Here is a 144,179-nt window from a genome sequence, read left to right on the forward strand (position 1 = left end):
AAATTGTCATCCCACCATAGAATCTATATTTTGTTGCCTCAAAACTTGAAAGGCACATAGGGCTTCTCATATACATATTGAATGTGTAAAACTTCCATGGAGAGTGGGATTGTGTGAGCTAGCTCTATCCCTGTGATTAATCTACTCTGTACACAATGGCAACCAGGGTGTGGGAACGCCCCTCCTTTGGTCACCTAGTAACTTTTCACTGGTCAACAAGAAGCTGAATAAACTATTATGTTGCGAGAAAGTGCTTGGCTAGCTGACTTGGATCATCTCCTAGATTTTATGAGAAGTTCCATTGTCAAGTTTGAATTCGCTAAACCTTCAAGGCTTTGCTGGCAGAAAAGAAGCGTTCCACTCTTGGAGCATAAATGGATTCAGAAGACATGGGCTCAGGTAAACTAGGCCAAATATTGAAGCAGATTTGGAGACAAAATCTGATGCTAAAACAGGCCCTCCTGGGAGATAGCCATTGTGAAGGGGCTGGCGGGGCCACTTGGATAGCCACAGTGGTCTTTCTGGGGCAAGAGCTCAGTGGGGCCCTTCACCAACTCTTGGAGCACACTGCAGGGACCCTGCGCTCTACCTGCCAGCAGCTGTATGTATTGCTTGACAAGGAGAATCAGTGTATCTGGAAACAAGGCAAGTATTTCTTTTTATTCTTTCTCTAAGAAATGTTGATTGAGTAGTCACTTTAAGAGGCACGAAGGAGCATGCGAAGAAGGCTAAGATAGAGTCTTGTCCATAAGGGACTATTTGGGGAAATAAGGTAAGACAAATGCACAATAGTGCAAGAGATATCAAAACTAGCTCCATTCGAGAAATAGAAAGAAAGTACATTAAGAGTTCAGAAGCAAGAATGATTCCATTTTCAGAATGGGAAATTGGGAATTTTGCTAGATCAAATGTTGTATTTTAAGCTGAAGCTTAAGCGGGGTGCCTGGGTGGCTCAGTCGGTTGAGCGACTGACTTCGGCTCAGGTCATGATATCACAGTTTGTGAGTTCGAGCCCCGTGTCGGGCTCTGTGCTGGCAGCTCAGAGCCTGAAGCCTGCTTCAGATTCCGTGTCTCCTTCTCTCTCTGTCCCTCCCCCACTCATGCTCTGTCTCTCTCTGTCTCAGAAATAAATAAACATTAAAAAAATCTTTCTTAAAAAATAAATAAGCTGAATCTTAAGGAATGAATTGGATTCATGCAGCTGGAAATTAGGAATCTTGAAAAAGCATTCCAGGCAAGGGTATTAGCAGGATCCACAATTAAGAGTAGGAAAATTGGCGTACCTGGGTAGCTCAGTTGGTTAAGCAACCAACTTCGGCTCAGGTCATGATCTCATGGTCTGAAGGTTGAGCCCCATGTCGGGCTCTGTGCTGACAGCTCAGAGTGTGGAGCCTATTTTGGATTCTGTGTCTCCCTCTCTCTCTGTCCCTCCCCCACTCATGCGCTCTCTCTCTCTCTCTCTCTCTCAAAAATAAACAGTAAGAAAAAAATTTTTAAGCAGAAAAATATTCCTGTTTTGAGACAGAACAAGCAGTTTTTCTATATTGGAATATGATGAAGTTCTATTTGTAGAATTATTTGAGCTCGAATCCATTAATTATAAAAACAGTAGAAAGACTGGGGTGGGCTGGGCTATAGAATTGGACACTCCCTTACACACACACTGAGAGGGGAGCAGGTTCTTGGGAATAGTCCCAATTATGGGTGCTGAGAAGTATGACAGGAAGAATATTGTATCTGATGAATATGATCTCAGACAACAGTTACTCTAGATAAGAAGATGGGTGGTATCATGAAATCGAACTCTAAATAATATAGTGTCAAGGTAAGTGGGCAGGTCTCATCAATCAGGCATCCAGGGCAGATAATGTTAAGAAATTATCTAGAAGGCAGATGGTAGGCATTGGGGAAATCTGCCCAGAGGCAGCATGATCCAGACAATGGCAGCTGGAGCTCATACCTAGGACTCTAGTCTCTGGAGCGAGTTGAATACGGTCTTAGGCAACATATGAAGACAAAAGCTTATTCATGGAAAATGATAAGGTCACAGCTACCAGAATAGGAGATCAAAATAAAGGTGGTCTTGGGTACAAGACAAAAACACCAGTTGTGAGAATTGGAGCCCAAAGATAAACCTAGACTTGTAAAAGGATGATTTAATGATGATTCTTAAAATACCGACCTATGTATGGGGCCCTAAATGACACATTCCTTAGTTCAGAATTGAATTCTAAAGATTGGAGAATTGCTAAGCCTGCAAGAAGTGATCAAATGACCTGAGCTATGAGCTATGACCTCAGAGGAGGGGTGAACAAAGAAGAGAATGGTAGGAAATGGGGATGGAGTAAAATATTATTTCAAATAAGATCACGAGGATCTTCACTAGCGTGAAGAGGTTTGACTTGGTTTAGTAGTCCTTGAGTAGCTAATGCAGGTTCTAATCAGAGAATCAGAAGCTGTACAATTAAAGCTGTTCTTTGGAAGGCTGATTAGAAAACTGTAAATGATCACAAGCTCAGCAGGAAGAATAGTATAAACTTAATTTAATTCTCATAGCAGCCAGAAAAGTACCTAAAAAAGTATAGTTTCTACACCAGTAAAAATAATGTAGCTATGGTATGCCTGCTACTCAAGTCTCCTCTGAAGTGTTTTGCTGAATTTCAGGGAAATAATTTAAGTGGATCACTGACAAACAATATAGTACCTTAAAAGGAGAAGGAACAAGTCTCAAAGTCATACTAAATCATCAAGGAATGATTGAGGGAAATGTTGAGTTCAGTTGAATAGTTTTGTGGCTGTGTAGGGGAGATCATGGTATCCGCCTGCAAATATTCAAAGTATTTTCATGCGCAGAAGGTATTAGACTTACTCTTTGCCACTACAGTAAAAAAAAATTTGTCCCCAATTCCTAGACATGTTAAAAGAATGACAGTTGTACAAATGACTTCTCCTTCAGGAGGGAGATCGGTTTAAATGACTGGTAAGGGTCTTGGTAGGCTTGTAAGGTTATCTTGCCATACCTCAGTGGAGAAATATAATTTGTTTCAGCTTTGTATTTTATTCTTTTTATGTATCTGTGTGTGTGTGTGTGTGTGTGTGTGTGTGTAGAAATGACTACTTTCATCGACTGCCTCATGAAAATAAATGAATATTTGGGGAGCACTGCTACACTTCTAAAGAAAGAAGAAAAGGAGATGTGTAATTTATGCGGCATGCATGATGAATGTACCCCACTGCAGACAATGTCCACCATTCACGATATCAAAGAAGCAGACATTGCTGCAAGAGGGGAACAGAATGTCATAGAAACAGCTACTGTTTCTTCCACAAATGGAGAGCAAAGTCATTATACGAACCAGGTCCAGTTAAAAAAAAATAAAGCACATATGAATTCAGACTTAGTGGAAAAAGAAGACAATACATCATTGAATGAAGATATAACAGAGCAAGAGGAAACAGAGAACAAAATGTTCCCAGATAATGTAGAAAATGAAGATGATAAACAAACAGAACACATGACTGTTGAGAACGTAAATGGCAACAGGGAAGAGACGCATGACATAATCCAGGCAACAGAAAGAGAAATACAAGAGACCTCAGAGAACCAAAGAGAAGAGATTACCACATCCTCAATAACATGTGATATCTCCAGCAGATATCTGAATAGTCTCCTTTCCAACGATTCAGAGAGTCTAAAGCAAAAGAATAACATAATGGAAAAGGAGTAAGTAAATGTAATGTGAGTGGTGCTTATACAATGCCTACTGATATGTGATTATACGTAGTATTTATACATGACTAGAATTTTACATTTCCCTTTCAGATCATCCCCCCAAAATATTACAAATCAATAATTCAGCTTAAATTACTCTTAGCAAAATTTATATGGCAGCTATTACTAATTTTTTTTTATAGTTTTAGGAAACAAACACTCAATGTTTCTCTAGAGGGAGAGGAATTGACTATATATGGAAGCAGTTTAAATGAACAATTGTCCAGAACCTGAATGGTATTCTAAATCACTACTCTTTCAATTATAATAAAAAGAAACTAGGAGATTACAGAGAGTTCATATACCAGAAACGCATTTTCTAGCCTCAGATTTGTTTTAGTTATATCCTCAAATAAATCCTCACATTTATTTTATTTATGAATTATCATAAATTCTTAACCTGTATCTGTACTCTCCAGGGGGCATGGATAAGCTTTAAGCAGTTTTTAAAACTAAGTGTGTATTTTCATACCTATTTTATCTCTTTGAAGATGGTTCAAAACTTTTACCAGATTCCCAAAGAGCCCATGACATGTGAAAGAATAAAAGTGGAAATTGACTGATATACTTCAGGAATTATCTCCCCTATACAAGGGAATAATAATCCCTATTTGTCCAAATAAAATAAAATATTCACAAGCCTTAGTTTTCTAGCAAATATCACATCCTTGGAAGGCAGTGGAGAAGAATGAAAACAATCCTTGCTTTGGGAATCAGAAAGACTTAACATTTTATATCCTGTTTTATTACGTAATAGTTCTGTGACCCTGGACAGCTTGCTTCATCTCTTAGCCCTATTTTCTGCTTTGTAGAAATTATATATACTTGCTGGGATTATTTGGTAAGGTCAAATGGGAAAATCACGTAAAGGGCTTAGCACCGCGTCGCTTTGTAGCTGCTCACGCTGGCCTTCATGTTAGTACATAATCAATCTCACTCTCAACAACCCTCACTTTCTCTACCTCCCGCACACTTCCAAACTCCACACACTTCCAAACTTCATTTAACCCCTCTCTGCCATGACGTGTGGTGTTGTTTTCAGGTGTACGATACCGTTTCCAGGACAACACCACAACTGAGTCAACGACCTCAAGCAACTCATTTTGCTACTTTGACCTTACCTATCTCATCAGTAAAATGAACAGGTTGAGTTAGGTTAGCAGTGAGGTCCCTACATGGCTGAGAATCTAATGAATTTTGTAGATGTCATAGGAGTGCATTCAATGCATGAAAGACCCCCATAGTTTCAAAGAACTACTGCCCCTGCAAAACAACTATTAAGTTAGTTAATATGTAGTTACCCACTTTACTGGAGAAAAATATTAACACTTCATATTCTTATATTCAGAAATGACTCAAAGCATCAACTAATGAGTCACTGCTGAACCACTCCCTCTAACACCTCCCTAGGTGTTCCCTGGTTAGTGATTTCCTCTTCATAGCATCCAAACCAATTGTGCTTGGCTTGCATATTTATAAAGATGATGACTCCTTTAAATCCCTCAGGCTAGAACGCCATCAGATCACTTAAAATATGTATGTCATGAACAAAATCTTGCTGGGAATCTGTTGTGATTCCTTGCTGGATAGTTTTCTGTAAGAAACCTATCTCTTCTACTGTTGTCCTAGTATGTATAGACTCAAAGGGAAACAAGACTAAAATAAACCAATCTGATTATTTTAGCTGCTGGACTAGATCTATTTGATTAAGCCTAGAGGAAATGGAAGCACTTATAGGTCTCTTCACTCATTTCATCTGTCTTTTAGAAGAGTGTATGCAGATCATTTCCAGGGCACAGAAGAGAATCATTTTTGAAGTTATACAAGGCTGAGTCACTGTATTCTCTATTAAACAATTCCAAAATTGTCTCTCATTTTCTGAAGTACCATTATTACTGTCATCAGAGAATATAAAAACAGACCAATGTACTGGGTAATTTTCTTTCTAAATTTACAGGTTCGGAAGTATCAATATAAATGACCCTCCCTACAATTTCAACATGTTTTGTTTTGTTTTGTTTTGTTTTTGATATCTATGTTAAAGGGCACTATTAAATCCAATCTACTAATAATTGAAAAATGGTTAAAACCTTATTATTCTAGAGCTGGGTATGAATGCTGCATTTTATACTGATCGTCTTATATATTTTTGCATTGCCAACATTTCAGTCATTTCACTGATGAGAAATGTGAAGTAACCAGAAGAGGAGAAACTACAGCTGGTAATTTTAATGTAGAGATCTAACATTTACCGAGCACATATTTTATGCTAACCCCTTATTATGAGAAGTTTAAATATTTTATCTCATTCCATGTTCACACCATTGTGAATTAGGCATTAGTTTCAGTTTGTAATGGACAAAGAAGCCAGTGCTTTGGAGTGATTTGAGAATATTATGTTAGAACATGTGGGCATTTGTACTAAAGACAGATGGATTCTTGTATTGGTTCTGTAGCTTGCCATTGGTGTGATTTTCAACACATGAAATTTTCTAAGCCTCAGTTTCCTTACCTGTGAAAGGTGATGACAGTAGTACCTGCCTGACACCCTAGTGTAAGGATTAAATGAAACAACGTGGGGACCCCTGGCTGGCTCAGCAGGTAAAACATGCAACTCTTGATCTCGGGGTTGTGAGTTCAAGCCCCATGTTGAGTGTAAATATTATTGAAAAATAATAAAATCTTGACATAAAAAAAGAAACAATGTGTAGCCTAAAATCTGGTCCATAGAGAGAGCTGACATATTAGCTATTTTAATAATTATTATTGGTATTTGGGGCACCTGAGTGTCTCAGTTGGTTAAGCATCAGACTCTTGGTTTTGGCTCAGCCCGCATCTCAGTTTCTGGGTTCAAGCACCGTAGCCATCTCTGTGCTGTCAATGCAGAACCCACTTGGGATTCTTTCTCTGTCTCTCCCTCTGGCCCTCAAAATAAATAAACGTTTAAAAAAATAATTATTGATATTTAAGGTCAAGCAAATAGTAAGGGACTGACCGATCTCAAATCTGAATTTAAATGTTTAAGACTCTAAAATCTTTGGCACAAGTGATAGTTATAATAAGCAAGAGTATAACAAATGGTCAGAATAAGTGTTTGTATTGATTCTTTGAGGATTGTAAATATTCTGCTTCTAATTACCTTGATTAATCATAAATTCACAGTATTTTTGTACCTTTCTCAGTGTTTCGCAAAAACATAATAAACATCATCATTTGATGTAATGTCTTTGGATAATTCCAATACCAGATACGTATTATATATATATATTTGTCTCCTTCCCTTAAATTTAGTAAATGATTCAGGTATAAGTTCTTGGTTTATCAAAAAGCATTAGCACTCTTCAGATTCATTTTGTAAAGTGAACAAAACTGAGAAATCAACCACCTAAATAATAGTGGTAATGTCAATAGTAACAATAGCTAATATATATAATATACAATATCAACTATGTCAGGCATAGCTTTCTAGTTACTTAACATACGCTAGTTTATTTAATTCTCACAGCCTTCTTATGAGACAGTCTGTGAGAATAAACTGAGTTGAACTGTCTTACAGTTGAATAAACTGAGGCACAGAGAGGTGGAGTATCTTGCCAAAGGTTACAGAGTTACTAAGTGGAAGAATTGGGATCCACACCAAAACAATGTAGCTCTCGAGCTTGTGCTCTTATGCATTTAGCTATACAGTACACAAACTAAATAATTGCAAAAATTATGTCTTTTTTTTTTCCCTGCAGGTATTTTGATATACTGAGTGATACCAGCCCCCAAGTGTCTTGTTATATTACAGCACCATCAAATGTTCTCCAGCATCTAGAATGCCGGATTATTAATAGCATGAGTTCTTTAGTAGTGAGTGATAATGAAGAGTTGGTCAGTAATGTCATCACTGTTGAGTGCTCAGATATGGAAAAGGAAATTCCATTTCCAATATGCATTGCAATTCCATTTACTGCACGTTACAGGGGAAATTACAGAGACATCATGGTGAAAGTGTCTGACGTAAACCTTGGATCAAGTTACCTAACTCCAAATTCACTGGAAGGAATGAGAAGAAGTTACAAGGTTGGTAAACCATTGGCTATATCTACATTTGCTGTTTGACTCCTCTACTAAATATTAGTCAGGCTACCAGATTGTGTATAGATATAGATAGATTGTGTAATAAGTGGAAAGGCTGATTAGGTTAACACCAGTGAATTCACAATTTTTATTTATTTTTTGCTATCTATAAAGATCAAAGAGCAGAAGTTATTGACCAAACTTAGGAATGAAGAACTTGTGTCTAGGACCCAGCAAATGTATTTGCACCTGGAAAACAATACCAAAATCATGGCTTACTCAGCTTCATGCCCTAGACTAGCATTAGACTAACATTTCTAATGTGATGGACCTCTGTCTAAATTTAAGAAGATTGGTATCCCCAGATAATACTAGTTTTATTTTTATCATTCATGAGTTGGGAAAATATGTTTAAAAAAATGAACAATTGTGTGTGTGTGCGTGCGCGTGCCTGGCGATAGTTATTAAGTCTATAAATTGTGTTTTGTTTATACACAGAAGACAGCATATGTGGTAGTTAGGATGTGGGTTGTGGAGGAAGACTGGCTGGGTTTGCAGAAGGGGTCCTATACTTTCTTGCTGTGTTAGCGTGGGTAAATTATGTAACCTTGCCAAGACTCTATTTCTTTATCTGAAAATGAACACAATAATAGTGTCTACCTGATAGGGTCATAGGGATCAAATGAGTAAATGCACTTAAGATAAAAGTGGCCTATAAACATGTGTTAGGAGTTAATAAATTAGACTTTATTGTAATAACTCTGAACTTCTCTACTGTCACAAATTCTTGTTTTGAAGACAGAATATAACAATTGTTAAATTAGCGTAAAGTTGACGGGAACTAAGGTTAAAGATTTTTCTGTGGGCCACCGAATTTACCATTAAACAAAATATTTTTCTTCTTAGCTTTAAGTAAGTCATCATTATTTGAAGACGAGGGCAAGGAATCAACGTTTAAAAATTCCACAAAACAAGAAATTCTTTATAGTACATCTCTTCTTTTTCTGATTTGGGACTTTTCTGAGTTACAAACAAGGTTATACAGTAGAATATGAAAGCTAAGCTTGTTCTAATTATTTATTCCAATTCATGTCCCTGATACATTTTATATTTAGTCTAGGAAGACTGCATGTATAATAGTCTGATCAGCATTGCCCTTGATTGTGGCTTTTTCATCTTGACCAGTCTACGTGACTGACATTATAAAAGCAAAAACTGTTGATAGTACATGTGACTTTCACAAAATGGGCAGGCAAGATGTTTAGTAAATGGATAATCAAAGCAAAAAGGAAAACAAAATAAGAGGTCCGTCCTCTACTAAAAATACAAAAGCATAGGCTTTTTATAATTTTCCAAGGGTAGTTATCCCCATTCTTAGCTCAAAAATTTTAAACTCTGGAGTCCTTCCAAAATTTTATGTGGTTCATCCAACATTTAAGAATGCTAATTCTAGAGTCAGATAAACAAACCATCATCAGACTTCTGTTCGTGGCAACTCCCATGCTTAAAAACACTTCTGGTTCCCAGCATCTGCCAAATGTGCAGAAAATGCACAGCCACCACCACCAGCTCTGGGAAGACTTTTCTTTCTTACTTCTCACCATTTTCCCTTCAGCCGATGAAGACCATTCATCTTGCCCTGAAGTTTCCCGATGACGGTTTCGTGACGTGATATTGTGAAATGTCTTCCTCAGTTTTTAAACGATAGATTATTTTCTGTTGTGAGTGTCCCTGAAATGTTTGCTTATGTGTGTGTGTCTGCATATTATCCACTCATGCTGGGGTGGAGCCGGACTGGGGGGACACATGAATAGACCAAATTACCAATAGACCAATAGAGCCTTCCTCCTCATTTTAAGCCTTGGTGGTTACACAAATAGATCATTTTGCTTTCCTTCATGTGCTCAGTTCCCTTTTGTATGATAAAAAAAGCTTCAATATGTGACCGCATATATGCATTACAAATGTAAATGTCAGTATATAAAAAATAAACACAAATGTCTCTTTCCAGTTTTTTTTTGTTGTTGTTGTTGTTCCCACTGCATGAAGGGGAAGAATAGAAAAATGACTTTGCTAAGAGATTGTGAGCTGTCAGAAGGAAGAATTTGCTGACGGTACAGGTGCTTTAGTGTTTGCATAAACTACCCAAATAATGAAATTTGGAATTTCCTAAAACGGTGTTGAATTTTCTGGATAAAGGCCAATAACTATTAATTTTTTTAAGTCTATTTCTTTATTTTGAGAGAGAGAGAGAGAGAGAGAGAAAGAGAGTGCAGGGGAGGGTCAGAGAGAGAGAGAGAGAGAGAGAGAGAGAAAGAGAGTGCAGGGGAGGGTCAGAGAGAGAGAGAGAGAGAGAGAGAGAGAATACCAAGCAGGCTCTGGGCTGCCAGTGCAGAGCCCAGTGGGGGCTCAAACCCACGAACCATGAAATAACGTGAGCTGAAACCAAGAGTTGGATGCTTAACCAAATGAGCCAACCAGGTGCCCCTAAAGGCCAATATTTAAAGTTTATTCTGGTAAAGGAACATAGGATTCCAAAAATAGTTAATATTTATGAAAACACTAAATGGGACTGTTCATTCATTATACATCTGGGGGGGATTTAATTTAAATTTAAAAATATATTTATTTCTCTCTTTTCTATCACATAGTCCAAATTTGAGAAACTAATATCGACTTCCACCTCATCTCATGAAATGACCAACCCTTTGGTGTTAATGAAATCTTTCTCAATTGTGAGAGATTACAGGGACAGCAGATAGACTTTTTTTCTTTTTTCTTTCTTTTTTTTTTTTTTTTTTCGCAGCAGAGTATGTACAGCAGATACTCCCTGAACAGTGCCGCATTAATGTCCTTTCATGTCCTCAATCCATACAGGGGACCTGTGCTGAAGTCAAAGTGTACAAGTTGGGTATCTTTTCTGTTGTGTCTTGTTTAAAGAAAGAGTCCTTCACAGTAACAAAGAAAGGCCATACTCTTAAGCCAAGCATGGATTCCCGAGTGTCCTTAAATTACCCTCCAGGAGTTTTTGGCTCATCAGTACTGGTACAATTAAAGGTAAATGCTAAAAGCTGGTAAGTTTCTTCTCATAGATTTTGTGGGTCATCAAACATAGTCCCAAAAGGATAAAGAAGATACCACTATTTAATATAACAGTAAATGAATTCTTCTCTTATACTTTTCTTTTTTATCCTTTTTGTCTTTTATTTAAATTTTATTTATTAATTTATTTCAATAATAGAATTTAGTGATTCATCACTTAAATATAACACCCAGGGCTCATCCTAACAAATGCCCTCCTTAATGCCCATTACCCATTTATCCCATTGTCCTACTCAATACCCCTCCAGCAACCTTCAATTTGTTCTCTATATTTAAGAGTCTCTTATGGTTTTCCTCCCTCTCTTTTTATCTTACTTTTTCTTCCCTTCCCCTATGCTCATCTGTTTTGTTTATTAAACAAACATATGATATTTATATTTCTCTGACTGACTTATGTTGCTTAGCATAATACACTCTAGTTCCATTCATGCTGTTGCAAATGGCAATATTTCATTCTTTTTGTTTGCCAAGTAATATTCACATATATATACATATATACACATATACATATGTGTATATATATATATATATATATATGAATGTGCCCCTTCAAATCAGCATTTTTGTATCCTTTGGATAAATACCTACTAGTTTAAGTGCTGGGTTATAGGGTAGTTCTATTTTTAATTTTTTGGGGAAACTCTATACTGTTTTCCAGAGTGGCTGCACCAGTTTACATTCCCACCATCAGTGCAAAAGTTCTCCCCTTTCTCCACATCCTAGTCAACATCTGTTGTTGCCTGAGTTGTTAATTTTAGCCATTCTGACAGGTGTGAGGTGGCATCGCATTGTGGTTTTGGTTTGTATTTCCCTGATATTGAGTGATGTTGAGCATCTTTTCATGTGTTTATTAGTCATCTGTATGTCTTCTTTCAAAAATTGTCTGTTCATGTTTTTGCCCATTTCTTCACTGGATTATTTATTTTTTTGGGGTGTTGAGTTTGATAAGTTCTCTATAGATTTTGGATAGTAACCCTTTATCTGATATGTCATTTGCAAATATCTTCTCCCATTCTTTCAGTTGCCTTTTAGTTTTGTAGATTGTTTCCTTTGCTGTGCAGAAGCTTTTTATTTTGATGAGGTCCCAATAGTTTATTTTTGCTTCTAGTTTCCCTTGCCTCTGGAGACATGTCTACTAAGAAGTTGCTGTGGCTGAGGTTGTTGCCTGTTTTCTCCTGCAGGATTTTGATGGCTTCCTGTGTTACATTTAGCTCTTTCATCCATTTTGAGTTTATTTTTGTGTATGGTGTAAGAAAGTGGTCCAGGTTTTTTTTTTTTTTTAATGTTTGTTTGTTTGTTTATTGAGAGAGAAAGAGCGTGAAAGGGATAGGGCAGAGAGAGAGGGAGATACAGAATCTCATGCAGGCTTCATGTTCAGCACAGAGACCAATGTAGGGCTTCAACTCACGAACTGTGAGATCATGACCTGAGCCAAAAGGAAGAGCTGGATGCTTAACCGACTGAGCCACCCAGGTGCTCTTCTTATATTTTTAATGACCGAACATACAGTGTTATCAGTGATAAAGTGAGGATTTGGAGCATAATGAATCTCATTCCAAAGTACATCCCTGCTTTATTTGAAAGCTTTCTTAGCTGTGTGTGTGTGTGTGTGTGTGTGTGTGTGTGTGTGTCTTGATATTTATTAACAAAAACATATGTTGAGTATCTATGATAGTATTGATGCCAGAATTTGGGACATTCATATGATTCAAAATTTGCATCTGAGAGGATGGCAAAAAAAGAGGCTAACCAATTTAAATATTTATGATTATGAATATTTGGTTATATTTAATTACAAAACATCCCTTTTCGGGAATGAGGATTTAATATATACAAACACCATTTGCAAAGTATACACAAGATATGATAGAGCATCAGTGCACATTTTAGAAGACACACTTTCTCAATATTTTCTGTCCTTCCAGTCTAGACTCTCCCCTCATGTTCTCCTGTTTCTCTCAGTTATTGTAAGTGGTTAACGAAGAAGAAAAATTAGGGGAAAAACCCATATTATGAACTATGTATTCATAAGTATTTTCCATAAACTTTGAAATTTTAGAATTATGCTAGCTATTTTTATTAGCCACTCTTGTGTGAGAGGAAACAAATATAGTCTTCTTTTTCTAGTTTCTAGTTTCTTGTTGATCTAACAACAGTTCTAATTAGAAATTACGTAAAATGTCTATTTTGTTTTCTAGGTCATTTTGTTGCCTACAATGAGTATTTCTCAGTTATTTATAACATTGGACAAGGAATCTAAATTCAGAAAGACTTTGTAAAAGGCGGGCCAAATGCTGTGTTTTTTAATAAATTAATTCAGTGTTGCTTCCAGTCAACAACACATAGAGAAATATATAAAACTGGATTCTGTCAAATTTTCAGAAAATTGGCTTAGAAATGTGCTGATACTTTGCATCTTTTGCTATCAAAATATAGGAATATATGCATTTTTTTCCTTATTTAGGTCCAACCAGTTGACCCATCTTTGGTGGCATATTTAAAAACACAGCAAGATACTTCCTACCCGGTGATATCAACAAGCCCGCTGATCCACATGAAGCACCCTTTGGTACATCCTTTCCAGAAGCCAGTCACTGTATTCCTACCTTGTTCTCCACACCCTGATAAAAAAAATCTTCCATCTGAGATAGATCATAAAAGAATGGCTAGTGCCACCACAAAAAGGATCATACCACTGTACCTCAACCGGTGAGCTAAATCCTTGTATCTCTGAGTTGATGATAAACAAAGAAATGTAAATAATTTAAAAATGTAATTTGATGTCATATATTTAAAAATCATTATTGAAATATCATGCAACATTTTACTAAAGATATAAAATATTGTAGACCCATGAAAGGTAATGATTTTAGACCCACAAAAGGCCCAAATGTATGCTATGTGGTAGGGTAGACACAGAAGAGGTAAAATTAATCTTTGGTTTCAAAGAAATTATGACATGGTTAATTATAAAGAAGTGGTACAGTGATTTTAACTTCTATATTTAATAGTGTGCTCTTAATGTAGGAAAAAGATTAACCTGAACTTTTCTAAAACAAAATTAAATTTGAATTTGTATTCGCCATATCGGTGGAACACAGGTGGATAATCCCTTAATTTTTGTGATTACGCAAAATCCCCACCAATGAGACAAATATACATATTGAGTTACTTGTCAGAAATGACATTGGAAATGAAATGCTAACCTATTTCAGAAATGACATTGGAGATGAAATGCTAACAACAAATAGGTTACACGGAATAATCCCGATCTTAATTCCTGTTCTTTCATTTAATGCTTCTTTTTTCTTTTCTAATGAAAAATGTAGAAGGGAATGTTTCTGTTCTTCACTTCTGAAGGAAATATTTTTTTTCTTTGAAAAACGAAGAGGGAGAAACAACTTCAGAGACTTAATTGAAATACTATCTACTATTAATTGAGAATCTACTGTGTACCAGGTTTCCTGTGTATATGGTCTTATCCATTTTCCCCCACCCCACTTTATCTCCATTTTATTGGTGAGAAGACTGAGACTCAGTGATATTAATAACGTGTATAAGTCACTATACCTACCAAGTGACACAATCTTGGACACCCTTGCATGTCTCTAGATTTATTTATGACTCTATGTAGCCATCCTTTATTAAGTTTGAAACTGCAAGGCTGGAAATTGAGATGTGGATTATTTGTCCTTTCCCACAATGTTTGCAATTTAGGGCAATAGTAGAATATTAGGTTGAGGCTGGGAGAGGAAATTAAACTTTCCCTTGTGTTAGATTAAGTGAGAGAACATAAAAATATAGACATGATACAGTTATATATACTTTTGCTACTTGGGATGGAGATCTATTTATCTATCTATCTGTCTGTCTGTCTGTCTATCTATCTATCCAACCATCCATCCATCCATCCATTCATTTATATCTATATAGATATAGATATATAATCTTCCAAATGGCAGTTTAGTTAATCCATGTTCCTGTGTACCAATGTAAAGTAAGTTTTAAAACCAGAAATATCCTGAAGCTTCAAATTTAAAGTGTACCAGTCTAATAGATTAAAGACATGCTATTTTAAATATCCCCTGAGATACATATATATTTTTTATTTGTTTTTATTAATTTTTTAAACATTTATTCATTTTTGAGAGACAGAGAGAGACAGAGCATGAGTGGGGGAGGGGGCAGAAAGAGAGGGAGACACAGAATCCAAAGCAGGCTCCAGACTGTAAGCTGTCGGCACAGAGTCCAATGTGGGGCTCGAACTCATTTACCATGAGGTTATGAAGTGAGCTGAAGTTGGATGCTTAACCGAATGAGCCACCCAGGTGCCCCCATATATAGTTTTAAAGATAAGAACTTAATCCTAAGAACGAATTCTTACCAGTAACCTGTTGCTGAAACCTAGTATTTCTACTATATATAGAGGGTGGATGGCAAAGGATTAATAAAAATAATTTGTGACTGATACGTATTTTCCATCATAAAACAAAGCAGCCCCATTTGAAATAAATATGATAGAAAAATAATTAGCTTGTCCCTGATGGTCTAATCCCCTAGTCTGAGAAATAGAAATTTATCCCTGTAACACACAGATACCATTTTTGGATCTGATTAGATCAGTGTTCCTTTGCCCCTCTTTTGCTATATTTGCACATGCCTCAGAAATGACAGAGCAGAATGCAAAGAGAAATTGGAAGCAGCATACTGCATTGTCAAAAATGAAATTCCCACAGGTATAGAGATAAGAGCAGAGGCGAGAGGAGCCCCAGTAGAAATCATGCTGAGGGTGGCACATTTTCATACACTTAATTGATTCGAAACATTTGAAATCCAGTTTTTTTCAGGTAGAAGATTACACAGTGGTACTCCAGATAAATTATACTCAGGGAAAACGATTAGACACTGAAAATTGATTTATAAATTATACACATGGATCTGCTTTCCAGATCTGAGAAAGAGATTCAAGTGGCTACCAAAGCGAGTGGACAAATATTCATTCAAGATTAAGGGAAAAAATACAAAATCCTACCTGATTTCCTAAGGAAAAAATTGTAATATTAATCAAAAAGATTTGAAAAGTGGAATAAAAACACCAAAGAACATACTATAGAAATAAAGAAAGAGAGCATCATTCTGACATTTCACAGTAACTTGAATAATGAGAATCACAGTTACCTGCAGAGTATTTTAGAAATCTGTTTTGTAAGTGTAGTATGATCCAGTAAGCAAAATTTCTGAGAAACAGAAAGCCATCAGGATAGACTAGAAAAAGACAAGAGGACAACAGGATAAGATACAAAGATAACAAGCAGAGATGAAAAGGGACCAGTGTTTGATAAGGAGTCATTTGAAGTGATGTCACCTAATAATTACAGGTATCATCAAAGGAGCAACCAAAACAACCATAAAAGGAGCAATAATCAAAGGCATAGTTGAATTTGATTTTCTGACGTTGATTAAAGCCTTGACTTAGAAAGTGCTGATTGATTACTAGACACAATTTATGAAAAAAAAAAAAACCAAACCCATACTTAGGCATAACATGGAAGATTTGAAATGCACATTTAAATAAAACATAATTCTTTAACAATCTGTTTAGCAGAAGCAGACTAAGTAAAAAGGAATAAAATCAGTCTTGCCTCAATCTCATTCATAAAAGTACAAAGCAAAAAGTAAAAAGGAAAAGTTTATATGGCAAAAGGATAACAGAAGGAAAACAAGAAAACAGCATGGTGAGATTAAAGAGAAAAGATGATATAAATAAAATCATCAGTTATATTAAACAAATATAAATGGAGTAAACATAATTTATACTGTTGTTCATCTTACACAAACCTTTAATATTTTTTAAAACTTCTATGCTGTATTTGAGATGATTTCCTCATATATTTTACCTTTTTTATATTTTGCTATTATTTATTTATTTATTAAAGTAAATTAGGTTTTCTTTTTTATTTTTTTCAGAGAGAGAGAGAGCAAGTGGGAGAGAGGAGTAGAGAGAGAAAGGGGGGGGAGAGAGGGGCAATGGGAGAGAGAGAGAGATAGAGAGAGAGAGAATTTTAAGAGAGAAAGAGAGATCCTGGGATCATGACCTGAGCCAAACTCAAGAGTCAGACACTCAACTTGAAACTCCCAGAGTCTAAGGGACCCCCAAAAACGAACCACCAGAGTCCAGAGTCAAAGCTAAGCAGCAAGGGTCATTTATTGCAGGTTCGAACCTGGACCTCCGCGCACTCGTTGCCGGTGACGACGAGAGGTCCTGAGAGAAGTTTTTACACCCCTTTTATAGACAGGTACAAACAAGTCATGGGGAAATCAGGAATACACGGATGTGCCAAGCAACAATGATTGATCAGAAATACACGGATGTGCCAAGTAACAATGGTTGATCAAGAATATACGGTTGTGTCAGGCAACTATGATTGATCAGAAATACACGGATGTGCCAAGTAACAATGGTTGATCAGAAATACATGGTTGTGCCAGGCAACTATGATTGATCAGGAATACATGGGCGCGCCAAGCAATTGTACAGAAGAAGCGGAAGAAGCTGGTTAAGCTTGGTTAAGTTTCAGTTTCCCGTAACTTAAGCTTTTAAGTTTTAATTTTCTCAGGCCTCTCAAACTGACTGAGCCAACCAGGCACCCTTACATTTTTACTGTTTTTTTTTTTTTAAATCAGTAGTTTCAACTGTTCGTTTCAATCATTGTAACTCTCATTTCTAAAAAAAGAAAAAAAAGATATCGATATATTTTAAAAATCTTTTGTTCTAAGATGCTCTGTTTTTTCACTATGCCTTCTATTTCTTTCGTTACCCCCTTAATCATTGTAAACATACTCATTTTACAGTTTTATTGAGATTATTCTATCACCTACCTATTAGCATGATGTTTAAGATTATCTATTAGCCTGGTGTAATCTAGTACCTTGTCTATATGCTAATTCCGTCCTTAGAAATTCATTTCCAAGTATTGATTATGATTTTTAGATCAACTTTTCTTTTCCCCCTCCCTCCTGCCAGAGCAGCTTTGTGTGTTTTTTGCTTTCTTGAGCCAATATTCAAAGAGATCTGGGTTGTTTTTATTGTTTCTCATTTTATGGCCAGTGCTGCCCTTTTGGGATTCCAGTTTTATGACTGAGTTAGTTCCAGCTAATAGCTAGAGGCTGTATCTGATGTACCCGATAATATATTAAGCTCCAGCCCCCACTCACCTGGTGTGTATGCACAGTTAGTGTGGCAGGGTGTGTGTGTGGAGGAGACTGATGAGGGTGGGAGCTTCCATAGAACCAGTTGGTCATGTTCTGTGGGGAGAGAAGAGAATTCCAACTTTTTGAAGTGTGTTTGTTTGTTTGTTTCCAGATCTAAGGGATTTTTTTTTCCAGCTTTTGAGTTCCTCTACTTTCCTGTGTGTGTGTGTGTGTGTGTGTGTGAGAGAGAGAGAGAGAGAGAGAGACAGAGACAGAGAGAGAGACAGAGATTTTGTCCAGCATTCCTGTGTAGTGGGAAGATGGCCATTTGTCATCAATTCAGTTGGCCAAAGTACTAATTTCTTTTTTTTTCTCCATCTCTTTGCTCTAGTGTATGGTCTTTCTGCTAGAAAATTCTTTTTCCGTCATGTTTAGGTGAAGAACTCTGGTTTATTCTGTAAGTAGTAGCTTAACTGTGTCCGTATCTGTCAAGACATTCTAAGATCTCTAGGAGGGATTGATTTTCCTCTCTTGGCATCAGCCACATTCTTTGCGCACATCCTATGTCCTACTGTAGTATCATTCTCCTTTCCATTTATCATCACTCAGCATAAGTATAACATTGTAGGTGTTAAAAAAAAAGTTGTGTGAGTTAAATAAATTAATGAATAAATTTATGGAAATGTAAATAGTATTAGTAATCCTATGCTTTGTAACAACACTGGATTAGTATTTTATACTATGCTGTTGCTATTAGTGCTAGATATGGTGGATGCATTTCTCTATCCAGTGGAGCATTAAACAATAAAATGAGAACCTGTGTCAACTATTTACTTAACATTCTTTCATGTGCTTGCTTTGGCAGCACATATACTAACATTCTCACATCAAAGGGTGAAAATTTTCTGTGGAAATAGGAACACAGTGAAGCACTCCATGCTTCATAAAATAAAAAAATGGTAAAAACTAGGCGAGGCCAAAACATGGTCTAAATATGAAGAATTAGCGGTCTTTATTACATTACATTCCTCTATGTCTGAATGGTTTCTGGGGAAAAGATGAGAGTCATTTAATTATGAACCAGAAAAGATTTCTTTACAGTAGTGAAAGGTGAAATTAATTTGTTACATAAAAACTTATTCCATATTATATAAGAAATACTTTAGAGAGTCAGATGGGTAAATATTTTTGCTCATGAAAAATACTCTTTCTACATATTGTCATTGGTTTTAAGATTATTATGTTCAAATGTAATATGTGAGTCTTATATGACAATATCTGTAAAATATATGCATCATATGGCATGATAATAAAATGAACACGTTGGTAAAACTACCGCATAACTTAAGAAATCAAAAAGAAACCATCACAGAAGAACAGAATTGGAAGACTGACACTATGTGACTTCAAGACTTACTACAGAATCACAGCATCAACAGTGTAGTATTGGTGAAAGAATGGGCAAATAGACCAGTGGAACAGAATAGAGAGCCCAGAAATAGATCTACATAAATATAGTCAACGGATTTTTGACAAAGAAGAAAAGGCAATGCAATGCAATAAAGACAGTCTTTTCAACAAATAGTGCTGGAACAAGTAGAGGTCCACATTAAAAAAAAATGCAGACAACACTTATGCCTTTCACAAATTAACCCAAATTGGATTATAGGCATAAATGTAAAATGAAAAGCTACAAAACTCCTAGAAGGTGTTTTCACCTAATTGCACCTAATAGGTGAAAATCTAGATGACCTCGTGTATGGCAATGACTTTTAGATACAACACTAAAGGCACAATCCGCGTTAGAAATAATTGATATGCTGGACTTCATAAAATTAAAAGCTTCTGCTCTGGGAAAGAGAATATTAAGAGAATAAGAAGATGAGCCCCAGAGTAGGAGAAAATATTTACAAAAGGTACATCTGATAAAGAGATGTTATCCAAAATACACAAAGAACTCTTAAAACTTAACAATAAGAAACAAAAAAACTTGATTAAAAAATGGGCCAAAGACCTTAACAGACACCTTAGCAAAGAAGGTGTATGATTGGCAAATAAGAATCTGAAAAGATGCTCCACAGCATATGTCATCACTGAGATGCAAATTAAAACAAAAATCATACAAATACACATCTATTAGGATGGCCAAAATCCAGAGCACTTACAACCTTAAATGCTGGTGAGGATGTGAAGAAGCAGGAATTCTTATTCATTGTGGGAATGCAAAATGGTACAGCTATTTTGGGAAACTTGTGGTTTCTTACAAAACTAAACATACTCTTATCATACTATCCAGCAATAGCACTTCTTGATATTTATTGAAAGGAGTTGAAAACATGTCCACACAAACACCTGCATATGGATGTCATATAAGATCTATTCTCAACTGTCAAAACTTGGAAGCAATCAAGATGTCAAGAATGGATAAATAACATCCGTACAATAGAAAATTACTCAGTGCCAAAAAGAAATGAGCTATCAAACCAAAAATACATGGAGGAATCTTAAATGCATATTGCCAAGTGAAAGAAAACAATCTGAAAAGGCTACCTACTGTATGATATATACTGTATAACATTCTGGAAAAGGCAAAACTATGAAGACAGTAAAAACGTCAGTGGTTGCCAGACATTGGAGTGAAGGAGGGACAAATAGGCAGAATATAGAGGGTTTTTATAGTGGTGAAAATACTTTGTATGATGCTATTATGATGGCTACATGTCATTCTACATTCGTTCAAACCTACATAATGTACAACACAAAGTTAACTCTAATATAAACTATGGTCTTTGGGTGATCATGATGTATCAATGTAGGTCCACCAATTGTAACAAAGGTACCACTTTGATGGGGGATATTGATAATGGAGGAGGCTATGCATATGTGGAAACAGGAGGTAAATGGGAAACCTGTGCATCTTCCTCTCAATTTTGCTGCGAACCTACAACTGCTATAGAAAGAAAGAAGAAAGAAAGAAAGAAGAAAGAGAAAGAAAGAAAGAAAGAGAGAAAGAAAGAGAGAGAGAAAGAAAGAGAGAAAGAGAGAAAGAAAGAAAGAAAAAGGAAAGAGAAAGAAAGAAAGAAAGAAAGAAAGAAAGAAAGAAAGAAAGAAAGAAAGAAAGAAACTATCCTTGAAAAGTTTCCAGTAATGCCTATTTCTACTTGTAGAACCTTGGGATATAACTTCTTTTCTTTAAAGTTTATTTATTTTGAAAGAGAGAGGGAGCACAAGCAGGGGAGGGGCAGAGAGAGACAAGAAAGAGAGAGAATCATAAGCTGACAGTGCAGAGCCCCACACAGGACTTAAACTCACGAGCCTTGAGATCATGACCTGAGCCGAAATCAAGAGTCCAACGCTTAACTGACTGAGCCACCTGGGTGCCCCCTTGACAGATAGATCTTTTTTATCTTGGAAAAAATCTTCTGAGTGTCTTTCAGTGGTGTGGCATTAAGGCATTTATCTCAGAACAACATACCAGGGCACTGTTAGACCTGAGAAAGGCAGCTTGGAGTGGACACCTGTTGCTTTGTCTACCCAGCCACTTTAATTTTTGGAAATTGTGCCACAAATTCTGGAAAGTGTTCTTTCCATCCATGTGGATCCAATGGGAGTTTCCATGTTTTTTAATGTCCTTGTTAATTATAATCGAGCACTTGACCCAAAATGGGCCAATTATAATTGCCCCAATGCCTGGAATTTTGGGTACGGAAAAAGTTTCACCTCAAGAAAAAAGCAAAATCAGTAATTCTTGAATAAACAAATTTATTTAATGAAGATTATATTTTATGGAACTCTTAGTACATCAGAATTCTCTGTGAACTGTGATCAAATGCTAGCCATTGCTAGACAATAGGAGATGTGAAAGTTTGCTAATAGCATATATAAAAGGAAGAGTTTATTTGCAGAGTTGTCAAGAACAGCTGGGATAGATAAGGATGCTTGCAAATCATTTAATTTCAAGAGGAGGTATAATCTATTATCATACTAAAGTCTAAATGTGAGATTATGGATGCGTTAACTATACGGTAATAATCATTTTGTAACATATCCATGTAATAAACCGTTACATTTTACACCTTAAACTTACACAATGTTATATGTCATGAAATCTAAATTTGATCTTTATATCATTGAGGACTCTTTTGATTTTGAGTGTCAGAAAAGCAAGCCCAAAGTTTTAAGGAAAAAGGAATTATTTGGTTCATGTAAACAAAAAGTCTGGGGATATATTTATCTTTATATTCTTCTTCAACCAGAAAGAACCTAGTCTCTCTCTTCTCTTTCTGCCCTCCTCTGTGCCAATTCCATTCTTTGACATGCTTGTCCCTCATGCTGGCAAGACAGTTCCATCTTGCTATTCCAAGTTCAGTAGAAGGTGAAGCTCCCCATGGATATGCATAAAGGCCCTGAGAGTTATTCTCACCCTAAATCAGTTACAAACCCATCACTGAACAGATCACTAGGACTGGGAGGAAGATGCACTCTACAGGGTAGGCTAGGCTAACAAAAACTTGAATTCACCCAGGGCTGATGACAACAATCCATATCTCACACATGCTGTGTTGTCCTCAAAGGCAGGCTGTCTCTTGGTTATCCTCACTCCAGTACCCAGGCTGAAAGGCAACCACTTTCTGGCTGCTGTCATGGGTAGCAGAAGAAAAAGCTTTGAGTAGATGCACATGAGCAATTAAATGCTTGGTCTCCAAGTGACATTCACTGTTTATTAACTAGAACTAGTCATATGGCCCCCACTCAACCACTGGGGAAAGGAAGTGCGATCCTATCACGTGCTCAGAAATCAGAAAAAATGGGATTTTTTTTAAAGCAAACTTTGTTAATGAATGCCAAATGCACTATATGCCTCAGGCTTTAGACCCGCCTGGACCTGAGAGTAGGGTTCAGTTCCGCTACTGCTGAGAACCTGTAGGTCCCCAGAAATGTTCAGACCATTGGGAGAAAAAAGTTAGGAGTTGTCATCAGAAAAAAAAAAAAAAAAAAAATCAATCATGCATTTAATTAAGTAATTTTCTAGTAAATGACCAGAGTTTTGGATTCAGTGTCAGTGTATTTTCCTGTGTTAATAAATTATTAACTTCCGGCGTGCCTGGGTGGCTCAGTTGGTTGGTTAGGCTTCCTATTGTTGCTTTCTCATGGTTCCTGAGATCAGCTCTCCCCTCCCCCCATCGGGCTCTGTGCTGATAGAGCAGAGCCTGCTTGGGATTCTGTCTCTCTCCTTCTCTCTGACCCTAACCCACTTGTGCTGTCTCTGTCTCTCTCAAAATAAAATAAGTAAATTTTTAAAAACTCCATAAAAAATAATTAACTTCCAAGTGTTACAAAATTTACTCTATTTGTGGTTTTAAACCAAAAGCCAAAAACTAAATGTTATTTCTTCCCCTATTCTCCATATTTTAAACTGGCTGATTCCCTGAAGGAATCAATAGAATCTAAAAATTTCAGAGTAGACATTTTAAATCAAGTTTAGTTCCTAATTTATGGCTTATTGGACAGCTCAACCTGTAAAAACTAAGGTGGTTTTAGAGCCATAACTAATCGTATTCACAAATAAGGATGTGGGATTCACACTTGGGTCTTCATTCTTAGTAACTAGCTAACATGGTTTTTACCCCTTGTGACTTGTACTATCATTAGACTTCCCCCCCCCGCCCCCCCCTACAATGTTCAGTATCAAGGACTTTTCTTCCTTTCTGAGGAACAGGTATCCATTTAAATGAATTCAAGAAAAGAGTTTATTGTAAGGCTATTCCATCTCTAGGACTACATGGATTCTTTCATTTTGATTTCTCTCCTTTTCTCTCTTAGCATCTCCTCTATTTTTTTCCTTTATTAATACTCTCTGTGCTAATTATTTTTATAGCCCAGGGTGCCGTAGCTAAATGACAGCAGTGACAAGTTATAATCTCTGGTCCTCTTAGTCAAGTTCCGAAGAAAAAAGATAAAATTTGCTGAGTGTTGAAACTTGGTCTACTGTGAGTAAATTTAGCTCTGGTTGGTGGAAGGTATCACATGGTACATTCAAATGCAGGTTGAAAAGGAAGGGGGACTGTGTAAGAAAGCTAATTCGCTATGTCTGCTGTAGGAATTAGGATAAAAATATTAATTCAATTGATGTAGGTACTATTTAACTCTATGATGTAGATACTATTGTTACTCTCATACTATAAATAAGGAAACTGAAACAGAGAGATCAAATAACTTGCCCATTGGTCATATAGTTAATAAGATTCAGATCCACCCAGGATTTGAAAGTAGAAAGTCTTGCTCCAGAATCTGTGGTCTTACCTGTTAGGTGCCCCCACTACTCTTGGCTCCCCTGAAGCATCTGGGTTTTCATCAGTGACTTTATTAATGTTTTGGGGGTGTTCCCTTAACTCTCTTGCCAGTAATAAAATGCTTCTCATTTTCCAAAGTTCACGTCAAATATTAACATTTTCACTTTGCAAGCTTCCCTGAGCACCTTCCTTCTGTTTTCTAAACCACCTTGCGCATTCCCTTATCACACCGATCACCTTGCCCCATATTTGGGTAATACTATAATACTGTACTCCTCAGTAGAGCAAGGGCTATATGTTTCTTATCTTTGTGTTCCCGGTGCATAGAGGAATTACTGGCACATAGAATACATTTAATGTACTGTTATTGGATTATTTGCTTACTGAAAGAATTAATGCATTAAATAAGATTCATGCTACACAAATTTTACCAGTTTCTCCTCTCCTACCATTGTACAGGACAAAAAGCACTTCCATAAGGAAACCTGGGAACAATGCCTGTGAATCTTTGAGATTACTGGGATTCAGAAGTGGAGACAGTGGTTGGTTTGGGCTTGAGAATGTTGTAGTGAGAACCATGCAGAGTGGCTTGATATCATTTGAATTGCGCGAACATTTAGAGAGGTAATACAATACCTGTAAACAATACAAGTTGACGGTATTATATCCTGATGAATTATAAGTGATGCTTACTGAAATGAAATTATAGGATTAGGTTTTTATGCCTCATATAGGAATATAAATAGTTCTTCAGGGTGTGCTGAAAACACAAACCAGAATTGATATGAATATGCTATCTATAATTTCATTCATGATAGTTTAATAAGTGCTTTTGGAAATCACTCATAACTTAGATTTATTTTTAGAGATTTCCTTTAACTCCAAAATAGTTTGAAAACAGCACATTTATGAAATTCCATGAAGACAGTAATTAACTGTTCATACTATGCTAATCTCATAAGCATGTATATGTAAACTGAATTTGTTATTTCCGTGCCCTTATTTTGCCTTCCTCATTTCCATGTTTTCTAGACAGCTAATTATGAGAAGAGTTTTAGACAGTTTTAAGGCTCATGAGGAGCAGACACTCATAAAGAGAAGGCAATCATATGTCTAAAGATAGCTTTTATTTCAAAATGGAAGATCTTACGTCTACAGTTGTCTCGGGTCAGAAGCAGAGTTTAATATGAGAATTTATTGATTTATTGAGGGAGAACTCTTAGGTGAACCCTGTAAGGGAATGAAAGAAATGAGTAAGGCAAGGGAATAAGCTGAGAAAACCTATGGTTTCAGCAGAGGTTTTACCTCAGCCTGGTACCTCCGGGAAGCTCAGGAGTCTGAGTACCAAGGAGGCTGGTATACACCCCTGCACCAGTCAATCCTTGTCTGTGGGTGCAGGGATTCTCTGGCTGAGGGCGATCATGTAAGGCAATTTTGTGGAGAAGAGTTGGGGGATGTGTGTGAGGGGGTAAGGATCCAGCCCAGAGAGGGATGTCTATATTAGTCTGCCAGGCTGCCATAATAAAGTCCCACAAACTAGGTGGCTTAAACAACAGAAATGTATTGTCTCATAGCTCTGGAGGCTAAAAGTCCAAGATCAAGATGTCAGCAAGATTCGTTCCTTCTGAGGACTGTGAGGGAAGGATCTGTTCCAGGCTTCTCTTCTTGGCTTGAAAGTGTCCATTTCTACGTTCACGTGACATTCTCCATGTATGCACATTTCTGTACCCAAAGTTCCCCTTTTTATGACACCAGTCATATTGGATTAGTGTATATCTAATGCCCTCACATTAACTGGATTACACCTGTCAAGACCCCATGTTGAAATAAGGTCACATTCTGAGGTACTGGGGATTAGGCCTCCAACATTTAAATTTGGGTAGAGGGGCGCCTGGGTGGCGCAGTCGGTTGAGCGTCCGACTTCAGCCAGGTCACGATCTCGCGGTCCGTGAGTTCGAGCCCCGCGTCGGGCTCTGGGCTGATGGCTCAGAGCCTGGAGCCGGTTTCCGATTCTGTGTCTCCCTCTCTCTCTGCCCCTCCCCCGTTCATGCTCTGTCTCTCTCTGTCTCAGAAATAAATAAAACGTTAAAAAAAAAAATTAAAAAAAAAATAAAAAAAAAAATTTGGGTAGAGTGGACAAGACTCATCTCACAACAGGTCTATTCATAACGATTCTGACACCACAGTGACAGAGAAAATATTTTAATCTCTACTTAATTATGATATCTATTCTTTATCCTGTTGGTAGTAAATGAATTATCTTGATTATCTTTCTCTTCTAGTTGGAAATTATAACCCTTGGTGATGCTAGTTAAAATACAATTTAAAATATGCTGCCATATTTAGAGCTGATCTGACTCTGGGGGATTTCTTTGTGAACATCTGTTTAGAACTTGGTTTGGTTTGAATCGTTTCCTGACTGCTAGGAGGTTCATTAAAGTCATTCAGGAATCTAACTATTGGTTATTAGAACGCTTGATTTTATTTTATTTTTTTAATTTTTAATTCTTCTAATGTTTACTTATTTTTGAGAAAGAGAGAGAGTGAGACAGAGCGCAAGCAGGGGAGGGGCAGAGAGAGATAGAGACAGATTCTGAAGCGGGCTCCAGGCTCTGAGCTGTCAGCACAGAGCCTGATGCAGGACTCGAACCCACAAACTGCGAGATCATGACCTGAGCCGAAGTCAGACACTTAACCGATTGAGTTACCCAGGGGCCCCATGATGTTTTTTGTTTTTTAACGAAAGCTTGGATGATAATGTGTGTTATTTGTTATCAGTGATATTTCTGAGACTGTATGTTTCCCTCACGTCATGCCTCTTTGCTCCCGTGCAGGTTTATTGTGCTACACCTTTCTTCTGTTGTGGAAAATAGCCTTTTGGTTTCTTTCGTGAAAGCTCTAGAAGAAGCTATGCTCAGCACCACTGCCTGTGTTGTGCTCTGTCACCAGAAAGACAATCCACATAAAGTAGTCATTCTAGTGGTTCCTTCTAAAGATTTAAACCAGGTGCTTCGGAACTTGCGCTTGGAATCGTTCAGTGGCCCTCCAGAGTCTTCACGCTGCTTCCAAGTCAAAGAAGGAGAACAAATTCTTTTAAGATTTACTGGAAATATATTTGCTTCAAGTAAGTACAAAGACACCTTTTTGTATGCTCTATGGGCTAGCAGCCACAAGCTTCTGAAGGCCTTCGTTAAACTTGTATCACCAAGGAAAACTTCAGAGAACTGAGGGGAGGCTTATGAAAAGTAGGGAAAGAAAAAGACTTATTTGCTTTTTGCTTCAATCTCTTTCTTCCCTTATTAGGGATGCATCTTCCCTTACAGGCTGACTCTAGAAGGTGACACTCTTCTAGAAACAGTCTTCTCCGTGAATACTCTTGAATCCGAGCAAGGATCATCTCTTTCATACACCCTTGCAATTGCCTCCTAAATGCTCCTCTGTCTCCACTAAGAGCCATGTGAAGTCTATTTCTACTCAGGAACAATAGTGATCCTTTAAAAATATAAATCATGCCTTATTGCCCTCCCCCCACATTAAGCACTTGACAATTATCTCTTATTCTACTTAACATAACATCCAAACTCTTTCTTATGTCCTACAAAGAATCTAATCTGGGATCAGCGGACTGATCACGACTCCCAAGAGATGTGTATCTAGAACTATATTCCAGTGTGATTGTCTTATTTATACTTCCACACATTTTATTTTATGTATTTAAAAGTCCACTCTGAGAAACAATTAATAGGTTTCACCAAACTCCAAAAGGGTTCATGGCACAACAGTGGCTAAGAACCTCTGAGGTAGATGACATACCTTGCTTACCTCTCATCCTCATATTTTTCTAGGGCTTTTTTTTTTTTTGCTTCCGTTATAAATCATACCACAATGTGAAATTATTTTATTTATTTGTTTACTTACTCTTTGCTCATACACTTATGTTCTTCCCCGGAATGTAAATTCAGGAAGGTACTGGCTACGTCTTTCCTGCTGTGGATCCCTGAGCTTAGAAGAATGCCTGGCCCAGGAAAAGCTTTCAATAGGAATGTAGTGAATGAGTGAACCTATGGAAATACTAAGACCAACAAACAGGGTGAATGAATACGGGAGGTTGCAGGATAAGGTAGGAGAAATGAGGGAAGAGATCAGAAAAGGAGATAAAAGAAAGAGAAGAGGAAGAAAAAAAGGAGAACACAGAGAGAAAACAGCTGTGTGAGAGAAGAAAGAAAAAGATTTTTGGAGAAGTTGCCATCCCTCCCCCATTTTTTTTTTTTTTAATTCAACTGCTTCTCTGTAACTTATTTCCTTGGGATGGAATAGAATCTAACAGGTAATGTATGTAAAGGTGAAGTGTAGGGGAGAATTCAGGCTTGGGGTTTATGGGGATTTCTGGCCCAGGAATCTTGCAGTAGAGTTGACTTGAAGTAATATTCTCTGTTCACTTATAAATCGACACAGATCTCATTGATTTTTAATGGTGCCTATTTTCTCTCTGATTCTGGAAATTAATCCAAGCTCTGTTGGCTCTTTGTTGTCACAAAAATGATGCAGCTTGAAGCTGAGGCTGCCCTTTTCTGTATCTAAGAAACGAGACCCAAAGTGTCCCAACGTGAACTGTCTCTTCCACTTGCGCATGCGGAGTCCCAGCCGTCTGAGTCAGCTGGCAGGACTTAGTGAGTGAGTAACGAGGGTATCAGAAAAAGGGAAAGAGAAGGGTGAAGAGATGAAGGAAGGAAAGTACTGGGCTTCCGAAGCAGAAACCACAGTGTCCACCCTGGAACAATCTCTCTAGGAGACAGTAAAAAACTGGAAGTGTCCCACCCAAACTAAAGATGCCAATGATTTTCCTGTAATATTTAGGACAGCAGCTGTGTTTACGTAGTGCCATAAACAGGAGTGAGTTGCTATGCTTCTCACAGGCAGTGGTACCGAGGGTAAGAGTTCTTGAGGTTAGCCAGCCTGTGTGCAAATTCCTCCATGTAAGGAATGGGGAAGAACTCATCTTCACTCAAGGGAAATGAATCAGGCACGATGCCAGGTTTGTTTCTGCTTTGCCTTTCCTAGAGACCTATGCTCGGATCTGTGGCCTCACTGGATTTTTCTCCATCTAAGGGGAGCAAGATTCTCAGGAAAAAATTGACACCTCATCCTTTCATTAGAGCCTGGTGTGAATCTCAAAAAGGCATACAATCAGATAATGCCTGCCTGGAGGGTTCTCCACCCCACCCATCTACCCCGCCCCCCACCTCCAGTTACCTCCTACTGTACTTTCATATCTCACCTTGATGATCATGTTTAGAAAAGTGTTCCCCATCTTTTCTGATTATGTCAGTTCTTATCTTACTCTTTTGTGGACATGGCCATAGATACAGTCTTTATTCATTTAATTGTTTGATGGATGTCAGTTTCTCTGACAACTGTGCCGTGAGAACAGGTCTTGTCCTGTTAGTGGGCACCATTCAATTCCCAGCACCTAGTGTGGTACCTGACAGCTAGAAGTATTTGTTGGAAGAATGAAGACAAAAAATTGGGAAAGATTAAAATTATTTAAAATTTTAAAAGTATTAAAAATATTTAAAATTTTAATTAATGGATCCAGACATCTGCCCTTTGAGAAATGTTAAAAATTTTATATGTATTTATATAGAATATATATAATTCTTTTGAGTGAGGTCATGCACCATTTACTTTAATTCTACGAAAAACTAAGATAGGTGATCCCCTTGCTTTTTACATCAGCCTTTGGCATTCTTCTGAACATAAGCTAGAGTATGCCTTCATTCTCCAGGTTAGAGCTGTTGATTCAGACTTAAACTTTCCACTACACGTCACCTAAACCCAGAATCCAGAGAATGCTGGGAAATAAACAGAAAATTTTATATAATGACACTCTAGCATGACCTGTAACATCTACTAATGCCCTAAAGAGGTTTGTGTGTGTCAAAGTGGCCCTGAATGCCCTTTAGCCCAGAGAAGTGGCTTTCCCAGAAATGTGTAGGATGTTGGGATAACCACCCTTTTATTCATTCAATGAAAATTCCTTACCCTTGTGTGCATTATATGCTACTAGGGAGAGACAGAGAAGCAAATAAGGAAATAAAATGTGCAGTGTGGTGGGAGGAAAAGTGCCTTATAGAAGAATAAAGGAAGGAAAAGATATCAAGAGTCTCACAGAGAGTGGCAGAATTGCAATTTTCAATAGAATCATGAAGGAAGCCATCTTTGAGAAAGTGACGTTTGGACAGAGACTTGAAGAAGGTGAGAAAGGAAGCCATAATCCTATAGCAGGGGAGCAGGGGAGTCTGTCCCAGGCAGAGGGAGTACAAGTGCTACTTAGCAGCGGCAGACGTGTACCTGACATGTGTGAGGAACAGCAAGAAGGCTGAAATGGGTGGTAGACAGGGTGTAAGAGCACAGTTGTAGGAGAGGAGATGAGTACTGATCATTCCTTGAAGGCAACGAGTTTGCCTTTTATTCTAACTGAAATGGGCAGCCATCTTGTTAACAGAAGAGTCACATGATCTGAGTTAGATCATAGAATAGATTTTCAAACAGTTATAATCTCAGAGGCAAAGGAAGGATTGGGGAGACGAGTTAATGAGCCATTAAGCAAGGAATGATGGTGGCTTAGGGGTAGAGGTGGTAGAGACGTGTTAGAATACAGAAATGCCCTGAACCAATGGTTCTTTTAGATTCATTTGGTTCCCCATTTTGCTACCTTTCACTTATCACTTACTCATCTGATGTTTCTAAGCAAAAGCATATATCTCTACATTTTTACTTTCTATGTCATCTTTGAAAAATATTCCAATTCCCCTCATTGAGAAGAAAAGATATCTCTATGAGTTATGCCTAGTAGCTCATAAAATATAAATAAGTTTTGTATTTCTTCATATGACAAATATTTATTGAACAGCTACTGTTCCAAGTTCTTCTAGGAACTGTATACATAATATGCTGAGGAGAAAGAGGTTCTCAAAAGGTCAGCTAATGGTTGATTTCATAATTTTGGAATGCAGTAAATGGATTTTGTTTTTACTTCTCCTCTAAATATGCCAATGTGGGAGGAAAAAAATAGAATAGTGCAATTTCGGGGTGCCTGGGTGGCTCAGTCAGTTAAGTGTCCAACCCTTGATCTCTGCTCACGTCATGATCTCATGTTTTGTGAATTTGAGCCCCGTGTTGGGCTTCTCCACTGACAGTATGGATGCTGCTTGGGTTTCTGTCTATTTCTCTCTGCCCCTCACCTGCTATGCGCTCTCTGTCTCTGTCTCTGTCTCTCTCTCTCAAAATAAATAAACTTAAAAAAAAAAAGAATAGTGCAATTTCTTTGTGCTGCTTGTCCCCCCCTGCCCCCCGCCCGCTGTGACAGGGGTATTCAAAATATAGTGCTATGTCTTGGCAACAATGAAATTCCAACTTAAAAAAATGTAAGGTTTCTATTTATAACACTAAAATCATGCTATTTATTACTGTAAATCCTCAACTTTCATCTTCATTTCATATTTACATTACAGATCTTTAGTTTAAAAAATTAACTGGCAGTGAGAGGCAGATAAACTTAAGATCTAAATTGAATCAATGTAGCTCTGCTTCACCTTCAGTCTTTATATCCTGCATATAAATATTCTTCATGAATAATTGTGTACACGGCAGGGACTATCTTTCAAAGGACAGAAGGAGAGATTTATTAAGTTGTATTCTATTGAGACCAAAGTAACAACTCCAGTAGCACGGAGAAGTTTGCCAGGTGTTACTCTAGTGATCTAAAAATTCTAATTTATCTAATTTACTAGATGACATTTTGGTGACTTCAAAAATTTATCTTTTTTTTTTTTTTTTTTTTTTTTTTTTTTTTTTTTTTTTTTTTTTACCAGCAGGAAACATTCAAGAAGGCAAGCCATGGCTTGTCATTCCTTTCCTAGGACGTCCTAGGGATCATTCTGTTCAAGTAGCCAGGTTGTCTCTTAAATACAAACTTTTGCAGAGACATACTCTAGCACCTTTCCTAACCTGGAGTTATTCAAATTCTAGATTTAACTGTGTGCTTTAGAGATTCACCAAAATGACCTCTAGCAGTCCAACATGGAGAAAAATATTGGTGTCATCTACATCCCTTATTGAACTCTGATTTCATTGGGAAGGCTTTCTCAAAGTGGGAAAGCTTTTCACGAGAAAGAGCTCTGGGTCGTCAATGTTCAGGCTTCTAGGTGTAGGAGGAAGCTGCAACTTAGATATAAAAGCTTCACATCGATATATTTGAAAAAAATGTGTTTTTTGTTTTTTTGTTTTTACCATACAAATTCAAAAACAGTTGAAGGGTCCTGCTTCTTTCTTATCATTTGCTATTATTACTATCATTTGCTGAGCACTTACTATGTGCTACGCCTTGTGCCCATCATTTTATCCATGTTATTTCCTTTCGTTCTCAGAACAATCCCAGAAGGTAAGTTTTATTTCTCTTGGTTTAAAGATAAGAAAGTTAAGCCTCCAATAAGTTCAGAGATGGGAAAGAACCAGATAAATATTACAGTGTAGATAAGTAGCTGGGGCTGGCCCCAGCTGGATCTGGATCTCAACATTTGAAACACTCTTATCTTGACTGCTACAATGTAGCTTACATTTAAATTTTGCTAAGGGTAATGCGACATGTCTTAGGGAAAATGGCATCGCTATTGGAATGGCAAGGTAAAACTGTCATGGTAAAACCCGATGAGTGAAAGGTTATCTTCACTAGAGCTCTTGTATTTTCAGTGAGCAGTTGAGAAGATATACCCTTATTTTGGGGAATTAATCAGGTTTCAATAAAAATTTCGGTAACATGAATCTAGTAGCTATTTCATTTTGAAGTTTAGCTAGAACACCTCTATTTTTCTTTCCATTTATTTATTTTTATTTTAAAAAAAAATTTTTTTAATGTTTATTTATTTTTGAGACAGAGAGAGATAGAGCATGAACAGGGGAGGGTCAGAGAGAGAGGGAGACACAGAATCTGAAACAGGCTCCGGGCTCTGAGCTGTCAGCACAGAGCCTGACACGGGGCTCGAACTCACGGACCGTGAGATCATGACCTGAGCTGAAGTTGGACGCTCAACCGGCTGAGCCACCCAGGTGCCCCTCCATTTATTTATTTTTAGAGAGAGGGAGTGAGCGCAAGTGGTGGAGGGGCAGAGAGAGAGAGAGAGGAAGAGAGAGAACCCCAAGCAGGATCCTCACTGTCAGTGTGGACCCAACGCAGGGCTCGATCTCATGAACTTAAACCGTGAAATTATGACCTGAGCTGAAATCAAGACTTGGACTCTTAAGCCACTGAACCACTCAGGTGCCCCTAGAACATCTCTATTTCTGTGATCCTGGACATGTTTTGTATCTGCACTGTCCATAAGGTGCATATGTTGCTATGAAATATTTGAAATGTGGCTAGAGTGACTGAGGAGTAAATTTCCAATTTATTTAATTTTAATTAATTTCACCATTAATTTTAAAAGCCACATGCTGCTAGTGGCTACCACATATCTAGAATGCCTATAGTGAGGTCATGATAGGGTACAGTATGCTATGAATAGTTAGAGGAGAGACAAAAGACAATTATTGAAAGATAAATGTAATTTTCTAACCATAGAAAGAACGGAATATTGTCAATACTTTTTTGTTAGAGTAAAATGGAATGGAAAGAGAAAATTAAAGATTATTAGGTCTAGAAGCAGCCAGACAACACCTGGTCCAATTACAGATAAGAAATCTTTGGGGTACCTGGGTGGCTCAGTCAGTTAAACATCCGACTCTTGATTTTGGCTCAGGTCATATCTCATAGGTTCTTGAGTTTCAGCCCCGTGTCGAGCTCTGCTGACAGCACAGAGCCTGCTTGGGATTCTCTGTCTCCCTCTCTCTCTCTGCCCCTTCCCCACTCAGGCTCTCTCTCAAAAATAAATAAACACATAAAAAAAAAAGAAGTATTTTTAGTAATCTACAGTTTGAGTCTATTGCTGCTAATATTTTGGCAAGAGTCAGTGATACCAAAAAAGCTTAAATTGTATTAAAAATGGAATAATAGTTAGGATTTTAAAAATTTAAATAAGGCAAAGTAGTATATCTTAGTAGTAACAAATGCATTTCACTTCTTTTTAGGCAATGGAAAGGATTATGGAAAAGATTACAAGCTTATTTTTCATTTACAAAGAAAACCCAGGCTGGAACTCCAAATCAAAGAGGTGGATGAATTTGGAAACTATAGCTGCCCTCATTATAAGGGCACCATTGTAGTTTATAAAGTACCTAAAGAAAAGATAGTCCACAACTTGGATCAATCTCCTATACTGGATGAAAACCTTTGTCAGTTGCCAATTTGCAAATTGCCATTGAAGTTGCCAAAGGTAAGTTATTTTACTTCTCTAATTACCATATTTTGTTAACTCTTCGTGATTCTCCACCACAATCTATACTTCAGGCACATGGATATGCAAGGTGAAAAGGAAAGGCAGGAATAAAGTTGATAAGGAAGGAGTGGGCATATAATTTTAGAGTGGTGGAATACAGATCAGGATTTTCACTTCCTTTCATATCAACTTTCTTTAAAAAAATTGTTTTTAACGTTTATTTATTTTTTGAGAGACAGAGAGAGACAGAGTACCAGCAGGGGAGGGGCAGAGAGAGAGGGAGACCCAGAATTCGAAGCAGGATCCAGGCTCTGAGCTGTCAGTACAGAGCCTGATGTGGGACTGGACCCATGAACTGTGAGATCATGACCTGAGCCAAAGTCAGATGCTTAACTGACTGAGCCCCCCCCCCCCCCCCCCCCCCGCCCAGCGCTCCAGGATCTACCCAGGTGAACCTCAACTTTCTAATAGCAACAATTCAAGTTGATCCGGTCTTGACAACATGTTCTTAATGATTATAGAAATAATGTCATTCATTTTCTGTAAATGCATAAGAATAACTGGGAAAGAACTTATGAAAACACAGACTACATTTAACAACACAACACTTTTAGGAAATGTCATGTGGGGAATGGGAAAACAACATCAAAATATTTTCATCCAGGCTTATAAAATCCTGTACACTTGTTTTAAGAGTGAATTACTCTTACCTAAAATTCTTATTCTTTTCAGGAAAGTAGGATTGAATTGTTTCTCCTAATAGGTCAAACAAATAATCTTATTGCTGTATATACTATTTTCTTCTATGATCCAGGACTTAGTCCTTCCAAACTATATTCTTAATGAGAAATATAATTGAAAAATTCATTTTATCACTTCAAAGAGTAAACGTATTCTTTAAAGATGCTAAAATTATGTTTTCGTGTTTTTACTTTTTACATTATGAATAGTAGAAATGTTTGTCATGCCATTAGATATGGTACTGATTTTAAGTTAATCAGTAATTAATGAATTTGACAGATATTAATTGAACTTCTGAAATAGGGAATGTATTCTGCTAGGCATTATGAAAAATACTGAGATATAGAGGATAATACATGCCCTAAAACTGTGTTGTCCTAAACGATAGCCACTAACCATATGTGTCATGTGTGGGGCACTTGAAATATGGCTAGTCCAAATTGAGAAGTACTGTAAGTATAAAGTACAGACCAGATTTCAAAGACTCAGTACAAAAAATATAAAATCACTCATTAATCATTTGTTTATGTTGATTTTATAGAAATTATAATATTTGGTTATGGAGTGAAACAAAATATATAATAAAATATAGATATAAATAATATAATAAAACATATTATTACTCCATAAAGTTAATTTCACCCACTTAAAAAACATTTTTTTATGTGGCTAACTAGAACATTTCAAATTACTTGTCTGTGTCAAACCATATTTTTATGGCACAGTATTGCTCTAAATGATTTACAATCCAGCAAAGTATGTAAAATCTGTACAGTTGACCCTTGAACAACTTCGAGGTTAAGGGCACCAACCCCTGCATAATCAAAAATCTGAGTATAACTTTGACTCTCCCAAAACTTAACTATTATTCGCCAATAGTTGATTGGAAGCCTTACTGATGACATAAACAGTTGATTGACCCATATTGTATATTACATGTTTAATATACTGTATTCTTACAATAAATGAGAAAAGAATATTATTAAGAAAATCATAACGGATATATCCAAATACTATATTTTAGTAGGTGGGAAATCATAGCTCCCTCTTATATACAAATCAGCAGAAGTAAGTGCAGTTTAATATTTTTACCCTATTATCAACTTTTAAAATAAAACTGAGACAGAAGGGAGCCTGTTTAAGATTATCCAGATTGGAATGAATTTTGTGACTTGAATATACTAGAAAATGGGAGTTCGACCCTCTAATGAGAGTTGTAAAGCGTAGTTGTGGGCCGTGTCCCAGACTATTCAAATAATTTACTTTTCTGTTTAGAGTCATATCAGTGATTGAGACCAAAGTCTGGGAGGGGGGTGGGGCACGACGTGGGAGTGTGGGATTAAATAGCCAAGGTGCTATTTCAAGCCTGACAACTTCATTCTGTTGTATATTTCCAGTTGTGTTAATCCTAAAGCTGCTGTAAGAATCTGTTTTCCATTTCATAGTAATTTTCACTCTTTCTAGATGTTATTTTCTCAGCATTTTTCAGAAATCTGCTCCTTGATAGAAAATTATCTTTCTGTAGATATAACTCGATTTTAACTTAATTTCACTTAAATTCATGTTTGGAAGAAAAGTAAAATTGCTGTAAAGGACAAGTCAACTAGTATTTGTGGTTTAGACCTTTGTAGCTTTATTTTATTATATCTTATTTTTTTCCCTTTGGCAAAAAAAAAAAAGATAATCATAAGGAAAATGCATTTGCAGTAATGTGATGTATTTATAAATAAAAATCAGTGTATAAGTTGACCCAAGCATTTCAAACCTGTGTTCTTCAAGGGTCAGCTGTATATAAAATCACCTTGTAAGATAGTAAATGATTAGACTAATGGGAAAAACAACATACTAATAGTTGTTCAGAGGGAGAAAATAGCTTTTCTGGAAGCTGGTACTAATAGGAAATTCATGGTGGTTATGACATGTTATCTGAGCTTTGTAAGTTGGTAGAAATTTAGCCGATGGAAACGAAGAAAAAATATGTTATGATGATGGAATGGAATGAGTTGGACTTCGGGTGGTAGGCGTAGCTTAGCATGAATTCATAATTCATGTAATAACCATTATAATAATCCATAATGTCCCAAAAGTCTTTCAAGTGCTTTACATGCCCTATATTACTAAATTCACAAATGAGGCTTTACCACTGTTCTCATTTTATAGGAAACTGAGGCACAGAAATTTTAGTCAACTTGCCCCTGGTCCCGTAGCTAAGGAAGTGTCTGAGCTAGGATTCAAACCCACATCTGCTTCCCACATGTGCAACCACTGTCTGCTCTTGTCTCTTGAGCAGATAAAACTAGGATTTAGATAACTTCCAGGATATAAGATGGATTTTAGGAGTTCCATGTTCACCCCTGAAGTTGTACAATAATTTTATGTGTATTATGCCTGAGTGTAAAGGTGATATTAAAATTATTTAAAAACTGATATGGCATGAATTCTGGTCAGTCACATTGAAAGTAGCCATGTCCCCTTTGTAGCAACGTGGATGGAACTGGAGAGTGTGATGCTAAGTGAAACAAGCCATACAGAGAAAGACAGATACCATATGGTTTCACTCTTATGTGGATCCTGAGAAACTTAACAGAAACCCATGGGGGAGGGGAAGGAAAAAAAAAAAAAAAGAGGTTAGAGTGGGAGAGAGCCAAAGCATAAGAGACTGTTAAAAACAGAACAAACTGAGGGTTGATGGGGGGTGGGAGGGAGGGGAGGGTGGGTGATGGGTATTGAGGAGGGCACCTTTTGGGATGAGCACTGGGTGTTGTATGGAAACCAATATGTCAATAAATTTCATAAAAAAAAAAAAAAAAGAAAGTAGCCATGTCAACAGAGGTGCTGGGTTATAGAAACATTAACTCTTTACTTGCTGGTTTGGGGGAGATTCTGGGGTTCCTGGGAGGCATTTGCAGGGTAGCAGAGTCTACTAGACCATTTATACTTAAAATTATATTTAAGAACAGTGTATCTATATAGGTGTGTACCCACCATCAGTTTTTCCTCTGTGCATTTTCACTTCCATCTTAGGGCCTTTGTACTTGTTTACTATGCTTAGGGCTCTCTTCCCTCAGTAGTAGCTGGTTCTTTATCATTCAGGTTCAGCTCATAAATCACCTCCTATAATTATCCCCCCCCCATCTCCTTATCTAAAGCCACTCTTTAACCCATTAGCCCTTTAAAATTTACTTCATAACACTTACTATTAATTGAAAGTAATAGAGTCATGTATTTGTTTGTGAACTTTCCATTTGCCTTTGCTCCTTGAGAAAGCAAGCTCCGCGAGTGAAAGACCTTGTCTCCTTGTTCTGGCTATACCGTCAGTGACTAGAACAGTGCCTGGCACATCATAGGAACTTTAAATATTTGTGACTGGATCAAAGAGGAAAGGTCTGTACCATTTGTTAGGTTCTAAAAATTAGAATTAAAATTAGATTTTAAGAACTACGGACTTAATACTCCAATTCTCTTGTCCAGTGGTTCACAGCCTCATTTATAAACACTTAGCTGGTGGGCCAAGGAGTTGATTTGGATCAACACGAAGATTTGGGAGCAGAGGAAGAGACGAAGGGGACACTGGGGGCCTTCTCCAGGTAGCTCCACTTAACACATTACCTCCTAAGGTCACTATGTTGTTCAGCTGCTATAGGGAGATTGGTGGAAGACAAATAAGGAGGCTTAGAATTTTCTGGCAGGAGGTGGTGAAGGCCTCACTGTGATAGTGGCAAACAATGGAAAGAAAGCCCCTTATGTAAGAGAGGACAGACTTGAAGTCCAAAATGTGATACAAATTCAGCTCTCGGTTTTTGGTATTTTCTCTGATTTCATGAATCAACTGGCCAAATTAGCCAAGCCATACAATTTAGGGTTTTATATGGATTTTGCTCAGTAAAAGTCTGTGTGAGTGATTGTCCAGGTCTTTTGCACAAGTTCTTCCTCTGCCTTGATTCTGCTTGCCTGAACAAATCCTAGTGGTCATCCTTTACAGCTCTGTTGAGGTGTGACTTCTCCCAGGAAGCCTTCCTTGATTTCCCCTTTCATATCGACTTTGATGTGCTTGGTTTCCACAACACCTGTACTTCCCCTATTGCTGCAGTTACCGTATTGTATTATCATCACTTGTTTCTCAGTAGATATATATTTCTCGGTCTTTTTGTTTGTTTTTGCCCTCCTAAAGAGTCTCTCTAGACATCTTTTCCTCTAATCAACCCTCCCCACTAAATTTTAATATCACAGATACAGAGTATGCATATTTGTATTTTATAAACTAAAAGTGTAAAACATTTTCATCTTGCCCAAGAGCTAATTTTCTTTCAATTTGCATTGCCAGTGTCAGGCATACAGTACATGCTTGATAAATATTTGTGAATAATTAGAGGGATGAGACGATTTCTTCAAATCTTAAGACTGCCCAGTTTTGACACTGTGGATCTTGAAACTATATGGACATTTAAAAAAGATGTTTATTTATTTATTTTGAGAGAGGGAAAGAGAGCAGGGGAGGGGCAGAGGGAGAGGCAGAGAGAGAGAATCCCAAGTAGGCTCCACGCTCAGTGTGAGCCTGTTGCTGGGCTTGATTGCACAACCTCAAGATCACGACCTGAGTTTAAATCAAGAGTCTGGCCCTCAACAGACTGAGCCACCCAGGCATCCCTGGCTTGCTTAAACATAGTACATTTTACTCCGCTGATCTTCATATATGAATCTACTGCTCATAGCCTTTGGTCCTTCCTTTTTCTTCCAGATGGGTTTGCATAGGGCTATTCAGATTCACCCTTTTGGTCCTTTTACATGCTTAAATCTTTACTAGAAGTTTCTTGGGTTCAGAAAAAAATCTGTGGCTATACAAGCTTTTCTCTCTTTTCAAAGTAATATACCCAAATGGGAATTGAAACCAGACCTTTAGTCTGTGAGGACAGATTTCTTCCAAAAAGTTCATAATTAAAAAAAAAAAAATTGACCTCAGCTTCACAGTAGTAGAATATCCTCTTTTTCAGGAAATGAAAATATCCCTATTACATGGAGCTTGGCATTAATGAACACTACATTATGCACACATTTGTACATGTAGCATAAATTACATGAAGGCATTTGTCAAAATTAAAAGTGCTTTTCACACAGAAGATAAGCAGTAACTATTTAGATGTATGTATATAAACATACACATTCACATACACATAATTATAATCTGTGATCTTAATGTACTGCCTGATTCCCAAAGATGTGAAAACATAGGACCCATTACTTCATGCTTGTGAAGGACTCTGTCTCATCCTTTAGCCTCCAAATTCCATTCATGCATATATTAATTCATTCAACAAACACTTTTGTATCCCATGGACCAGACATACAACAGTGTTCCTTTAGGTACGGTCTCTTCCTCTTACCTCTCCACAGATTATTGTCAATTCAGAGGGCAGAATGAGCCTCTAAACCATCAGTCAGATCATTTTCTGACTTTGCTCCAAACCTTGCAAAGGCTCCTGGTTTCACTCAGAGTAAAAGACTGTGTCTGAACTTGACTCCCATTGATGCTAAGACCTTCTCTCCCCCACTCTTCACTTGTTCAACTCTCGCCACAACACCCTCTTGATGTTCTTGGAACTTGCCACACATGCTTCTGCCTCAGGTCCTTATGTTCGTGGTTCCCTGGCCTGGAATGTCCTTCCATCCATCAGATACCTACGTGGCCAACACCCTCACCTCCTTCAGTTCTTCGATCAAATTTCACCTTCTCTCTGAGGCTTTCTCTGATTCTATTTCTTATTGCAATGTACTCCTACCCACACAAACCAACAATCCTGGTCCTCTTTAACTTGCTCTGTAGTTTTGCTTTCCTCTAAAGCATCGATACCTCCTAACATTTATTTCCTTGTTGATTATGTTTATCATAGGAACACTATTACTTCACCACTAGAATGTGAGCTTCTTGAGGGCAAGGACCTTTATCTGTTGTCCATTGCCGCACCACAGGGCCCTAGAATAGTGCCTGGCATAGGTTAGGTGCTCAGATACATTGGTTGAATTAACTTTCAAATAGAGCTTGTATTTTCAATACCCAAAGTGCGAAGAGCAAAGTGAGAAGTGCCGAGAAGGAAAATGAATTAGCATCAGAGGGTTGGCAGAATTTGTAATGTATGCTTACAGATGTGATAGCCAGCACAGGCTTCACTGTGGACCCCTTCTGGGCCGAAGAGTAACAGTGACAGGAAGCTCATCTGCCTGCGTGGCCAAGAGAGCACCATGGTGAGGGAAACAACATGTTCCCAGACTGCCATGGGCATGAGATTTTAACCAAGGACTCTGTGGCAAATGCTCATAGGAGGAGCAGAGAGGGGTGATTAGGTTTGAGAGATAAAGAGGATCTTCATGATAATTCCATTTCAATCTAATCTTCCGAAAATGGTCACATAATCAATACATGTGAAAATGTATGAAGGAAAAGAGTAAGGATTGGTCTCTACGTCTTTCCTAAGTTGTGCTTCAAACTTTCTTCTTTTACAAAATATTCAAGGAAACTCAGTTCACACTACGTCTATGTGTGCTTTGGCAGAAACAGGGCAATTTCAAAAAACTGTCAAAGATTCTTTTTTAGGTGGAAGGAAGTGGTGTGTGCGTATGTACTTCTGAAATCACGTCACAAAGGTAACTGTGCCATTTGGTTATTTGTGCTAGGTTGAGTTGTGACTGCCTTTCATTCTTGTTTGTCTGCTGGGAGGCTTTGCTTTGAAGGAGAGGTGGGGCTCTGGGTCTGGTGGCTGTTTTCTGTGGGAGGCTGTCAGGGCCGTAGTTTTCTAGTCATATCTACCCTACATATTTACGTAAGCCATCTGTTGACCCAAGTTTTGCCTAGTCTGAACTTCCTCTTTTAAAAAAAAAAAAAAAAACTGAACTCATGACATGTGATTTCTAGTAAATAATGATACTGCTTCAACACTTGCTTTCTCACCACATGAAGTAACTTGCGTTGTCAAAGAGAGGAAGCAGACAGAGGCAGGTGCACCATTTACCTCATTAGAAGTGATATACTTCACCTTCTCACCACTTCGGATTGCCATCTCCCTGTCCTTTCAGGAATGACATGTTTTTCAGTGATTTTTTTCTAGGCATATGAGACACTAAGAGACGATCTCAACTACAAAACTGTGAAGACCCCAAGCTATTGAACATCTTTACACTCACAGTCTCTTCATTTCTACTTAGGCTTTTAGTTGTAATAATTTACAAAGTTGGATTAAGGCTCAAGAATGGAATGGGACTTAATAGTCCATTGCCAGCTATGAATAAAGCAGATTTTTTTTTAAAGTTTGTTTATTTTGAGAGAGAGAGAGCAGTATGAGTGGGGAAAAGAAGAGAGAGAGGGAGAGAGAGAATTCCAAGCAGGCTCTGCACTGTCAGCACAGAGCCCGATGTGGGACTCAAATTCATGAACCATGAAATCGTAACATGAGCAGAAATCAAGAGTCAGACACTTAACTGACTGAGCCACCCAGGAGCCCTGAAGAAAGCAGATTTTAAAAGGTGTCTGCTTTTAAAATAAAACTGTGCAAGAGGAATCAGAGTTTGTTGGCTTTTGCATGTGAGTGTTTGGGGGGGTGTAGTGGAGCGGAGACATTGTAAACCTAATGGTGATTTTGGAATTTTCTGTAACTTAGTTTCATGCTTTCTATATTATAGTTAATTATAATAACATTTACGTTGCTTTATGCACCACCCCTGTCAATTATGGAAAGAAGTCATTAAAATCTTGGTAAGGAGAGATATCACGTCAATTTTCTTTCTTAACCTGTGAAACGTTTACAAAGCCCTCTCTTCCCAGTGTTGTAATTCTGGCTCTCCTTGGCTCTTTGCTGACATGCCCTCTGTGACTGCAGTCTTACCTTCCTCTGAGCCATCAGAATGGCCTTCAAAGACAGTCTTGACTATGTCACTGAAAAATCTAGTTTATATTGTACATGAGATGTTTGAGGGTGAAAATGATCAAAACTGGTTTAGTTAGAAACAGGATCCTTTTCTGGAAGCAGCTTTGCCCACCAACTTAATCAGAAGAGCACCTTTCCCTTCTCTTGCCCTTCTCCTTCGTATTCATCTACCCCTTCCCTTTCCTTTGTCCTCTTCCCTCTCCTCCTCTTCTCCCTTACTCTTCTCTATCTTCCCCTTTCTCTTTACCTGTCCATCTTGACCCTTCCTCCTCATTCTTCCTCCTTCATGGTCTGTTCATACAAGGGAAGGTTTTCTGTGCTCAGCAGGCAGTATAATTAAACCAGGAATTGTGCCCTACAATTCTTGTGCCCAAGAATTGTTTTATAAAGCAAACTCATATATTCTTGTCTCTCTGGGAAAATTTAACAAAAAAAGTAATTGATGTGTTTGCACTTACTCTCCTAAAATAATGTTTACTAAGTAAAAGATGATGTTCATTAATTCAAACAATTTCTAGCTCATGAACTCCAACCATAATGTTTTTGTGTAGAAATGTCAGTCAACATGTCAAATACTAATTAAACACCAACTATATATGAGATACTATGTAGGGCCTAAAAGATAATAGTAATATTGGTCAAAGTCCTAGCGTTAGGAAATTACAGTCCAGTTCAGGAAATAAAACACAAACACTTTAAACATTATAAAACAATGCAAGAGATAGATAATAATAGAATACAACAATCTAGTAATATCACAGGACAGAAACTGGTGATTAACTGCAAATGAATGGTGGAGATGTTAAGTGCCAGGACATTTCAGAGAAGGGAGTGATTTCTGTGGCCGAGGTAACCTGGGACACTTCACAGAGCAAGACAGATGTAGAGAATGTTTAGGTCCTGGAAAGGACAGAGAAAAAAGCAGCAAGTTCCACACAAGAAGGATAGCTTGAGCTGAAACTTTGAAGTGGCAAAGCAGATGATGTGTTTTATGAAAGGACAATGTGTAGATCTGTGTGGTTTGAGTAGAAGATTTGGAAAAATCACATTGGAAATAAATTGGAGAAAGATTATGGAGGGCTTTGAATGCCTTGATAAGTCAATCAAATGTCTCCGTGAAATTTTTACACAATTTGTCAAAATTTGTCAAAAGAATGTGATTGGTTTCATGATACAAAGGACACATGTGAAGTAGAGATTCAAACCAGAAATCCTTAGTGTATAAGCAAACAAAAATATCCCTTGGCCACTGAGGATGGAGAAGTAGGTATCTTATTAACTGATAACTAAGCTAATCTTTTATCCTATAAATAATTGGAAAATGTTAACCAGGAGGGTGACATGATCAAATTTCATTAGCGTATCATTGTGACAGGGTATAAGAATAACTATGAAAGAGATGAGTTTAGCAACAGTAAAATAAAGGGCTAACGAAATAGTCCATGGGAGAGATGGCCTGATATTAAGACCATGGTGGTAAGGGTGGCAGGCAGAGAACAGAGTCAGAGAGCAATTTAGGATTTGGGACCAACTGGACTTGGTGGTAGAGTGAATTTGTGTGGGGATTGGGAGGTAGCAGGACATTAGGAGCCAGAGAAAGTTGTGGGGGGGGTGCTTCCTAGGGTGCCTCCTAGGACACCAGTTTGAGCGATGGTCCTGTGATACAACATAGAGTTTCACTGACTTTAGTTTGGAATTGCGTTCAAACTTGCATTTCATTTCCGTTCCCCCTAATATTGCCCTAAACAATAGATGGTTGTTACTTCCTTTTTGAAGGCTTACCACCAGCTCCCTTTACTGCCCTACATCACACCCTGGCAGGGTGGTTTTCTCAAAGACAAGTGTGGTTTTATCAGTCTTATACATAGCATATAAAGCCCTTCACAAATCACCACAACTTACCCTTCAACCCCTTCATATTACATTTACTCAAGTGACATTTTTTGCTCCAATGCCACTTAAAGTCTCATTTCTTTTACACATTATGGTCTTAACTACCTCAGAGGCTCTTCCCACACAGCTGCCCTTGGGACAGCACTGACTCCACACTTAGCTCTATGATCATCTCTTTAGAAGAGCACAATTAGGTAGTGGGCCTCCTTGGGGCTGGAGGCATAACTCGCTTAATTTTGTAAACCCATCTGGTATGCATTCAATAATGTTTTGTCGAACTATTTAACGAATAAGTGAACGCATTTATTAAATAAATGAATGCTGGGGAAATTGATAAGACAAATGAAGGAGCCTTAACAGCTGACAAAAGCTTTACCTGTTTCCTTTCCCAGCTAACAGTTAACATTTAGCAAAAGCCTGTCATGCCCTCAAAGGAATGACTAATATGGGGATTTTACAGCTGTGGTCAGACCTGGAAGATGTTTGTGGCTATCCAAGCCTTTCCCGGTAACATTCGTATCACTCTTTCCGGTAGAAAGTCTACTCCTATCTATAAGCAAAAAAAAAAAAAAAAAAAAAAAAAAAAAGAAAAAAAAAGAAAAAGAAAGAAAGAAAGAACAGAAAAGAAAAGAAAAAGCAAAACAAAAAATCATCAGGAAGTTAGAAAACAAATTCGAAATTAGATATTAGAATCTAATTCTAGAATCTTGAAATCAGAACACACTAGAGAAAAATAATGCTCAGAGTTGAACAGGCACTTTGACAGGTCTTGACGATTGACCAAAACTCTCTGGGATTGTAATTTAAAAGTGGAATAATAGAGAGAGGAGGTAGAACTTCATAAAAGTGTTAACAGTGCTATGTATCTTTGACTTGTTCGGCTGCTTTTAAAATGAATAGTGTCTCCCACGTAGCTGCATTTATAGATCAAAGACGTCTGCTTTTGCCAGAATTGCTTGGAATAGTGGGCAAAGTTTTAAGCATATTAAGAGTAGTTACCATTTCCCAGTGTTTGCTATGTTCCAGGCATATTTGAAGTGCTCTGTATATTTTGTGTCACTGAAACCTCACTGTAGTTAGGGTACAGGTACCGCTTTGCCTATTGGTAGATACAAAAAATGAACATGGGAACATTAATTTCTAAATTATATTTATCCATTCCAGACTGATTTTGACAACTTTTCTTTACTGACTCAATGTATATGCTACATATATCTTCTGAATTATCCAGAACCTTTCTCAGCCTATCTGTAGGCATCTCTGAAAGCCTCTTCCTTCTATCTGTCCAAGCTCCTTAAATCAGTTGGGGTTTCCTGAATTGGTCTTTCTGGTGATCAGGGTCCTGAAGCTGTCTCCTTTTGTGACTGACTCCTTCAAAGGCTGAGAGATATTTAATCTCTTCCTCTTGACAAAGCCACAATCAAATTAAAGCCTTAAAAAGAGCCATTTTCCAAGGAGCAATTGAAAAAAAAATAATGAAAATAAAACATAAGCTTGGCTGCAAGCAAAATATGCACGGCTTTAAGACTAAGAAAGACCTGAGCTTCAACAAAGGTACGGATTCGGGTTTCTTCTGGGATTGGTAGTGGTCTGATTTCATTTTGAAGAAACTTAATTTCTAGATTTATCTCTAAGTTAGACCACTCTTGGTCAGCTCTTCTTGTTCTGATTTCGGTTTTTTCTCTCTCTTTCTCTCTTTCACTTTAATCTTACTTCTCTGTGGGTTTATGCTGGTCTTCAGATTTCTCTACATAAAGGCACTTCCTTTTATTGTGTGGGCCAAGCACTCTGCCTAAGCTTTCAGGAAGTTCTACACTGACTGTGCTGTTACAACAATATCACGATGAAAACAGCAAGAGGATATGTATTGGCTGATATTGGTGTCTTTTAATTTATTTATTTTAAAAGCCTGTGTAGAGAATATTTTGAGGGTATCTGAGTTATAAGTCATCATGAAAAAGCAAGGGGTGGGGATTTTCAAAAGCACACAAAAATAGAGAAAATAATAATGAATTTACATCGACCCATCATCTTCTGCCATTCTTGTTTCCTCTAATAACCCTGGGTTTTTTTGTTTTTTGTGGTTTTTTTTGTTTGTTTGTTTGGATATTTTAAAGCAAATCACAGATACTATGTCACTTTACTTGTAAATAACTCTCTCTGTTTCCTAAGAGGTAAGGACTTAAAAAAAGACCATAATACCATTGCTACCCCCAACAATATTAGCAATTCTTACTTGATTTTCTCTTTTTATAATTTTCTCTTTTGATAGTTAATTTGTTCAAAAACAAGGTTCAAGAAATGTCCACACATTGCATTTGTCTTTGTCTCTGCCACAATTGGTTGAATTTTCAGCGTAGCTCGTGTGCTTGATTTCAAGCTACCCTCCCAGCATACTTTGCGGGTAGGAACCATCGTCTCTGTCTCAGAGAGTGTAGTAAGCGAATTTCAATGACTTGCCTCAACTTGCACGACCTCACAGGGCCAGAGGCTGTGTCAGGACCCACTTCAAAGTCATTCCTGTTTCTTGTAGTCCCATGTCCCTTTTTCCCTGAGCAAGCCAGATCCTTGCTTACATTACATCTGCCACTTTTATTACGATGTCATGCTGCCTCTCATACCCTCTGCCCCTTCAGGGTGTTTGGCAATTCCAGACTTTTCAAAGAGCCAGACTGGCTGTACCTTTTGTTGAAACTAAGTTTTGGAATAGAGCAGCCATTGACTACGATGGTGGTTTCCTTTGCTATTTGGAATTTTTCAGAAGCAGATTTTCTCTGTCAACTTGGTGTGAAATGCGCAGTCACTTCTGAACAGCTCAAAAAGGTCTTCTGTTTAACTCACGTGGTGACATCAGTTCACAGAACCTCCTTTCCAGAGCAGAGATCATCACTGTCCTTTTAATATGATGAAGGCTCCAGCTTTCTCTGGCTTAGGTCATGAGTTCACATTCCTTGCTTTTTGTTGATGATTTATAACTCAGATACCCTCCAAATATCCTCTATAGTTTTAAAAGAACAAAAATATGTTACATATATGTTTATAGCAAAAGATGGTTCCTAGCAAATAAAAGGGAGTGTTCAGTTATACTGCTTTTTTCTAAATTTTGGAATTGCAAGAACTTTTCTTTTTGAAGGACGATAACATACCAGCTTTAAATAAAATGGATTCACATGGTGAGGGAGTTATTCTCTTTCTAATCCTTTCCCTGATCTTCTGAGTAGATCTCAGGTTAGTGTTAGCATATTCTCACATCTCTCTAACACAAAATCTCCCCTGTTAACAAGCAGAGAATAATTCTTAGGCTCAGAAATCTTGGCTGGCAACAGAATTCAACAATATTGTTTAATTGTATTTATTTTTAAGATTTTCATGTGGTTATTTAAGTGAAATGTTTTTTCCACTTATGATTCAAATATGGGTTCCTTTTAAAACTGTATTTTGTAGGTTGGGTGCTTCGGTGGCTCAGTTAGTTAAGTGTCCAACTTCAGCTCAGGTCATGATCTCGCAGTTTGTGGGTTCAAGCCCCACAGTGGGCTCTGTGATGACAGCTCAGAGCCTGGTGCCTGCTTTGGATTCTGTGTCTCCCTCTCTCTCTGCCCCTTCTCTGCTTATACTTGCTCTCTCTTTCTCAAAAATAAGTAAATAAACATTTTTAAAAAACTGTATTTTGTAGGTTAAGAGCAGTACTTCTAAAGAAAAAAATTAAGTAATGACAGCTATTATCTTGAGCACTTATTATATTCAATGTCCTGTTTTAAGTTACCTGATAGAACCCAGTGTTTTCAGGGTGCCTGCCTGGCTCAGTCAGTAGAGTGTATGATTCTTCATCTGGGGGTTGTGAGTTTCAGCCCCATGATGACTGTAGAGATTACTTAAAATAAAGAAAAAAAAAGAATTCAATGTTTCTGTCAATGACACTACGAAGCAGGTCCTATTATCATGTGGTAAGTGAGGAAAGCGAGGCACGAAGGAATACTTTCAGATCACAAGTTTAATAAGTAGTAGGGTTAGGAGCTGAGCAGAGCTCTTTCCCTTCACCTGATACTGGCTCCCAGTCCGGAGCAGTAAAGTGGATATATGTAAATGGTGAGTGTAACACAAGAAGTACTAGAATCGTTCAGAGAACATCTTGCCTTACAACCTTCACGTTCCATACATGTTTTAACTTACAGGTTAAAAATAAATGACCTGTATTCTTACAAATGTTATTTTACGTATGATATCCATCTCTTAGTGTGTACATTTTTGGCCAAACTATTTTACCTCTCTACACCTCAGTTTTCTCATTGTAAAGTACCTCATTGTAGTTGTACCTAACCACTACCTCACAAGGTTATGGATATAGTAGAATATACCAAGGTCATATGATATACTTTAAATGGCTGCGGTAATTACCGGTACATGATAAATAGCACAAAATAGTAGCTGATATCATTATCTGGAGGCAATATTATTTACTTTTTGGGTTAGGGCTTTAGACAGACCCAGGGTTTAAGACCATGTTACCTCAGAGAAGTGACATCTGTGAAATGGGGATGACAGTTATTCAAACTCTTGTCATGCGTTTGGAATGAAATGATAATAGTTACCTGTTTAGCCCAATTCCTCTTACATTGCTTTGGATCTCTAGCATTCCTTTTCGGTTCTTTCTCAGAAATTCCATCTCTCTGCTTATATTCCCCATCCGTTCTTACATGCTGTTCACTTTTTCCATTAGAGCCCTTAGCACATTACTCCAAGTTTTCTAAACTTTTTGGCTTGATCATTCTAACATCCTTGACGTATCTGGGTCTGGCTCTGACACTTTTGTTTCCTCAATTTGTGGTTTTGCCTCATTTTTACTTGATAAGTGATCCTGATGTACTGGGTAAAAGGAACTACTTTAAATAGGCCTTGAGTAATGTGATAGTAAGTGTGGGGTAGGGGAGCTGTTCAATAGTCTTATGATGAGGTCTCAGTGTTCAATGAGCCTGTACCTCTGTCTATGAACTTCACATGTGCCTCTTAGCCCACTTCCTAACGTCCCCAGCCTGTGGAACAGGATGGCTACAGGGCGTTGGAGTTGAGTAGTTCCCTTCCCCCGTGGAAAGTGTTAGAGGGACCAGGGAGGCAAACCATAAGAGACTCCAAAATACAGAGAACAAACTGAGGGGTGCTGGAGGGGTGTTGGGTGGAGGGATGGGCTAGATGCGTGATGGGCATTAAGGAGGGTACTTGTTGGGATGGGCGCTGGGTGTTATATGTAATGATGAATCACTAAATTCTACTCCTGAAATGAAACTAAAGAAATTAAAATTAAAAATTAAAACAATAAACAGTTAAAAAAAAAGTTAGAGGGACCTAGATTTGGGTATTTCCCTTCTCTAGGGTCAGTTAGGCTCTAATAAAACCCCAGCAGATCAGGCTCTGGTTATACAGTTTCTACTAAGGATAGACATTGTTAAGAAGAACAGAACTCTCTGGTATGTTTCAAAGCGGTTCGTTTCCCCCTATCCCTGCTGGAAGTAAGGGGGATTTTTCTTAGCTTTCACTATGAGAACCTGGCTGAGGTCCTGGAGGTAAAATTCACAAAAGTGTGTCAGTCTCCCTTGACTGGGTCCCTGTGAAGTTTTTAACTCTTAAATTTGTTCACATGAAGCCTCCAGCAATTTGTCAAGTATAGTTCAGGCTTCCTTACCTGGCACTGATCTAGCGGCAGTTTCTACTGATGGGTTTTTCTCTGGTAAGTTGTAACATTCTGTACTCAGCTGTCAGTCTCCTCAGGTATGGGGACAGAGGTTCGTCCTGTGACCTCACTTGTCTGATGGATCTAAAAAGAGTTGTTGACTTTTTAGTTTGTTCAGCGTTTTTTATGTGTTAGGACAGAGTGGCAACTTCCAGCTTCCTACATGACTGATTGGAAACTGGAAGTTTAGCCCAGTTCTTTACACGAGTACATCCTTGCTCAACCCTGGTATTAGCTCCGATTTGATTTGTAATAACGTTGGACCCATAACTGCGGCACAAAGTTTTTTGCTAATGTTAATCTTTTGTACCAGATTACTTCTTTGATCAATATTCTAAGTTATTTACAAAGCAAAGCCATTAAGAACTTTATAGAAGTTGTACATTATAAAGGTTGAGAATATACAGTTTACTATTATGATGCAATAAAGGAACTCAAGTTAAGCAAATGGCAGTAATTACTTAGTTGCAGAGACCTCTATGCAAGATAAATACAGAGTAAGAGTAGGCAGTGAAAACCAGTACTTAGTTATATTATCTTAAAGGCTTCTGATAAAATCTGTGCTAAAGATACACACAAACATTCTAATTATATATACTTCCTTGATCTATTAGTATTCACATACTTTCACTTGAATATCTTCTAACTACAAAATAAATGACCAATTTACCAGAAACGTCTGCAATATGTGTATGGGGGTGGGAAGGGTGTGGAGGTTAAGGCTGGATGGAGGAGTTGTTGCCACAACATGTCATGATAATTAACCAGTGAAAGTCTCTTTACGCAAAGAGACTTATGAAAGTCTCTTTACTCTGTCTTAGAGTAAATAAAAAATAATATCAGCATGGCATTTTTGTTTGTTTGTCATATTTCACTGACTCACATTGATCTGCGGTGCTCGGTGGCATCCACGTGAAATGGAGCTTCAAATGTCAGAAAGTTTTCACACTACTTTACATAAGAACTCGTTCTACCATAGGGACCCTCCCCCCATCCCCCAAACTAGCAGACAGGTAGAAATTAAAGAGAAAATCTCTACCTCTTATTATTTCTTTTTTTTTTCTACCTCTTATTATTTCTATATCTTTCCAATAGCAATGGTATTATTGTGGGTGCCCTTACCATTGGCACCACAATTTAAATAGGATACAATTTAAAATAGGATATTGCTATAGGATTCAAAGATACCGTCATATTATGTCACAGTTTCCACCTAGCACTTCAAAATATGTGTGAAATAGTGGGAAGGATCCATAGTTGTTCTGACTACCCCCCTTTTTAAAATTTCACATTAGGTTTTGTGGATTATTGTGGTGATCCCTGTAGGAATATTCCCCCCAGTGTCCTTACTGAATGAACTTCCTAATTTGATGCAAGTTTGTCCTAGGCCGGGAAGCGGGTGCACAGTGGTGACTTAAGTTATCAAATAAATCAGTCCTAAAGCCAATCCAACATAGCAGTTGTTTGCTCTGCATTGTCTGTCACTCTGCTTTTCATGCACACGTTTCTAGAGTGAGGTTAACTTAGTGAACACGACCATCATCCTAAGCATCCTGAAAGCACAATATAATGAGGGTGAATCCTGGCCAAGATTGAAACATTATGCTTCTTTCTAAGTCCTGTCAAAGACTAGATGGTCAGCAGGGGCTGAGCCCAGATTGGCTGTGAGACCACAGGGAAAGGGATGGTCTCCAGTGTTTTTATGTCATGGTAACACTCAGATCAAGGCTTGCTATACAAAAAGCTATAACACTCAGATCAAGTGTTACAAGTATAGATCAAGTATATACAAAAAAAGCTATACTTACAGGATTAGTTTTAGTTAGAAATGGATTTTGGGGCAATCATCTCTGTATTGGAATTTTGGAGGTATACAAAGCCTCTCTGCATCCAAAATGGGTCTCTAGTTCTGCCAAGAGAGGTCTGACAAAAACAAGTAACTTTTGTGTCCCACTATGTTCAAGGAACCCAGCCAAGCTATTCCATTTTATTTCAACTAAAGTTTATTATTTGATTTCACTTAAAATTCATTATAAACCTAAGAAATAGATAAGATAATGACAATAAATTTAAAGTTTAGGAAACTAAGGCATGGATTAACTCTCAGGAGCCAACAATTACAGAGGTTGTCCAGTCTTACCTGAGAGCTCGTGTGCTGGAGCAGCCTTGTATTAGGGAAAAAAAGCACCAGCTTTAGAGTTAATCACAGCTGGGTTCAGCCCTCCACTCACTCTCTCTGAGGTCTCAGCCGTGAGACCTCAACCACTCTGGAGTCTTTGCTATCCTCACAGATCACAGAGGAAACCAGTAAGAGCTCCTTCATTTTCCTCACAGTGCTTTTGGAAAAGATAGATCAGATAATCAAGAAGAAAAGAATTTGTAAATAACTTTGAAGCAGACTCAATTCTGAGAGTTTCAGCCTTGCCTGATAAATGGGTACTGAGGGCTTACCAGCCCAGAAGATTGTTTATGTGAGTGTTGAGGTAATTTCTGGGTAAGAAATTGACCTTGTTCATTGGGTCTGAAGTAACGAAGTAAATGAGATATGACTTGATAGAATTCTATTTGCAGGGGTCAGGGTAAATTTGCTTAAAAACACACATACATCTTCATATAAGGTTGGCCCTTGAACAATATGGGAATTAGGGGTGCTGCCCCCTGCACAGTTGAGAATCCACGTGAAACTTTTTTTTTAAATGTTTGTGTATTTATTTTGAGTGAGAGATAGAGAGAGAGAGAGAGAGAGAGAGAGGGCCCATGCAAGCAGGGGAGGGGCAGAGAGAGAGGGAGAGAGAGAGAGAGAGCCAAGCAGGTTCTATGCTATCAGCACAGAGCCCAACATGGAGCTTGATCCCACAGAACTTTGAGATCATGACTTGAGCCAAAATCAAGAATCAGATGCTTAACCAACTGTGCCACCTAGGTGCCCCAAACTTAACTACTAATAGCCCACTGTTGATCAGAAGCCTTACTGATAATATAAACAGTAGATTAACACATATTTTGTATGCAATATATATTACATACTGTATTCTTACAATAAAGAGAGCTAGGTAAAGGCAAATGTTATTAAGAAAATACATTTTCTGAAGAGAAAATACATTTACTATGCTGTGCTATATTTATCGAAAAAGTCTATGTACAAATGGACCCATGCAATTCAAACCTGCATTGTTCAAGGGTCAACTGTATATTAATTATACAAATATATTTTATTAAATACATATAAATATATGTTAGATACTCTATGTTAAATACATAGCATGTTGATATATATTTAAGCATCAGATGTTATCAGAATAGAGTGCTGTAGCTATTAGTGAAATCTCTTTCTCAGTTCAGCCCCTTGGATTCAAGATTGTGTCCTAAAGAGAAAGGTTTTAATTTAAAAACAGAAGACCTATTTCACTGACCTCTGTGACACATCAGGGCACAATCAACATCACTCTACTGTCATGTAACACGATGGGTAGGGAACCACTTTCTTCATCCTGTCACATTTTACCACACAACGTATGTACCAGGAGGGGTCAGGGTGGCCACTAGTGGAGAATTGCTTTGCTTAGGAGAAAACTAGGGAAAACCATGAGCTGCATATGGAGCAAGTTGGGATCCGGCAGAACAATGGCAGGATAGCAGTAGAAAAAACCCGTGGTCACCACTGATGTCCAACAATGTGTCCATATGATACCTCTGGAGCACAAGTGCAATATGGGTAGAAGCCATCATGGCACACTATATGGTAGGCCCAGGAAGGGAAACAGTTATGCCTATAAGAGGAACATGGATGGGCTACATTGCCTGACATTGTGGGGTTACTAGGACAACACTGTAGCTACCAAGAGAGTAAAGCCTATGGGACTGCCAGAAATACTTAGAGTGGCCTGTGTCAGAAGCTAGAGTTTCTGGATGAGGAGATGGGCACCAGAGCTAAGTCATCTGTGTGACACCTGCAAGGTAATTTATGAATTAGAAATTATTATTGCTGTCTTCTTATAGTGTTCTGTAGGTAAGAAACAATCAGAATTTCACTTTGGTCCTGATACGATATGAGAAATCTTCATCACTTTTTGGATAAAGGTAGTTCTTTCATTCTTCTGGGAATCCATTAGGATATATTTGGGGGACAAGTTGATAAGTGATGTAGGTCCTACTTGATAGTGTTTTTCTAAGTGCAGCCACCATACTTTAGTGTCAGAAACACCCAGTTCACTTGTTACAAATAAGGCCTTATCTGAGACAAACTGAATCAAGCTGTATACTTACTTCTTTTTGCCTTTTTCTTCAGAGTAATTTTCATGAACACTAAGGTTTGAGAACTATTGCTTTATTTTCTCAGTGAGAAGATAAATCTCCTAGCTGAGAGAGTGGAAATTAGGGGAGAAGTAGAGGTCTTGCAAAGACTGGTCAAAGTTTGAAGTATCCTCTGTAGGGAACACTGGATAAATCTTCAGGGATACATAAAAACGTGGCGGAGCAGCCCTGGTCCCAGCTGAAACTGCAGACCTTACATTTAGGATGATAATAATCCTCATGGATTGTCCGCAAGGCATCTTCATGGTTATCATGTATTTATTGAGGGCATAGTGTGGCAACCATTTGGTAAATATGAGAATTGATATAAAAGAGGATACAGAAAAGTATATAATAGTTTCTATGAGCAGGGTGTCCATGAAGAGGTGTTAAAAATGATTGAAGAAGACAATTGAGGTGATATAAACCTTATTTAATACTTCATGAAGTAGACAGTCTCAGAGAACTACAAAATGGGGTGGAAGGCAAGAAGCTTTTATAGGATGAATAAAAAACAAGGGGAAACAAATGGAAAATATCTGATTGGCTGGAGCCCTGGGGTCAATCTTGTTTAAGGTAAGAGGCCCAGAGTTGGCTTGATCTTTGGGGATTGGCTAGCTGGATATAGTGCATTTCTGGTCAAGCAGAACATTTATAGGGACACAAAAATTATCTCAGTTTTGGTTTTCTGACATAGTAGTTTCTGACCATGGGAAGAAGCACCTCCATCAAGGGTCTAAAAATTTATTTAAACAGAGGCACAAGTCATGTCTTGAAAGAGGCCCCAACATGCAGAGCTCGGATTGACAGCGAAGACTCCATTTTGTTGACGCTTCTCTACTCACATTGATACTATAGTTCTTGAGTAGCAAGAAAAATGCAACCGTTGGTCATCATCAAACTGTCAGAACCAGAGAGAGTGGATGTGCTGGAGTCTAAGGAAGATGTCAAGCAATTTCTGCTTCCAGTCATCAGCAAGATGCAAGAGCGTATTACATCTTGCACTAGAGTGCAGTGGAGAGCTTATGTGCAGAGTTAGTTGTTGAAAATGGGCAGTCTACTCATCCGAATAAAAACCCAACTGAAGGCCTCAGAGGAAAGCACTCTGAATCATCTTTAGAATCCAAATGATGGAGTTGAGGATTGAGTGACTAAACGATGCAAAGGCCAAAAATAAGGCCTAGGAGATTCTAAAGATGGCAGTGAGGTATTGATCAACCTAGTCTGTGTTGAGGTGCTTTGCTCTTTCTCGTGTGACTGAATAGCTTCCTGGAATTTTGGGTCTGTGTGTAACACATGATACTTAGAATTGGATTTCTCCAGCTCTGGAGGTGCTGAAGGAGCTACATTATTTCTAGAAGCCAACTCCATGAAACGACTGCTAAAAAAGCTGAACAAGGGACCAGACTTCAGCTGGGGGGTGTGAATGGGGCTGATATGGCTAGGATGGATGGCTCAGATGAAGGAACAGAAGATAGTATTATCGATATATTGAGACTTAAAATTCTGTGTGAGGCCAAAGAAGGAGAGACGTGTTTTGTCCAAAATTTTAGTTTCATGTGACTCACTAACCGAGGTAACTGTTTGGTCAGTTTGTTTGGATAGCCTGACTCAGCTTTCTTTGAGATAGAGACTGGAATAGAACATAAGGTCTTGGTATTCTCTACAAGTTGATGGAATACCCTGGTGCATTTTTGGGGATTCTGGGCATCAAATGAAAGAAGTATTTATAAAGGCCCTTGAAGGGTTCGGGGAAAAAATGAGGACTGTCTACATTGGACCCTACAATGGAGAGGGAATAGGTATCTTCAAGGTTCCATAAGTAGTCCAGCCATAAGTTAATTTATGGAGCAGATGACAGCTTTTTGGGGTCGAAACCCTACCATGAGGGGAAAAAACTGTTGCCCTGTTAATAAAACTATTCATTTGCTTGTAAAAGAAAAAGGATACAGTAAAGTATTGAAAGCCTCATTGGGGGAGGGAAAACAGGCATTTATGAATGGCATTAACAACACCACAGGATAATATTAAGTTAAAAGATAAATTGAGTAATAGTGTATAAATTCTCCAATAAGAAACCAGGCACTAGAGTAGCTGATAAAATAGGTGGCATTTGGTGCCTTAAAAATATGGTAGGATTTGTAGGAGATCATTCAAGTCAAGAGAAGATATCATCACATAAACAGTTTATACTACCCCATGCATGCAACACCATTTACAGCACTATGAAGAATTAATATAGGAACAAGATACCTGATTGGTTCCCAAAGACATTACAATCTAACAAATAGAGCCCAGACTGATCATGGCAAGTTCTTGGAGTGGTGAAAAGCACAATGAAGGGAAACTTTTGAAGGTGCTATGGGAAATAATGTGGGGTAAAATAATAAACAAACAAATAAATAAATGGTATGCTTAGTTTCAAGAGTTAGTACCAGGGTTGTATTTAGGCAACATGGAAAGAATAGTCAGCAACTGAGTCTTAACAACAGTGGCCTATTAAACTAGACCTAACACCCATTTCAGGTGTGAATACTTTTCTTTGGTTCCAAAAAATTTTTAACCACTTTTAATTTCATGAGGCCTGTGTTTCACCTAGCAGTATAAATAAGACACATCTGTATATATTTGAGTTACTAATAACTTTACATTGATGGCTTTGAGAGGTTCATAGGGAAGGGAAAACTGCTACCCACACCCGACTACACCCTTTTACAAGGTAGATGTGTACTAGGGAGAGCTTGGGAGACAGGTTTAGGTTTTGCCAACCATCTTCCTGAGCAGTGACAAGTTGAAGATGGCATTTAAGAAATTGCATTCAGCAAAATAAAATACACAATATTAATATATATAGCAACCCTTCCTTTAGCAAATAGTAAAACCTGAGAAATGCAACAGAATGACACCTGTGGATTGGAACAAGGAAGAGAGAAAAGTAGGAAAAAATTAGAGTCACTGCCACCAAGGAAGGCATCCAGGGATCCACACGTAGATACTGGGGATCTGTGGGAGGGAACACTACGTGGGACAAGCAGAGACTCCCCTTTCAGCCGGGACCTGACCTTGAGCACCAGTGAGATTTGAAAGATGGCGAGCAAGGCAAAAATAGTGCAGAGACAAAAATCATGCAAACAAAAGAAAAAAAAAAAGGAAGGGAAACGGAGGGAAAGAGAAGGGAACACTAAAAATCCCTGATGAAGGGGCCAAGTGGGAGACCCAGCACAGTGCCTTCAAGTGTCCAAGAGCCCGAGATTTCCATGCTGCTACAATCCACTCTAAGGTTGAGCCCCAAAAGAAGGACTTGGCTTGAATTTTCACGTATGGGAAAATACATATATTTAAACACTAGAATCACTCTCAGTGCATCAAGATGCTATGAAACATTTCTGAAGAAAGAAGGACAGGGGTAGGAGGTCATTATGTATACAAAGAAAAAACAGTATCTCTTTTCCCAGACTCAATGCAGGCCATATGCCCTTTGATGGGAAAGATAGAATCTGTTTCACTATTTAAGTTGCTATTTCTCAATTTTTTTGAGAGGTTTAAGCATATAGTTGATGTTTCACAAGTTATGTCTGCTTATTTTGCAATTCTGTAGTATTAATATACTTGAACTTTTGCTGTTCTTATGTTATTTCCTAATTTCCTCCCATTAAAACTTACATTTTTTTAATGTTTATTTATTTTTTTTGGGGGGGGGTGCAAGCAGGGAGGTCAGAGAGAGACAGAGACACCAAACATGAAACAGGCTCCAGGCCCCGAGCTGTCAGCACAGAGTCCGACATGGGGCTCCAACACACGAACCGTGAGATCATGACCTGAGCCAAAGTTGGACGCCTAACTGACTGAACCACTCAGGCACCCCTCCCATTAAAACGTCTTAAAGGAGGGGCGCCTGGGCGGCTTGGTCGGTTGAGCGTCCGACTTCGGCTCAGGTCATGATCTCGCGGTCCGTGAGTTCGAGCCCCACGTCGGGCTCTGTGCTGACCACTCAGAGGCTGCAGCCTGTTTCGGATTCTGTTCTCCCTCTCTCTCTGCCCCTCCCCTGTTCATGCTCTGTCTCTCTCTGTCAAAAATAAATAAACGTTGAAAAAAAATAAAAAAAAAAAACCTTCTTAAAGGAAAATTCATATACATGTTTATATGATGTATATGACAAGAATACTCACAAAATGTGACATTCACATTTAATCCACTTGTACTGAAATCTTCCTGTGAACCAGTGTGCTATGTGTTAGCATAACACACTTAGATTACCCTTGTATCATTGCTGTGAAGTAAGCGTTTAAAAAAAGTTTTTATTTTAAAGATATATGAGGATTGCCTTTGACCAGGCACTTGGCAATTCAGTAGTTTAGAGAGGAAAATATTCAAATGTAAGAAAAATTTCAACTCTTACATTAAATGGTAGAGGCCATTTGCCTTGAGCGCGTTCTTATAGGAGTGAGGCATTTATAGCTAATGACATTTTCACAATAAAAATTGGTGGCATTAAATATTGTATGAATACATCGTCATTAAAAGTTAACTTTGATTACAGGTCTTAATTTTCTGAAATTCTTTAACCTACTAGTGTGTATGCTTTTATACGTGTGTTATTTTGACCATTTGGACGGTATCAATGAGAAATACTAGCTTATCAACAACTTCATTGTTCATACCAGTACCTTAGGTAGGATCACTGAAATATTCTTTTTTTTAAATTTTTTTTTTTACATTTATTTATTTTTGAGAAACAGACAGAGAGCATGAGCAGGGGAGGGGCGGAGAGAGAGGGAGACACAGAATCTGAGGCAGGCTCCAGGCTCCAAGCTGTCAGCACAGAGCCTGACATGGGGCTCGAACTCATGGATAGTGAGATCATGACCTGAGCTGAAGTCGGACACTTAACCAACTAAGCCACCCAGGCGCCCCTGAAATATTCTTTACAGTGAACGCATGCAAAACTTGTTTCCATTGTAAATCACTACGGTAGCAGTTTCTGTCACGAATGCTTGTGCATGTATGTAAATCTATGTCAGGTTTTACAGACCGCCTTCTAAAAACCTACATGAAACTTGGAAAACTATTTGTAGAAGGTATTTTTTCCTTCAGTATTATCTGTATGTTCCAAATAATTAAAAAGTAGTTAAACTTGCTCCTTGGAAAAAAGGTTTTTATTGCAAAAATTATGGATCCATAGGAAGTTGGAGAGTACAGTACAGAGAAGTCTGGTTTTCCTCGGTGGTTACATTTTACATAACTATAGCACAATGTCAAAACCCAGAAGTTCACATTGATCCAGTGTGTGTGTACAATTCTAGACACTGTTCTAGGCACATTTTATCACATGTGTAGGTTGTGTAACCACTGCATTCAAGACACGGAACTATTTTCTCACCACAAAGATCTCCTTTGTGCAACCCCCCTTATGGTTGTCTTCCACCATCTGTAACTCCTGGCAATTGCTAATCTATCCTACATTTCTGTAATTCTGTAATTTCAAAAATTTCATACAGATGGAATCATAGAATATGTGATCTTTTAAGACTGGAGTTTTTCACTCAGCATAATTCCCTGTGGTCCATGCAGGCTGTTGCCTGTATCAATGCTCTGTCCCTTTTATTATGGAATAGCATCCCGTAGTGTGGATGGGCCTTAGTCCGTTTGACCGTTCACTACTGCAGAAACTTTTAGGTGTTTCCAGCTTGGGACTGACACAAATAAAGCTGCTCTGAACATTTGTAGACAGGTATTTGAGACTTTTTTTTTTTAATAAATCACCTTTCAGAGCTGAGATAGGAGAGGCAAATAAATTGTCCAGAGCACTGAGAAATTTTCCAAACCCAGGCGTTGTTACTTTATTTCCTGTGCTATTTCCATGATCCCCTGTTAACGGAGAACAAACCGTTCTGCAGACAGTGGAGAAAAGTAATGATTATATATTTGAATATTCTTGAAAAAATATTGGTTTTAGAATAATATCTGCTCAAAAACATGATTATTTTTAGCATCGTGTATGCACATTGATTCACTCATTCATTTACAAAAATTACTGTTTGAGTACTCAGACCCTGTGCTGAGTGCTGGGGCAAGGTGCCTTCCCCATGAGGGCTTTTACAAAATACTGCATTTGTTGCACAGAGGTAGCTTGCTTTATGTTTGCTGCTTTTAAGAGTTTCGAATTTTATTTCATTGTATCATATTATATTATATTATATTATAATTTTATTTTTTAACAGCTTCAAATTTGAAACTGGAAAATATTTATTCAGAGTTAATGTGACTGCTATAATAATATTTAAATATGTAGTTTTAAATTTGCTGAAAGATCTGGGTTAATATATTTTGCTTTATCATTGGAAAGCAATTCTGAGCATGCATGCCTAAATACAGAATCTATTTTTGCAAAGTGTGCAGTTCAGTACTCCTTTCAAATAGAGGTGAGGGTCAGATGGATTTTTACTTGTAGCTTGTTCACAAATTAATGATTTCTTCTGCTTATTCTGTGTTCCTTTCCTCCAATAGCATAAAAAATTAATCAGCCGTCCACAGAGTACCAAAAGAATTTCTACAGATCCTGTAGGTAAGAAATATTTGCTTTGTCCTCATTACAGTGGTGCTATTTTTCCTCTTATATTTTATATGTATATGAATCATTGTATACAAAAGGATAAAGGAGTGACTTTGCACAAACAATCATAAACAACAAATAAATGAGTTTTCCTTTGGAAGTCATGTGCACATAAACCATGTGCACAAAACATTCTCAAATGTGAATGTAATTAAAATGGTTAAAATCTACAAGAAATATGAACCTGCTAAGTATTATTTTGACAAAGATACCTAGTAATTGCTTAGTTTGGTAAATAACTACAGTTTGTTCTGAAATGTTTTCTATTAAATTGTGAGTTAAGATGTGGTCACTTCAATTCTACATTTGAGGCCAGTAGATTTTAATTTTTTTTAATATTTATTTATTTTTGAGAGACATAGACAGAGCACAAGTTGGGGAGGGGTATAGAGAGGAGACACAATCCGAAGCAGCCTCCAGGCCCCGAGCTGTCAGCACAGAGCCCGACATGGGGCTCGAACTCACCAACCGTGAGATCGTGACCTGAGCCGAAGTTGGACACTTAACCAACTGAGCCACCCAGGAGCCCCAAGGCCAGTAGATTTTAAAGAGAGGTATATTGGTATGAAACCACAAAAAGGAAAGAAACATCTAGGAGTTGATCATGGTTATGCATCATTCAGTTACATAACAGTGATAAAGGCTTCAGGGTAGAATTTAACATTTTTATTCTGCTTTAGGCTTTGAAACAATTCATTTTATAAAGTTAATGGTCACTAAGGCAATACTTTATTGGCCTTCAAAACTTGAGTATCTTTCAACTACTGTGTGTCAGGCCCATGGCTGATGGCATAGCATTCCATTCAGGGGTCACCTTTGTGAATTTGTACAGAAAATGTGCAGGCTTTGCTGAATTACTTTAAAAGTGAGGATGGGCATACACCTTAGTGTTATGCACCATCTCAGAGGCAATAAAAACCATTTTCAAAGAAAGAGCAGATGATGTGGCAAAAACAAAAGTAAACGTACCAAAGCCAAAACCAAGAAAACCCAACAACAAATCTAAAAAAGCAACAGTGGTAGATGAAAGCCTGGCAAGTGTAGTAGTGTTGTTAATGTTTGAAGAGTTTGATGCCCACAGAAAAGCGTTCCCCCTACTATTGTCAACAACCGCCAGAGACCACAAGGCTATTATCTTTCCTATGTGTACTAGGAAGTCCTAGGTTGTGACAGTGCGCCATCTCTCAAAACCAAGCTGCTGCGGGAAGGATGGTGGTAGATGAGGTTATAGCAGGCTAAAACTAGAAGTTTTAAATGCCAAGTTAAGAAGTTCAAGCAATAGGAGGAAGCTACGTGACACGTATTAACAAGAAATGGGTAAAATCAGATTAGACTTTGCAACCGTCTAGGAGTTGATGGAGGACTAAGGTGGTTCAGCACTGGTAGCAGGGATTTAGACTCCTGGTGCCTGCAATAGTCCAGAAAAAGAGAGGTGGGACATGACTGAGATTGTCAGTAAGGCTGCTCAGGAGGGGAAATATCTGAGCTATATTTAGAGTTAGGACATGGGTGTGGGGGTTAAGAAATAGGCATTGAGAAATTTGAATAATGTTACATGTTTCAGCTTACTCAGCTGAGTGGTCATATTCACTAACAAGTGCACAGAGTGAAGAAGGATCAGGTGCAGACAGAAAAAGCCCAAAGCTGATTGTGACTTTAGAAATACGGAGCTTGGGTTGGCTGTGATATATACTGGTAAAGATAATTAGGAGATGAATTGTCCCAGGGTTTAGGGAAACAAAGCCAAGGATGAAGATATACCAGGGCTGGGATATTTCACATTAGAGGAAATGGTTATGAAAGTGAATGTTGATGTATTCATTCAGGGGAGAGGACAGAAAAAGAAAAGGCCAGATAGAGGAAGTAGTAATTCAGCAGAATCAGGAGGAAGAGAGTCAACGAAAGGGAAAGAGAGGTGCGGAGAACGAGGGCAGGCCACGGAACCCGGGGGAAGGAGTGAAATGCTTTCTGGAAATCAGAGAAGGTGCAGACTGAAAATCATTTGCTGTGATATGTAATTAGGAGAGCACTAGGAAGACCAGAAAGAAAGGATTCCGCAGAGTTTTAGCAGACGGTGAGAGGAAGGCCTACCCATGTAGCCTGAGTATATTGCATGAGGGAAGCAGAATGTTGGTTCGAAAGTGACAATGGAGAGCGAGGATGCGTTGGCTCTGTTTCCTGAGTAGTTTTCACACCAAAATGGCATGATTCATAGTGTGTTAAGTGCAGTGTATGTGAGTAGGTATCTACTCACAAAGGAATCGTTGAGTGAAAGGTACACATGCAGAATGCTTACTGACATCAGACCAGACAAGAGTTGGGATAGTGGTACGGGCTTGGGCTGGGGCACAGAGGCAGGAAGATAGGAGGACTTAGGGGTTTCACTGGGAGTGATAACTGGGAGTAACACAATGGAAAAAAAAAAAGATAACAACCAAACAATAGAAAAATGGAATCATGAGTTTAGGTGGTAGACCTAAGCATCTTCCAGGATGTATTCAGAGGAGATGTTTGTGGTTCCAAATAGTTCAAAGGTCAGGGGAAATGTTGGCATAAAGGACCTTCCACAGAACTGCTTTTTGGGTTGAATCTTGGGGAGTTTGTGTGTGTGTATAGTTGGGTGGTGATGAGAGGACTGTGTAGCGGGTATAATTTTTTTTTAAGTTTGTTTGCTTATTTATTTAGAGTGTGAGTAGAGGAGGGGCAGAGAAAGAGAGGGGGAGAGAGCATCCCAAACAGGCTTTGTCAGAGCAGCGCCCAATACCAGGCTCGATCTCCCAAACTGTGAGATCATGACCTGAGCCCAAATCAAGAGTCAGACACTTAACTGTCTGAACCTCCCAAGCGCTCCTCTGCTGGTATATGTATCAGATCGGTACTAATTAAGAAAAATAGTTTTGAACCTAGAAGTATCCTTTACCATGGTGCTACTTACTCAAAGTATGGTTGGGGACCCCAGTGCCAGCATCACCTGGGAACTGCTAAAAATGCCAAATTTTACCCCTACCCTAGTTTTACTTCATAAGAGTCTCTGGGGCAGTGCCTAAAATCCATCTCAACAAGCCCTCCTGGATCTCAGGGGAGTTAAAACCTGAGGGGCATTTCTAGTCCCCCTGCAATAGGTGATTCCCTCGGGGAGAAGACCCCCGAAATGGCAGGGATCCAAAGGCTTTCAACAGTGGGCCGGGGAGTTTCCAAATCTTTCCACTGTTCAGAGGCCAAAGCAGAGAGCCCTTAGACTTCCCGTGCACAGGTGTGGACGGTTAGATAAGCGCATGGCCCGAGAAAGTGTCCTAACCCTGCGTGTCCCTGTGTGCCTGACAGAAGCCCTATGGGATAACTTGCTGTACTGGCTGGCAGAGGAACTCTCCGAAGAAAATGCTACCCGCCTCTCCTCCTCCCTCCCTCTTCGCCACAGCACCGTCCAGCTCATCAAACTGAAGACCCCTGGTGACCTCACAGAACAGATCCATGAACTCCTTTGCTTCTGGAAAAAATCACTCCCAAATTCCACCGATAAACTTCGCCTGCTGGCTCGTCATCTCCGCAAGATCGGCAGGAACGATCTTTCCGAAGAGCTCAGATTCAAGTGGGATAATAGGTGTTCCCTGAGCCACAGCACTGGTTTGATACAACCTAGTAAAGCCGGGTCACTCTTTCTTTTGCCCTAGAGAGGGGTCATGGTAGGTTTTAAGGCTTTTTCTGCCAACATTTTACTGGCGGTTTCCAAGTAAAGTTGTTTGAAGGGCGTCTTTTTGATAGATGTGCTATTTGAGACAGGTGGAAAAGCATGAAGCAGATCATAAAAGGCGTTCTTGGGTTTGAGGGCTCCTCTGTGGTTCAGAGATATACATTCTGCAAGAATTATTGTCTTGAGTTCAGCCAAATTTAATAGCATTTGTGATAGCGTTTGCTCTGTTTACATGTTAACAGTTGAGGTCGTTTTCGAAGTGGAAAGGAAAGATAGGCTATACAGAACCCCCCTTTTTATCGTTATCTACATAAAAGTAAACTAGTTGTGCCAGACTCCAAGCAACAAATTCACATTATGCACATGCTGTAGAGCCTGCAGCTAACAATACAAAATAAACTGGGTTGCAGCGACCTGATGCTGATGATAGCAAATCAGTAAGAAAACAGAGAAGCTTGGAATAAATTAAAAATAGAATCACATCCACCATCGGCTGCCACCAACTTTTCTTTTCTCAAAAAGGTATCTTGAAATAGGGAAAATCTCGTGTTTTATTAGTAGTGAAATGAGGCAGTGCAGAGAACATGAAGTATCACTGGAAGAATTCAGGGCCTTTTTACCTTTGGAAAACAACCTACTCTTAAATCAGTTTTCACGGAAATCTTTTTTTTTTTTTATTTTTTTTAATGTTTATTTTTTTTTTGTGAGAGAGAGACAGAGAGAGCACGAGCGGGGGAAGGAGCAGAGAGAGAGGGAGACACAGACTCGGAAACAAGCTCCAGGCTCTGAACTGCCGGCACAGAGCCCGTCGCGGGGCTCGAACTCACAAACTGTGAGATCATGACCTGAGCCGAAGCTGGACGCTCAACTGACTGAGCCACCCGGGCGCCCCAGTTTTCACGGAAATCTTATTAAGTAAGCCCTTAAGTAAGACTCATCGTTTAAAAAAAGCTGTAAAAAACCACAAAACTAGAAGAAAAAAAAATAACAATTACCAAAGCCCCTCCATCATTGATGAGCCCTGTTGATGTTTAGTGCATAAGCTTTGAGACTTTGGGAAACCTGAGGCTTTAGCTTTAGCTAAAACAACGTGATATGAATGGGGTATGACATGAGTATTACCATTTCATTCATACAAAAGCATCACGGCCTGGGGTTGTCAGCATCAGTAGTGATTAGCTTTGATTATTAAATACCAGAAGAATTAATGAAATCACACGAGAAGTTAAACACTTATAGGGCTCTGAATTTCAAAGACCAGATTTCCTTCTACAAATTAACCAAGGAGTTAGATTCCCATTTGGTTACACATTGAAAAAGAGGATTCCAATTTTCAAATACATTCCTGTTAAGAAACACTTAGTCAATGTTGTACTATTTTTACATGTTTCTGGAAAGGTACAATATTTTCCAGGTGTCCTTGGAATGAAGAAAACAGATTGGAATATCCAGTTTTTCGAACTACAAAGTAACAGAAAAGTGAAGTTTATTCGCCTGTAATGCTTTATGCTTAGTCCTTTACAAGCACTGACTTGTTTAGTCCTCCCAACTGCTCTGTGAGGTAGGTACGCTCCCCGCAATTTACAAGAAAGGAAAGGAGATTCAGAAGATTGAGTTCCTTGCCTCATGTCGTAAGTGAGTGACATAGCCAGGATTCTTGTTCCAACACTAGAGAATACTATTCTGAACACTTTGGAGTATTTTCTCCCAGTTTTTCTTTTGTTCCTGGAAGGAAATATTTCTATTTCTCCGTGTATAGATATCTATAAACACACTCACCTATGTGCTCACAGGCACCCACACACTATCTATAAATCCCCACACATGCTGCACACTCACCCATCTCCTTACTTACACACATCTTCTCACCCCACCATGTCCTCGTACCCTGCCCCCCAGGCACCCCCACGCATACGCACACCCTCCCACGCACATCTCGCAAATCCCCACACAGTCTTACCTCCGCGTGTACATCCTCACATGCATGCATACACCATCACGCACACACTTTCTTCTCACGCATGAATCCATTCACATGCTTCATGTACCCACCCTCACAGGCACCCATCCCTTCACCCCCACACACTCTCTGACCTTTCCAGAATTAAAAAAAATATATAGCATACATTATTGCAATAGTCAAACAATATAAACGTATATATAGAAAAAATGGGTCACGTCTTGGGTGTGGCCTCTCACGTAGGTTATCAAAGGAATCCGTCTGGGTGTAGCACGTGCCTCGTGTGCTCTCTCTCTCTCTCTCTCTCGCAAAATAAACACATAAACTTTAAAAATTTAAATAAAAAAGAGATTACTTACTGAAAACATTTTTAAGGCTCTTGATACACATTGCCAAATTGCCATCTTATAATCACTAGGTCATGAAGATTCTTAGGAAAATGGTACTTTTAAGAATACATAAAAATGAATTAACTTGAGGTACATAACATGAAACTCTACATCCTGGGTAAGCCTGGACTGTCTTCAATTGCTCTATTGAAAAAAAAAAAAAAGACATTGGCTTAAATCTTTACAGTAATTCCTTTACTAATTAAGAGAGTATATTCCATTGACATCGCTCTTTTTTAAATTTTTTTTTTTTCAACGCGCCCGACATCGCTCTTTTAAAAAGCATCAGAGGGGCGCCTGGGTGGCGCAGTCGGTTAAGCGTCCGACTTCAGCCAGGTCACGATCTCGCGGTCCGGGAGTTCGAGCCCCGCGTCGGGCTCTGGGCTGATGGCTCAGAGCCTGGAGCCTGTTTCCGATTCTGTGTCTCCCTCTCTCTCTGCCCCTCCCCCGTTCATGCTCTCTCTCTCTCTGTCCCAAAAATAAATAAACGTTGAAAAAAAAAATTTAAAAAGCATCAGAAAGAGAAATAATACAGCAGACATCTGGACAGATTCCAAAATGTCAGTTTCTAGTATCAAACTATAGCCAAATTCCAATGAAAATAATATTAAATTCAATAGGTATACATTGAACACGAACTCTGGGTCTAGCAGTCTGTTAAATGGTACAAGCACAAAAGAGAGTAGGAGCCAGTTCTCTAGGGTTATGTTTTCTGCATACAAAAAGAGTAAATGAATGAGATCAACATCTAGTTTATCGCCTAGAATGAACCAGGCTTTTTATGCTTAGCCCTTTATAAGCACTGAATTATTGAATCCTCTCACTGCTCTGTGGGGTAGGTACATTGCCCCCAATTTATGAGAGGAAACTGGAGTTTGGAAAGAGTGAGTACCTTGCTTAATGTCACAAGTGAGTGACATAGCCAGGATTCAAATGTAGAATGTTGGCTTGGCTCCCACCATACCATGTTGCTACCAACCTACGGAGAAGAAAGGAAGGGAATGGATGTATCTATTTCTCCATTATCTTATTTCTTATTTTGCAAAACAAAATTTCTAATTCATATCTAATACAAATAGACATGAGTTTTAAGAACAGGGATGGGGAAAAGAGCAGGAGGTGGGAGGGAAGTGTGATGTTGACTTCATTGATATTTGTCCCAGCTCAATTAGTTAAATGTTCTCTTATTCTTGTTTAAGAGACTGACAGTTTAGGATAATACTGCAAATTGATCAAACACAAATTGGTGATGCATAAATATTGAGTTATAATTAGAGCTACTGTGCCACAATTTAGCTACCCAGGAACATCAAGAACCCTTCAGAGTAGTGGCTGCAAAACAGGACCATTTATTTAGCAATTAATAATAAATAATTATTAATGTCAATAATAATTATTAATTATTATTAACATTCTTACCCCTCTGTGGTATGAAATTATTTTCATAATTTTATAAAATTATAAAATTTTATAATTCAGACCAATCTTACCTTATCTTGAATAACATCAATTTCATTAAGGAAAGCCCATTATATCCATCAATTTGCTAACTATTAAGCACTAAATATTTCAAATAAAAAATTCTAACATTTATTATTCTATTTAACAAAATGTACAATGTTAACCATAGTTATCTTAATCAAATGCTTATTCATTCATGATTATAGCAATTGATTATTTCTAAAAAAATGTAGCTTAAATGAACACATAGGCAATATCACATTGTATATTCTAAAGTATTTTATTTAAATTTATTTATTTTTATGTTTATTTTTTGAGAGAGGGAGAGTGAGAATGGTGTAGAGGGGCAGAGGGAGAGAAAGAGAGAATCCTAAGAAGGTCCCACGCTCAGTGCAGAGCCTGTCACAGGGCTCAATCCCATGACCCTGGCATCACGACCCGAACTGAAATCAAGAGTTGGATGCTCAACCAACTCAGCCACCCAGGTGCCCCTATTTTGAAGGTAAAATAGAAACATCATGACAACTAAGTTAAGTAGACTTTGAGGGTATCATAATCCAATTTTTGAAATATCTAAATTTTGTGGAGAAAGTTCTATATTCCTAACCCAGTATTTGTTAAGGAGGTGTTATTGACATTTTGAATGGAATATATATATTTTTTAAGTGACTTGAACTGGCTCATGTCCATTTGGCATCCCTGACCTCTGTCCACCAAATGCACAGAGCACTCCCTCACCTTAGTAAATGTGAGAAGTAAAATTCCTTCCACAAAGTTTGAGTCATGGGGCGGGTATTGAGAGGGTACAGAAATGCCATTACTGAACTCAAGAATAGAGTGCTATAGACCTTAAGGGAGCATGTTGAGAACCACTGTTTCAGTCAAATTTTGGCTTGAAGCAGAGAATCAAAGAAAGGGGGCAGAATAAGCCAAGGGCAATTTAGAGCATTATAAGCAAAAAAAAAAAAAAAAAAAAAAAAAGGCCCAACTTGAAATCCTCCAACTGGTACCAGTGTTTACGAGAATTGTCAACTGTCGTCTGGTAGCTTGCCCAGAAATATTCTCAGAGAGGAATCTCCTCTGAGTTGTACCCCAGGGTTATGCTATAAAATGAGAGTTTTGCTAAGGTACAAATTCAGGCTCCCTAAAGTTAGAATAGTGGTAGTTCACAAGAAAAGGGAAATACTGGGGTGAGGTCAAAGTCGTGGCTAAGTGATGTGCAGGTGTAGGGTTTCCCCTTTCACCGAGGCAAACATAACTTGTGTGATTTAATATCATGAGAATGTCCCTGTGTAATGTCTAGGCATTTGGACGGACGTCATATCATTGAATCCTCAACCTGCCTCTTCTCCTAGGTTTTCTCTACTGGTATGTCCAACTTCCTTCACTCTGCATTTATGACCTAACATACCAAATAATTTACATCTCAATGAAGGTTATTATTTATTTTTGGTAACCCTGCACCTTAGTGCATGCTCTGTAAGGGGCAGAGAGCTTGTCTCTTGTTCGTTGATGGAATCCTATTACTTAGAACTCTGTCTGGCACTCAGTGAACGTTCCTCTGTTTTGTTACCCTTACTACCAGATGAGAAGCTGCAACTCAGAGCTAGAGTGATACCCAGTCAGTGGATTAGAGGCCAGATAATTCTGTTTTCAAAGTCTTGTTCCATCTACTACCACTTTCTGGTCCTGGTTCCACCCCCCAGCCCCACCCCCATAATCGTCCATCTTCTATAATCTCAGGTAACATTTTTTTCCCAGTTCCCTAAATACCCAAGACTGGGTTAATTGTTCATGGATATTCTAAAGTCTAGTTACAGCTCTTCCATACTCTGTTGCAATTGCTTATATGTGTTTTTCTCCAACCAGCATGTAAGTATCTCAAGGGCAAGTACTGAGTATTGTTCATTGTTAAGTTTCCCGATGCTGCCAAGGTCCCAACACAAAGTAGGCACTCAATAAGTCTTGCTGAATTAATGCATGGGTGACATCTACATGCTGACATGCTATGACCCTCTTTTCCTGTTCCATTTTCCTTCTGGAAGCAACCCCGTGGGGCAGATGCCATTTCTAAAAAACTAAAAATTAGCTTGGAACGTAAACACTGCCCTGCCATTTATGAGGCTAGAATAATAGAGAGGAAGCCGGCCACAAAATTAACAGGATTCAATATTTCTCCCAAGGACATACTGCATCTGTAAAGTGTCTCTTCCCTATCTTTGAGTGACAGCTGCTTTTTTACACACTGAAAAAACTTTGTTCTTCAAAATCACGGTCTATCACAAACTTTGCCGTTTGGAATCCTATCAGTGAGAAAGAGATATTCCTCTTTTGCCTGGAGGATCTAACACACTTTGACACAGAAAAGCAGTCCTCACTGACAGTCAGGGTGCAGAGCTTCAGAGGAAGGGTGTCTGGATACAGCACTGCACATCTATCTTGGCATTATTGTCTTCAAGGGAGCAGGACTTGGGGTCCACTTTGCAGTGCAGGCCCATGTTGGTTCCTTTACACACGCTCTGCTTTGCCTCAAGCCCATTCAGATACTCAACCCGGCCCTACTTCTGTGTCTTAAAATAACTCAATTTGCGTTTGTTCTGTGGGACACGACTGTTCCTTTGGCATGCCATCCCCCTCACTGCAATGAGTCCGTAAACCTGACTGTGTGGAACTTCAGGTGCGTCTCTGGTAGTTTGAGGCAGATTGAAGTCTGACATCCATCCTTCTGTGCTGTGGCCCAGTAGTTCTCAAATTGGCTGCACATTAGAGTCAGTGGCCGGGGGAGGGGGGTGTCTGGACCCATCCTGAGAAATTCTGATTGAAGTGGTCTGGGGTGGGTCCTGGGCATGAGAATTTCAAAGCTCTCCAGTGGATTCTGCAGCCGGGGCAAAGAATCATTTTCTCTAGCAACTGGCCCCAGAAAAACTTGGAAGGGATGTTAAAATCCAGTTTCACAGAACCGCAAGTCAGCCCCGTAAATCAGTGTCTTTGGCTGCAGAACGGAGGAATCTGTATTCTTAGTGGACATGGAAGTTTAAGGACAACGCCTACTATTTATTTCCTGTCCAAAGCACTATCCATTTCTATTTTTATTTTTCAGGATTAGCACAGAATCAAGAGTAACATGGGGGGGAGAGGGAAAGGGAAAGGAACAGAGAAGGCTCTGTTCTGTGTTGAATATACAAGACTTTTTCTCTCCGTTTATGGTTGCATTTTGAGACAATTTATCTGTTCACAAGACTAAGCAGGGTGGGGTTGGGAGCTGAGGCAAGGAATTGGGATAGTTAGGAGGGAGGAGCACTTGACCCAGGCTTCATAAGAACAGAGGACCATAAATATGGGAGCTTTATTTATTTTAAGTTTATTTATTTATTTTTACAGTGAGAGAAAGAAAAGAGAGAGAGAGAGGCAAAGAGAGAGGGAGAGAGAGAGAAACCCAAGCAGGCTCTGCAGTACGGAATCTGACACAGGGTTCAAACCCGGCTCAAACCCACGAACCATGAGACCATGGCCTGAGCTAAAACCACAAGTTGGACACTTAACCAACTGAGCCACCCAGACGCCCCCAAATATAGAAGTTTTAAAAGTCTCAATGAAAAGAGCTGTGCCGCAATCACAAAGATGGACTGACTTCTCTGGAAGCTGATTCTCATACACCTTTAAATTTGATCCTATTAACAGACTGCACACCAATCATACACTGTGAATTAATAGTTCTTTTTAATCTCTTCTCTCATTTTAAAGAGTGAAACTATATTCCATTGTATTTTTGTTTGTGTGTGCTAAAGAATTTAAAATGCACTGTATTATATTATATCATATCATATATTATATATTTTTAGATTTCTTTTTTGGTAATTTTTTACAGACACTGAGGACCTCAGAAATTCAACGTGCCCCAGGCTATGCTCCACCTGAATGGCCCTGTGCTTCCTGCAAAGTCAAACTGTTCTTTAGAAATTGTTAGTGCAAATGCCTAGAGATGGCCACAAGAGGGCCTCTGTGTTTCAGATAAAATTAAGGAATCATTTAAAACTTTATGGAGAAAAATCCTTTATGTTGCCAAACTAGTGTTTTGCATGATTTAAAAAACTAAAGTTATTTTAGGGTAGAGGGTGTAATTTGATCTATGGTCAATATATTGTTAAAGTAATAATACATCATTTTGTGGCTAGCTTCTCTAATATTCAGAAACATCTGATTCTTTTTTTTTTAAGTTTATTTATTTTGAGAGAGAGAGAGAGAGAGAGAGAGAGAGAGAGAGAAAGTAGGCGAGGGGCAGAGAGAGAGGGAGAGGAAGAATCCCAAGCAGGCTCCGCATCATCAGCATAGAGACCTACGTGTGGCTCAAACTCACTGACCATGAGATCAAGACCTGAGCTGAAGTCTGACGCTTAACTGACTGAGCCACCCAGGCACCCCCATCTGATTCCCTTTTGATGTGAAGAAAGGAAGTATATAGGAATTTCTGCATTTATCCAGGTCTTTATGTTATATCATACCTTCTGTTTCTTCAATCAATGCAATAGAAATAACAATGCAATCTATTATTGATCATTGGAACTGATGTGTGTAATATTGTTGAAATTATCAGGAAATAGAAATTGAGAGTATAAACTATTGATAGTACCATGGAACAAATGTACTTTTGACTCACTTTACTTTCCAATATATGTTATTGACGAATGTGATTTCTGAAGAATTGCCTTCTCATTTTTGAAAGGTTTTGAATGGAGTGTTGCTTTGGTTTGTCAGTAAACAAAAGTGGTTAGCATGCTTTAAAAATAAATCTCTAAATTGATTATTATTTAAAAATAATCAAGTGATATTTTTCAGAATATTTGTGTTAGCTGTGATTTTATTAAAAAAATATATTTCCTGAGGTAAATTCTAAAATAAGCTCAATATTACTACTTCCACAAAGCATCACAAACACACATGCACCAATGATACTGTGATGGCAACAGAACAGCCCCTGAATATATAGCAAAAGTGAACAGCACAACTGAAAATAGTCAAATACACAAAAATGACACTGAAATGTGATGAGTATATTAAACGTTTGCTTCTCCTCATTGTGGAAGGACTACATATTCCTATCCCATTGACGTTACCCTTGATGGTGTGATTTAGAGTCCCCAAGGAAATCTGAGTGCCATGTTTGAGCAGAAGCTTAAGAGCCATTGAGTTGTTGTACCATGTTTCTCCTTTCTCTACCTTGAGATCAGCATTGTCCCAGTGAAATCTCTTCCATCAGCCTGGATCCTGATTCATGGATGAGACCCACAGCCTACTTGCAACACATTGCATGAAAACTAGAGATGAAAAATATATATTTTTGCTGTAACTTCCCATCATCTGATTGATATAATTAATTTCCCAAGCATAAAGAAGAAAACAATATGATTGGCTGTTAATGCTATGAGACTTTAATAAAAGTCGTTGAACCATAGGGTCTATAAACAAAGCAAAAGAAGAAAAAGTGATTAGAAGGTCAGCAAAAATTCAAAACTTGGCATCCCTATTGATCTTAACAGCAGACTGCCACGGCAAATGGGGGAAATTAGAAGTCATTACAGAAATGGTAAGCCCAGATATTATGTCACTGTAGAAAGATTAAGAATAGATACTGATTTATTGAGTGCCAACTATGTGCCAAGAGCTTTTTATGTATAATTTCATTTCATTTTTGTAAGTGTTCTTCAATTAGATGCCATTATTTTCCTTTCCTAGAGGGCGAAACAGGTTTTGAAAAGTTAAGTTCATTTATTTCCACATTTCCTTGTTTATTTGTGCATTTATTCACATAGTCATAATTCAATCAACAAGCATTTATTAAACACCTATTACGTACCAGATCATGAAGTTAGGTTTTTCAAACCCTTTCCTATCTGACTTCAAAGTCTATGTTCTTACTGTTCCCTACAACTCTGTGGTAGGCAGAATTCTAAGATGACCCTCAAGATTTCCCACTCTCCTGGGGCGTCTGAGTGGCTCGGTTGGGTGTCCAACTTCGGCTCAGGTCATGATCTCACAGTTCGTGGGTTTAAGCCCCGCGTCGGGCTCTGTGCTGACAGCTCAGAGCCTGGGGCCTGCTTCAGACTCTGTGTCTCCCTCTCTTTCTGGCCCTCCCCGACTCACACTCTATCTTTGTCTCTCAAAAATAAATAAAAATGTAAAAAAAAGAAAATTAAAAAAAAAGATTTCCCACTCTCCTGTCATAAACACTCTATGAATGTGATGAATATAGTGGATTTAATTCTCAGGAATAGGCTATGCTATAAGACACAGTTGGCTTTAAAATAAGATTATTCAAGTGGGTTTGACCTAATCTCCTGAGCTGGTTTTGGAGGGAAGTTAGAAAGAATTAAAGCATGAAAGAGATTTGAGATGCAAACTGTTCTCAATCCCTGAAATAGAGGGGACCACATGGCAACGACCCAAGTGTAGTCTCTGGAGAAGAAAGCAGTCTGTGAAGACAGCCAGCAAGACATTGGGGACATCAGTCCTATAATCACAAGAAAGTGAATTCTACCAGCAGCTAGTTAGTTGACAGAATATTCCTAATCATAGCTCCAGATGAGAATACAGTCAGCCAACACTTTGAATTCAGCCTTCTGAAACCAAGTTTGCACCAAGGACTAACTAAAATGTGATAACTCCTGACCCATGGAAACTATAAGCATATAAATCAGTGCTTTACAGGTCACTAAGTATGTGATAATTTGTTACACAGCAATAGACAACTAATGCACTCATCTTTAGGTTGACAAGTTTGAGTCATTAATAAAAATACAATTTATGTTCAGATTTATCTAGTTTAGAAGGTAGGCAGGTATGATGGTAGAGTTTAGAAATACCCTTAGACAATAGAAAGCAAGGCAAAAAAAGAAAAAAAGAAAAAAAGTGATAAGAAATTATTATAATACAGGATCACTAAGCTCCCTTCTAAATCCAGAGATTATGATTATATTTTCTATGATTTCATGACTACTCAAGTCCTTTCTTTTCAAAGTTATGTGATGGGTTTGACTAATTTTGCCAGAGATTCTAATTGAGTTATTTGTTGACTCTAGGGGAAGGTTTGTGGCAGTTGTGTGGTCCATTCAAAATATAATGACTATGAACTTGAGATATTTTTCAGGGTCATGATTCATTTAATTTAGACTTTTCCATTTAAAAAAATTGTTATGACTGCAGTTGGATGAAACTTCTTCATTCTTTCTTTTATATGAGATTCAAAAATCTATTCAAAAGCCTTTCTCATGAGAATAATATGAACAAATATAAGGGCACTTTCATTGTTATAGTCTTTTATTTCAATGCACATATTTCCTACACTAACCTTGCCTCTCCCCACTGTGCTTTTCCTCTGTTCTTATTTATGTAGCAAAGGTTAAATATTCTTTGACCATTTGAGATATTTTTGACAAGTCCCCTTAATTCTCGTGCAGGATCCTTTTTAATTTAACCTTAGTATTCTTCTGTGGCAAAGTCTTCATGAATAATTTTAATTTTCCCTACTCATAATATGTATCTGTAAGAAAATATCATTTAAATAAAATCTATGGAAATCAATGACCTTTAAAACAATTCTTTCCCTATTTGAAGACCTATGTTAAATGTTACTTGGTATTACTAGAGGGGTTTGAACAATATGCTATCTTAAAGGGTTTAAATAACATGATCTTACAAGTTTACCAAGTTTGGGGCACCTGGGTGGCTCAGTCGGTTGAGCATCCAACTTCGGCTCAGGTCATGATCTCGTGGTTCATGCGTTTGAGCTCTGCATCCGTCTCTGTGCTGACAGCTCAGAGCCTGGAGCCTGTTTCAGATGCTGTGTCTCTGCCCCTCCCCCACTTGTGCTCTGTCTCTCTCCGTCTTAAGAATAAATAAACATTTAAAAATTAAAAAAAAAGTTTACCAAGTTGACAAATAAGATACAAAAGCTGCAAATGGGTCATCTGACCTACAATTTTATGAAATAAAATCTTGCCATGAGAAACTATTCTGTTTCCTAAGTAATAGATCTTCTAGTGTCTTCCCTGAAGAGCACTTCATTATTCATTAGTATTTACTGCCCTCCCTCCAGGTTCACTTTCCTTTCTTCCATTTTAACTTGTCCCATTGAGTTATGTGTCTCAGTTCAAGAAAACAATCTCCTTCTTGCTTCTTCTTCTTCTATGTTTGAGAATGTAATTATCTTTGGATTCAGTAACATTGTTTCAATTAATGTCCCATGATGTCTTTCTAGAAGAGAATTGTTCATGTCTTGTCTGTTTGGGGGTTTTCTCTCTTTAGCATATGAAGAATTTCAATTGCCAGTCCTAAGTCAGTGAATAGAATACCGTAAGCAGCTCTAAAGTTATTCACCGAATGTATAAAATCTTGTTGCTGGAGGAGGTCATTGAGAGGATGTGACAGCAAGTAGATCTATGATCTGGACCCAACATCTGGAGGTTCCTCACCCCTTCCCTGGTTTTTAGAACCATGTTCTGTTTACCTTCTCCCTGCTTGAAGCTGCCCAAGGATGCAGCCTTGAGATAGAAATGTGTGGTTGAGCCATCTGGATGGTATGCATGACTGCACCCAGTTAAGGCCTCTGTGTAAACTTTTCAGACTTGGTGGGCATGTGCAGAGATCTACTCCCATTGCACCTCCCAAGACAAGCCTCCTATGTAAGTTCCCTTGCTTTTTAAACCTGCCACCTACCAATATGGAGTGGTCTGCCTCTTTCTGCAGTCTCTCCTTGCCCTATGTCCACAGGGTGGAATTCTGGTTTCAGATTTTACCTGGCAAGCTCCAGAGATTGCAAACTGACATTTGCTAATTACTCTGGATTAGAGTATATAAAAGTTGCCTAGTACAGGCTGTGAAGCTACTAACTTCTGACATATGAGAGCATCCATATTAGACAACAGATTAGATGTCCTGAGTCCCTATTCAGGCTCTGAGATGAATTCACCGTTGACTTTTGGCAAGTCCCTTAATATCTGTGTCATATTTTTTTTCACTTTAAAGATGAAAAGATTGGATATATTAGGGATAACATATATATTACTTGAGGGTTGTTATTTTTCTCCCATCCCTGTGTACATCCATAACAGATAGTTGATAGTAACATGGTTCATTCATTCATTTGTTCAAAATTCAACCAAAATCCTCATGTTCAAACTCAGCAGTTTTCAAAGTACTTATTAACCCAGCGAAATTACCATTTAGCATGAGACAATATACCACTCCTGGAATGGATGCTCTCAGTCCTCTTCTATTTTTCTCGTGTTCCATGAGTCTTGCATGCATCTTTCTGTGCAAGGAATTTTACTTGACCTTAACAAAGGTTCCATTTTTCTCCAGGTCTTGACTATGTACCTTGCTTGCCTCCACTTTCCTTGATATACTTTGCTCCTGGGGAAAACGAACTGCTAGGACATTAGTGTGCATCAGTATCTGTTGAAACACAGATTACTGGACCTCACCCCCAGTTCTGATTCAGTAGGTCTGAGGTAGGACCCAAGAATTTTGCATTTCTAACAAGGTTCCAGGTGACTGTGATGCTTCTGGTCTTAGCATCATGTTTTGAGAAACATTGTTCTCTAGAAGAACATTCCTTAACCTAGCGTTCATAGACGCAATGGCTATAGATAGAATTCAGAGAGTTTATTAAAGATGGGTTAAAAAGGGCATCTTAGTGGCTCAGTCGGTTAAGTCTCAGACTCTTGGTTTCAGCTCAAGTCATGATCTTGTGGTTCATGAATGGAACCCTAGCCCTGGCTCTGTGCTGACAGAGTGGGGCCTGCTTGGGATTCTCTCTCTCTCCCTCTCTCTGCCCCTACCCTACTAGCACACGTTCTCTCTCTCTCAAAATAAATAAACTTAAAAAAATAAATCAAAAAGTTATAAAATATGGATTAAAGAAAAGCAGTCACATTTTTACTAAGCCACTCTGAATGAAGCCAGCAAACCACAAAAACAGTAGTAGCACCAGACTTTGTCCCAGTAGAAATCAGAGATATTTTCATACCACCTTACCATTGTTTCAGATCTCTTGAAATATGGTTTGTGCACATGATGACTTTGATGTGATATTGTTATTTTCCTCTCCTTAGATTTTGTTACTTTATGGGCTACTAAAGGACTATTATATCCCAACGTAAAATATATTGATGCCTATATTTCAATATATTTTCTCCTTTGTAATTTTATGTATTTTATTTTAAATGTGGAAAACATCACCTTGAATGGAATTTATAGACTTTATCTGCCTGAAGTGTCCTTGGCAGAAGACATGAACTCCCTTCCTAAAGGATGGATATAATAAAGACTTTAAGAAGATCAAATTATAGTCCACCTACCAGAACCTTCTGGTGGTGCAAACACCATTTAAGGATCTGGTAGCAACAGAACTGGAGGTGCTGGGTGAAGTCTGTCTCTAATCATCTTTGCACCTGAGCAGAAAAATAGCAAGCTACATCACTGAGCAAATGACACGACACATTAAATTTTACCTTTTCCATGCCATTCTTGCTATTGTAGATGGCTCTACAGTGAAATGCCACTGATACTTCTTTCTGTTTAATTATCACTTAGAATAATGGTTCTCAAAATGTGGTTGGGGGGGTGGGGTCCCTGAAACTCTCTCAGGGGATCTGAGACGAAGAAGTAAAAATTCATTACAATGTAACTAATATTTTATTTGTCCTTTCTCTAATTAGTATGCAGTGGAGTTTTCCAGAGGGTACATGATGTGTGATGATTGAATGCAAAAGTACATAGGAGACTCCAGCTATGTTTTTTCAAATCATACCAGATATTTAAAAGATTTGCTATAATTTAAACAATGCCAGCTTTCTATATTTGGGGAGGGGGGGATAGTTATTTTTAATGAAAATGTTATTTAGGTTAACATAGAATGGATTTATAATTGCCTTTTTTGAGATGAATTAATCAGTAAATGTATCAAAAATTTGTTTTAATTTATAATATGGTCAATACAGCTAGATAAAACCAACATTGAAAAAAGCACTTTGAGGTCATTCATTCTTAAGAGTAGAAGGGGTCGGAGCACCTGGGTGACCCACTCGGTTAAGCATCTGGCTCTTGATTTCAGCTCAGGTCATGATCTCACGGTTGTGAGTTTGAGCCCTGCATCAGGTTCTGAAGAGCCTGCTTGGGATTCTGTGTCTCTCCCTCTCTCTCTCTTCCTCTCCTGCTTGTGCTCACTTGCTCTCTCAAAATAAATAAATAAACTTAAAAAAAATTTTTTTTAAAAGACTGGAAAGAGGTCTTGAACCAAAACATTTTTCCTTAGACAATTTGTAGCCCAAAGAATATAATTATTAAAATATCAAAGAGCCTTTTAGTGACTGTGTTGCCAGGTCCTTTGGAATGTACTAAGACCATCTACACTGACAAGAACTAATATGAAAAACAAAGAAAAAGATCAAACAGTGAACATTAATGATTGAAAGAAGTTTTAGAAAACCTGTAGGAGATATGAGGGTTAAATGGAAGCAGGGTTGGAACATACAGGGTGAGTTGGTGGCCACACCTGGGGTGTGAGCCAGCATGCCAGGATGCTTTCCTGCCCTGCGAGTCTCTTTTACCTGCTTGCTATTATTATTGGAGATGAAATAAGACAGAGTACAAACATTCCAGACATGAAATACATTGAAAAAATTTCTCACTAACGTATGAATAATTGTCATTAAGTCATTATCTTTGGGCAGTGGAAAGCCACACACCTGAGGAGCCAGCAGGGAATTATGGAAGGGCAAGTCCTCGTGGTGATGGACCATACAAGAGTGTGAGCAGATGGGACCTCGTTCAGATGCTGCCCAAGCAAAAGGGCCCTGGCTACAGTCTTCCCAGGGAGCAACGCATCTTAAGGATCCTTCCTCTTGAGGAAGTTCTGATAGAATTGAGTAGAAGATGATGTAATTCCCATTAGGGGAAAGCCAGCCAGTGGGAAATAGCAGAGTCCAACACAACCTGTATCTGCTTCAAAATGTTTTCTGCAAACACTGGCAAATCTAAAATCATGACGAAGAGTTAAAATAATGTCTGTCCTTTTATAATATAGGAGGAAATCTTCTGTAGGAAGTTGAAATACGTAAAACTCTTTATCCTCATTCAAAGTTCCTCCTGGAAGCAGAGGTATTTGAACTGTGTTACAATAATCTTTTATTTGGGAAAAGGAGCACATTACCTAAAAAGTACATTAAAATGGATTAATTAATACGATTGGTTCATTAGACTCCCATAAATCATTATTGAATGAATTATCCTATTAATCCAATGACTAAACTTATTAGCCAGGTACAAACACTATAGCAGCTTCATCCTCAGAGAAGCAACTAGATAACTATTTCCTGTTATTAATAACTTGTGGTATAGCTGTGGACAACTGGTTACCAAAACCCAGAGAGTTCTCTCTTTTTGTTCATTCATATTTCCCAAGTGCTGAAAGCAGTACATAACTGATAACTGTTCAATATTTAATGAATGAATAATTGATTAAGTCAGTTTAGATTGCAAATAACACAAAATTTAACTCAAGCGAGATTAGACAGTAGAGTGAATTTATTAGTTCTCATACTGATAAGTGCATAGATTGGGAGAGATTTAGAGCATCCTCTCCTATAAAGGAGAGCTTTAGAGTTCTTATACTGATTCTCGGTGATTCTCTCAAACCTACTTTTATTAATGAGTTATCTTTGTCCACAGGCTGTCTTTACCCATGGTTGTAGCATACTGGCTTCTTTCACATGTATCTGAAGGGAAGGAATCTCACTCCAAAGCAATGATAAAAAAAACCTTCATCTCACAGTATTTGAACCATCCTGAACATATTCTCATGACCAGGAGAGTGCCAGGTTCTGCAGCACTTCGTGACAAGGAACAAAGCAATCAACACATCACCCACTCTAATGCTGACCATCACCTCTTCTCCCTTAGAGTTCTGGTAACATCCAGCCCAGCCTTGGGTAAGAGATTCACCTTTCTCCTCCACTTAAGCATTATGAAAGGAATTTCCCTCCACACTGTTATAGTTATGTTACCAGAAGAAAAGAATAGGTTAAACACAGTCCTTTCCAGTTGGTTAAATTCTGGCTGCCAAACCCAGCCAATCATCAGAATCATTGTTGAGTTTTCTAAAAATCCAGATTCCTAGGCCCAGAGCTGGCAATTATGATTTAGGTGGTTCCTCAGTTAATTCTGACAATCAGGTAGGTTTTAGAATCATTGCTTAAAAAACACAGCAAAAAAAAAACAAACAAACAAAAAAAAAAAAACAAAAAAAACCCCCCAAAAAAACGTATGGTAAAATATTTGAAACCACAGAGCATGTTTGTATCGGGTCAGATAGTCATCCTTACAATACTGGGTACATGCTTCTCTTTGCTTTTCCTAAAATTGTTAGCATGTCAAAAGCAAAAGCTGTTTCACTTCTGTTTGTGTGTGCCTCACGTATCATCATGCTTGACATTTTGTGAATAGTGTGCACCCAACAAATTTGATTGAGTTTGACATAACACCACAAAGGGGGTTAAGACCAGCACATCTGGAAGATTCATCTGCTTTCAGCAACAAAGTGATCTTGCTTCACATTTTACCTAGAACCCACTCTGTAGATTAATCAGGATCACTGCTCTTTCAGATAATTAAGGAATGCTCACTATGACAAGACAGCGATATGGTCAGTTAAAAACCTGTATTTTACCTGCATAAATGAAAATATTTTCTCACATATATTATATGGCATTCACATAAATTCTATGTTAGCATTTATCAAATAAAGTTAGAGAATAAGAAGAGACTCAATGTAGATTTAAAATGTGATATTACTTCTATAGATAACCAGTGAAACAGCAAGCTAAGGAAAAAATATGCTAGCACATACTTTCTACTATGATAAATTATATTAAATCTTGTGTTTTCCTATTTTAGGAGAGCTTCAACAAATCATTTTTACTTATGCTTGAAATCAAGACTTAAATTGAAATCTTGAAGATTAATATTAACACTTAACAAAGTGTAGTATTTATTTGAATACTCCCTTTAGTATGAAAAATGGTAATAAAGGGAACACATAAATACGTATATTTCATGAAAGTATTCAGATTCTGGATAATTTGATCTTTCATGTGAAATATAAACTCACCTTCCTCTTGGAAATCTGAGGTACAATTCTATGGATAATGTCCAGGGAAAACTTACTTTTTACTAAATTTTTCATTTGTGGAATTACTGTTGCCTACATTTTGCCAAAAATATAGTCAATTGTTGAAATTAATGGACTCCTCAGCCAGTAAAGCACAGGCACTTTTTATGGTCTGCTTAATATCTTTACTTCTTAAAGTAACACTTAAGATTCAGTGCAATTTGTCAAGTACCTAACTTGCTTCCAGGAGTAGTTTGCTTATAGGAAAGATTTGTCTTTCTGAGGTCTAACTTTAACTCCCTATTCAGTAAACAATGTACGTTCAATTATAAGCAAATAAAAATACATGTTTTGCTACCAAAAATATGAAATACAACAGAAGTTGGAACTGGAAAGAATCTTAGAGATCAATGTAATATGATATCTTTATTTTGCATATGAGATTACTACAGTTCCAAGTATTTAAATAACTTTTCACAACCTGTACAACCTAATTATTGACCAGGCAGGGGGTAGAACCCAGGTTTCTTGATATCCAGTTCATTTATCTGACAGTATAGTAGCCTTTTTCAAAGTCTGATTCTTATAATGCTGGTGGCAAAGTAGATGATTCCAGGTGGATATGGATAAACATTAAAAAATTACTATGCATTCACTTTCAAATGACTAGGGACTTCTGGATTCTGCTTAGGATATAAAAATCTGGGAAAGGCATTGCTTATAACCCCAAAATCAGAAAATGCACAATAATCTACAAAATAATAAATATTCTTACATCCATAAGAGAGATGAGTTTACAGGTATATCAACTAGTCTGAAGTTAAAGGAACAACAGGTAGCTTCAAAGAGATATATGTCATATGCACTGACCCAAGTGAAATATCATGGGTGGAAGATGGGACTTCCATGCAAGTTTTCAGGAAGAATTCAGCCACAAATAAAATAAATTTTAATGAAAAGTTTCTAAAGATGGAGTGTGGGCAAGTGTGAGAGTATAGAACCCCTAGAAACAAAGATGCAAGGGGAATTGGCACCGGCTCAGATGTTCTTCTCCACAGCTCTCCACTGGGCACTCACAAGAAAGATGAAAAGATTAAGGGCAATTGGGAAAAGAGAAAAATCATTCCTCACGGTCCAGTATGGAAAAGTGGAGGAGTGACAACCATAAGAAAGGCAGAAACTCCACCTAGATGCTATTCCCTGTGTGTGTGTGTGGGGGGGGGGGAATCCCTATGTTATTGAGGGAGGGCAGTAAATCCTATCACACAGGCCAAGGCTCTTCACGGCTTAGAAAGCAGAAAAGAAAAACACTCTCTATATCTTGGCAGGGGCAGGAAATCTCATAGGCCGAGACCATAAGAAATCTCTTCCCCCCCCGAGGGAGGGAAAGGATCATTGAGAAAGACCTGAGATGCAGTGATACATAGTCTGTCTCAGACTGAGGCTGAATCAAGTGAAGAGTGGACTCTGCTTCCCTTGCCCATTAGACTAGCAAGCACTTAGTAACATGCTATTGCAATATTCTGTTGGAGGAAGGACAAAAGTTTGGAGAGAGAGCCTCTCTGAAATATAGGTGCATAGGGAAGACCTAAAGTTGAAGGTGGAACAGGAGAATTGTGTGAACCCCTCCAGCAAGCTAACCCACACTATAAGCACAAGGTGACAGGAGAGGAAATTGAAGCCAGCAATGTACTGAAAGTGTACCACTGCAATAATAAAATCCTTTTCCTGGTTCTACTCACTAAAAGACTAGCAGAAGAAGAGGTGTGCCCTTCTTATTATAGTATTATTCCAGGAATAAATACTATCTACTTCAGTTTCTACTGTCCTATAACAATGTTAAATTTTCAACCAAAATTACAAGACACACAAAGATGTAAACAACAAATAACACATTGTTAATGGACAAGGCAATAAATAAAATCATATTCACATATAACCCTGAACTTGGAACTATCAGACAGCAATTTTAAATAATATATCAAAAAATAATGTTAAATAATATATCAAAGGCTCTAGTGGAAAGGTCAGGCAATATAGATGAATAAATGGAGAATTTCAGCAGAGAGATGAAAAGTAGAGGAAAAAGTCAAATGGAAATGCTAGAAATAAAATTACAGTAGCAGGGACAAGAATGCCTTCCATGGGCTCATCGATAGAGCTGACACAGCTGAGAAAAAAAAATCCATAAACTTGAGAATACGTCAACAGAAATTGCCCAAATTGAAACACCAAAAATAGAGTGAAAAATGGATTAGAAAAACATAAACAGCTAGCTAAATGTGTTATCTTAATTCTACTAGTTAGATAAGGTTGCAGTGAAAAGTAAGTAAGTTAATATTAACAGAGACGTCATATTGAAATTATATAATCTTAATATGATTATATTAAGTGATGAGAATGGGCACTTTGCCTCGGTGGTTTTCCTCACAAAAGCCTATAACCTCACAAAAGCCTATAATAATCCTATTTCCTCACAAAAGCCTATAATCATAAGAAAAACATCAGACAAATTGACACTCTACAAAATACCTGGATCATACTTTGCCAAAATGTCAATGTCCTCAAAAATAAGGAATTCTGAGAAATTGTAGTAGCCAAGAGGAAAAGCCTGGGGGGATATATGATTAAACATAAGGTGGGGTTGTGGATGGGGCACTGCAGCATAAAAACAATGTTAAATAAAAACTAATAATTTTAAAATAAACTATGGTCTTTAGTTAATAATATATGAGTAACAGTTCATGAATTGTATCATACTAATGGAAGATGTCAATAAGAGGGACATTGAGTATGAGGTATATGGGAACTCTGTACTATCTTCACAATTTTCTTCTAAATCTAAAACTATTCTAAAATGAAATACCTTAAACAATTTTGTTTTAAACCTCAAATAATATGTAATATATGCATAAATGATAAAAACATTGTGAAGGGAGTATGAGAATAACTCAGGTTTGGGAAACACTTCATTAAAACAATTAAGTGTTCATACCATGCCATGCTATTTGCCAATTTATATGAGAAAAAAATTGAATTTTTCTGAGTCTATATTAGTACAGAGTTCCTTAGTGGTGCTTTATGGTCCTGTAGCTCAATAGCAGAACTTTCTCTATGATTCGAAGCTTCATTAGGGCAGAGCCTATGCCTGTCTTCAATTCCCTTGGGATTTTGTATGACAATGTTCAAAATGGAAACGAAACATTTATTCACAAAATTGATTCATATGAAGATAAATGCTTCTTTGTGCTTTTCTTTAATTTTACACTACTGATTTCTCTCAAGTGTTAAGAAACTCATATTACAGCTTATTTTTTTAGAGTGACTTTAAGATTTTGAACATTAACAATCACAAAATTGTCATTGTCTTATTTCAAGACTAAGGCAGGTCAATCTCTTGATCTCTGTCAGCTCTTACTAAATCTGATTAGAGCTGGGAGAACAAACAGGTATCGTTTTGCAGACCAATCCCAGTCCTTTTGTGATGGCTGCCCAGGAATCTGTTCTGAGGAGTCTGAGGCCATGTGAACTGTGATGGGCTTAAGGGTGAAGGAGAAAGAATGATAATGCCATGATGGCTCATGTGTCACAGACCTGGCAAATTCATTTTGAAGACTGACACTAACAAATGTTACCACTCTCAAAAGGAGCCTCTGAAAGCTTGAAAAACTTAATAATATTAAAATATATAGATTTCTATGGGCAAATTCAGACACTTTGGCAGGTGGCAGATGGTAGGGCTACCCGTTTTGGTGGTTTTTCATATATTTTCACCAAAATCTTTTATGATACATATATAAAACTCAATTAGATAAAAATTATGAGTGAAAACATATTACCATTATCATTACTGATGGAAAAAGACAAAAAATGTAGATGAACAAAGAGAAAAAATTTCTATTATATAGTACAGTACATTTTTTATTGGAAAAGAGAGACCAAATGTGAATCATTCAAATTAAAACAAACAAACAAACAAACAAACAAAAACATTTTCTGGTTAGCCTGGCAGTGATCCCAGGCCTGATTTCTGGGAAAGCTCTGAATCACCTGTGACTTAGCATGCATGACAATTTAAGTATGGTTCATCTTAACCGAGGCCAACAGCAGTCAATTACTTCCCTATCTCACTTCACCTACCACCCTGCTTATTCCTGACTGAGAAGGATTTTGCTGTGATCACCAACCAGGTGCAACTCTCCAAAAGACTTTTAGAATTTCCATTTATAGGAAGTATTTGCAGAAGGTGAATGAGTGAGCAAACTCTCCATTGTGTCACTTATCAGCTAGATTGTGAGTTCTTTGAGAATTGGAGAGATGTTTTATTTATCTCTACATCTCTGGGACCTAAGGCAAATAAATGAGATTTATTCTCACACTGTCTCCATACGGAGGGCTCCTTAGCTCTGGTCTTTGCAGGTTCCCTCTCATCTGTCCATCTGTCCATCTCCCTATCCATCACACTAATCAATCATTTATTGAGCATCTATTATTTTCAGGCACAAAGAGATGAATACATCAGTTTTTGTCTTCAAGAAGATCACATTCTAGTATGGGAGAATTATAATACCTCTACTTTAGCTTTTTGCAGATAGGGGAGTGCAATTCGTGTCTGCCCAGGGATCAGGGAAAGATGTCTAGATGTCAATGCTTTTATAAGAAACATCACTTCTGGGCAGGATCTGCCTAGAAATTGGGAGTCAAAGTACAGAGAACTTATGGCTAACTATGAAGGGTGTTCCAACTGAATGATGATTCCTATCCAGTAGGAAGCACCTAGATCAATGTTGAGGCCAAGTAGATAGGAATAGGAGCGTGCCTTGCCCTGAGCTCTAGCAGAAGCATGACATGGATGGACGAAGTCCTTGCTTTGGAGAAGGACACCCACTCTATCATTTTTTTCTTTCTTAGAAGACATAGCTGCTCCATTCATTAATCTAACAACTGAACACCAGAGACATGCTTGAAAACATATCCATCTCTCCCTGGAATCTGCAAACATACTTTCCTCGGCTGCTGAAGTCAATGAGTGTACCTGTGATGACACTGGCCCCATGAGCAATAGTAACAGATGCAGAGTCAATCTTGCCATGGGAAGTTTGCGAGCGTCAATGGGAAGTACTCCATTCATCAGTTTGCAGCCTGGGACTTCTGTAGCACTCTGGCCACCAGGCAAATGGGAATGTATTTACTTGGATATATTAGGATGGTAGGGCCCACAAATATATTAAAATTTTTGCATATTTTTTTCTATTAGACAAAATATCGGAAGAAAATAGAGGTAGTATCCATGACTTTTGAACAGCTGTGCATTTTTTCAATGGAGATAATTTTATTCATTCGTCAATGACTGATTATTTTTTCATTAAATTAGTCATCAAATGCCAAGCAGCTCAGAGTCAGATGCAGTGCTAGATGTTGTGACTTCAACATTTTGAAAAAGTTCCTTTTCTCAAGATGCTTTCATCATTAATCGTTTCATTCAGCATATATTATTTGAATGTCTACTACAAGTAACCAATGCTAGGTTCTGAGGATAGGACAGTAAACAAAGCCAGAGGTGACTTGACCTCTCCCCCATTATTTTGGAGTTTTCTTTTAATATTTCACCAAGAATAGTAATAAAATCTATCAAGTTCTCTGCCTGTGGCTTGCAGGTGGGGAAGGAGACTAGATGCTGCCAGCAAGGTAACTCACTCTTTTTTTTTTTTTTTTAATTTTTTTCCAACGTTTTTATTTATTTTTGGGACAGAGAGAGACAGAGCATGAACGGGGGAGGGGCAGAGAGAGAGGGAGACACAGAATCGGAAACAGGCTCCAGGCTGTGAGCCATCAGCCCAGAGCCCGACGCGGGGCTCGAACTCCCGGACCGCGAGATCGTGACCTGGCTGAAGTCGGACGCTTAACCGACTGCGCCACCCAGGCGCCCCGGTAACTCACTCTTTTAGAACTAAAGAATCAGGGAGAGAAAGACAGTCTCTTCAGTAAATGGTGCTGGGAAAAATTGGAGAGCTACATGTTAAAGAATGAAATTCGATCATTTTTTTAAATATATCATACACAAAATAAACTCAAAATAAATTAAGGACCTAAATGTGAGACCTTAAACCATTAAAATCCCAGATTGAGAGAACAGGCAGTAATTACTCTGACATTGGCTGTAGCAAAATTTTTCTAGATATGTCTCCTAAGGCAAGGAAAACAAAAGTAGAAATAAACTACTGGGACTAAATCAAAGTAAAAAAAGCTTTTGCAAAACAAGGGAAACCATCAATAACAACAACAAAAGACAACCTACTGAATGGGAGAAGATTTTTGCAAATGGGATCAATATCCAAAGCAAGCAAACAAACAAACAAACAAACAAATAAAAAAAAACCACCAAAAACCAAAAACTAAAAAAACTTCTTACAACTTAACACCAAAAGAATCCCAAACAATTTTATTAAAAAATGTGCAGGGATACCTGGGTGGTTCAGTCGGTTGGTTAAGCATCTGACTCTTGATATCGGTTCAGGTCATGATCTTGTGGTTCCTGAGATCAAGCCCCATGTTGGGTTCCGTGCTGACAGCACTGAGCCTGTTTGGAATTCTCTCTCATTCTTTCTCTCTGCCCATCCCATCCTCACACACTCTCTCTCTTTCTTAAAATAAATAAATATTTTTAAAAATGGGCAGGGGACTTAAACAGACCTTTCTCCAAAGAAGACATAGAGATGGCCAATAGACATAGGAAAAGATATTCAATCCCACTCATCATCAGGGAAATGTAAATCAAAACCACAAATATCACCTCACACCTGTCAGAATGTTCAAAATCAAAAAGACAAGAAATAACAAGTGTTGGCAAGAATGTTGAGAAAAAGAAACCCTCATACACTGTTGGTTATAATGTATATGGGTAGAGCCACTGTGGAAAAGAGTATGGTGTTTCCTCAAAAAATTAAAAATATCAATACTGTGTGATCTAGTTATTTCATTACTCAGTATTTACCCAAATAAAATCATTAATTTGAAAAGATATATGCATCTCTATGTTTACTGCAGCATTATTTACAATAGCTGAGATATGGAAGCAACCCAAGTGTCCATCAATAGACAAATGGATAAAGATATGGAACACACACACACACACACACACACACACACACACACACACACAGGAATATTATTCAGCCATTAAAAAGGATGAGATGTTGCCATTTGAGACAACATGGATGGACCTAGCGGGTATTACACTAAGTGAAATAATTCAGACTGAGAAAAACAAATAGCATATGATTTCACTTATATGTGCAACCTAAAAAAAATGAATAAAAAAATAAAAAGCAGGATCAGACCTACAAATACAGAGAAAAAACTGATGGTTACCGGAGGGGTGGGGAAGGATGGAAAAAATGGGTGGAAAAAAGGGATCCTGGGAGGTACAGGATCCTAGGTTATGGAATGAAATGTCATGAGGTATAAAAGGCAAAGCATTGGGGCACCTGGGTGGCTCAGTCAGTTAAGCAGTTAAGCGTTCAACTCTTGACTTTAGCTCAGGTCATGATCTCCCTGAGTTCGAGCCCTGCATCAGGTTTTGCAATGACAGTATGGAGCCTGCTTGATGTTCTCTGTCTCCCCTTCTTTCTCTGCCCTTCCCCTGTTCTCATGCACTCTCTCTCTCAAACTAAATAAACTTTAAAAGAATGGCACAGCATGAGGAATACAGTCAATGGTACTGTAATAATGTTGTATGGTGACAGATGGTAGCTATGCTTGTGGTGAGCAGAGCATAACCTATAAATTTGTCCATTCACCATATTGTACACTTGAAACATAAGGTAACACTGTGTGTCAACTATACTCAAATAACAACAATAAAAACAACAAAGAATCAGGGAGAGAAGGAAGGAAGGACCTCTTTACTACATGGGAGAAGAATCACAATCTTTGCCTTGGAAATTAAGGTTGTTGGGTAAACTGATTAATCTGATATATATTTACCATTATCAGTTATGTTATGCTGAGACATATATTAGGTTCAATGCAGAATGAGTTCTGGAAAGTATAATTATAGATATAAAACTGATGGAAAAACTCAGAGACACAGTAATAAATACTTTAAACCTTCTTTATTTAAATATTTTTAATATAAAATTTATCGTCAAATTGGTTTCCATACAACACCCAGTGCTCATCCCAACAGGTGCCCTCCTCAATACCCATCACCCACCCTCCCCTCCCTCCCACCCCTCATCAATCCTCAGTTTGTTCTCAGTTTTTAAGAGTCTTGTATGTTTTGGCTCCCTCCCTCTCTAATCTTTTTTTTTTTTTCCTTCCCCTTCCCCGTGGTCTTCTGTTAAGTTTCTCAGGATCTACATAGGAGTGAAAACATATGATATCTGTCTTTCTCTGTATGACTTATTTCACTTACCATAACACTCTCCAGTTCCATCCACGTTGCTATAAAAGGCCATATTTCATTCTTTCTCATTGCCATGTAGTATTCCACTGTGTATATAAACCACAATTTCTTTATCCATTCATCAGTTGATGGACATTTAGGCTCTTCCCATAATTTGGCTATTGTTGAAAGTGCTACTATAAACATTGAGATACAAGTGCCCCTATGAATCAGCACTCCTGTATCCCTTGGGTAAATCCCTAGCAGAGCATTTGACAAAATTCAGCATCCTTTCTTAATAAAAACCCTCAAGAAAGTCAGGATAGAAGGAACATACTTAAAAATCATAATAGCCATTTATGAAAAGCCCACAGCTAATATCATCCTCAATGGGAAAAAGCTGAGAGCTTTCCCCCTGAGATCAGGAACACGACAGGGATGTCCACTCTCACCGCTGTTGTTTAACATAGTGTTGGATGTGCTAGCATCAGCAATCAGACAACAAAAGGAAAACAAAGGCATCAAAATTGGCAAAGATGAGGTCAAGCTTTCATTTTTTGCAGATGACATGATATTATACATGGAAAACCTGACAGACTCCACCAAAATTCTGCTAGAACTGATACATGAATTCAGCAAAGTTGCAGGATATAAAATCAATGTACAGAAATCAGTTGCATTCTTATACACTAATAATGAAGCAACAGAAAGACAAATAAAGAAACTGATCCCATTCACAATTGCACCAAGAAGCATAAAATACTTAGGAATAAACCTAACCAAAGATGTAAAAGATCTGTATGCTGAAAACTATAGAAAGCTTATGAAGGAAATTGAAGAAGATATAAAGAAATGGAAAAATATTCCATGCTCATGGATTGGAAGAATAAATATTGTTAAAATGTCAATACTACCCAAAGCAATCTACACATTCAATGCAATCCCAATCAAAATTGCACCAGCATTCTTCTTGAAGTTAGAACAAGCAAGCAATCCTAAAATTTGTATGGAACTACAAAAGACCCTGAATAGCTAAAGTAATTTTGAAGAAGAAGACCAAAGCGGGAGGCATCACAATCCCAGACTTTAGCCTCTACTACAAAGCTGTAATCATCAAGACAGCATGGTATTGGCACAAAAACAGACACACAGACCAATGGAATAGAATAGAAACCCCAGAATTAGACCCACAAAAGTATGGCCAACTAATCTTTGACAAAGCAGGAAAGAATATCCAATGGAAAAAAGTCTCTTTAATAAATATTGTTTTTAAGATACTTGTTTTTTACACTGAAATGACATTAAACAAGACAAAGGGACTAAAAGGAAATAGAACAGTGATACAGCTACGTTTTTTACATGGAAACCTCCCGCCAGCAGACTGGATTGTTCTGTGACATTTGGCATTCCTAAAAATCTGAGCAGGAAGTTAGAATTAGGGTTTCTTTATCTTACACTGTTCATAGAAGATAGAAATTTAAAAATAATAATAACATATTTTAGTAGAGGCCATATCAAGAAAGTGACATGAGAAAAATAAAAACTATGGCTGGTTTTTATAACTATTTCTGATTTTTTTTTCCAGAAGAAAAGTTGGAAAGTATGGTTGAGACAATTGAAATGAAAATCTATTAAACTGGGTTGAAAGGGGAAAATTCTTAATAAAAGGAGAGGTCATCCAATTGTTCTCCTCACTGTCCTGCAAACATGTCACATACAGCATCGGTCTGTTGCACATGCTAATCATCTCTACCTAAAATAAACTCTTCCCTTCCGACCTATTTTTCAAATCTTCCCTCCTTTATGGCTTTTCCAACCACAGTGATCTCCTCTGAACTCATACTTGTTTCTATCACCTGTTTCTCCATTTAATCCTATGCCACTTTGTGACTTTTTGGGCCACTTATTTGTTATCACTATTAGTGTCCAGACTGGACTCGAGATAGAGTCACTTATGCTAAGCCCTACATCACAGACCAGAGAAAATTAGTTAAATTTCTATGTTCTGCTCTCCCCAAAAAAGGAAGGCCTAGGCTTGCCTGCTCAGCACAGGTTACCTGACCTGCTCCAAGACCTCCATGTGAGTGCCATATGAGGAAAGTGATCTTCCTTTAACCAATCAGCAAGTGACCACTATAACTTCCTGGTTCCTTCTCACATTGCACTATAACATTCTCTCACTTTATACAAACCCTCGGAAGCTCTTTTTAATTTTCTACATGCTTCTCAATTCATGAATCACTGAATGAAGTTTACCAGATCTTTCAAATTTTATGATTGTTGGATTTTTCCTTTAACATGACTTAGATCTCCCAAGAGTACATTTTTCATACGTTTCCCACGTCAATCATAAACTTTAAGGCATCAGGGATGCCTCTCCCACGTATTTATTTATTTATTTTTTATGTTTATTTATTTTTGGGAGAGAGAGACAGAGCACAAGTAGTGGATGGGGAGAGAGAGAGTGAGACACAGAATCCGAAGCAGGCTCCAGGCTCTGAGCTATCAGCACAGAGCCCGATGCGGGGCTCAAACTCACGGACTGCAAGATCATGACCTGAGCTAAAGTCAGATGCTCAACTGACTGAATCACCCAGGCGCCCCCCCCCCCCTTTTTTAATGTTTATTTATTTTTGACAGACAGAGAGAGAGAGAGAGAGAGAGACAGAGCATGAGTGTGGGAGGGGCAGAGAGAGAGGGAGCTCTTCCACATATTTCTATATCTGTCACATGGAATGAACAGAGAATAAATGACGCTCCATGACCTTGGGTAACTGAGAAACCACTCTCCACATTTAGGTCAAATAGATTTAGGATCCAGCTGGAATATAAGCACATTTGCATATTCCATCTGAGCCTCATACCTCCCTTGTCCTATTCTGGCTTTTTTAATGAATAATTTCTGCATCTTCATAATATGTACTTGTTAAACAATTAAATAAATGAATTTTACCCCATCTGGAAGTCTTGTGATGGCTCCAAAGACACAAAATATTTTGGATATTTGAGGAAAATCCTTAAGGAACCTTTATTTGGTCAGAAGTCTTGCAAGAAACAGAGGGTGATTTCCCTGACCTCTTGTCAAACATGCAAAATGTTGTAATTTAGCTTTTGCTCAAGATAATGTTTTGTCAAAATTTTGTAGAACCTGGAAGAGTATTCTTCCCTGCCTCCTTCAGCCTCTCCCTCCTATTTCACCATGTCTAAACTGAGAGGAATAAACTCTAGTATATTGAACTAGTTCTTTCTTCCAAGGAAGAAACTAGCTAAACTACCATTTTACTCTAATTTTACTGTCTACTTTAAGGTCCTTTTTTCTTCTTGAGTCTTGATAGTGTAGTTACTAGAAAATTTTAATAACGGTGTATCCAAGAACTTGTCTAGCATAAAGTGGAAGGAACTCAACACTGCCAAATTGATTGCATCTTTCTTTGAAATTTCAGAAGGTCCATGAACCTCTTGATAAATTTTAGAATAATTATTATGAACATAAATTACATGTTCTTTGGGAAGAAAACAAGTGCTTTGAGTCTCTAATTTTTTGATCACTATATATATGGGGCTTTACTATTTTAGTATACTGCAATAAGGAATATTTATTCTCTTAATCTCAATGATGAAATGAAAAAAATTATACAAATATAACAATAGTTAACATATATCAAGTACTGTACTTAAATTTTCTAATTACATACTTTAAATGTATTATCTTTGTTGTTATAAATTCTCACAAATATGCAATGAAATACTATCTTTTTATTGTAATTATGCAGCTAGGGATCGAGATATGTAGAAGTAACTTGTTCAGTTACATAGTTGGTATACTGCAGGATCAAGATTCAAATCCAGGCATTTGACTCTAGAACTCATGCTCTGATAATAAAGTTCTGATAGCAAAAACTAGTTCTTTTTGGTTTACAAGCTCATTGTTAGATTACCAGGAATTTTGTGAGCCAATTGGTAACTTGAATCTGGCTATGATGGGTGTTTTAGACAGAATAATGGTCTCCCAAAGTTGTCCATATCCTAATCCCTGAAATTTGTAAATGCATTACTTTACATGGCAGAGTGGAATTTGTAGATGTCATTAAAGTTAAGGACACTGGGGAGATTATCCTAGTTTATCCAGGCAAATTATCTAATTGTGTGAATCTTTAAAAGTGAAGAATCTTTTCCACCTGTAGTCAAAGAAAGAGAAGTAAAAACAAAAGTAGGGCCAATGAGATGCAGTATGGGAAAGAAATTGCTATGGCAGCAATGTAAAAGTAAGAGTTTAGTGGCAGTATTCACGCTACAGAAATCAGTAAATGGAATAAATTGGCTTTCATGTTTTGCTCTTGGAGAGACTGTGTTAAACACTTATTAGCACATCACTGTTCATAACCATTATATTCTGCTGTATCCTGTTAAATACATGAATAGAAACAGAGAAGTAACTTAACCAAAAGACAGGAGATTCAATTATCTTCATAAAACTTTCCATTGTAATTAATAAATAAGCATGTTTTTAATCTTTGCAGTAACCAGGAAGTTTAATTTATTGCTTTATTGCTGTATAATGTATTTACTAGGTTAAATGTATTTACGTAGAACCCTTGCTTATTACAGCTCATTTCTTCAGAGTCCCCTGTTTTTCTTCAGCACGACCTTAGCGTCTACCACTGTGTCCTCAAGAAGTAGGATAGTATCCAAGGATATGCAGGCCATTTGAAGAAAATAGAGAGTCAGTCAGTGATTATTCATCCATCCATCCATTTATTAATTTATGCATTCAAAAAATAATAGTTACTTCTTCAATTTAATAAATACATACTGATGAGCTACTATGAGCTCAGCTCTAGAGAGTTGGTTATTAGTGGACAAAACAATCAAAAAGCAACAACAAAAAAACCCTAAAACTACCAGGCTCTCATAGAGTTTAAGTGCTAATAGAGCAATACAGAAAAATTATTCCAGGCACAAAACATTAATTTGAAGGGTAGAGACTTTCACATAACCAAATGTCGCCATTTTGGGAAAGCCCATGGGCAAATAAAATCCGTAGTGTGTCCACCTTTGTAGCCTCTTGACCTCTTATTGCCCTTCTTCCTTCTTATGTTCCTCTTATCATTCTAATGCTTCTTCCCCTTTATGTAAAGTGGGTCTCTTTTAAAAAGAGATTATTCAAGGTCCAGGCAAATAAAGATAGGGTTTAAATAAACAGCCATTATTGAAGCCACTACTTAAAGAGGCATGATTAAAGCTACGGGCATAACCAAGGATGGTGGGGGAATTCAGAGCTAACAATGACAAGTTCCTGAATCCTAAAGGAAGAGGCTTTGGATAAGGATCTATGCTCATGGAGAGACGCAGCTCCTGCCAAAGACCCAGAACCCAAAGAGGGAGGCAGTAAGGAAAAAGACCATGATAATCTACCTCCTCCTGTCACCTGTTCTCATGCTGGTGCCTCCCATTGGCCAGACTAAGAAGCCAGCCAGCAAGGGAGCCTGACTGATACAGACTGCTGTGATCAATACCTGGGACTGCAGAGTTCAGGGACTGGATCTGAGGCAAATGGAGAGTTACCAGCATAAAAATAATTCAAATTATGTTGCAAATGTATCCATTATATTATTTACATATTAATAGAGGGAAGATATAATCTTCTAGTAGTAAAATGAAAGGTAATGTTAAACACATTGGGCTGATGAGGGCTACAGATCACTGTTGATCTCTTACAAGTTGTCAACCCTCCCACATTCCTGTGTTACTAGAACTCACTGCCTGCATTCAGTCATTCACTAACTTTTTTTGTTTAAAAATTTTTTAATGTTTATTTATTTTTAAGATACAGAGAGACAGAGTGCGAGCAGGGAAGGGGCGGGGGGGGGGGCAGATACAGAATCTGGAGCAGCCTCCAGGCTCTAAGCTGTCAGCACAGAGCCTGATGTGGGGCTCAAATCCACCAGCCATGAAATCATGACCTGAGCCAAAATCAGACAGTTGACCAACTGAGCCCCCCAGGTACCCAGGTCATTCACTAACTTTTAAGCCAGCTTCATTTGCCAGTTAGATAGGTTAATATTTCAGAAGAAATGCCATAGTGTTCAGAAAATAATGAGATAAGAAGTGCCATTAGGATGTCCCAATCAAACTCTCTTTCCTTATCTATTAATATTTATTTGTGTAAAATGAAACTGTGGTATAAAGACTGGATCTAGGTGGGGGTGCCTAGGTGGCTTAGTCAGTTAAGCGTTCAACTCTTGATTTCAGCTCAGGTCATGATCTCACAGTTCTTGAGATTGAGCCTCTTTGGGCTCTGCCAGTACAGACCTTCTTGGGATTTCTCTCTCTCTCTCTCTCTCTCTCTCTCTCTCTCTCTCTGTTCCCTTCCTGCTTGTGCTCTCTCCCTCTTAAAAAAAAAAAAAGAAACTTAAAAAAAATAAAGAATGTGTCTATGGGACACTTTGGGTGAAAGGAAGCCTTCCAGTCCTGTGAGAATTGTCCTTACATGGGTAGCCTTGGGGAAGTTATCCACTGATGTATTTGGAAAAAAAAAAAATGAACATTTGTATCATGTACACTCTTAACCAGCAGATGTCATGCAAAGTCCTGTGCATGTGTTTTTCTGCTTATTGTTGTCAGTAGAATAACAATAGTGTATGAAACTCAAAGAAAAATTCCCAAAGGCTTATAACACTAAGAAGCATCTCCATTTTTTTAAGAAATAACAAGTTTAATAAAAATAGTTAATATTTTAATATACTCAAGGGAAAGAGAAGGGATCAGATATATAATACCTTTGGGAGAAGAGAAGCAATCAGGAAGAGAAGTAAACAGATATTCCTAGATTTGTATCTTAAGGTTAAAATATAGTTGTTCTAATTATTCTCCATTGGTATGCTAGCCTTTATAGTTTAGTAAGTATGCTATGTATGGAGGACAGGATAAATTTAGGATGGCTTTCATTGGCATCGATTTTGTTTCTTTGATTAATGGTCTGGGTATTTAAAAAAATAAATCATATAGATTTATGACATGTGGTTTATACAGAAGAAATGCTATTATTCCCCAACAAAACTTCAGAAAGAGAAGCTTTTCCACAGACACATGGAAAAGGACAGTCACTTCCTGGTCTAAGGTTGCTCATATCTTACTGGATTTTTTTTTCTTCATTTAATACTACATTCATATGGGACTTTTTTTCATATTGAATCCTACATTGTTCGTTCTGAATAAATTCCCACCCCACCTCCCTGCAGATTATGTTTAATCCATTTTTCCCCTTTGCTGTCAGCTACATTATTTCTAAGCTTTACATCATTCCCATAGTTTAGCAGTTTACTATTACCTTTCTCTTCAAGATCCTTAGCAACTTGATAGACATCATTGGGTTAAGAACTAGGTTTTGTGTTACCTTATTGGCCATCTCCTAAATATTTGGGGAAAAAATGCATCACTATGATCTAATATATGTGATTATGTTTTCATTCAAGCTAATGTGAAACACAGAGTTTATATTCAGTGGGTCAATAAACCAATAATGGAAGACCAAATGCTCCATGCTAAGCAAGCAGTGACTGTTGATGGCAAATTTTTAGGATAGTATTCTTATTAGGTCTTCGTACATATATTATATATTTAATATATAATATATTAATAATTAATATTTAATATTGTTAGCACTAATATCTAATAAATATTTAATATTAATTAATATTTACTTATTATTAATTAATAATTAATATATTATATATATTGCATTTAGTCAGAATGTCAGAGTTACAGACCATTTATTAGTCAGGATTTTCCAGAGAGACAGAACTAATAGGATGTATATACAGAAAGATGTACTACGAGAATCAGATCATACATGTATGGAGACTGACATGTTCCAATATCTGCATTTAGCTAGCTGGAGCTGAAAGAGAGCTCATGGTGTAGTTCTAGTCCAAGTATAAAGAACCAACAACTAGGAGAGCTAATGGTATAGATTTAGTCCCAAACCCTTCAGGCTTGAGACTCAGGAAGAGCTGTTGTTTCAGTTATGGTTTAAAGGCAGGAAAAAGCCAATGTCCCCGCTCAAAGGCACTCAGGAAGGAGGACTTTCCTCTTATTTGAGGAGAGGTCAGGCTTTCTGTTATATCTGGGCCTGAATAGACCAACTGATTGGACGTGGCACGTCCACATTGTTGAGGCCCGTCTGCTTCACTCAGGCTACCAATTTCAATATTAAACTCATCCCAAAACATCCTCACAGAAACATGCAGAAATATCTGGGAACCCCATAGCCCGGTGAGACTGACACATAAAATAAACATCACAGACCATAAGACCCGTTTCTCTTGCTCAGTTTCCTCATTACAAAACGAAATGTTTGTTCCCGATCGGTGTTTTCCAAATCTAGCTGAACTTCAATTGGATGCCTTAAAAACATAGATTTTTGGTGTTTATTTGAGGTCCACTGAATCAGACATTCCACAGAGTCCAGAAATAAGTGATTCTGATTCTATATGCTGCATATGATGTTTGGGACTCTGCAAGCTATATTTTTTTCCATTGTCAGCTGGTTTCTTACCATTTCTTCCAGTAGAGTTCACTAGGAAGAGACTGAAATGTGGCAGGAGGAAAGGGGGATTTCTTTTTTTCCTAGTTGCTTTCTGTTCCTGTCAGCATCACTCTAGAAATGGCCTTTTCACCCTGGAAGAAATAGTTGATTCCAGTCCTTAACTTTTATTGGCACTTTTAGAATCAGTCTCATTCTGATTCCTGAGAGTTCCCATCTCAGAGAACCAGGTCTCAGTTCTCCAGGTACTTCATTGGATCGATCCTCTGAGGCATCAATGCAGATAGGCAACAGTTCTTCCTCTGAGATATGAGACCAAGCCTTATAGGACTCCTCTGAACTCCCAAGGTCCCCAAGCCAACTGATCTGTGTCCCCTCTTCAGATGTCTGAGCCTTGACTCCATGTCCACTCCCCTGAGCTATTAGATTCTGAGAACTCTGCACTCTTGCATTTGTTTCTTCTAGTTGTAGAGGTATTAGCTGCCTCCTGCCTTTATATCTAGTGTTAACCTTACTGTTGCCTTTGGCTGTTCCTGTCCTTCAACACCTGCTTCACCAATTCTACATTGAATATTCTCTGTTAAAAGGCTTAATGTCTTTCATCAAGACATTTCATTTAATATTCTTAATGTTTTCTGACTGATAACTGTCTGTATCAAGCTAGTGAACTATCCATGTGAATGTCTATGTGAAGAACTGTCCACTCAGTGCAAAGAGTGGGCACAAAGCCCTTAAAGTATAAACATTGCCTGGAATATTTGAAAAACTGCAAGGGGCTCATAATGGTTGGAGAAAAGTAAATGAGGAACAAGTATTTAGAGATTTCCAAAAAGGTCAGATCACGCATGGCATTCTAACTTACAGGAAAACAAAGAACTTCGGCTTTTTAGTGCTAAGGGAAGCCACTGAAGCCACTAAAGTCACGAGAGGATTGATATGACATGAATTTTGTTTAAAAAGTACCACTGTGGCTGCTGTATTTGGAATATATTTAGGAGGACACAAACAAAACTAGAGATATCTGTTAGGAGCTAGTTGTAAGCAGGCAAGAAAGAGATGATGGTGATTTTTTTAGGGTAGTAGCAGTGTAGGTAATAACTAGTGAAACCGTGAATATATTTTGCCAATAAATTGGATGAAGAAAGAGAAAAGGTATCAAAAATGACCTTGAGTTTTTGGCTCACACAACTGAAATAATGAGGCTGTTTCTTTTGAGGGGGATGGACAGTAGGAGCAATGTTTGTAACATATTAAGTTTCAGATGCCTATTAGACATCACAGTTGTGAAGTAGACGGTTATATATGAGGGTCTAAAGTTCAGGGTTAGAGGTCCAAGATGGAGATATAAATGTGAGAGACCTCAGAATACAGATGATACTTAAAAACCATGAGAATGGATCAAATAATGAAACAAGTGTTGAATAGAAAAGGTAGAATATATAGAACAGAATAGAGAATATATTCTCTATATAGAATACAGAAACGGTACAGGAGATGCCAACATTTAGAGAATGAGAAGGAACCATCAAAAGTGGCTGAAGATCCAGAAAAGTGGGAGGGATACCAGGAGAGTGTGGTATCCTGGGAGTCAATGATGAAGAGGTTTCTAGAAGGAGATGGCATAAACAATGGCAAAGGATGCTAATAGGTCAACTGAGACAAAGCCTGAGAACAGACAAAGTAGCTTCAGTGATGTCATTGACGACCATGACAAAGAGCAGAGTGGTGCAGTTGAAAATCTACTCAGATTGAGATTGAGAGAAGGTGAGTGAAGGGGACTAAGAGGTATAAACTATCAGTTATAAAATAAGTCACAGGAATGGAAAGTACAGCGTAAAGAATATAGTCAATAATATTACAATAATGTTGTATGGTGACTATACTTAACATAGTGAGCACTGAGTAATGTATAGAATTGTTGTGTCATTATTTTCTTAAGCTTATTTATTTTGAGAGAGAAAGAATAGGGGAGGGGCAGAGAGAGAGGAAGAGAGAGAGAATCCAAGCAGGCTCTATACTGACAGAGCACAGAGCCCGATGGGGCAAAATCTCCGGAACCATGAGATCATGACCTGAACTGAAATCAAAGGTCAAATGCTTAACTTACTGAGCCACCCAGGCACTCCTAGAATTGTTGGATCATTATGTTATACACCTGAAACCAATATAACATTGTGTGTCAGTGATGCATGATTCAGTTAAAAAAGAGAGAATGGAAGTAGCTAAACTGCAGAGAGTACAGACAACTTTCAAGTCATTTTCTTTTTAATTTTAATTCTAGTATAGTTAACATGTTAACATACAGTGTTACATTAGTTTCTTGCATACAATATACTGATCCAGCAATTCATTACTCAGTGCTTATCATGAAAAGGGCAATCTTAATTCCCATCACCAATTTCATCCCCACCCACCTTCCCTCTGGTAACCATCAGTTTGTTCTCTATAATTAAGAGTGTTTTTTGGTTTGTCTCTTCTTTCTTTGTTTTGTTTCTTAAATTCTACATATAAGTGAAACCATATGGTATTTTTCTTTCTCTGACTTATTTCACTTAGCATTATATCCTCTAGATCCATCAATGATATTACAAATGGCAAGATTTCATTCTTTTTTATGGCTGAGTAATATTCCATTGTGTGTGTGTGTGTGTGTGTGTGTGTGTGTGTGTGTGTGTACACACACATATATATGTATATATACCACATCTTCTTTATCATTGATCTGTCAATGGACCCTTGGGCTGCTTCCATAATTTGGCTATTGTAAATAATGCTGCTATAAACATAGGGGTGCATGTATCTTCTCAAATTAGTGTTTTCATATTCTTTGGCTAAATATCCAGTAGTGGAATTATTAGATCATATGGTATTTATATTTTTAACTTTATGAGGAACCTCCCTAATATTTTCCACAGTGGCTGCACCAGTTTGCATTCCCACCAACAATGACAGATTGTTCCTTTTCCTCCACATCATCACCAACATGTATTTCTTGTATTTTTTTTTATTTTAGCCATTTGACTGTTGTGAGGTGATATATCTCATTATAGTTTGCATTTGTGTTTCCCTAATGATAAGTGATGTTGAACATCTTTTCATGTGTCTGTTGGCCATCTCTGTCTTTGGAGAAATGTCTGTTCATGTCTTCTGCCCATAATTTAGTGGGATTTTGTTTTTCTTGGTGTTGAGTTACATAAGTTTTTTAAAATATATTTTGGATACTAACCCTTTAGCAGATATATTATTTGCAAATATATTCTCCCATTCAGTCATTTTCCTTCTTTATAATGTAAAGTAAATGAGGGAAATAAGATGATAACTGAAGTAGGAAGAAGGGTTGATAGTTTTTTTGTTTGTTTTTTAAAGATGGAAGGGGAAAATCAATGTATCTGTGTGTTGCTTGGAAAAATCCACTAGAGAGGAAAACTTGACATCTTAATCGAAGGCAAAGGTGGAGAGATTTGCTTTAGAAGTATATAAAATTCATCTACAGTATTTTTACATCATAAAGCCTATTATTTCATTTCCCCACTTAAAACCTATGAATGATTTCTCTTTATTTTAGAACACAATCCACAATCCTTACCCTTATATTCCAGGTTCCAGAATCTGACTTGGATTCTGTCTTTCTTGGCTGCATCATCTCCTACCACCCTTCCTGCCACACCGAACTCCAACCAGACTGGCTTCCTTTCTGTATCCTGAAATCGAGCTTTTCTTGTGCTTCAGGAACTTGCACTGCTATTCCTTCTGCCTGGTTAACTATTTTCTTGGCTTTTTATTGACTTTCTCTTTTACATATTTTACATTTCAGCTAAAGTCTTTTTTTTTCCTTCCAGAAAATCCTTTCCTGATAGGGGCACCTGGTGGCTTAGACGGTTAAGCATCTGACTTTGGCTCAGGCCATGATCTCATGGTTCCTGAGTTTGAGCCCTGCATTGGGCTCTCTGCTGTCAAAGTGGAGCCTACTTTGGATCCTCTGAACCCCTCTGTCTGCCCCTCCCCTTCTCAAAAATGAACAAAAGTTTAAAAAAAAGGAAAATCCTTTCCTGATAACCTTAATATGTACTCAGAAATTACTCTCTATCATTATGCACTTTCACTGACCTTATCATGATTTGTAAATATCTTGTATATATCTGTTTACTTGTTCATTATGTTTCTCCCCAACAAATCTAAGTTATAGCTGTATGTGCAACACTTACTAAAGTGTCAGGCTCACACAGGTGATCAATGAATAATGTTTGTGACATAAATAAATCTTAATTAAAATAATAAAACCTTAGTGTCCAAAGTTCTCTAGGCCTCTAGTGTATTTGTTACTTTAAATATACATACAACAATATGTGAACTCCCATACTGAATATAGGAGTCTAATTCTAGAAAGTCTAATTCTCTTCCCAAGTTTTTTTGAGATCACTCCTTATGTGTCCTCAAAAGCCACCCTGTCTTGCTTGTCACTGCTTTTTCTCCCTTACAGAATACCTCCAGCTGTCTCTCACTACTTTCTTATTCCTGAGCATGCTTCACCCCAAAACATGGACGAAGGTGCCTAAACACAGCTGGAGCAATGCTCTCATGTTTAAGAATTTATTAGCTCTTGGGGATAATCACATTGCTGGTAATAATAACAACCTCATAGTCAGCACTTGCTAGGACGAGACACGTGTGTGTGTGTGTGTGTAGTCACTTAATTATCCCACCAATCCTATGACATAGCCGTTATTATCCCCATTTTCTAGATAAAACACTGAAGCATTGAGAAGATATATGAACTCCCCAAAGACATATAACTAATAAGTGATTAATTCAGGCTTTAGTAACAGGCAGTTTGACCAGGGAGTTTGTCTTAAATGGAAGGAAACTGTAATGTAGAAAAGAAAAGGTTAAACATCGGCTCTCTGATAATGTTCTTTCTCTAATGTATTGGCTGTTCTCTTTGATTCAAGTTCTTCTATGAGTCACATCTTTCTCAGGTGCTGGCTTATTTCCATATTACTTGGAACAACTTGGGGCTTGACTCTCTCTTTGGGGTGAATTCATTTTTCTCTCAGCTTTTAATTTCACCCTCACTACTTGTCCTTACCAGAGAGAATCCATGTATCTTAAAAGCAGAAAAATCTCTGCAAAGACTAACTCAATTCAAACTAAGCAGAGCCTTTTGCGTGATTACATACACAGCAACAGCTCTATCAGAATCATATGCATTTTCAGTTTGCCACTCCCTATAAGGGCAAAGGGAGGATGTTGACATTCACCCCAGACTGTAGAAATGGCTGTAGCCTTTAGAATGGCACACTCTGTCCCCACTTTATATGCAAGATATTGCAAGGGTAACATGAAACAACGATGGCATTTGCTATTCCTAGGAGCTAACAGGAAAAAAAAAGAAGGCAGCATGACACATGACTGCAAGTGTTATAAAATAGCTTCTGAGAGCTGGGAAATAACAGCATTTTGTTCAGCAAAGAGATGCTACAGTGCCCGAGGTCAGAAGTAAAAATCTAAAGTGACCACCACAAGCCTTTAAGAGAGCATTCATGTGAAGGGTTTTTGGTGGGGAGTGCTCTTGAGGAATAAGAATGTTAAAAGAAAGACTGACTCCACTCAGAATGTAGAGACCCCGTTATATTGAAAATCCAACAGCAAATCTATCTCCTCTAAACTCCTTTAAACACCTAGGTGGGTTGAAGATTTAAAAAAATGTGATATCTGTCCTTAGGAATATTGTCCACCTCATCACCTCACATTCACAACAAATACAAAACAGCAATACAAGCAGATGCCATTAATTAATTAATTATCTTAAAGGCTGACTAAGTGCCTGATGCTGAGGATTTACTAATGAACAAAGCAGATAAAAATTCCTGCCTGCACTGAGCTTATGTTTATGGAGGACTTACTCCGTGCTGGACATTGTGTGCTGGGTTTTTACAAACGTTTATTATTCTTCTTAATAACAACTTTTGAGATAGTTTCTCTTTTGGCAAGTTTTATACAATTCTAGAATGAAAAAAGTAAGGATTAGCAGGACTGATCAGGGTCCAGTAACCAGGAAGTAAAGGAGCTAAGCTGCAGTCACAGCCTATCTGAAGTCTATGATGATCAACATAGTCATAGCATTTACACACTGTTGATGTTGTCTCCGACGATACCAGTTTGTGTTCTGGGACTTCCTCGGCCCTCCACTGCTAACTGCAGGCTACTAATTTGCCTTCGTGTCCTCTGATCTATCCATAGACATTTCCACTACATAATAGTATTTTGTCCACAGGTATATCTGCTGATTTCACTCATTCACGTGGTCATAGCAGTTCCAGTAGTGTTTCTTATTTTCTTTCTTACCTTTTTGATGAGAACATTCATGAAACGGCAGTATTGTGAGATCTCAACGTGTATGGTCCTCACTAAACATAACATTATCTAGGTCCATTCAGTTGTCTAAAAGAGGATGTATTCTGGTACTTAAAAGGCCAAAGATGTCTGTTTATGTGTTCTGCCCATTTTAAAATTGGATTATTTGTTTTTTGAGTGTTGATATTTTCATATATTTATATACCGCATATTTTGTGTATATACTTTGCATATATTTTGGATGTATATTTAATCAGATATGCCATTTTCAAATATCTTCTCCCATTCCATAGTTTGCCTTTTAGTTTTGTTGATTGTTTCCTTCACTTTACAGAAGCTTTTTATTTATTTTTATTTTTTTTTTATTTATTAACTTTATTTATTTATTTAAGTTTAAATCCAAGTTAATTAACATATACTGTAGTAATGGTTTCAGGAATAGAATTTAGTGATTCATCACTTACATATAAAACCCAGTGCTCATTCCAACAAGAAGCTTTTTATTTTGATGTAGGCCTAATAATTTATTTTTTATTTTCTTCCTTGCCCCAGGAGATGTACCTAGAAAGAAGTTGGCTATAGCCAATGTCAGGAAAATTACTACCTGTGTTCTTTTCTAGGATTTTTATTGCCTCACATTTCGGCCTTTAGTCCATTTTGAGCTTATTTTTGTGTATGGTGTAAGAAAATGGTCTAGTTTCATTCTTCTGCATGTTGCTGTCTGGTTTTCCCAACACCATTTGTTGAAGGGACTCTCTTTTTTTCACAGGATATTCTTTCCTGCTTTGTCAAAAACTAATTGACCATATAATTATGGGTTTATTTCTGGATTTTCTATTCTATCTCATTGATCTATGTGTCTATTTTTTTGCCAGGACCATATTGTTTTGATTACTATAGCTTTGTAATATGACTTGAAGTCCAGAATATGATGCTTTGCATTTCTTTTTCAAGTTTTCTTTGGCAATTTGGGGTCTTTTGTAGTTCCACACAAATTTTAGGATTGTTTGTTCTACTTCTGTGAAAAATGCTATTGGTGTTTTGATAGAGATTGCATTAAATGTGTAGATTGCTTCAGGTAATATAGACATTTTAACTATATTTGTCCTTCCAATCCATGAGCATGGAACATCTGATTTCTTTGTGCCATCTTTGTCCAAAGAAGATATCTGGATGGCCAACAGACACATGAAAAGATGCTCATCATCACTTATCATCAGGAAAATGCAAATCAAAACTACAATGATATATTACCTCGCACCTGTCAGAATGGCTAAAATCAACAACACAAGAAACAAGAGGTACTGACAAAGATGTGGAGAAAGGGGAAATCTCTTACACTGTTGGTGGGAATGAAAATTGGTGCAGCCACTCTGGAAACCAGTAGGGAGATTCCTCAAAAAATTGAAAATAGAACTACCTTATGATCCAACAATCAATCACACTACTGAGTGTTTACCCAGAGAATACAAGAACACTAATTAAAAGGGATACATGCACCTTTATGTTTATAGCAGCATTATTTTCAATGTCCAAGATATGGAAATAGCTCAAGTATCCATTGATAGATGAATGGATAAGAAGTTTTATATATTTATATATATAATGGAATATTATTAAGCCATAAAAAGAATGAAATCTTGCTATTTGAAACAACATGGATGGAGCTAGAGAGTACAATACTAAGCAAAATAAGTCAGAGTAAGACAAATACCATATGATTCCACTCATATATGGAATTTAAGAAACAAAACAAATAAGCAAAAGGAAAAAAATAAGAGACAAAGAGACAAAAAAAAAGACTCTTAATTATAAAGAACAAACTGATGGTTACCACAGGGAAAGGGGGTGGGGGGAAGGGTTAAATAGATGACGAAGATTAAGGACTGCACTTGTCATAATGAGCACAGGGTAATGTATGGAATTGTTGAATTACTATATGGTACACCTGAAACTAATATAACACTGTATGTTAACTAACTAGAATCCAAAACCTTTTAAAAAAGCCAAAGATGTGTTCTAATATCCTGAACATACATAAACTAAGATTTTAAGCACAGACACACTTCATAGCTTTATCTAATTTTTTACAAGGACAGAGTATACATATGACATTTACTGTAGTGAACTTCATTAGGCTAGGAGCTCTATTTCCTTATATTCTTTCAAATTAGAGTTCATCAAAGTGACATATGTGCACTTGGAATGCAGAAATAAAGCAGCATCTATTATTCTCTGAAGGTCTGTTCCCAATCATGTATGGTGACAGGCATTCACTTAGGTGCTTGCTCTTTATCCAATGAGGTCTCCAGACTCCTGGCCAGGGCCAACAGTGACCTTGGCTCTCCCCAGGAACTTGGCTGTGGACTCATTGATTCAATAGCTATTTAGAAGCAATGGCTTCTCATAGGCTTCTCCACAAGCTCACCTTTTATGGTTCTAATCTATCACTGGTAGTATGTAGTTTCTCTGATTTACTGGTTGGTGACTCAACCTCTGATCCAACCCCTTTTGTGGATCTATATTTTCCAACAATTGTCTAAGGTCTACTTCCTATAATAACTCTTATTCCAAAACATTCAAATTGACACATTTTCCACTGGTTTAACTTGGGTTGATTCATCAACAAGAAATGAATGCTGGAGCACCTGGGTGGCCATGATCTCAGGGTTTGTGAGATCCAGCCCCACTTTGGGTTCCGTGCTGACAGCATAGAACCCACTTGGGATTCAATCTCTCCTCTCTCTCTCTGCCCCTCCCCTGCTCACGCCGCTCTCTCTCTCTCAAAATAAATAAACTTAAAAAAAAAGAACGCTGATTATGAATATAGTGGGAAAAAGACGGCAATTATTTATTCCCACAGAATTTTCAGTAAAAGTGTTTATAATCTCTTTTTAAGAATTATTGTCCCTATCTTGAAGAGATATCTGTACCGCCCCCATTCACTACAGCCTTGTTCACAATAGCCAAGACATGAAAGCAACCTGAATGGATAAAGAAAATGTAGTGTGTATGTGTATTTTGTATGTGTGTTCATTTGTGTATAATGGAATATGATTCAGCATTAAAAAAGAAGGAAATCCTGCCATTTGTGACAAAACAGATGGGTCTTGAGGGCATCATGCTAAGTGAAATGAGGCAGACAGCAAAGGACAAATATTACATGATCTTACTTATATAGGTTTCCCCTGCCATCTGAATGTAGAGTATTCTTATGATACATTCATAAACTAAAGCAGCATAAAGTGAAGAAGTGATTATCATTAATTCATATGGAAAAATTTTGAGCATTCCCAGACCTAAATACTAATCTCTCTTAGGCTTTCCTGATACCTTCAGATAAATCCTGCAAATAGATGCACAAAATAAACTGAGATAAAGCACAGATGCTCACAGACACAGTTCAAAGCTATGGTGGCTTGATGCTGAGATGTTGAGTGAGGTTCCCAGGAAGGAGCTTGGTGGATCCCTCTCACTGCTCAGCCAAGCCCCCAATGTGGCTCCATGCAAAACAAATACTGAACCCAGGTTTTGCTTTTCACTTTTTTTAGTAAAAACAAAAATCCTCTTCATATTTCTTGCAGTTAGTGAAAACAGGTACTAATGTAGGTCTTTTGTAAATCTGAAGTGACATAACATGAACTTACAAAAAGCAGGGGATAAAAGCTGAACTTAGAAATGGAGAGTTGAATGGTGGTTGCCAAGGATTGGCAGTGGAGGAAATGGAGAGAATGTCGGTGAGAGGATATGAACTTTCACTTATAAGATAAATAAGGTTTGGGGATGTAACGTACAACATAGTGATTATATTATATACTTGAAAGTTGCTAAGAGAGAGTAGATCTTTTTTTCTTTTTAATGTTTATTTATTTTGAGAGAAAGCACAAGTGGGGGGAGGGACAAAGAGAGAAGGAGGGAGAAAACCCCAAGCAGACTCCACACCATCAGCGTGCAGCCTGATGCAGGGCTTGATCTTATGAACCATGAGATCACGACCTGAGTTGAAATCAACAGTTGGAGATGCTTAACCGACTGAGCCATCCAAGTGCCCCAAGAGTAGATCTTAATGTCTCCACACATAGAGGAGAAGCTAAAAATGAAAGAAAAAAAGAAGTGCTGTCCTATTGGGAAAATTAATATGCCACACACGACTCAGTATTTCATTGCCTCAGATGTTTTTCCAAATGGTCTACTTGACTTCTGTTCATTTTAAGAAGTGATAACTTGAAATTGACAAGGAAAGGAATGACAGAGCAAGTCTGCCCCAAATCCCTAGACACGTTTGATTTTGCTTATAATACAAAAGATAAAAAGATTACTGATAAATCTTGACTCTGCTCCTTTAAGTCATTACTGCAGAACATAAAAAAAATTGTTCAACTGAAATGAACCACAAGTTGTTTATGTGACTGTCTGAGAATAATACATCAAAGAATATTATGATTCCTCATAAACTGACAGGGAAAACAATTTATTAGGTATAGTTTTGAAAGGATTAAAAAACTGTTGGAGATTGTGCTTGAAATATACATTCTGCATCACCGAACTGAACAATTTATGTCAATAATTTATGATCACACTATTTTTTATTTAATGTGCATTTTAGCTTTTATAACCATGTTGGGAATTATTGCGAACTGAATTTCATGTAAAATATACCTGTATTTCACATTACTTTGTTTTATGCATTTTAAGGATGTTACCAGATGTGAGACTGATCCATTTCTTTCATTTATTTTTTAAATAAACATTTTATTTTTGAACAGTTTTGGATTTATATAAAAGTTGAGAATACAGAGATTTCTTATATAACCCATACTCAGTTTTTCCCTATTATCAACATCTTATATGATAGACTTGTTATAATTCATATTGATATATTATTAACTAAAGTGCATAAGTTATTCAAACTTCCTTACTTTCAACCTGATGCCCTTTTTTTGTTCTTGGATTCCATTCAGAACACCACATTATATTTAGTCATCATGTCTGCTCAGGCTCCTCTTGGCTTTGACAGTCCCTCAAACTTTCCCTGATTTTGATGACTTTGATAATTTTGGAAAATACTGGTTAGGTTTTTGGTTTTGTTTTGTTTTTTAATTTTTTTCTTTAATGTTTATTTGCTTTTGAGAGAGAGAGAGAGAGACAGAATGTGAGCAGGGGAGGGCAGAGAGAGGGACACAGAATCTGAAGAAGGTTCCAGGCTCTGAGCTGTCAGCACAGAGCCCAATGCAAGGCTCGAATTCAGGAGCTGTGAGATCATAATCTGAGATGAAGTTGGTCGCCAACAGACTTAGCCATCCAGGCGCCCGTAGGTATTTTGTAGAATGTCCCTAATTGGGACTTGTCTGACATTTTTCTTAGGAGTAGAGTGGGGTTATAGGATTTTGTGAGGATGACTAAGTGCACTTTTCATCACATCATTTTAAGGGTAAATATGATCAGTGTGACTTAAAACTGTTGATGGTAACCCTCATCACCTGGCTGAGACAGTGTTTGTCAGGGTTCTCCACTGTAAAGTTACGTTTTTTCTCTTTCCATACTCTTACGCTTTGAATGGAAGTCACTGTATTAGGTTGCTAGGGCTGTTATAACAAACTACCACCAACTGGTTGGCTTAAATATCAGAAATATAATGTTTCAAAGTTCTGGAGGCAAGAAAGTCCAAGATTAAGGAGTCAGCAAGGTGTCCTCCTTTGAGGGTGATGAAGGAAAATTTGCTCTATGGTTATTGTCCACATGTCTTCCTTCATGTTCACTTTGTTTTCTCACTGTGTTTGTATCTTGTCCAATTTTCCTGATTTTGAAAGGACACTAGTCATGTTAGATTAGAAGCCCACCCTACTCCAGTAGAATCTCATCTTAATTACATTTACAATGACTCTACTCCCAAATAAAGTCAAATTCTGAGGTATTGGGAGCTAGCACCTTACCATACGAAGTTTTGGGGACACAATTCAACCCATAACACTTAAAGTGTGGAACTATAGTCTTATTTATTTATATTAGTATGGAACTCATGGATACCTACTTTGTACTTAGGGTTATAATCGAATACAACTGTGTTTTGTTGCTCAGCTTTTGCCATTTGAAGCTTTTTCATTTGACTCCTATGTCCCTTTAACATACTCCCATCAAAGGTTTTGCTTTTTATTAAAAAAAATTAGCATTTCCTTGGGTGCCTGGGTGGCTAGGTCGGTTAAGCATCTGACTCTTGATTTCAGCTCAGATTATGATCTCACAGTTCCCAGGTTCAAGCCCTGCATTGGACTCCACACTGGCAGCATGGAGCCTGCTTGGGATTTTCTGTCTCTCTCTCTCTGCCCCTCCCCCACTCATGCTCTCTCCCTCTCTCTCTCTTTCTCTCTCTCAAAATAAAAAAAATAAACATTAAAAAAACTTTAAAGAAATTAGCATTTCCTTACACTCTCTGACACCACAAAATGCTCCAGTCTCATCTTGTATAATTCCTGCCCCAGTGTGATTATCAACCCTTTCTCCAAGAACTCCAGGAGCCCTGGATCCTTTCCTTGAGAATGCTTTTAGCAACCAGGATAGGTCACCAGTTGTGCTCAGTGCTATTGAGTTGCTTCTAGCTGAGGGAGAAAGGACACAACGTGTGTATATACTATCCTATGTATATACACATATCTATACATATTTCCATATGTAACCATTTGAATTTATGTTCAGCTAAATAGGTTCATTCTACTGTGTCCAACTCTAATACAGTACTACATGGATCATTCTAGCCCTTTCTCCTTGCTTATCTGTTACCTTCTACTACAACAGCAAGAAACCTGGCACCTACCACCCACCATCCATTCACTTAATTGTCAATCCTAGTGTCCATTTATAGTAGGTTTTCATTTGCTTTTAATCCACAGAATTATTGTAGTATAAATATTTATAAACCAATCATAAATATTTAAATATGCAAAAAATCCCACACAGCAATAGCTTACATTTCCTAGGAATAACTGCAGAACTAATTGATGAAATGTAATTTCTTCTCTGGATCATTGTTAATGAGGACAGTTCCATTATTTAAGTGCAACTGGTTTTCTATTTAATGTAATACATTAAGATATGCATTAGGCCAAGTAGAATAAATGATACAAACATCAACTTCATGTTTTATCAGAGTAGTAAGGAATAAAGTTTATGTAATCTCCTTGTCTGTGGATATGTTATTTGTATCCATAAGTTTTATACTCATATCCTCATATACACATATAATAAAAACTTCAATAATATTTCACAAGTAGTAAAATGATTCAGTTTCTAAAATAGAAATATAAAGGTAAAAGCTGAAAGGTATTTTCAGTATATTAAATATCCTTGACTATAAGAGGGGAAGGAAGCTCCTGATGCCAGAAGTTTGTGTGGGGAGAATTCCAAATATCTCAAATATATCAAAATGTAAAATTTTCTCTTTGTTTACCATATACAACACTGAATTTTGCCTGCCCTTTACATACTATAATACAGTATAGTATTTATCAGTAGTGTTTTTCTTTCCTTTCCTTTCTTGGTGTTATACGTCTAGTTTTAGTTGCAGACCACTGCTTGCCTCAAGGACAAACAAAAATTTGAGCAAGTTTGTGCAAGGGTACAAAAAAATAAATTAAAAACAGATGGAGTTAATATACAAAATGCGTGGCATATTTCTCCGCACTGGTTACCTACAAATTTGGATCTGAATTTTCCATCAGTCACTGTGTATCAGACATCTCTTCTGCATTGCTTCAGAGTCTCTCAGCCTCACTTATTTCTTGTTCCAGCTGCCACTGTAGTGACCAGCTTTGCAAGGACCTGGACTGACTTCACACAGATGCAACATGACAGCCCTGCGCCCTGGACCGAAGCCACACACCCCCCCTGTCTCCTATCCTGTGGGCTGCTCTGTTGACATTGCTTTGGGACATTAACTCTGAAATCTCATCACTGTCATCAATAAAAAAGCATGGCAATCTGTTCCTTTTCAAAATTTAATCCCTGATGCCTTTTTTTCCCCTTCTACTGCTCTTTTCTTAACAAACTTATGCATCTGTATGTTTACTGTGATAATAGACACAGCATCAGAAATCAAATGAGAGCCTGTAACACAAGAGCCTCTAGGTCTCTTATGGAGAGAATATGGTAGTTCATTAAAACATTACTAGAACTGGGAATAGCATTTTTTTTTTACCTTCTTTATTTGTCTTAATGTTGAATATGAAGCTGTGAAGAGCTGCATGTATGTCAGGAGAAAAGGCTAGTTACTTTTGGCTGGTCAAGAAACAAGGGATTTAAATTTTAGTTTAGGCTCCCTGAGATCTCTCAGAAAAAAAACAAAAAACAAAAAACAAACAAACATATGCACACTGCATTTCTATGCAAACCCAAGCCCAGTGTTACCTGGGCCGGTGTCCTTGAGCGAACTGCTTTTACAAAGGTATTCACTTTCTTTCTATCCCATCACTTGGAACTCATTTACTTAGCCTCCTTTGTCACTAACTGACTGCTTTTAAAATAAAACTTATGTCCTGCTAGTTCTTCTGACAATACCCTGAGACAGCAGGGGGCATTCTTAATGCAAACTGGAGAACAAAATAAAAAAAAAAAAAAAAAGAGAGAGAGAGAAGAACATTGACTTCTTCCCAAACCAAAGTAAAATTCAGGCTGTGAAACAATGATGCTTTCCCTCCAGTGGGGACTTTATAACCTTTTATTCATGGGAAATTCAATTAAAATGTGCATCTCTCCTGTTTCCTGAAAAATTTAATTTGCATCTTAACTTGCTACTGCTGTGCCCATGATTTTCAAATCAAATATTAAAAATGAACTTGTCAACTCCAGCAGCTTTATGCTGTGAGCTAAACACTTCATAAATTCTCTTTCATTTTGTAGTCTATTAAGATACACTTATAAGTGAATGTGTAGTGTCTTAAATTGTTAATAAGTAAATTTTACAATCAGTTTTAAATTAGATTCTCTTTCCTTACTCACTAATTCACCTCATTTCCTGTGTGTATTTTTGTCTTCCTGCCCAATTCATGATCTCAGAATCCAACACAAGCCATTATGTTGTTTGAAGCATCTGCGAAGTCCTGTAATCTAATATCTCATAAACTTGCTTTTCTCTTCCATGTTTCTGAGCTATTTTACATCTAAGATAATCAAGAAGACAAAAATAATCAACATTTGTTAGACAAGTCTGCTTTTGCATGAAGAAATTATGACCTTATTATTCCTTTATAAATATTCAAGATTGTAATTCAAGATGATTTTTCTTTTTCTAATGTATAAAATGTGTATCTCTAATGTATATACCAATTGTAACATTTTTTACATCCTCTGTATAATTCAGAATTATCTTTACTTGCAAGTGGGAGGGGTGGCTAGATCCTGGGTCTCCTTCAGATTCTATATCTTTTGTTATCTCTTCTGTTCTGGTGGTTTGTAAACTGGCTACCAGAAAGCCTGCATTCATATCTTTCAAACTTACTAACCACAGTGGAGGGATAATCTTTCCAAATACTCCTTAAAGAAAAGTCCACAAAAGGCATATTTGTTTGACTTGGATCACATGATATTTAGAACAAACTACTCTGGTCCAGGCTCCACAGAGCCAGAACTAGGTCACAGGAATGTCCCTATGGCTCCACAGAATCACGTGTAATAGTTTTTCCCAGAAAAAAGGGCAGGAGCTGGGGATGGGGACGGGGGGGGTTGTCACCAGAAAAAAGAGGGAGAAGAAATACTGAAAAAATAAAAACAATGGCAGCTATCAAACTGCTTATTATTCTGTTTTAGTCTTTTCTCACACTTGACTTTAGATTGTGTTCTCCTAGATTATAGAATTTACCATGTTGCATTGCAATTATTTTTATATTTCTTGCCCCAATCAAACCCAGGACATCCTAAACATAAGATGCCAATATTATTACTTTACAAAGTATATATTTTCATTATTTCGTTTTTGGAGTCTAATCCAATGTTTGGTACTTCGTAGCTCTTCAATAGATGGTTACTAATTACAGTAAACAATTACATGTACTACTATTCTATTTTCCCTGTCTCTGTTTTGGCATTCTTTTATCTTCTTAGTGAGCCCTCATAAGTCCTTTTTTGTTGTATTTTCTTTAATTTTTTCTTTTCATTTCATCTAGTTCTCAAATCATTTTCCTAGGAAGCCAGGTGAAAATATATACATAAGTTTAATAATATATTTTATTTATAATAAACGCTTTCATGTTTGAGAGGGGGTGATTTCTCAGGGCAATAAAAAGAAGTAAAAATATAGCAAATTTAATTGTTTTGTTCATGAAGCACTCTCAAATATACCTAACGTCTCTGATCTCTCATTTTCTGAAGTTCATGAGAATACCTTGGTTTCCTGTTGGCTTTCCCCCCTAATCTCCAGTACTCTGAGATTACAAATTGTCATTCTTACTTAAAATGGAAGTAATTTTGATTTTGTAGTGTTATGATGCATCTTTTGTTCTGGAATTTTAGCATATTTTCTAATTTATTGGCAGTTTATGAGTCACATGTATTGTTATTTACTTATTACAGGCCCTAAGCTAGTCTCACTCTAATTAAACCCAGTGATGTTTACTATGTTTTAGCAAGCGACATTTCAAGTCTTATCCCAAAGTTTTATGGCTCTAGCCTGGTCCTGGGGCTGTTGTAAGTTTGAGGTTACTCTGGATCAGGCATCAGGTTAGCAGATACATTCCAGAACACCACAAAGAAAGGAAAATTAGTATAGCTTCTTACGCAGTCACTTTCCTATACCAGTTCATCTTTGTGATTAAACAGTTTTTCATTCCTATATCATGCCATCTTCAAGTGAGTTTTTGTTTGTTTCTTTGTTTTGCTTTTTTTTCCCCCAGTTACTTTTCTCTAGAATGTCTTCTAGAGATTTTTTCCCCAAGTGATGTCTATTCATCCTTACATTCTCCTTCCTCAGAAAACTTTTTCCTAGAGTCTAAAAAATAATTTTTACCCTACTGTGTACTGTGACATCACTTTGTATTTTATTCACCATTTTATCACTGATCATAATCAGACATTTAAAAATTATATTTTTTTGTTCCCTACTATAGTGCAAATTTAATGAAACATAAGACCACCTTCTCACCTTGTCTTGGCTACTACTGACTCCCCAACCCATATATGGCACACAGTAGACTTCTTACTCCCCAGGGTTTAATTATTTCTGTTTAATTTTATTTTCTTGTGGTAAGAACATTTAACAAGAGATTTGCCCATTTAATAAATTTTAAGTGGACAATATGTGATTATTGACAATATGTGATTATGTTGTATAGCAGATCTCTGAGCTAATTCATCTTGGTTGTCCGAAACTTATGCCTGTAGTATAGTAATTTCCCATTTCTCCCTCCTTCAAACCTCTGGCAACAAACATTTCACTTTTTGATTCTTTGAATTTGACTACTTTAGATACTTCATATATGTGGAATCATGCAGTATTTGTGTTTCTGTGACTGGCTTAATTCACTTAGCATACTGTCCTCAAGGTATACCCATGCTGTTACATATATATATATATATATATATATATATATATATATATATATATATTTATATATATTTATATTTATATATATATATTTATATATATTTATATTTATATATATATGTATATGTATACATATATACATATGTATACATATATACATATATACATATGTATACATATATACATATACATATATATGTTACATATATACCCATGCTGTTCCATTATATGTATATGCGACATTTTCTTTACCCATTAATCAATCTAATGATGGACATTTAGGTTGTTTCTACATCTTGGCTATGAACAGAGCTGCAATGAACATAGAAGTGCTAATATCTACTTGAGATTCTGATTTCAGTTGCTTTGGATATATACCCAGAAGTGAGATTGCTGGATCAATCACATGGTACTTCTGTTTTTAAGGTTTTTTTTTTTTGTTTTTAACGTTTATTCATTTTTGAGAGACAGAGAGTGAGCAGGGGAGGGGCAGAGAAAGAGAGGGAGACACTGAATCCGAAGCAGGCTCCAGGTTCCGGGCTGTCAGCACAGAGCCTGACATGGGGGTTGAACCCACGAACCGTGAGATCATGACCTGAGCCAAAGTTATACACTTGACCTACTGAGCCACCCAGGTGCCCCGCTGCCTGTGTTTTTAGGGTCGCATCAGTGAAATCACTGTCAAGACCAACACCATGAAGATTCCCCTTATGTTTTCTTCTGGGAATTTTAAATTTTCAGGTCTTATGTTTAAGTCTTTAATCCATCTTGAGTTTATTTTTGTGTATGGTGTACAATACAGGTCCAATTTTATTCTTTTGACTTTGGATATTCAGTTTTCCTGGCAGCATTTCTTGAGGATACTATTTTTTTTTCCATTGTGTATTCTTGACGTCACCTTTGAAGAGCAGTTGTGGACTTGTTCTTCTTTCTCAAGATTGATTTACCTGTCCTGGTCCCTTGTGGTACTATATGAACTTCAGAATTATTTTTTCTATTTCTGTAAAACATGTCATCAGAATTTTGATAGGGATCGCATGAAATCAATCCACGGCTTTGGGTAGTATGGACATTTTAACAATATTAAGTTTTCTAATCCATGAACATGGGATTTCTTTCCATTTGTGTCTTAATTCTAACCAGATTTAGGCTGTTTCAACTCATCGTTTTTGAGTGACATCTAAACAAGATCAGTGGTAGAGACCTTATTTCTCTTATTCATTATGGTATCCCCTAGAGCCTAGAAATTTGCTCCGTCCATAGTAAGTGCTCAGTGAAAGTTTTTTGAATAAGTGAAGGAATCTTAATGTATCAAATAATAAAATGCCTTAGCATCAAAGAACTAGTTGCTGAGCGAGTGGTGCCCTCTGGTGACCAAAAATCATCATTATAGCCTTTTTCTTAAACCAAGTGACTGGCTTTTGGGTTTCTCTTTTGTGTCTAGCCCTTCATAACAGAATATACCTGGGGGTTGTCACAAAGTGATTCCCTTAAGAGCCCTAGTGCAATCGTAGATGTATAAGAGTAATATAAATTTGTTTCATTTTACAGTTTTCTAAAGTCTTGGGACACATACGGATGTGTTAGGGTTCTCCTGAAAAACATTACCAATTATATACATTCAAATGCCATTGGTATATTCAAGGAAGAGTAAGTAAGCTAGTGGGGCTAAAAACAGAGTGATGAAGAAAGAGATTTTCAAGATTGGATATAGTCAGGGGACTTGAACTTTATTTATCTCTAATCAACATTAGAGGATATTTAGTTAGCTTAACAGTTGTTTCAAAAATGACTTCACTAATAAAGTGAGTACGGGCCGAGGCTTGTGAATTAGAAACACTACAGAAGGACTGGCTGTCACATGGATAGCAAGTCAGCAGTCTGTGTGGCTCCAATGGCTCCTGATTTTTTATTCCCAAAGAGTCTGGTATTCAGTCAGTAATTTAAAAGATTCTTGTTGTCTGTTGCTTACAAGCAGAGAAACAGACCCCTGTTTCTAGCATATTGGTACATTTTCTTCCAGAGGAGCTCTCATGCTAAGCATTTAAAAGGACAGACAGCTGGGATTTTATTGAGCTTAAGGGAACAGGTTGTATAACTGTCTTAGTTCCCATTTGCTAATAAACATTTGTACGTGTACAAAATTCATTCTAATGATTGCGTTGATACCTGGCATGTGTCTGGAAGAAGGCGCTTAGCTCCCACCTACAAAAATTAGACGCTATGATACCAAAATGCAGCTGGAAGTTATGAGGGCCCATACTGGCTTAGATCAATTTACAACTTAGACCAGTTTGCTGGTTTCCTTGGAATTCCCTTCCAAAGTGATGATTGTGAATCTACCGTCTTCTGCCTTGTGTGTACCGTAGACCTGTGTATGAATGACACTAGTATAAGACATGGGTTATTTAATGAGAAGAGCACTGTTATGAAAATAAGAAGACAGAGCTTTATTCCCAAATCTACCAGCACTTGATTGTTTACATCAATGGGTTAATTATCTCTTTGGACCTCCCTTTATTTTTCTATAAAATGAATTTCTATAAAATGAAACACATAGATTCTTATCTCTCTGGAAGGATTCTGTTAGGGACTGAATCGGGCTCCTTCCCACAGTTCATATGTTGAAATCCTACCCCCTCCCCGCCCCCCTGCTTCCAGTGTGACTATTTTTGGAGACTGGGCCTAGAGGGAGGCAATACAGGTTAAGTGAGATAATATGAATATGGCCTTAATCCTAAAGGACTGGTGCTTTTATAAGAAGAAACTCATTTTCTCTCTGCACGTGCTCAGAGAATAAGGCTGTGTGAACACACACAGTGAGAAGTTGGCCTATTCCAAGTCAGGAGGAGAGGTATCACCAGAAACTAACGATGATGACTTCTTGATCTTGGACTTTTAGCCTCCAGAACTGTGTAAGAAGTAAATTTCTGATATTTAAGCCTTCCAATGTACAGTATTTTGTTATGGCAACCCTAGTCACCTAACACAGAAGCACTGCACATGATACAGCATCAGGGAGTTTAAGGCCATTTTAATAGAAAAATATATAAGACTCAGAGTCGGAAATGTAGCTAAATGCTGTGTGAAGTTGGGCAAGGGACTCAATTATTCATTCAATGTTTCAAATTCTTCTTTTTAAAAATAGAGGTAATAAAACCTAATTTATTGGATTATTGTGAGGCTTCAATGAATAAAATAATTTAAGGAAATGTTTGTAAACTGTAAAAAATTATATAAATATGCTGGTTTACTCCACCCAGACTGAGAATCTTCTGTTTCAGAGAGACAAGAATAATATCTCCTTACAGACACTAGCTCAGATCTCTTCAGACCATTCATAGGCAGGAAGCTCCACCCAAGTGCTTCAGACTAAGAGGACGAATACTCCAACTGCATATAAACAATTCCCTTCCATAATTACTTTGAAGTCAAGTGTATGCAAGATTTTGTGTTTAATCCAATAATTCTAAGGAAGTAATTCTATACAGAACAACTTTCTCATTCAGTTTTTTTAACTTTATTGAGCAGTAATTGACAAATATAATTGTACATATTTAAAGTCTATACCGTGTTGATTCTATATACATACATATTATAGAATGATTACGAAGATCAAGATAATTAACATACCCAACACTTCACATAGTTGATTTGTTTCTTTTGTGGTGAGAGTTCTTAAGATCTACTATCAGTAGATTTCAAGTATATTACACCATATTATTAAGTATGAGTTAATAATGATTAATAAGTACTAATTATTTAATAATAATTAATATGTTATTAACTATAGATCCTCAGAACTTATTCTCAGTTTTTTTTTTTTTTTAATTTTTTTTTTCAACGTTTATTTATTTTTGGGACAGAGAGAGAGACAGAGCATGAACGGGGGAGGGCCAGAGAGAGAGGGAGACACAGAATGGGAAACAGGCTCCAGGCTCTGAGCCATCAGCCCAGAGCCCGACGCGGGGCTCGAACTCACGGACCGCGAGATCGTGACCTGGCTGAAGTCGGACGCTTAACCGACTGCGCCACCCAGGCGCCCCTATTCTCAGTTTTTGATGAAGATGATAAAAGAAAAAACATATGAATTACCTAAAAAGCTAGTTATCGGGTTAAGGAAAAAAAAAAAGATCTGTTATCTATTTAATAAATCACTAATAAATAAGTTGGTCCTCTCTGTTAATTCCTATGCAATGTCTTCCCCATATTTTAAAATTATGTATTCTTTTAAATGTGATTTGGTTCTCATTATGCTTTTATCAGATTTCTGTCCAGTGTGATTCAATTATGAGACTGGCATTTTTTTTTTCAAAAAAATTAATTGAGATAAATGTTTTCAGGACACAGATGACTTTCTCTAGGGTCTTTATTAAAAAGAAGCCACCCTGGTTTGTTGCCAAGGACACTAAAATTGCTAGTTGACTGGTTTGTCAATTCTTTTCTAATGAAAAGAGACAGCCTAGAGATTTCCTGGAAAATGAAACAATGTGAATGGGAATAGTGGTTTAAAGTCTTTCTCCTGAACTATTTAGAACATGACAGAGACAAAACAAGATTACTGAGCAAAACTGATATAAAATGTGTTAAAAGGACCTCACATTATTCCTTTAACATAATTGAATCTGTCATGGGAATAACCCATGCCAACGAAGGGACTGAATACCAAACTGTGTAGAATTGGGCTATCCCTGTGCTGTTACAGAAACTAGGGCAAGGTGTCTCCCCTTTATTTTTACAGTTAATGTGTCATTTAGTCCATTAACCAATATACATTATGAACTTCCTTTTCACTTAAAGTTTAGGAATCAAAATACATTAAGGAATGACTAGTGGCTTTGATGTAACAGAAGATCATGGCATTCCTGGGACATAAAAGTAAAATTCCCTCAGGGTGTAACCTATCATTCTAGGGAAAGAAAATTCTTTGAAATCTGTATTAATTCAGAAAGCCCATCCAAGAACTGCTCTGTGTGCTTCATCACCAGTGTTTGATAGTTCAAATGTAGGGACAATGGGTCAAATAGGTCAATGAGAGAAGGAAAAGGGATCCAACTATGTTACTGCTTAAGTAAGTAAAAAGAAGAAAACAGCCTTCAATCTAAATATATCTACTGTCATTTAAATAGAAAATATTTCAGTCATATACTTATTATTTTAGTTAGAAAAGTAGTACCTGCTCTATATTTTTAAAAAAATAAAGAAGCGAATGATGGTCTTTTGATGTGTCAACTTGGCTAGGCTATAGTCCCCAGTTGTCAAACACTAATGCAGGTATTGGTCTGAAGGTATTTTGAGGATATGATTAAAGTTGATATTGGTTGACTCTAAGAAAGGGAAGTTATTCTAGATAAAATGACGGGGGTGGATTCAATCTGTTGAAAAAGCAAAAGCTTTTAAAAGCTGTAAAAGCAAAGCTGAGGTTTCCCTGAAGAAGAAGAAATTCCACCTATGGACTGTGACTTCAGCATGTGCCAAAGACTTCCAGGTTGTCCTTCCGGACATAGTGACCAACAGATTTTTGACTTACTTTATCAGCCTTGACAACTGCCTAAATCAACCCCTATAATAAATCTAATATTATGTACCTCTTAATGGTTCTCTTTCGTTGGTTGAATCCTGACTGATACAAATGTTGTTGGGTTTAGAGGAAAAGAAACTAAAGGATGAGTTTTCTGAATTGGTCTGGGTTTTCTGAAAATGGTTCTCTAGGTGACAGATTTGAAGGCACTAATGACTCTATTTCCAGTAGTAAAGAGGCAGTGACAGTCCAGGACTTGATGTGGTAACAGAGATATGTAAAATATTGCCAGTGAATACCTCCAATCAGATATCAGTGAAAAACAAGGTTCTGGGTGATGACGTATTTGCTACCTTAGGACATTTTAGTCAAACTAAGAAGTACCATGGGATTGATTGATTGCCCCTAACTGTGCTGGAAACAGTAGAAAAAGAAAAGGATGAGCTCAGGGCTTCAAATTCTCAGCACAAGATCTGCATAAGCCACTTGAAAGCATTTGCATCTCCCCTGAAAGAAACTCTTGTCTACTGCAGTTGCACAGCTGAGATTTCTGAAAATCAAGCTCAAAATTTCATCCTGTAGCTGAATGAATTACAATGCAAATTGAATTCCCAAACACGCAGGGCATCTTCTGCTAAAGTGAGGGCATTGGTTAGGAAGGATAAGATCCTAAAAATTGGAATGGGGTCATATAAGTAGTTCCTTATAGCGCTGGGTGCATCAAACCTCAAAATCTGCCAAATCTTCTCTTCCCGGAAGAGCAGTTCTTTTATCTTTGCCAAAAAATAAAAATAAAAAATAATGGCCTCCCTGAGGCAGTTACCTGACAAGGCACTACTGATTCTCCTCAGTATGTACCACCTACTGCCCTCTTTGATTATAAATCTATCATTAAACTCAATTCACAGATGCCTCCCAAAGGCTGAGATAGAGATTTTGACCCAAGAGAAGGTTCAGTATACACCAAAAGAACTGTAGGATTTTTTTCCCCAATTTATACAAACAGAAATCTTGAGAATGTATGTTAGAATTGACTACATGGCTCTGAGATCATGAGGGAAGAATATATAGTTGAATCAGGCTAAATTTACTGACACAGAGCCAATTACAAGAGATTCTGGATTACAAATTTTAGTGTGAGGGATTGGAAAAGGCTCTAACAATTTGGCTGGTTCACTGAAACATGGACACAAGAATGGCTTGCACACGAGGAGACTGAAATGCCAGATGGTCTTGTATAGTTTAGAGTAAGGTATCCAAAGGCTTAAAGATATTGGAATGTTAGAGTGTTTTTATTGTCTAAGTCTCTAATCTGGCACCATTCCTTAGCATTCTAAGTGCTAGCGCTCTCTTTTCTTTCCTTGTATAAATTACATTATTATTATAATTCAATTAAGTACAGAAACAAAACCATTTTTATAATCAAATTACAGAGTATCAGTCTTTGCATGTGAGCATGAGTATGCCTCTTTTCAAGTCTTAAAAGCATATTATTATTAAATGTGTATACATTGGTAACACATATATCTATTGGAGGAGGTCACAGAGAAAATGTGACCAGCAGTTGACCTGTAAGCTAGACCCAGGCAATCAGAGGGTCCTCTCCCCAAACCCTTGGCTTGGGATGTACATTCTGATGACCATTCCCACAGTGGGAACCATTTCAAGAACACAGACTTAAGAGGGGCACCTGGGTGGTTCAGTTGGTTAAGCGTCTGCCTTTGGCTCAGGTCATGATCTCACGGTTTGTGAGTTCAATCCCTGCATCGGGCTCCATGCTGACAGCTCAGAGCCTGGACCCTGCTTGGGATTCTGTGTCTCCCCCTCTCTCTGCCCCTCCCCTGCTCATGCTCTGTCTCACTTTGTCTCTCAATAATAAATAAAAAAAAAAGAGCACAGACTGAAGAGAGCAATGTGTCGTTGAGACCATCTGAACTAAATACGTGACTGAACCCATTAAGACTTCTATATAAACATTTTTTTAATGTTTATGTTTTTATTTTGAGAGAGAGTGAGTGAGGGAGGGGCAAAGAGAAGGGAAATGAGGATCCCAAGCAGGCTTCAAGGTCAGTGCAGAGCCTGACGTGAGGCTCGATCTCATGACTGTGAGATCATGACCTGAGCCAAAATCAAGAGTGGGATGCTTACTGACTGAACCACCCAAATGCCCCATGATATCTATATAAACTTTTAAAATTCTGGCAGGTGGGGCAGAGATCTACTCATCTTATGACCACCCAAGACAATCTTCTCATGTAAATTCCCTTGCCAATTAAACCTGACACCTACCAATCTGGAGTGGTCTGCCTCTTTCTTTGGTCTCTCTGTCTCTCTCTTTTAATGTTTATTATTTACTTTTGAGAGAGAGATAGAGACAGAGTGAGAGCAAGAAGGGGGCAGAGAGAGGGAGACACAGAATCCGAAGCAGGCTCCAGACCCTGAGCTGTCAACACAGAGCCTCACGTGGGGCTTGAACTCATGGACTGAGAGATCATGACCTGAGCCGAAGTCGGTTGCTCAGCTGACTGAGCCACCCAGGTGCCCATTTCTTTAGTCTCTCTTTGCCCTGTGTGTATGGGGGCCAGTTTTTAAACCAACCCTATATTAAGTCAGGAAAGCTGATGCCTTGTTTGATTAAAGTACTTTTTTTTGAAATCCTGTATTCGGTAACCAACAGAGATTCCAAATTGTTTTGAGTTAACAAATCAGTAATCAATAAAATCTGAAGAATGTCTCACTTAGGAACTCCTTTTTTCTACCTCTTAGGAGCTAATCTAATTACTTGAGAAACACCAATTTAAAAGATCTCATAACACTTTCATTTTTTTCTGAATCTAGGATCAGAACTAGGAAAGGCATTATTCAAAAGCATTGCCAGAACATTTTGGTCAAAAACATAAACAATCTTTGATGTGTTGGCTCCTCCATTAGTCATAACAACATACATTTAAGATAAATCTGCAAAGTTTAACATAATATACATTGAAAATTCTAGTTACTCTTAGAGTGAAGAATTCTTATTACTCTATTTTAAAACAAACTAGGAGCAAATAAAAGACAGCATGAAAACACAAAATTAGACTCATGAGAATTGAAAGACACCATAAGTAAGGAAAAAATAAGCTTTGATTTTCTGGGACAAGTGATTAGATGCTCAACAATAATTCTCTTCCCAATTTGAAAAGGTGACTGTATATTTTAAGGTCACAGTTTTCATTAACCTATCAGTTCTCTTCTTATTATATTTAAGACTTTTTTCTTTTGCTTTTTAATACGTATAATACATTTTCACACAGTATATAGCTACATTGCACAATGTTAAGTGACAATATTATTTCAAGTTTTAACTTTTTGCCTTAATTTATGATTCAACTTATTTATATATAAGATAGTGTATATATAGAATTGATTTTATCATTTTGATTTAATCTTTATACAAATGTATGTATATATATATGTACAAATATTATACATATGTAAATATAAGTAAAAACTTCACGACATCTCTGTATATTTGTTCTGTTTTAGGGAACATGAGAATTGTTTTTTTGTAATAGAAAAATGTTCAGTAATGATTTCAAATACTAAAAGTCAGCTGGAAGTTTTAGAGAATATTTTAGAGTCATTCTTTAAAAACCAATAGTCACTGTGGATATTAAAAAGTTCCTCAAAAATAAAGTACTTATTAGAATTCATGTAATGATTTGAGTAGGATATCTCTCTAGATTCACATAATTTGTAGCACTATTTAAAGTTGTAACAATCAAGCTATTTTGTAAAAACTTTGGTTATTATAAATCAGTCTGGTTAAAGCTATTTTTATTTTCAACCTAAATCTTTTTATAAAAGTGTGACTGACTGACCTTTTACTATCTGTTCAGTCTCAGAGTAGAGTTTTGTTCTATCTTTTCTATATCCAAACTGAACCACTGATTTTTCCCTCTTACCTACTCCTTTACCATATAAATCCCTTCTTTATATTGTTTAGGTAGAAAACTTAGAATTATTCTCATTTTTGTCTGTCTCTCACAGCAAACATTTTAATCCATTAGGGAAACTCTTGACTCTATGGTATTCATCTGAACATTTTTTTTTTCCAATTCCACTGATATCTTAGTCTAAGTCTTGATCATATTACATGTAGATTGTCACAATGGGCTACTGAATGGGATCTCAGTTTTCACCCCCACTCCCTCTCTATGCTGAGCATTGAAATATAGAGTACAGATAATTTGGCCTAAAATTATAAGTAAATTTATGAAACTCCTTTGTTCCAAACTGTCTAGTGACTTTCTACTTTGTTTAGAGTAAAAACCTTAAAGGTAAAAATCCTTAAATCCTTACATGATTTGGTCCTAACCACCTCTCTGGTCTCACTCGCTGCTAATTGTTGCCATCTTTGCTCCCTGCAGTCATCCCGCCTCCTTGTTGTTCAATCCTGGGCTCTCTAAGCTTGCTCCTGCTCCACATCATGGTGCATGACCCTCCTTTCATATTTTCTCACCCCCACCCCCCCAGTTCTCAAAGCGCTCATTAAAAAATAATCACCATCTCTCTCTCTCTCTCCATCTCTCTCTCTCTGTCCCTCCACCTCCCTCTTTCCAACTAACTTAATTTAAAAAATAATCACCAAGTAGACTTATAAACTCAACACAAATTACTTCACTTCAAAAAAGAAGTGAGATAATGGCTTTTTCAGAAAAATGAAAACTCTTGTGTTCACCACCTGCAGAACCTGACCAAAGCAGAGCCTCAGAGTGAAATGTTCCAAGGTTGAAGCTCAGAGATGCCACAGTGAATAAAAGGCAGAGGAAAGGATAAATGTGTATGGAAATCTGTATAACCACCAAGTGTAGTTAAAAATGTCTTTTGCGGCTTAAAGTATACAGAAAATTAAAATACCCTTCATGTATGTAATATTAGTTAAAAGAGGCTTAAGGTAGTTTAAATATTCAAAGTTTCTTATAATCCAGACAGTGATAAAAGAAATATATATATATATATTTCTTTTATCATATATATATGAATATCATATATATATGATATGATATATGATATATTTTATCATATATATATGAAAATAGAAAAAATAATGCAGATTAACCCAAGGAAATTATAAATAAAGAAGCAAAAGAGGAAAAGAAAAATGAGGGAAAGTACAAGTTACCAAAATCAGAGTGTACAAAAGATCCTACAGAATTTGAAGAGGCATTACATTTAAAAATTTAGTTAAAAAAAAACCATTGCTAATAAAAAAAAAGCTTACAAAGCTGACAGAAGAAATATAAAATCTGAAAATCCCAATAATATGAAGGGAAAATATCATAGAATAACCTCAGTAGATAAAGAATAGGTATTTGATTAAAGATAGTATCTATTCATAACAAAAAAACTTCAGTAAATTGGGAACCAAAGGGAATTTCATTAATCTAAGATTTATATTCAGAATTTCTGGGTTTTTTTTATCCTTTTTGTTATCTTGTTTTGGTATGGTTATAGTATCTATCTTCCAATTCTCAGCCACAATCTCATTTAAAACTCATATTTAAACATAATTAAAAAAATAAATATAAGTACTTTTAAGTTTATGCTTGATAACCATGGCTCTTTTGACCCTTTTTTTTTTTCCTTCTGGATTATTACCCCATGACCTATTACTTGTATGAAAATAGTTAGAGATAATTTTGGGGACCTGGATGATATTTTATTCTAGAAAATATTTAGGTTGGCTTCCTGCAGGTGCCCAGGTGAGAGACACTAGTCTCATCCAGAGTTTGAGGCTGAGAACTGGATTCTGTCCTTGTGAGGACTAGCATATTCTGGTTTACATTTGCATTGTGGTCCAAATGAAAAGTCTGCATTTTTGCTAGTCTTCCTCTTTATCGAGTCCTGAAATTCATTATTTCTTTTTTTCCTCTTTTGATGTGCAACTATTTAGAAAGCTCTGCTGGGCCCTAATCATCTCAGAACAAGTATTTGTAGAAAAATAAGTGGCTCTAAGTGTGAGAATCAACTCTCTAGTTTCCCATATTCTTTCAGATTTTGCCTTTAAAATCTTCCATGCCTTGGTAGATCTCCAAAGCATTGGAACAAGCTTTTAAAAATATCTTGTTTAGCTTTTCCTGTTGTTCTCAGTGGGAGGATTTGTCCTAATTACCTACTGTGCCATTAGCTAAAGCTAAACTCCCATTATATTTATTTTTAAGTGTAATTTGTGTATTTGGACATAATGCTAAATTTTCTATTTATAGTAATGATGCAAAGTTTCCATTAAGATAAATTTAGTGAGTAAAATGGGAGTCAATTTAAATAGAAATATCAAGTAAACAGTGTGTATAGAAGTTGGGTAAACATGGTAAAGGCATTAAAGAATGCCAGTGACTGAAGTCTGGGAAACAAAATGAAATGATCAATGTTAAATGAATAGTTCAGTGCCTTCCAAGGTTTTGATACTTAAGGTTATCTACCTCTCTTAACGTGAAGTCATTCTCCCTCATAGGATCTCTGTTCATAGACTCAATTCCAAAAAACCAAGTTCCTGCTTGGTTCCTATGCCCAAGCCCCTGTGAGAGAATCTAAATAAAGCCAGGGTGGGAGTATTATTAGAAAAGAGCTCAAATAAATGCATAAAGGTATGAAGCAACGTGGTTTGGTTAGGTAACTGGAATGAGTCAATTATTGATATAATACTTGAGAGAAGGGAAGAGCCAGGTTATTTGGTTAGGGAGAAAAAAAAAAGCAGGAGTGAGGTCACAAGGGAATACAAAGGGCTCTGATTATTCTCTATAATCAATAGAGTATCCCTGATGGGGTTATTGGCATCACACATTTGTACTTATCCAAGATCACGGCGATGAACAAGAAAATACGATTTAGGCGTCAGGGTGAGAATTACAATCTACACAATAGGATCATCACAAAGTATGTCACGAAGTTAATTATAAGACTTGTTTTTCACTGAAGTCGTATCTTTGGAGTTGCAACAATAAACAATTCTTTGAGACTTCAACATATATGGTTCTCTTTCATATCAATATTTTGAGGTATATATTACTGGACAAGAAATTATATTTCTGTATTGATGGCTACAATTAGTAGCCATCACAGATATGCGAAAAATAACCAACATGCTTCTGAACAACCAATGAGTCAATGACGTTATTAAAAGAGAAATGAAAAAGTACCTTGAGACTTATGGAATCTACACTTTAAACATATGTGTTAAACTTAGGGCACCTGGGTGGCTCAGTCAGTTAAGAGTCTAACTCTTGATTTCTGCTCAGACCATGATCCCAGGGTTGTGAGATTGGGCCCCAAATAGGGCTCCGTGCTGGGCGTGGAGCCTCCTTGGGATGCTCTCCCTCTGCCTGCCTCCCCACTCCCATCAAAATAAAAATAAAATAAACATACGTGTTAAACCTTTGCTCAGAGTGAAAGAGTCTTAACTTTTTAAATCAGAGAACACAAAACAACTCAATTTACTGGATGGCAACTATTCCTATACTCAAAATGTAGAAAGCACATTCAGAGTCAGACCCATTTTTAAATATCTACTGGAGTTGGGAGGGGGCTATGTGTTAGCAGCTCGCTGTCACTGCACAACAGGCATGTCTGTGACATGGTGGTCTCAAAGTAAAACATGAACTCTTCAAACTCACTCTTGCTAAAATGTGTTTAATAACAGCATAGATGCCGACCCCAATTTGCCAGGTAGTATTTTGTATAATATTATGCATTCACTGGGAACAGGGAGCAGAAAAGAGGCAAGTAAAATAAGAATGAATTTTTTTGTATCATTGTCATGGAAAAACCTTCCTTCTTTATTCACTTCTCAATTCTCACCATATACATTTAAAACCATTTATAATTTTGTTAAAAGAAGAAGTTTAAAAACAGAATCTTTCATAGGATATTTACCATGAATTTTCCCTGTTAAATACCTATGTGGCCTTCTATACTTCATGACTAAAATCTGAACGCATTAAATCAGTACTGATAGAATTTTAGCTTAGAATTTTTCTTGCACTTATTTGTCAATGGATTGCAAAACACTATGCCTTAATTTTTATTTTTAGAAATAATATTAATTTATCAACAAAGAATGTAATTAAAATTTGTAAAGTATTCTTAAAAACCTGGGTTTGAGATTTTTTTCTTTTTAGGTTCATGTGTCTTTTTTTTTTTTTTTTTAGTATAGTTGGCACAATGTTAGTTTCAGGTGTACATTATACTGATTCCACATCTCTATAATTATGCTATGCTCACCACAAATGTAGCTACCGCCTCTCGCCATGCAGTGTTATCCTAATACAATTGACTATGTTCCCTATGCTGTACCTTTTATTCCTATGACTTAGTCATCCCTTACTGGAAGCCACTATCTCCCATTCTCCTTCACCCACTTTGCCTGCCCCCCACCTCCCTCCTGTCTGGCAACAATCGGTTCTCTGTATTTATATATCTGATTCTTTGCGTTTATTCATGTTTTGTTTTAAATTCTACATGTAAGTGAAATCATATGGTATTTGTCTTTCTCAGTCTGACTTATTTCACTTAGTATAATACCCTCTAGGTCCATCCATGTTGTCACAAATGGCAAGATTCCTTTTTTTCATCTATCTATCTATCTATCTAGTACATTTTCTTTATCCACTCATTTGTTAATGGACATAAGTTGCTTTCATATCTTGGCTATTGTAAATAATGTACAGTAAACATAAAGGTGGATATATCTTTTTAATTAGTGTTTTTTTGTTTTCTTTGGGCAAATACCCAGTAGTGGAATTGCTGGATTGTATGGTATTTCTATTTTTAATAATCTGAGAAACCTCCACACTTTTTAAAAATTAATTAATTTTTGGAGAGAGACAGTGAGAATGTGAGTACGGGCGAGTGGGGGAGGGACAGAGGAGGAGGAAGAAAGAGAGGGAGAGGGAGAATCTTGAGCAGAATCAATGCCCAGTGCCCAGCCAGATGTAGGGCTGGATCTCACTGTGAGATCATGACCTGAACTGAAATCAGGAGTTGGAACTGAAGCAAATGAGCCACCAGGTGCCCTACCTCCACACTGTTTTGCGCAGCGGTTGTACCAGTTTATATTCTCACCAACAGTACATGAGGGTTTCTTTTTCTTCACATTCTTGTTAACACTTGTTATTTCTTTTTGTATTTCAGTGAACATTTCTTAAAGCATAACTTTATTATTTTTTAAATTTAAGTCAGACACTTAACCAACTGAGCCACTCAGGTGCCCCATTCAAATGTATCTATTGATAAGGTTTTAAAAATTTTGAGTAGGAGCCCCCAAATTTAATTCATTCATGCGCTATTTTTTTTAATTATTTTAAATTCCAGTATAGTTAACACACAGTGTTATATTAGTTTCAGGTGTACAATACCTGATACAATACAGCGATAATCATGGTGCTATTCTTTTACTTTAAATAATGCTCTCCAGGGCACCTGGGTGGCTTGGTCAGTTGAGTATCCAGCTTCAGCTCAGGTCATGATCTTAAGGTTCCTGATTTTGAGCCCCGCATCGGGCTCTGTGCTGACAGCTCACAGCCTGGAGCCTGCTTCTGATTTGGTGTCTCTCTCTCTCTCTCTCTCTCTCTGCCCCTCCCCCACTCACACTCTGTCTCTCTCAAAAAATAAATAAAAATATTTAAAAAAGTAATGCTCACCAAAATGAATACCTAGAACGTTAAATACTGACAGCTACTGAGAAGGTATTATTTAACCTGATGACCATTCATTGATTTCTAGAGCTCTTAAATGTTTGTTTTTAAATATTTTATCTAGTTTTACAGTTTTTTTCTGGGGAGAGGATGTGGTAACATCTTCACTCTGCTGTACTGAAAGTCCATCTCTTTGTGTATATATACATACAAATATATATATGTATACATATACGTATATGTATACATATATATATATGTATACATATACGTATATGTATATATATATATACATATATGTGTATGTATACATATATATATATATACACACACACATATATACTTAATTCAATCCAGACCTACTCCATTTTGCTGCCCAGGTTTAAGCCCACATAATCCCATCTCTGGTCATTGGCAATGGCCCCCAATAGTCCAGTCTGACCCATCCTTAACTGCTAGCAGAGGAATATTCAAAGAGAAACTAACTGTCCTCTTGGCCTTAAATATAGATATATATATTATATATATGTTATATATATAATATACACAAATATTATATATATAATATACACAAATATAATATATTAATTATATATATTATATATATAATATACACAAATATATATATGTATACATATACGTATATATACGTATATATATACATATATATTTGTGTACGTTATATATATAATATATATAATATATATATAATTAATATATATATTATATTTGTGTATATTCTATATATATAATATATATATAGAATATATATATCTATATTTAAGGCCAAGAGGACAGTTAGTTTCTCTTTGAATATTCCTCTGCTAGCAGTTAAGGATGGGTCAGACTGGACTATTGGGGGCCATTGCCAATGACCAGAGATGGGATTATGTGGGCTTAAACCTGGGCAGCAAAATGGAGTAGGTCTGGATTGAATTAAGTTTCAGAAGTACAATTAATGGCACTAGGTTACTGGATACTGGGTATGAAGAAGAGAAGAATGAATGTTGTCTTTAGATTTCTAGCTTAGGTGACTGTGTAATCATTGTGGTAGTTGAAAAAAAAAAAATCTTATCTTCTGCTTTGTGCCAGGCACTAAGCTAAACATTAAGGATGCGGTGATTGAAAGTAAAATGATTGCATGTATCAGTGGTGCCATCACATAAAACCAGGTGGCTGATAAATCATAATTATTTTGTTGATGTGATTCACTGGCTAGCTTTCATCAGAAACCTTCATAAATCTTAAGGTACCAGGTATCAAGTAAGCAAATGAAACAAAATTATGAGAGATAGCAATGACTGCTGATTTCCACAAGGGGGCACTTTGAAACTCAGAAACTCAGTTCTCCACTTGTCCAAACCTCAAGGTTGTTACTTGGGAACAGAATGATTGTGGATCTTTGCCTCGATCCCCAGTATTTGTAAATGTCTTCTTTTTAAAAAAATTTTTTTTCATGTTTGTTTCTATATTTTGAGAGAGAAAGAATGCACATGGGAGGAGCAGAGAGAGGGAGAGAGAGAATCCCAAGCAGGTCTTCACTGTCAGTGCAGAGCCCACAACAGGGCTCAATGTCACAAACCGTGAGATCATGACCTGACCTGAAATTGAGAGTCGGATACTTAACTGACTGAACCACCCAGGTGCCCCTGTAAATGTCTTCGTTTTGAGAAAAACAAATAATAAGCATCTTTTCCTCAAAGTCATTGGCAGATATACTGTCTTTTGAAAATACATGGTCTCCCCTTCCCTTATTTTTCTTATTATTTTAGAAGTATGGTATGAAGAAAAAATTTGGTATGAGTTCAGCCTTTGCCCTTTCCATTTGCTTTTCAATTGTTTAAAAACCTAGAAGGGTAACTGAGAGCTGTCATTCATGTAAGAGCTTCTATTTCCTTTATGGTCTAAAATGTTTATAGTTAGCAGACAACTTTTGAGGAAAAATGTGCAAAATTTGAGTGCTTTCTTGGCAAATGCAAAAAATTCTCTAAACTTGAATTCTAACTTGGATAAAAGGAACACTATTCTTAGACTTTGGCAAAATTGTGAGCTGTCTTTCTAGAAAGAAATTCCTTAATTAAATAGTAGCTTTTCATTAAATGTGTTTATGTATTCATTTCTGGCCATAATGTGGAACCAAAAAAAAAAAAAATTCTCACCTATTCACTGATACACTGATACAAAAAACTTCATCATCATTTTATCCACTCTAGAGGGAGAGTGTGTCTTAATTATTATTTTGTAATATCCCTGATTGGTAAATATCGGTGTGATGAAATTCTTTTATATTGGGTGATTGATGTGTATTTATTTGCAGAAACACCTTCTGTGGTTTCTACAACTTAGTAACCTCTTCTGTCCTATAGCTAATCTTTTAAGTGTAATAGGTATGTATATATTTTTAATTTTCTGAGTTTTTGTTATACTCCCATTCCCTGCTGTCTCCTGAATTTCAAGTAGGAAAATAATTGGAGAATTTTTGTCTCTGGTGAGGCTCCTACAGGTGCCGTTTTCAGAGTTTTGAGTGAATTGTGGAAGTTATGGAAAGTGATTATATCAAGTTCACCTTCAACAAAATGAGGAAATTAATATACTAAATATTGACTCTAAAATTCTGTGCTTCCATTATTTTTATATGATTTATTATAAAATAGTGAGAAGATTTCTTAAACAAACATACCTGTCCTAATGCACCTAAATGTTTTTTCCTCATATGAACAGTCTCCTCTACAATATTCATACAATTCAAAGCATGCTTGGCACTCTTTTGGGATATCTTCAAAGACCAAAGAAAATTCTTTGGAAAATCTCCAGTCACAGAAAATCTTGGAGAATTAATGGAATTTTTGAAAGGCATCACAGTTTTTCAGAGTCAAATATGGCAAACAGGATATAAGAGTTCTTGTTTAACTTATTATTATTCTGTTTTTCCTATCCCCATGCTACTTTGATTTAATTATTTGTTTTTATTATTTCTTTTAACATGGTTTTACCTGATACTATACATTGCCTTTAGTCTTTAATACAGATTCTCTCCTTTTCTACTAGATACTAAACACTTTGAAGTCAAGCACTATTATGCTGATTTATTAGAAATTCCCTATAGTTGCTGAAATATTTTTAATACATTCAAAAGCATCAGATCCTCTTCAGATTTTATGTAATTTAGAAAACCCTCTCAGAGACTATTTATTGACGTGTTTATCTGGATTGATAGCTCTCCATGCATAAAGTACAAGTGTCCACATGGGATCTCTCATTCATCACCATCAACCCCCAAATTCCCTTCACTTTTCTGATGTATCTCCTTCTTTCCGTATCTGTCTCCTACTTACTCAATTTCCTCCTTTGTTTTCTTGGGGCTTTTCTCAAGGAGTTTATCAAAAAGGACACATGGAAGGTAAATTTTTCTAGAATCTACCTGCTTTGATAATGTCTGTACTTTGTCCAACGGGTGTTTAATGCTTCTCTTTAGCTTCCATTTGTTTTGCTTTGCATCTAGACTCTTTCTTCCTATAAAGCATATAGACCCATTTCTTGATGTTGTTGTTGTTGTTGTTGTTGTTGTTTTCTTCTTCTTCTTCTTCTCCTTCTCCTTCCCCTTCCCCTTCTCCTTCTCCTTCTTTTACATGTTACTAGTGCCTTGAATTAGGTCTATTTTTTCTCCACGTCTGTGGTCATTTTATGTGCTCTTTCAAACTGAATGTTTATATTCTTTGCAGTTTTTAAAAGTATTCCTGAGACATTTTTGACAATTTCATGCTGTTTTTTCCTCTGCTCTTTATTTCTGATACCCTAATAAAAGATTTTCTGGGTTTGTTCTTTAATTACCTTCTCTCCCTCTCTTTTTTAAAAATCTTTTCATCTTCTGTTCTACTTTCTGGTGGTTTTCCCTGACTTTGTCCTTCAACTTCCTATTGAGTCTTCTTTTTCTATCATTATGTTTTAATGTTAAGGGTTTTTTTGTTCTCTGAATATATCCTTTTAATTATATTCTGTTGTTTTTAATGGATGCAGTACCTTTTCTTATTTCTCTCAGGATATTAAGGGTAGTTTTGTTGTTTCTTTCCCCATTTTTCAAATTATCTTCTTCCAGGTTAGTATCATCTGTTCCTTCTAATAGCTTTTTCTGGTTGTTTGTTCTGTTCCTATCTGTCATATTAAAATTTTTCATTGGATATTCAAGGACTCTTACTGGTTTGTTTACCTTTAAACAAAGGGCACCAAAATCTTGTTGGAAATTTTGAACATGTAGGGAGCTTATTGTTTAGTTTAGTTTAGCTTTTTGCTTTACTTGAAAGTGATCTGCCTGCATCAGGATTAATGTCAACAGTTCCACACATTGTCAAGAGTCTAGAAAAGCTATTCCAAGGTATTGCCGCCCCGGCATCCCTTTTGTTTGACCACGCAACCTACAGGGATCTTAAACTGAGCCCCTTCATGCAAACACATATCCTGCATAGCGGCCTGTAGAGTCACAAGTGATATCAATTCCTGATGTGACTTCCCCAACAGCCCTGTCACCAATAGTCTCTTCTGCCTCTCAATACCTTCCCTTTATGTGCCCCTTAGGTAGGACCTCTATGGGATTTACCAAAACCTCGCTTTTTTGGTTTTAACGGATAGATCCAGCTTTAGCCTGGGAATACCAAAGCACTCCACTCACAGATCCTAATAAAGGCATGTGGCCCAGATCCTGCCTCTCTTTTTGTCTGTACTCTGCCTTTAACTTCCCATGTGGCTGCTCCACGCATATCAGGTACTTCCTCTAGGACCTGTGAGTAATAAACTTCCATATTTCAGTTTCTCTTGTGGTCTATTGTTGAGCCATGACTCACCACCTGATACCTTGTATTCTATGTAACAAATGTTATTTTAACAAAGTTGTAGCACACACACACATATATTCATTCACCCCATATATACCATATATGGTGTTACTTAAGACTTGGAATCATATGGTTCTAGGTCTTGTAATTATAGTAACATTATCTTATGAAAATTTTATAACATTATTCATATATTATTTGGAAATATGATAGTTAATGGCTCCAGTATTTTATTGTATGAATTGAATATGTGGTTTTATAGGTGAATCAGGTAAAGAGATAAGGACACAACCACCTGGAGCATCCTTCTGAGCATTCATTTCTCTGAGCACATTTGCCATATTCTAACAAGACTTTCTCCAGACAGGGCCTAAGTGGTGTCGCCAACACCCTACAGCATTTCTACCCAATTACATCGATCAAATCTGAGTCAACCATCAAGTAGGACATAAACAGACAACAAAAACAAATTATGAGACTGGAAATTGGGGAAATAAAAAGTGGTTATGAATATACTTTGAAATTTCTTAAGGTGAGATATGAAAATAAAAAGAGGGAACAATTGAGGGGTTTAAAAACACCTCCTTTTCATTTATTTATTTTTTTAAGGATTGATTGAAGTTTTTATTTAAATTTTAGTTAGCTAACCTACAGCGTAACGTTAGTTTCAGTGCACAAGATAGTGATTCAACACTTCCGTACTGCTTATCATAGCAAGTGTACTCCTTAATCCCCATCACCTATTTTACCTATCCCCCAGCCAACTCCCCTCTGGTAACCATCAGCTTGTTCTCAGGGAAGAATCTGTTTCTTGGCTTACCTCCTTCTTCTTTTTTTCCCCAATAAGTTTTAAAATTACCTAAGGCATTTTAGGGGCATTAAGAATGCAAACTTGGAGCCAGACAGATTGGGTTCAAATCTCACTCTATCACTTAGTTACCTGATGTTGAACAATTTAACCTCTAAGACCCTGTTTCTTCAAATATTAAGTGAAAAATTAAGAAGCGACTAATTTATAAGATTACTGTAAAAATTTAGAAATATGATGAATTTAACATAAACATGTCTCTTCAAAACTGGCCTTAGCAATATATGTAGGGAAATGTCTCCTCAAGCAGTGGAAACAAAAGCAAAATTAAACTGTTAGGACGACACCAAAATAGAAAGGTTTTGCACAGTAAATGAACCATCAACAAAACAAAGAGGCAACTTACTGAGTGGGAGAAAAACTTTGCAAATAATATATCAGATAAGGGGTATTACTTGAAATATGTAAGGAATTCATACAACACAACACCAAAACCCCACAAATAATACAATTATAAAATGGGAAGAGGACTGAATAGATATTTTTCTGAAGAAGATATACAGACAGCCAACAGACACTTGACAAGATGGTTAACATCCCTAATCATCAGGGAAATTCAAATCAAAACCACAATAGGATATCACTTCACACCAGTCAGAATGGCTATTATCAAAAAGACAAGAAATAACAAATGTTGGCATGGATGTGGAGAAATGGAAACCCTGTGCAATGTTGGTGGTAATGTAAATTTGTGCAACTCCTGTGGAAAACAGTATGGAGGTCCTCGAATGATTAAAAATATAAATACCACATGATCCAATAATGCCATTACTGGGTATTTACCAAAGAAAATGAAAACACCTATACACCCCTATTTTATTGCATCATTATTTACAATAGTTGAGATATGGAAACAACTTAAATGTCCATTGATACGTGAATGGATACAGATGTGTATGTATACACACACACACACACACACACACACTGGAATGTTACTCAGCCACAAAAAAGAATGAAATCTTGCCATTTGTGACAACATGGATGGACCTAGAGGGTATTATGCTAAGTCAAGTAAGTCCATTAAAGAAAGACAAATGCCATATGATTTCACTTATATGTGGAATCTAAAAAACAAATGAATTAACAAACAAAATACAGAAACAGACTCATAAATACAAAGAATAAACTAGTGCCTGCGGAAAAGAAGGGGGAGTGGAAGAACTGACAAAATAGGTGAAGGGAAGTAAGAGGTACAAACTTTAAATAACAATAACTATAATATTAATAAAATTTAAGTTGCTTAGCACAGTGTCCCACAGACATATTTACTCAATAAATGTTTATTTTTATTACAGATGAGTATATGTATACGCTTATAAAATAAAATCAGAAGAATACAGGGAAATTTAAAAAAGAGAATCCCTATACAATCCAAAGATTACTATGCCTCACAAATATTCACACATGAATAATTAACATTTTCCCTTTGGTTGATCAGAATCTTCAGAGAAAGATCTTCCAGGTCTTGGGAGAAATGTGCTGGCAGAGAACTAGTAACCTAGTTGGGCAAGACAATTGAGAGCGTCAATATTCAATATGCAATTGTTTATTTCCAACTCTCTTCTTTCAGTATGGGAATCTTGCTTGCATTTGTGACTTGTGTCCTTCAGTTCACAGTATCTTTGTTTTACCTTCTCTATGAAATTAAATTCCAGTCTTCTAGAAGTGGATCAACAGTCGCCAAGGTGAAGAGAATAGATTTCTTAGAGGGATACAATTGGTTTTTATGCAGATTTATCGAGAGAAGAGTCTCAGAAACAATGGGAAAGAGCTCAAAAAGAGATACTTAGTGTTGGATATTGTATCAATTCTTTTTTCCCAACATCATATGTGTATCTGCTCTTTTCCATACCCCTCACTTCAGGCCTCCACCAGATTGCCCAAGCACTCAAATTTACCAAGTCACCTGTATTTTCCAATTCTGGGAAGGTTCTCATGAAATTTTTTCTCTTGAAAACAAGCAAACACATGATTTCTCTTATTTCAAGATCCTCTTCTTAGCTAATTAGTGAACTTAATAAGACACTTCATTTATCCATTATTCTTATTGATTAGATATTTTTCATAACATGAGGGGATTCAGGGATAAATTTATTAATATTTGTCAATAGAGACTTAACAGGGCAAAAGTTGTAGAAAAGAGGGTCAATACTCTTGCTTCATCTGAATGAGTATTTCAGTAAATAGGGGATGCGACAAAAGCCAAGCAAAATTCAGGTTATCACTTGATGGAGTGAGATTGGTGCGTGAAAATGTACAGCAGAGTGTGGGCATCAAACTCGTCCAAAAGGCATGGCTTGGGGGCAATCGCAGGTGGCAGATGGTGATATACTAGGTCAGACAGATGTCATCACTGTGGATCCAGGTGCTTTATCTACTTCACAGCCAGGGAATGAAGTGCAGCAGTAATGGGATCAAAGAAGTCATTAACTCTTAGGCTGACTGTCAGAGCTTCTTCAACACAGGTGCAGAGCAGAACAAGCCTCCAATTTTATCAGGCATAGATTGAAAGGATAGGAAATATGGCAACTTAGAGACTCTATGCTATCCAGAGGGCATCCCTGGCCCTACAGAGGAATTAGCCAAAAGACTATTTCTAAATGCCACAGAAAGTTTCTCAAACTGTAGTCCACAGGTACTCTGGATTAAATTATATAGTCAATGTGTTGTGAACATAGATTCTTTGCTCTTTCTGTTTGGCTAAAGAGCTCGTGAATTGCTTCTCTCACAAAGGACAATGCAGGTATGCCAATCAGTAGTAGAAAATTTGGGCTTATATGCTATATGAGGAAGGAGGTGTCATTTGTACAGCCTTCCATTTGAAATAAATAAATTGGCTAAAATGACTTACAACATGGCATTTAAATCTGCGTAACTAGGCAGGAATACCTTAAAACCTCTGATAAATGCAACCTCATGTTAAGGATCCAACTTTTTTTCAGAGAAATTATTTTTATAATTAGGGAAAAATGGGTTGGAAAAAAAAACTGAGTCACAAGTAACTTAAACTCAACTAAGTTGCTGTAATTTGTGGATTCCTACTGAATCTCAGAATAATCTAGCTTACTTTTTTTTTTTTCCAAAAAGTGATTTAGATAATGAGGTACTTTCTTGACTAATCACAGGGCAATAGCTTGCAAAACCATTGATTATGAAACTTGTTTTCTTTTTCATTATAAACATAAAGCATCAATGTTAGTGCACCAGAAAATTACTTAATTTGTTTCAGTCTAAGTGGTTTCTTCATTTTACAATTTAATGTGATGAGTTAGCAGGAATTTCTTTCAGCCTAAGATTTATGCCCAGAATTTTACACTTAAAAAAAAAGTTTTATTAACAATTTCAAGTCAGTAAGGTAAAAATAAACGTAGAAATTACAAGTCTAGAAATAAAATTGATTTTTCTGAGTTTTTCTATTAAAACATATACAAGTAATAAAATAAGGTTATTATGTGGACCCTGAGAAACTTAGCAGAAGACCACAGGGGAGGGGAAGGAAAAAAAAAAAGGTTAGAGAAGGAGGCAGCCAAAACATAAGAGACTCTTAAAAACAGAACAAACTGAGGGTTGATGGGGGGTGGGGGGGGGGGAGGGTGGGTGATGGGTATTGAGGAGGGCACCTGTTGGGATGAGCACTGGGTGTTGTATGGAAACCAATTTGACAATAAATTTCATATTTAAAAAATAAGATTAAAAAATAGTAATATTCAACATGTTCCCAACTGTAACACATTGAAAACAAAATTTTTCATTGTTTTAGCTAGTCCTAAAATAAATGTAGAAATTACATTAGTCTAGAAATAAAATTGATTTTTGGGGTTTTCATATTAAAACATATACAAATAATAAAATAAGGTTAAAGAATAATAACATGCAGCACATTACCAATTACAACACTTTGAAAACCAAATATTTAGTTGTTTTATTTCCCTTTATGTAGTTAACTAGAATCGATGCAAATGATACTTGTGACCAGAAAAACGTATTTTCTAGAGGATTTGGGGGAAAAAATCAAGAAAAGCTACCCCTATATAATAAAATACCATATAACAGAAAGAATAATGTATAAATGTGTGTTTACAAAAGGATGCCCATATTTTTGAATAAAGAAATACAAAAACATAAAGAGCACAATATTTGGGAAAATGCATGTATTTCTATATTTCTACATGTGTATGTTTGTCTGAAAGAACAGTCACTGAAATGTTAATTATGGATACTTTGGGTGATGAGTTTTTAGGGAATTTAAATTTTCTTTTTATTATTTTATTTGGTGAGAAATCTTTTAAGTCTCCTAAAATAAGGTTTACCTTAAAAATCAAGGTTTAAAAAGACAAAAAAGTCAAACAAACCTCAATTCATTATCATTAAAAAAAAATGCAATGAGGATTTCTGCATCAATATTCATCAGGAATACTGACCTGTAATTTTTGGTGTTGCTTGTTTGGTTTTGGTATCAGGGTAACACTGGCCCCACAAAATTGATCTGGAAGAGTTTTCTCCTCTTCTATTTTTTAGATGTATTTGAGAAAAATTGGTATTTGTTGAATGTTTGGGAAAATTCACCAATGAAGCCGTCAGGTCTTGGACTTTTGTTTGTTGGGAGGTTTTTGACTATTAATTCAACCTCCTTACCCATGCTCAGATTTTCTATTTCTTCATGATTCAGTCTTGGGTGGTTGTATGTTCCTAGGAATTTATCTATTTCTTGTAGGTTGTCCAAGTTGTTGGCATGTAATTGTTAATGGTAGTTTCTTATGATCCTTTGTATTGCTGTAGTATTAGTTGTAATATTTTCTTTTTCATTTCTGATTTTAATTATTTGAA

At 37.2% G+C, this 144,179-nt stretch overlaps 1 protein-coding gene across 1 annotated transcript; it reads left to right on the top strand.

The window, feature by feature from the left end:
* The first annotated feature begins 374 nt into the window (after positions 1-374).
* Positions 375-65,646, top strand: DTHD1 (death domain containing 1). The gene is made up of 10 exons (XM_047092417.1): positions 375-645; positions 3,109-3,724; positions 7,510-7,837; positions 10,712-10,891; positions 13,401-13,645; positions 24,880-25,044; positions 27,255-27,544; positions 34,546-34,790; positions 61,869-61,926; positions 65,299-65,646. Exons 1-10 carry the CDS (start codon positions 375-377, stop codon positions 65,643-65,645), a joined length of 2,745 nt encoding a protein of 914 aa, XP_046948373.1. The 3' UTR covers position 65,646.
* Positions 65,647-144,179: the final 78,533 nt, after the last annotated feature.

This window comes from Lynx rufus, unplaced genomic scaffold (genome assembly GCF_022079265.1).
Source record: "Lynx rufus isolate CCGP_SWC_20201006 ecotype Redwood Valley unplaced genomic scaffold, mLynRuf1.p SCAF_3, whole genome shotgun sequence".
Lineage (NCBI taxonomy): Eukaryota > Metazoa > Chordata > Mammalia > Carnivora > Felidae > Lynx > Lynx rufus.

What these genes read in the sequence shown, in the direction of transcription:
- DTHD1 (XM_047092417.1), top strand. Translation starts at nt 375, where the DNA reads ATGGATTCAGAAGACATGGGCTCAGGTAAACTAGGCCAAATATTGAAG. An exon ending in TTGCGCGAACATTTAGAGAG is followed by an intron (nt 25,045 to 27,254) that starts GTAATACAATAC and finishes GCTCCCGTGCAG; the next exon opens with GTTTATTGTGCTACACCTTT. An exon ending in AATTTCTACAGATCCTGTAG is followed by an intron (nt 61,927 to 65,298) that starts GTAAGAAATATT and finishes TGTGCCTGACAG; the next exon opens with AAGCCCTATGGGATAACTTG.